The sequence below is a fragment of the Eleutherodactylus coqui genome, chromosome 1, assembly GCF_035609145.1.
Source record: "Eleutherodactylus coqui strain aEleCoq1 chromosome 1, aEleCoq1.hap1, whole genome shotgun sequence".
Lineage (NCBI taxonomy): Eukaryota > Metazoa > Chordata > Amphibia > Anura > Eleutherodactylidae > Eleutherodactylus > Eleutherodactylus coqui.
Window position 1 is genome coordinate 97736989 of NC_089837.1, and position 144179 is coordinate 97881167.

At 44.4% G+C, this 144179-nt stretch overlaps 3 protein-coding genes across 5 annotated transcripts in view; 2 read left to right on the forward strand and 1 right to left on the reverse strand.

Annotated features, from left to right (window-relative positions):
* Positions 1–9535: 9535 nt before the first annotated feature.
* Positions 9536–82168, forward strand: AGFG1 (ArfGAP with FG repeats 1). Of its 3 annotated transcripts, XM_066598187.1 has the most exons (14): positions 9537–9946; positions 43552–43645; positions 49708–49823; positions 51370–51532; positions 57298–57478; positions 60313–60432; positions 65236–65418; positions 67974–68055; positions 70073–70149; positions 70400–70483; positions 71914–72015; positions 75042–75209; positions 76820–76911; positions 81406–82168. In XM_066598187.1, the coding sequence occupies exons 1-14, from the start codon at positions 9780–9782 to the stop codon at positions 81463–81465; spliced, it is 1689 nt and encodes a 562-aa protein (XP_066454284.1). In that variant the 5' UTR covers positions 9537–9779; the 3' UTR covers positions 81466–82168. The 3 variants fall into 3 exon arrangements, with proteins under 3 accessions (XP_066454286.1, XP_066454284.1, XP_066454285.1); XM_066598189.1 differs by lacking the exon at positions 65236–65418 and having other exon boundaries at positions 9536–9946; XM_066598188.1 differs by lacking the exon at positions 71914–72015 and having other exon boundaries at positions 9542–9946.
* A 540-nt stretch (positions 82169–82708) lies between these two features.
* SLC19A3 (solute carrier family 19 member 3) lies at positions 82709–106601 on the reverse strand. The gene is made up of 5 exons (XM_066598191.1): positions 106385–106601; positions 93924–94701; positions 87703–87895; positions 86294–86435; positions 82709–84657 (listed from the first exon to the last, which is right to left on the reverse strand). Exons 1-5 carry the CDS (start codon positions 106532–106534, stop codon positions 84523–84525), a joined length of 1398 nt encoding a protein of 465 aa, XP_066454288.1. The 5' UTR covers positions 106535–106601; the 3' UTR covers positions 82709–84522.
* Positions 106602–121969: 15368 nt separating this feature from the next.
* The window catches only part of DAW1 (dynein assembly factor with WD repeats 1), a 65203-nt gene continuing 42993 nt past the window's right edge, over positions 121970–144179 (forward strand). Inside the window, exons 1-3 of the mRNA XM_066589371.1 lie at positions 121970–122056; positions 126740–126812; positions 132146–132290. Coding sequence (XP_066445468.1) covers positions 122017–122056; positions 126740–126812; positions 132146–132290 — 258 coding nt within the window. The 5' untranslated portion in view covers positions 121970–122016. The remainder of the gene's footprint in view (positions 122057–126739; positions 126813–132145; positions 132291–144179) is intronic.

The window sequence follows — 144179 nt, forward strand, 5'->3', positions numbered from 1 at the left end:
AATCTGGAACTAAGAAACTAGCTCCTTTTAGGATGTTAACATGGATGCTTAGTCATCTCTCTAATTATAATAACTACAGTAGAACCAATCCATAGATCAGGCAATCTAAAAGTTAAAACTGTTGATTTCATAAGTTCTAGGGCATCTTCCCATCCTATAACAATATAATGTAAAAATTAACGAATCACAAAATCAAAAGGAGAAATGTGTAATATATGTTTTGAAATTACATAAGAAAATGTTAAGGTTACCGGTTTTATACATTTATACGGTCCTACGAGACCTTTTTGCTATTTTTTATTGTATAATATTTGCAAAACTTTAATAAAAACTGATTATACATAAAAGTTCTGCCCTCTAAACATCATTTTTAACCAATTCACCATTTTCATCCTTTAACCCATTCCCGCTGCAGGGCGTAAGTTTATGTCCTGGCAGCGGGGTACTTCCCACAACAGGGCGTAAACCTACGTCCTGGGGATAGCGCAGGATCACATAAGATCCCGCACTATCCCGCAGCGGGAGCCGGCTGTCAGTCACAGCCAGCGTCCCGCTGCAACAGCGGGGGGGGGGGCATCGGAGATGCCCCCCCCCCCGCTGTTAATCCCTTCCCTGCCACGATCTAAGAAGATCGCGGCAGGGAAAGAGTTCACAGAGGGAGCGCGCTCCCTCTGTGTCTTCGGCCAGCTCTCGCGATGTTATCGCGAGAGCCCAGCCTGTCGCCATGGTAACAGGACGCCAGACACTGGCGTCCTGTGTTACCAGTGCCTGAGATCGCTGTATAAGCGATAAGGCATGGCAGAGCAGTAGCTCTGCCATGCCTTATGACAGCGATCATCAGGGCTGTGGTCAAAGTCCCTCAGAGGGACACAAACAGTGTAAAAAAAACAAAGATTAAAAAAATGAATTTAAAAAAATGTTAAAAAAAAGCGTAAAAAAACCATTTTTTATGCTTTTTCTCAGATTAGAATAAAAAAAGGTAAAAAAAACCCAAAAAACCCACATATTTGGTATTGTCGCATCTGTAACGACGCGTACAATAAGTTGTACATGCTTTTGACTGTACACGGTAAAAAGCGTTTAAAAAAACACTAAAAAACTGAGGCAAAATGTTAATTTTTAGCATTTTGCCTCACTAAAAACGCAATAAAAGTGATCAAAAAAGCCGTATGTACCCCAAAATAGTACCAATAAAAACTACAGCTCGTCTCGCAAAAAATAAGCCCTCACAGAGCTCCGTACATCAAAAAATAAAAAAGTTACAGGACTTTGAATGCAGCGATTTAGCAAAAAAAAAAGGGGTTTTATTGCAGAAAAAGGGGAAAAAACTTTAAAAAAATGTAAGAATTTTGGTATCGTTGTAACCGTACCGACCCGCAGAAAAAATGGAATGTCTCATTTATGCTGCATGATTAATGCTGTAAAGAAAAAATAAAAAAATCTATGGCAGAATTGATGCGTTTTCTCTCCCTGCTATCATAAAGTACAATGTACCCAAAAATGACGCCGATAAAAACTACAGTTCGCCACGCAAATAACAAGCCCTTACACGGCCGCGTCAACGGAAAAATAAAAAAGTTATGGCTTTTGATAAATGGAGAAGAAAATCCGCCAAAAATTGTTGCGTCCTTAAGCCCACAATAGGCCATGTCATGAAGGGGTTAAAGTCATATATCATCTTTGACTTTTCTTTTGCTAATGTCATGTCCCCAAATCCTTTTTTATAGCTTTTGGCCTCTCTTGCAAGCCTCAATTTATTATTAGCTTTAGATATTCTGATGCTTACCCTGCAGTTTCTGTATACTGCATTACAATCTTTATCGGATTCACCTCCCCCTTTCTATTTGATAAACAGATTTTTTATTCCTTTTTAGCATGTGTTTAAGCTCTGTGTTCATCCATTCTGGTCTGGTTCTCATTCTTCCTTCTTTTAGGGATTGTTAAAGATTGTGCTATATTCCTCATCCTTCTTGGACATTTCTGTCCTTAAAGGGGTTGTCCCGCGCCGAAACGTTTTTTTGTTTTTTTTAACCCCCCCCCCCCCCGTTCGGCGCGAGACAACCCCGATGCAGGGGTTAAAAAAGAACACCGGACAGCGCTTACCTTAATCCCCGCGCTCCGGTGACTTCTTACTTACCCGGTGAAGATGGCCGCCGGGATCTTCTACCTCCGTGGACCGCAGCTCTTCTGTGCGGTCCATTGCCGATTCCAGCCTCCTGATTGGCTGGAATCGGCACGTGACGGGGCGGAGCTACACGGAGCTACACCGAGCCCCATTGAGAAGAGCAGAAGACCCGGACTGCGCAAGCGCGTCTAATTTGGCCATTAGACGGCGAAAATTAGACGGCAACCATGGAGACGAGGACGCTAGCAACGGAACAGGTAAGTGAATAACTTTTGATAACTTCTGTATGGCTCATAATTAATGCACAATGTACATTACAAAGTGCATTAATATGGCCATACAGAAGTGTATAGACCCACTTGCTGCCGCGGGACAACCCCTTTAAGAACATCCATGCATTGGATCCTTCCTACCCTCTTTCTGGGTCCATTAAAATTAGCCTTCCTAAAATCCAACATGAAGGTCTGAGTCTTCTCAGGTCCCCCCCCCCCCCCCTTGTATTCCAAAATTCAAGGATGGCAAGATCACTGGTCTCAGCCACCCTTACTTCCTCAACCATTTCCTCCCTGTTGGTAAGAATTACTGTAGGTCCAAGATAGCCAATCCCCTTGTTTTCTCTTCTATTGGTGCCTGGACACCTTTCTTGAGCATTTTAATATATGTTATAGTCACTGACTTCTTCAGAAGGGTTGTTGATCGAGGGATTATTCTGCTTGCCAGATTGGAGTCGGGAAGGAATTTTTTCCCCTTCAATGGGGAAAATTGGCTTCTACTTCATAGTTTTTTTTTTTACCTGTATCAACATTGGGCGGGGGATAATAGGCTCAACTGGATGGACATATGTCTTTTTTCGGCCTTACATACTATGTTTCTATGTTTGTCCCCTTTCAGAAATAATGCCACTGTTTGCCCTCTTTCAGAAATAATGACCCCATTTGCCTCCATTTAGAAATAATGCCCTCTTTGTCCCCTCTGAAAAATAATGCACCCAGGTACCTCATTTAGAAATAATGCCCTCATCATTCCCTTGTATGTAATAAAATAAAAAGCAGGCTATACTCATGTCCCCTGTCACACTCTGGCTGCTGGTAGTTGGTGCCGCTGTCCCTCACTGACTTCTGTGTTGTGTGATCATGTTACAAACACATGATTGCTGTGGACCTTCCCTGGCCTCATTAATGCTGAGGTGCTTACAGTCTCTCCTCAACAAGAAATGGCAGATGTGTAGCTGGGAAAAAATAGAATGCATTCATCTGTACAGCAGAGGGGGAAGTTTAATCATCATTGCCTTCTATATTCACTTAAATAAGCTATATACCATAGGTATACAGTTAGGATAATGAGCTGTGATCTCCTCCATTATAATAGTGTGACAAGAGCTGTGTGATCAGTAACTGTGACAGAAATTTCTGTGTCTTCCTTCAGGCAGTTTCTTTGTAATATCATGCAACAACATAAAACATAGAATGAATATTGGACTAGAAACTTCAGACAAACTCAAGTAGATCTGAGTTGGTCAGAACTGAGATTACATGACCATCTGAGGAGATAGTTTCAGATAGAGAGAAATAACTAACCAAAGTAACACTAGCTCACTAATGTATATTGGGGGGATAGCTACATAATGAACGAAAAATAAAATTACAGAGGTGGCTCTTTTAAAATTTGACACTGTTTGTCTTCTGAAGCTGCTATATATCACTGTATATAGTAACTACAGTCTAAGTCTCAGTAGGAGATCTGTCAATTAAGCTAGAATGATCGCTTTACCCCTTAGTCACAAAGCCAGCTGGCAGCTTAATGACCAGGTCAAATTTTGGAAATCTGATATGTTTCACTTTAATATAGAATAACTCTGTAAAGGCTTTGCATATTCAATAATTCAGACATTATTTTGTCGCTACATATTGTGCTTCATTTAAGTGGTAAAAACAGACTGATAAAATTTGTGTTTATTTATGAAAAGCGCTAAAATTGGGAACATTTTGAAAGAAATAAAATTTCATATTTTTGCAAATATGTTATTTTAAAAACAGTTTTTTTTCTATTGTGCGCATAAAAAAGAAGACTTGCACCCCAAAATGGATACCTGTTTGTCCTGTGTTCAGAAACATACCCATTGTGGCCCTAATCTTACGTCTGTATGCACAACGGAACCCAAATCGAAAGGAGCAACCTGTGGCTTTCAGAACAGAAATTTTGCTTGAAGGCGTTTTAGGCCCCATAGCACTTTTGTAGAGCCCTTGAGCAGCCAAAACAATGGAGAACCCCCACAAATGACCCCATTTTGAAAACTAGACCCCTTAATGCATTTATCTAGGGGTGTAATAAGTATTTTGACCCCATAGTTTTAAAATGAAACTAAGCAAAGCAGAAGGAAAAAATTATGATTTTCATTTTTTTGGGAATTGAGTTTTTTTAGGAGTTAATGCAATTTAGAGGAGTAAAAAATAAAACGTCATAATTTTGCAAATATGTCATTTTAAAGACATATTTTTTTCTAAAGTGCACAGGAAAATGAGGATTTACACCTCAAGATGAATACCCCTGTTTGTCCTGTGCTCAGTAACATACCCATTATGGCCCTATCATTAAGTCTGTTTGCACAACAGGACCCAACCTGAAAGGAGCAACCGGTGGCTTTCAGAACAGAACTTTTGCTTGAAGGTGCTGAAGGCCCCATTGCCCACTTGTAGAGCCCTTGAGTGGCCAAAACGATGGAGAACCCCCACAAATGACCCCATTTTGAAAACGAGCCCCATTTACAAATTCATCTAGGTGTGTACTGCGTATTTTAACTCCACGGTTTTTGAAAGAAGCTAAGCAAAGCAGAAAGAAAAAAGTTATGACTTTCATTTTTTGGGCAATTGTGTAATTTTAAAAACAGTTATTTTCGTACAGCACACAATGGATAAAGACTTTCAAGCCAAAATGGATAGCCCTGTTTGTCCCGTGTTCAGAAACATACCCATTGTGGCCATAATCTGCTTACTAGACACATGGCTAGGCCTGTAATGGAGGGAACATCCATTGATTTTCAGGGCACAACTGAATACATTCCAGACTCCATTACTCACTTGTAGAGCCACCGAAACAATAGAATGCCCTCCACAAGTGACCCCATTTTGAAATCTAGACCCCTTAACCCATTTATCTAGGTGTGTACTGAGCATTTTGACCCCACAGTGTTTTGCAAAAATTATTATAAAACAGGTGAAAAATAAATTAAATTTCATTTTTTTCACAAATATCTCACTTTCATGGTAGTTTTCTTTGTTTTAGGCAGGAAGAACTGGGGAGACACACCCCAAATTGTAAAGCATTGGTTCTTCTGTGTTCAACAATACCCCCATTGTACCCCCAATCTGCTTACTGGACACATGGCTAGGCCTGTAATGGAGGGAACACCCATTGGCTTTCAGAGCTCAACTGAATAAATTCCAGACCCCATTGCACACTTGTGCAGAAAAATAATTGGCTCCCTAAAAAGAACCTTCCCCCACCTTTTGGCATTCCCTAAATCTTAGATAAAAGTAATAATGTAAGACTGTGTGGTATGTCTGAAAACAGGGGTAATTACAGAGGTGTGGTTGGGATGGGCACATGGGGCAATAAAACCAGGTATCCTCCCTCCCATGCTTACTGCAAACCTGACACTTTTTGGGGGGATATTTCTTGACCTCAGTGGAAGAATGGGGTGTAAAAAGTGGGCCTCTGTGAGCCTATGCACCTCCTAAGGCCACTCTTACACGTGCGCTGTTTACTGCGATATTTTGAACACCGTGTTAATCGCGGCACAACACTCCTATTGATTACAATGGGGACTCACGGACAAGCGCTCAAACGCAGTGTTTTCTAACGCCACGGTTTTCATTTGCTGTCTGCTCTATTTCGACACATTGTCACGCCTTTTAACGCACCTCATCGTCCACCACAATGATAGGGTGTGTTAATAACCACTAACCTGCATCCGAAAATGGGGCTAAAATCGCGGTGTTTTGATGGTGCTATGTTTGAGAGTGGCCTAAATCCCATAAGCTTCCTGGGGTGTAGTGGTCTCAAAAAGAAGGCGCTCAACAAGCTACTCTGGAAACTGCAGGAAGGCGAGTGTTCTCGGGGACTTCTTGTAAATTCCGTAGGCACTACAGGTAGTGATCTGAATAAGGTAGATTGCTCCCCTTTTATACCATTGGATAACAGCGCTCATGTGAGCGGGGCCTCTGGTCACTGCTCCAGGCTCTCAGCTACCTTTTGGTAGCCGGGAGATTTTACATTTACCAGATCCTTCCACGCTTCTGCGCATGCTTCTGCCATTTTGCCGGAATTAATATGCAAGCACCAAGCTCCAATATGTGGGAGGGGCTGGATTGAAAGCAAACAGCTATATGTAAAATCCGCTTGCGAAGGCCTGCAGCGCATTCCAGCTATGAGCCGGCTGTGACCCTGCATACTCACGCAGGTGGTCATCTGCAGTACACTTTTTTTGTTTATATTTCCCAGGCCGTCGCTTAGCGATCATGCGGGTACCTGCAGTCCATCCATACACAATGTAATTGCATATGGGCTGCGGGTATATCCGTGACCATAGAGTATAATGGGCTCTATGTCGCGGATATTCACGGTAAAATAGAACATGCTGCATCCTATTTTCTGCGAGTGGATTATGCTATTCCGACCCGCTAATGTGAGCGGAATTGTGTAATCCAATGCATTTGATTGATCTGCATATTACCGCGGATCAGACACATGCGGAATCCGCAATTCATATCAGGTCGTGTGAGACCGGCCTAGGGTGGATCGCTACCTTTTTATATCCTTGGATAATGACCGGAGACCGCTCAACGAGACCTCTGGTCACTGCTCCAGGCTCTCGGCTACCCCTACAGGGACATAGAAAATCTAAATAAAAATGGTGTTTAAAAATAAAAATGAGTACGTAAAAAAAATAATTTTGGTATCGGTATCGTCCTAATTGTACCCGCCAGCAGAAAACATGTATCATGTCATTTATGAGGCATTGAATAATGCTGTAACAAAATTGATGTGTTTTCTTTCCCTGCCCTCCCAACAAAATGAATAAAGTTTTACAATACATTATATGTACCCCAATATGGAACCATCAAAAACTGCAGTTTGCCATGCAAAATAACACAAGCCCTCACACGGCCATGTCAATGGAGAAAATTAAAAAAGTTATGGAGTTTGAAAAATCGTTGTGCCCTTATGGCCAAAATAGGCCGCGTCCGTGGGGCGGATATGAGCTTTTTAGACATGTGGATTATTGGGCAGCAATGTTTGTACAAGTGTTCACTTTACCAATCGATGTCAATAAGCCTCTGATCAGCTGACAAGTCAGCAGACGCTCGTGTGTCCGCCGCGCGCATTGTTTATACCAGCAGAAAAATGGCCACCTAAAACCCAGCCGATACCAGAAAAATAAGGTCACGATCACCAGAAGTGGCCAGAAGTCAAGAATATAGGAGTGCTCACACCGACTGAATGTGCAAGTTGGGCTGCCTGTCCATGGGTGTTTTTGCATTGCGTTCCCCGCGGCGATAATCCAGCCGCGGGGAACATTGTGCATGCTTTCCATAGCATTGCTATGGAAAGCGCAGCCCCCCTATCCACGAGCGGAGAATCATAGCGATTCTCTGCTTGCGGCCTGCAAATCACAGCATGCTGCAGTTGCCGGGATTCTCCGCAGTCAGCTTATCTGTCAGATCGGCTCACTGCGGAGATCCGTCAGCTGGCTCCTGCTCCCCAGCGGCAGCTCCCGTGGTGGATGTCCACCGTGGGATATCGCAATGCCCGTGGACAGGCAGCCTTAGGCTGGGGTCACACAGTGCGGATTCCCGTCAGAAATCTCGCGGTTTGGCCGCAGCAAAAACCGCGAGATTTCCGCTGGGAGAACCGCCGCGGCTTTGAAGCGGCTCGGCCGCATGCTTTTCCGTTGCGGTCGGCGCTCCCATAGAGGAGAGCGCGGCCACGACGTAAATAAACAAAACAAAAAAAGTAAATAGACATGCTGCTACTTTTGAAACCGCGGCTGCGGATTAGCCGTCCCGTGTGGACGAGGTTTCTGAGAAATCTCGTCCACATGGCTGGCTAATCCCGAGATTAGCGGCCGCAGGCGGTTTTGCTGCGGGCGGATCTGCTGCAGCAAAACCGCGGCAAATCCGCCTTGTGTGAACCCAGCCTTAGTCAGTGCGTTTTCTTACAGTATATCCAAGCCGTTTCAGGCAGTATGGCCATTTATCAAGCAAAGAGCAAAAACATCAGTTTTGCGTACAGAACTAGAAGCACAATCACGGAGGGGCTGGTGGTTGGATGCATAGGATTAAGGCCTGTGTCACACGGGCGTATCTGCTTGCGTATTACGCACAGTACCCATTGATTTAAATGGGTTTGTTAACATTTCCGCATTTTCTACGCAAACAAAACGCAGTGTGTGCCACTTTTCGGCGCATTTCTGCACCATAGGTCCCCATAGAAGCCGATGGGTGGTGCACAAATGCGTGTCCAATAGCAAGGAATTGCGACAATACCCGTGCAAAAAAACATCAGTCCTTCCACAAAACCGCAGCACTGAAGCGCATAAGCCTGTCTGAGGGAGCCCTGGGGCCACGCTCACACATGCGATTTCGCATGGTGTTTTCGAACGCATGTTGCAACATTTTTTTTAAGGCACCCCATCATTGCGATGGATGATGAGGCGCGTTAAAAAGCGCTAAAAGGATGCATTGAAACACTAGTCTGAAATCAATGGGCGTGTTGTACCGCGGTTGGTGCGGCGTTTTTTTTAAACCACTTCGTATCACTTTGGAGAAGTAGCGATCCTCCGCTGTGGCGGCGGTTCGTGGAGTTTCTCCCATTGTTTTCAATGAGAAGACCTTGCATTGCGTGCACCTAGCATACGGCGCGATGCCGCCGCCGGTCACATTGTAAACAACGGCGCTGCGATGTGAGAGTGACTAATCGAATAGGTTCCCACGGCGAACAATATAGGACAATATAGGACAATATAGGACAATATAGGACGCGCTGCGAGTTTTTCTGTCGCTGTGAGAGAAAAATTGTTGGCGTAATTAAACACATTGAAATTAACGTATTTATTTTCACGGCCATATCGATATTGGACGCGACTCGTGCGTGACACCACCCGTGTATGTGTGGCCTATCAGCAGATGGTTGATAGGTAGGACCCCCACTGTAAATGACCCCCCCAGACAGCAGTGCTGACAGGTGAGAAGAGGCTGGTCTCCCTGTCACCCAGCCTGCACACAGACCAAGCCCCGCCGTCCCGCAGCCGCTTCCCATAGCGTCGCCTAGCAACCAGTGAAGGAATCCGGAAGTGTATAGTGTGACTTCCGCCTCCCTCCCGTCTCCGTTTCCTGACAGAACTTTCCGTCAGCCGCTTCCCCCACATGCCGCCGTCCCCGCCCGCACACCGGCCGCCGCTCCCCCGCCCCGTCAGCCCCGCGCAGCGTTATTAGCGCCCCTCCTAGCGCGTCCTTGCCCTTTCACGTCACTAGGCCCGTCCTATCAGTACGTGACGCCCACAGGCCCCGCCTCTCGCACACGTCACTGGCCCTTGCCTGCGCTGCTAGGTGCCGCCCGGTGTCTCCCGGTGTGTCGCCCTTGCCCGGTGCTCACCATGGCGGCCAGCGCCAAACGGAAGCAGGAGGAGAAGCACCTGAAGCTGCTCCGGGAGATGACGAGCCTCCCGCACAACCGCAAGTGCTTCGACTGCGACCAGCGCGGCCCCACCTACGCCAACATGACGGCGGGGGCCTTCGTGTGCACGTCCTGCTCCGGCATCCTGTGAGTACCGGCACCGGGGGAGGGGGGCTGCTGGTCATACCTGTCTACATACATGTGCTGCAGACACACGGGCTGTACATGTATGTGCATGCACTGCTGACACCTGGCTACATACATGTGCTGCAGACGCACGGGCTGTACATGTATGTGCATGCACTGCTGATACCTGGCTACATACATGTTCTCCTGTCAGTGCTGCAGATACATGGAGCTGTACATACATGTGCACCACTGCTGATACCTGTCTACATACATGTGCTGCACTGCTGATACCTACTGAATACTATCTACATACATGTTCTCCTGTCAGTGCTGCAGATACATGGAGCTCTACATACATTTGCTGCACTGCTGATACCTGTCTACATACATGTGCTGCACTGCTGATACCTACTGAATACTATCTACATACATGTTCTCCTGTCAGTGCTGCAGATACATGGAGCTCTACATACATGTGCCGCACTGCTGATACCTGTCTACATACATGTGCCGCACTGCTGATACCTGTCTACATACATGTGCCGCACTGCTGATACCTGTCTACATACATGTGCCGCACTGCTGATACCTGTCTACATACATGTGCCGCACTGCTGATACCTGTCTACATACATGTGCCGCACTGCTGATACCTGTCTACATACATGTGCCGCACTGCTGATACCTGTCTACATACATGTGCCGCACTGCTGATACCTGCCTACATACATGTGCCGCACTGCTGATACCTGTCTACATACATGTGCCGCACTGCTGATACCTGTCTACATACATGTGCCGCACTGCTGATACCTGTCTACATACATGTGCCGCACTGCTGATACCTGCCTACATACATGTGCCGCACTGCTGATACCTGCCTACATACAAGTTCTACTGTTTGTGCTGCAGATTCATGTATGTATGCACTGCTAGTACAGGCCTGTCTACATATATGTCCTGCAGACACATGGGGCTGTACATCTATGTATGTGACAGGCTGCAATTGTGTTCACGTCTGCGTCAGGAGCTCTGCTCTGATACGGGATCCTGGCTGAAATAATGTAGCAGGCATCTGATTGGCCAGCTCAGCCCACTGGTAGATTCCTTCCCAGGTAGGTACACAGCCACACGAGGATGCTGCGTTATTTCACCGTAAGTGTGCGTTGTATCCAGCACTCCATGTGGATCAGCGGTAACACGGCTTTATTGTATGGAGAGGACTTGTAAGGAGTCTCAGGACAGCTCATCAGTAGTTAATTGGTGGGGATCAGCTGATCCTTGGGCCTGCTGTCGGCAGATAGTGCTGTTCTGTTGCAGAGGCCCCGGTTGGTACTGCAGACATGGCTCTCGTTCAGTTCAATTGGAGCTGTGCCTGTAGTACCAAACTGGACCACTGCAATATGGACAGTGCTATCTACTTCCAGTACTGTTCACACAGACTGCGAACAGTTAATTGGCAGGGATCACAAGTGGTAGAACCCCACGATCAACTATTGATGTCTTGTTCTGAGTATAGGTCATCAATGGTAAAAGTCCTGGACCGCCCCGCTAAGACTTCTCTGCTAAAAGACGCGAGGGCAGAAAAAGAACCCGTTATTTTCAATGGCTGTATAGACACGGGCAATTTTCCCCTCAGACTGAGGTTGGGCACACACGGATCGGTACCCACACAGGCGATACGTGGCCATTGAAAGGCGTGAACTTTGGCTCCTTCGCTCAGACTTGCTGAAAGTCATTGCAGTTTCTGCCAGCAGAGTACAATCCGCAGCATGCTCCATCTGTATCCTGATAATGGACAGACGGCCCCATGGAAGTCAATGGATGAGTGACCTGTCGCCCCTACGCAATTAGCATTATGTATGAGTGCTGGAAATGCCCACACCTTCAAAGGAAAAGCCGGAATGCCAGCCGCAAAGGGAAAGATCTATTTTTTTTTTTTCTGCGCGGCCGATTTGTGTGCATATCCTACATCCACACAGAAAACCGTTTGCATCCGTGATCATTCGCAATCCCTTTCCGCTCATGATCGCAGGTTTTCCACAGCAGAAATTCTCATGCGGAATCCGACATGTTCATGTGAGACCAGCAGAGGCGGTGACGTGTAATCACTGAGCTCACAGCGGAAGTATCGCCTCACAGACTACTCCGCTTGACTACAATGGAAGCCGGCCGCGCGTTTTTCTGTGGCAATTAGAATATTGCGCAATTTCTTTCATGCTGCAGAATTCCATGGTAGAATGCCGCATTGTGAACATTGAGCTGTTAGGTTCAATAGAACCTAATAGCTGCGGGATAACGTAGCGGATTTCCAACACATGAAATGCGTCAGAAATCCGTCCGTGAGCATTAGGCCTCGGGCCTCGTGTCCACGGGGAAAATCAGGCCCGCCGTGGATTCTTCATGCAGAATCCCGCAGCGGGTCCCTCCTTTCCCGCGGAAATGAGGCTAAAAAGATTAAACTTACCTGTCCGGACACGGCGGATCTTCCCTCCGTCGCGGCCGGATCTTCTTTCTTCGGCCCGGGGGATGTGCTCGGCACGCCAGCTGCGTGCATGCGCCGGGCATTTCATTTTTTTTTTTTAATCTCCTGCCGCGGATCTGGACGGCTTCCATAGGCTGCAATAGAAGCCTGCAGGAGCCATCCCCGCTGGAGACCCGCACTAAAAATGGAGCATGCTGCGGGTGTTTTCCCGCACATGCAATCCGTGCCTCAGGGGAAAATGACATCCGCAGGTATTTAACTACCTGCGGGTGTCCAATGCATCCCTATGGGGCGCGGATCACACTGCGGGAGAAACGCTGTGGATTCTTAATTTTATTTTAGCCATGGACATAGTTGAAAACACGTAAGCGACGTTTTGTAGGACGGAGTTAATCGGATCTGCCATAGATCCAAGCGCCGGGAAATAAGACGGCATGCTGCACTATTTTGTCCAGGAAAGTGCCAGGAATTGTTGGACCTCGTTAGATTCTGTAATATGACAGACGAGGAAAAGAAATGTGGCAGTGCGATGTGACCAAAGCCCAAGGAGCCGATCCGTTACATCGTATAGGGCGATGTGTCTAGTGCCAGCTTTGAAAAAAGTAGCTACAATGTATCTGTATTACCAGTGAGCAGCAGTGATCATGTAGCCAGCTGGTGATGGAACCAGAAGTCTGAACACTGGGGGGAATGTAGCCTGGTGCTTTCCCACTGACATGTATCCCCTATCCACAGCAAAGAGGGTTAATGTCTGAGTGCAGGGACCCCCCCCAGGAATCATGTGCACCAAAAACGGAGTGCTGGTGTGTGACCGCCGCTACATTCACTTCTATGGCATGAAGAGTTTTCTGAACTCTGCAATCTCCCTCCATCCCATACCCTGTTTCCCTGAAAATAAGACATACCCTGAAAATAAGACACAGTATGATTTTCCAGAATTTTTGAGGATGCAAAATGATTTTTCAGGCTTTTTGAGGATGCTTGAAATATAAGCCCTACTCCAAAATTGAGCCCTGCTAACAGTTAATTTAAAAAGTCTATTTAAATAGTGTCCAGGCAGCTATACATGTAAAAAAGTTAAACCTTTTTGGACAAAAATTAATATAAGACACTGTCTTATTTTCGGGGAAACACGGTAGAAGTGAATGGAGCAGCAGTCACACACCAGCACTCCCTTCACGTGATGCATTGAGTGTTTATCGCCCATCCTGTGGATAGGTGAATAAATGTCTTTAATGGGAAACCTCTAAGGGTGCCTACCCACTACCGGCACGTTTTCACAGCGAAATTCACAGCGTTTTTTTCTCCAGGTGTCTATGGGACTTAATGTTAAAATCACAACGTGGCAAAATTGAAATTTACCGCAAAATTGCGTTTTGTTTTTTTTTTGCCACGTTGCGATTTTACATTAACAAGTCCCATAGACACCTGGAGGAAAAAAACGCAGCAAATTACGCAGTGAGAAAAAAACCTGTAGTGGGCAGGCACCCATAGGGGGTTTCTCTGCTGACGTGTCTCACCCATCCATTGAAATCAATGGTCGTTGGAGAACTCAGCAGTTGATTACATAAGCGTCACCGTTAGTGGGAGAGCAGAGTAGAAGGGTGACGGCTAATGTAGAACATTCATGGCAAATGTCAGGTCCCCAGTACCGACACCCAATGTCCTCCAAATGTCAGGTCCCCAGTACCGACACCCAATGTCCTCCAGTATTTTCCATTGAGTACTTTAGAATTTCTTATTTTTTGGCCTCCTATCAAGTTGGTTTCTGGAGCGGTCTGGCTCTCCGTTACGCTGGGCTCGTACGATCATGAGCGCTGGATGGGAATCTCTCGTGCAGCGGCTTGCACAAGTACGCAATCACGTGTACTTAGTGCATAGGGATTGGCGACACACAGCATGTCAGCATATGTGCAGGCTGCGGTCTCTTTGTTGTAACACACGCACAAAACAATGGTGGTGTGAGTGACCCAATAGAAATTAATGGGCTATTGGTATCGTGTGTCACGAAAATTACATAGTGATATTACGCCTGTGTGAGCGCAATACTTTTTTTTTTTTTTTTGTAATTATGGCGGATTTTATTAGGCCACTAGAAAGGGGCAACTGCATTTAGAAAAGAGGCCGTCTAGATGGGGCAGCCCTTTGAAGCTATGTTCTCCAGCCTGCTTCGCCCCATGCGGGGGGTTGTAGATATGGAACTACTGAAGAAGCCGTGAGCTCCATGACACATGGTTGCGTTTCCTCAATTCGTCTTAATCCATGATGTCAGCAGTTCTGTGCTACCCAAAAATGCGGCTTACAGTAATAAGGCTGACGTGTTCCACTCTTTTTGGACACATGCAGAAACTGGTCTTGAAATCAGAGATATTTGACAACTTTTAGCTGCACACTTTTTCTAGAAGACTTTAAAAAAAAAAAGTATTTTAAAAAGTGTTTACATCACTAAGTTCTGCGCCTCACGTTCACATTTTTGGCGCACTTTGCATCGGCTCACTGATTTCACACTCTGAGCCCGCCTGCACACGGGCGGAAATCACAGGGCGGGATTATCCGCGGGATTTCCGCCACTGAAAGCCTGCATAGGAGTGCATTAGAATACGCACTCCTATGCAGACAGCCACGGTTTGGCCGCGCGAAATGTCGCGCGGCAAACAAACCGCGGCATGTCCTATTTCTGTGCGGGGCTCGCAGAGCCTCGCACAGAAACGTCACTCGCCCGCCGGCTCCGGTCTGCGCATGCGCCGGCAGCTGGCACATGAAAGAGCCGGGGCCGCCAGGCGCGAGTAAGTACGCGCTGCTCCCTGCAGGCGCTGGGGTCGGGTCCCGCGGCGAGAATTCTCGCTGATGGATCCGACCTGTCCGTCTGCAGGCGGCCTTACTGTGACCGTGAATATATAGTACAAGTAGCAAAAGGCAAATTGCATTTACTGCAGAGCTTTGTATTGGTGGTGGTGTAGTCGCCGACCCGTTGTAGTGATATGTGAGGACATACCGATATGGTAGTTCTTATTTCAGGATCCAGGTTTTATGATCTATCAGGGGTAAGTGCTTCACTACTGAATCTTGCTGCTCAACTACAGACAGCTGTGTAGGCTCTTGTGGACTTCACTAGTTGCTGGCACTGGTACAGGACATGAACTGATGAAGCTGAGCATTCACCCCTAATGATTTATTTTAGAATTGCACAGTTTTACTAGAGGACCCGGTTACTAAACTAGCTCCAGGTATTGCATTGATTCGTTTGGAATGCCTGTTATGTTCTAAAGCTTGATAAATAGTGTTATGTTGCTTTTTGGATATCTTTTATTTTTACAGTTTTTCATAAGACTAACTAAAGTTAATATGACAGAAAAGCCCAGAATGCTATCAGATCAGTGTAGGATCAGGCTTTAGTGCCATGTGTGGTTCCAGGTGTTTGGATGGATGGTGGGTACAGAGCAGCTGCCTACAGGACGGCATGGTAGATGGCAGCAGAGCTGTGGTAAATGGAGGAATAAAATTAAAAAAAAAAGTTTCTGGAATTGAAGGTGAATGAGAGCAGTAAATAAGACACCTCGGCTTCATTAATGGGGTTTGCCCACTCTAGGCAATGATGGTTTAACCTCTTCCAATCCACTGTCTGACCTCTGAAGACATTATGATTTAAGGCTGTACAGCTCTGATGTTGGATGACATCTGTCGGGGTTCTCTTACTGTATGTTGACAGCCTCTCTGTAGTCAGAGCCTATCCAGCGTGTCACCTCATGCAGTACTGGCTTTAGCCAGCAGATAGCGCCATTGTATAACAGCAGAAAAAGAGTAAGCCCCCTAGGAAAACCAGGATACAAATTGGATTGGAAAGGGTTAATACAGCACCAACATAGTCCGCAGCGCTGTACAAAGATGATCACTTCACGCTGCGGCTCACAGTCGAAGTTCCATTGCAGGGGATGTGTTTTCTGCAGTGAAGAACCCGTTGCATATATTGTCGCTGATCCACAGCGAAATCTCCTCACCCCATCGCTCTGTTTTGGGCACAGATGCTCCTGTCGTTTGGTAACTTTTCTCAAAAAACCCCTACTATCCTATAAACTTCATGACTTTTTGATTTAGTGACGCCTGATCTGCGTCTGGCACCTAGAGCGATACGGTTATGGCTGCAGATATTGAGAAATGAGGATCACACGTGTTGTTTATCAACAGGCCCAGTCCTTTTGATCTGATCAGAAGTAGCTGCCATTAGAAGTGTCTGCCAACAGCTGTTTACCCGCTCCTTATCCAAATAAGCATTGGTTAGATCTAATTGAGAAGCATTTTCCCAAACTGAGTAAAGTCCATTCTTAAAGGTTTTGTGGCTCTGCTTCCGCTTCGGGTCTACAAGCTGATATTTAAGCACCGTGCGGTATTTCCCATTATGTAACAGTTTACCGCTATCAGAGCAAAAGTCATGACTGCAGACTGCAGACTGCAGCGTAGCAAGAAGTTCTGGCCAGTGATGACGTGACTACACGGCCAGGTCTCTGCTGCAAAGGGGGAAGTAACTCTGCTTGGTTTGGTTTAAATAGCTATTTATGAATGGATTTAGTAGGATTTGAGGAAATTAGAAATAAAAGGGTACCTGGAAAGAGGGAAGAAGACAGAAAGAAAGGGCATTAATTCCGGCAGTTGTGCCTTCATGCAAACATTCTATGGAATAAAGTGCCTTTTTATGTTCAACTGATATACCACCATGTCAAAACAAATCCAACTTTATTCACAAAACTGTAAGGGGACTAGTGTTTTCAGCAAGCACCTGGAGTACTTCTCATCTGGTGCCAGTACAGTCGTACTCAATATAGTTTTTTAAAACTTTTACAATAAATCTTCACTTGTTCAGATTTTCGCCAAAACGATTCCTTTTGAATTGACTCCTTTTGGAAAAATGCTTCTGACATGGTTTTGCTTTTATATGGATACTGATGAAAACCCAAAAATGGAGGGGCGCAAAGCTAATTTCAGCGTGCTGTAACTCCCTAGTTTAAGCACTAAGGCCTCATGCACATGGCTGTGACGGGCTCCGCAAGCGGAATACCACAGCGGAGTCAGCCATGGCGCCCCCCCCCCCCCCCCAAAGACCCCATACGCTCCACCGGATCCGCAGCGTTGCTCCCGCATGACACTGCCGGCGCGCATGCGCAGTAATTTCACAGTACGGAATTCCTCAGCCTGTACATTGAGCTATTAGGTTCAATCAGTAGAACCTAATAGCTGTGGTGAAACACAGCGGCAATCTGGCCGTAGGCATTAGCCCTTAAATGAGCCCCTAAGATGCCCTTATGGTGGTAATTAAAGGGATTCTGCCACCAGGTTCATGAGAAGTGAGGTCAGAGTCACGGAGGTGGATTGCGCCAGCTTCTTCCCGCTTGCATTATGCAGACTGAGTGCTCCTTCCCCTTTATGTGTATAGCGAGAGCGCTGTCACTTTGTATACTGTGGGCGGGGAGAAGCTGACAAGGCCTGCCTCCGTGACTCGGAAATTAGTTCCAAGTCAGACTTCATCAACTTCCTGACAGAATTCCTTTAAAGGGGTTGTGACAAGAACACAACCCCTTTCTTTAGTGGGGGCCCCCTCTACGACCAATAATGGAGTCGCTCAATAAGCACGGCTCCCATTATGGCGGACCTTGTACTGATCTGGTATTACAGAAGGGCAATTCACTCCTGCTGTAATACTAAATTCCTCCTGGTGAAGTATGTGTCTGGCAGCAGCTTCCCTGGAGAAATCGTCTAACTTCTTTGGGTGCTGAAAGTAGGAACCCAGTTCATCAGCTGTTAGCCCTGCGCCAAACAGTCTGGGAGGGGCAAAGGGTAGGGGTTGTGGGTAGTATTGTACCTTGTCCACACTGGAAGTGGTGGGTGTAGACAAGGGTAAGGCTGTTTGACAGCCAGGTGACGCCTTCTGTTCGTGATTGGCTGCAGTGCTAGGTCCTGGCACTCACCACTCCGGTCTCTGTTTGGCCTTGCGCCCTTGGCTCACCACTCCGGCCTTCTCCGCTGCCACTGCCGTCCTTTGCCTCTCGGGTGCTCACTGCTAGGTCCTGGTGGTCTACGTTCTGGCTTCAGTCCTAGTCTCCGCTCTCCGGCCCTATTGTCCTGCGCTGCTGCTGTCTTCATGGAGGGCCGCGGCCCTGGTAAGAGCTTGATGGCGAGGGGTCATCCTGCGGTGCTAATAGCAGCTGAAGCGGGGGACGCTCTCTGCATGGCCCCGATAACAGCTTGATGGCGGTGATGGATGCACCAGCCGGGGGTAGGGGGGAATGCTGTTATAAGGCCTGCAATCTCTTAGCAGCGTGGGGGACAATTTTTATGCTGGTATAGAGGGTTAGGGTTCGTTAAAGTGTTAGGCTTACATGATTTGCTTTGCGGCACCGCTCTCACATGGAAGGATTTACAGCTAATTATGTAAGCCTAACACTTTTACGAACCCTAACCCGCCATTTCAAACAAAACTAATTCCCCACGTTGCTAGGACCTTGCTGCAGGCACCCAATCAGTAGCTTGTGGGTGTACAGTGGGTGGATACAGCCTTTACTAGGTCTCTACCCACACTTGTGGTGGAGACCTAATACAAAAGAACCCTTGTGAAGACCCTTTAAAAAAAATAAAAAATTGCAAGAGTATTGGCAGCCAGTCAAAAATCATTACTAATTACCAATAAGATAAATTGTTACACAAAATTGTAGTTTTTAGCAGCATCATAATTTGTTGTCATGGAAACGTTAGTTTTCCCTTAATATTAGGTTTTTAAAATAACCTCCCATGTTTCCCAATGTTGGCTACAGTCCAGAGACATCTTGCCCGGCGGGCAGTGGACTTGAGAAGGTCGCTACCTCCTGTCCCAACCTTGCAGCCAGTGACTTGTTCTTGTTTCCCACAAGGCCTTTGTTCTGCGACTCCACATCACACTATGTACCATGAAAAGCCGGAGTGTTAATTAGCAATCCTGCAACCCGCATCCTGGGATTTCGTTTTGCAACATGTTGTGATGTGTGTTACATTGACATCCAGACCACACATTTGTGCCCCGCTGGCGCTGCGTCCTCACCTTGCCATGCTGTGAAGTGGTGTTTGTTTTCCGTGCCGGACCTCGCTGGTCTGTTCGGAAGTGTTGTGCGCCTGAAAGTTCTGGGTTTTCTGGGAAAATGCGTTTACTGATAAAAATCTCTGTGGATAGTTACAAATATTGACTGAGCGGCTGTTACTGGCATCCTGGCACAGGCTACACTGCTGCTTGGGGCAAAATGTTCTTAGTTTTTTTTTTTTGGGGGGGGGGGGGGTGATTATGTTAACCCTTCCCTCACAAAAAACAAGACTATTTACAAAGTTCCTTCGTTTAGATATATTTTGGGGTGCATTCACACAAACGACTTCTCTGAGTTCTGGCGATTGTTATATGGATGGAACTTGCATGCGAAAATAACCTATTCATTTCAATGGGTCTAATTATATGAGTGATTTATCTTTCTTTTTTGCTTGCACCAATAGTGCGAGATCGGCAAATCATGGCATGTTCTGCTTTTCATGGAAGTGCAATAGTTATTTTTTTTTTTTGCTATTGGGCGCTGTGCTGCCCTCCTTCTGCAGCAAACGCAGAACACGCCGCTGGTTTTACCCTTCCGCCGCTGTCTGACTGGGCGCCGGAGCTACCGCTGCTCCTGGCAGTGTATGGTTTCCATCGCTATTCACCTGTAGATCCAGGTCTCTACACCAGTTAGCTGTTTGTCCAGGAAATCCGACTCATTTCTTGCAAAATGCTCCAAAACAGCCACCATTGTCTCCTGTTCTGCTCGGGATTCACTTGGCTGTAAGCTTTCTCATCCCCAAGTCATTGTGAATAATGTCACTAACTCTCACCTGATATCCCCAGATATGTAGCAGTACTTCTGGCTGCCATTCGGCGGTCCTCCATGATCATGTAATGGATGGCTTTCACACTTGCAGGCAAGGAGCCGGAGACAGGCCTTCCACTGGCCCGATAATCCGGCAAACAAACTTTCAGATGACTGCTGCTGCCCGGTAATTATGATGTGCAGAAGTGCGTTAAGTGACTGTCGGCGCCATAAGTTACACTCCTTACATAGTACCTTGTACTATTTATGTGTTTTGCGACTTTTCTCTCATTACTTGATGCACAGAAAGCTCTAGCTTGTTCTGCTGGAGGATTCGGCGTTGTCGCCTCGTGGAACCGGCCCCGTCGTTCTTGCCGAACAGGTTGTATTTTTATCAATAGGATGTAAACACGTTCCACTTCTTCTCTCTGCGCTTGTTAATATTTACCTCCAGCTCAGTCAGGCAACGGGATTGGTTTTGTGCCTTGGCTATAAAGGGAAGCAGGATTCAGGTTGGAAAGTGACAATTTAGCACATTTCCCATAATGCCCCGTCCCTATTATCATTATGTGAATTGCAGAAATTGAAGTGCAGCGTTCCCTTCTCTGTAAGGTGTGGTCCTCAGGGGCCGAGGGGCGTCTGCGATAATGTATATCTCTGTAGGACCAGACACAATGCTGCAGCCTGGAATCGGCCTCGTGCAAATTGGGAATACATTAAATGCTGTACTTATTTTTTTCATGGTCCCTAAACACGGGGAGATGATGCACACGTTGGCAAAGCTCTATTTTACTGCTGTGTTAGTCATGCGGCATGCAGCAAGTACGCAATCTATTGCATGTGTGTTTCGCACAATATGTGTAATTGGCAGCCTATGGCAGATCGGTACAGTGTATTCTGTGTGCGGGATCCACTGTAACAATACGTGGGTGACGGAGCTCTAGATGCAACAGGGGACTCAGCCATTTGTAATAGATGCTGAACTTCACTTCATGCCGGTCACACGTCAGATGATTTACACAAGCGTTAGCGGCTGCCACTAGTGCTTTCCCCATGATTCCTGGGCTGAACCTGCAGGTGCAGCCCGGCAATTACCGCTATTATACCAGTGTTAATGATATGTAATGATATAATTGCTGGTCTACACCTCAGCATGCAGGTTCAGCCCCGCAATTGTCAGGAGTACATGTGGTAGCTGCAGGTCACACAAACTCCAAAAGGTCAGGATTTGAGGATATCTTATAGAGCAGGGGTCCCCAACTCCAGTCCTCAGGGACAACCAACAGGTCATGTTTTCAGGATATCCTATAGTAAGAACACCTGTGGCAATGTGAGGCACTGACAATAATTCCATCACCTGTGCAATACTGAAGAAATCCTGAATACATGACCTGTTGGAGGTCCCTGAGGACTGGGGCTGGGGAACACTGTTATAGAGAACAGCTGTTACAATGAGAATGATTACATCACCTGTGCAATACTATGGAAAGCCTGAAAATCTGACCAGTTTGGGAAACGCTGGTCTATATGGAGACAAATGCTCATTAGGCCTCGTTCACACGGGTGACACGGCATTGCCGCAAGAAAATCGCAGCGATATTGCATCGCTGGTCCGTGCGATATTGCTGCGTCGTCTTGCGTCAATACCGAGATTTTGTAGCGCTACTCTGTAGCATCACATGCAAGGATTTTCAGGGGAGGCTTGAAATATAAGCCCTACCCCGATAATAAGCTGTAGCTGAAGAGGGGGAAAAAAATACACATACATCACCTTAGACGCGCTGTCAGCCTGGCCGCATCTTCTCCCTGGGTCCTGGCACTTCTGTTCTGGCCGGGGATTGGAAAATCCCCTCCTTCTGGAAGCGTTGGCTGTGATTGGCTGACGCCTAGCCAATCACAGCCAGCACTCGATGACTGACTGTGATTGCACACAAAAATAGCACACTTTTTTGGAACCAAACGAAATGTGGGAAAATACAAGTGTGTGTGTGTGAACGAACCCATTTAAATCAGTGTATTCTCTTCTCTGCGTTTAGCGTCCTTGTGAATAAGCCCATCAATCGGCAACTGATTTGTAGCAAAATTGTACACCCCTTGATAAGCAGACGGCTGGGGCTCACCCAGATATAGTCAGGGGAAAGCTGGAGATTCCCATTCATATATTTCTGCGATGCACTTTTGTGGGACGTCTGGTAAGTCTCTGAATGTTGGTTTTTTTGTGGCTTTTAGAACCAAATTATTTGTGGAAGTTTCTCTAGTAGCTGAAAAAAAATAAGACTTTCACTTTTATTACTAAAAAGTGTAGGAAACATTTCCCTAAATGGCATTGTTTTGACCTGGTGGTCCTGGGAGTGAGCCTGGCATCACAGGGATGCCCCGTGTGCCGGGTGTCTTACAAGTGTAGAAGAACAGGCTGTTTTGCTGTCATCTGAATTCTCCCCTTTTTTAGTTTTATCCATGCTTTATGGAAAGTGAGTTTGGGTTGGAATCCTCCAGCATGACGGAGTGTTGTTGTTAGGTTACACCCAAAGAAACATTGGCACGCTTTACTAGTAGGTGCCCAATTCAGTTTGCTTTGACCCGGCGGGCCCGTGGTGTGGACTGTGCAGGCACATGAATGCTCCTCTCCTGTTAACGCCAGCAACCTATCTCCTTCCTATCCAAAAATGACATCAGAAGTCCTGATAGCAGCACATAAACTGCAGCTCTTGGGGAGGGTGATGAAATGTCAGTCTGTAATGTGGGTACTGCTGGCTGATAGATTGGCACTGGGACCGCAGCGTTCCCCCTCGGTACAGGGAGAGGTTTGTCTGTCTGGCTGTGACTTCTCGCCGGTGGCTGGATGCACCCGCAGCAGACAGATTTATGTTGGAGGTGCTGCTGGCATTCATCTCCTGCACATATTTTCTTGCGTGCGCTGATCATTCCTGGCAAAGCCCCAGGGAATACTCCCACACAGACACCAGCGTACTTCACCTGGGCTACCACTATTCGCTCTACACAACATGGTACTTGTGCCTGGTTTGCTGCGGGTCACAAATGCTAATCTATTAGCATGCTGCGTGCTGCTTCATCCTCGCCTGGCTGGTCAGACATCACACAGTAACCTTGCTGTTTCCTCACTTGATACCACTAGAGATATGTCACAAATTGTCACGGGTGTTTTTTTTTTTTTTGTTTTTTTTTTATAAAGGGTTGGTTGTATTCTAACATCTGTCAGCCAGCAATTAGTTGTGTGTGCGCCATAAATATCAGCTTACAGATGATTATTGGGTTTCCTCTCACTCCAAAAGTATGCAGATGGATAAATTGGCTGCTTATAAAATTGGCCATCGTATGTGTGAGAGTTATAGGGATTAAGCCTTGTACACATAATGGAAAAATCAGATACGTTCTCTCTGAAATTGAATTTCATTTGAAATGGCACAGACCTGCAAGACTCAATGGGGCTGATCTACATGTGGCTTTTCCAATGTGGATTCTGTCGGTGTCCAGAATGACTATGCCAATTGTCATGCCAATTATGTGAGTTTTAAAGCCCTATTTACACACAGAGATGATCGCTCAAAATTCGTACATTGGCTTTTGAGCAATAATTGTTGCATGTAAACGCTTCATCTCTCTTCGGCTGAATGATTTTTAGGTGAGCATAAAATCCATCTCTCAGCCAGAGAGATAGCAGGGACCGCACGCTGTGTTCTCCATGGGAGCAGCTGATTACATTGTATTCAACTGACAGCCCATGGCAACCCATGGGAAAACAATGCAGCTGAGTGCAAAGTCCAGACCACATGCTGGGATTTGCAAACAGCTGCTGGAGGCTCATTTGCATGCAAATGAAGCTGATAATGTGCTAATAGGCATTAGTGCCCATTAGTACTTTATAGAAAACAATCGCTAAAACTGTCAATCTTTCATTTGTTTGAAAGATTGTCTTAGTGTGTAAATGAGCCTTTATTCCAAATTCAAAAACATCCATGCTGTATGTACTATGGGCAATAGATTCCCACTAAAGTCAATGGGATGTAAGAATGACATTGAATTTGCAGTATGGAATACAAAACCCCCTGTGTGACTGACCTTGGGTTGTGAGCACCAATGAGGACCGGGACTGATGTGAGTGATAAGTCTCCTAGGGGTATGTTCACACAACATATTTTTCTGTGTGGATTTTGCCTCTTCTGACATCACAGCACCCGGACCCGATGCACCTTCAGGGTCTCTGGTTATAGCATACAGTGCATTGGGTCCAATGTGGTACAGTCGCACTTTGAAGAGGAGAAGCAGTCTGCAGTATATAACGGCTTCTCCTTCTGGAGGAGGAGCTGTTGAGGCCAGGGAAGAAATCATGGGTGCATAGACAGTTTGTTTGAAAGTCCATAAAATGTGGAGGCTTTATTAATAAACAGTTATAGGGAACGGAAGTCCATGCAGTAGGAACAGTGCAGGTGCAGTTAGAGCTTCCTGTTCACTAACCCAATTAGCTAGCGGAAGATGGATTTCTCAGCATCATTTTCTCCTAACAGCACAGCTGAAAAGAGGATTTTGTACGAAAAATGTATAAAATAGGCTGATAAAACTTATTACAAAATGCTTATAATCATCTATTTTGTATAAGAAACCAATTTAATGTGTAGTTACTCGTTCTTGTCCAGTTGTAAACTACTGAAAGCCTCTTGTTAATAAATTGTGGATTAATGTATCAGTTAATTGTTCTGCTATTAGATTGTAGACTAGGAAGATATGGCATCCTGCTAGTATAAGTACTAAAGGGGTTAAACGAAACCTTTTCTATACCAGTGCTTGGTATGGGATAGAGACAGACAGAAGAGAAGATAGTCTCCCAGGTGTAACTTATGTTAAAGATTTTAGTTGTAGCCTATCATGTATTCTTATTAATCTTGGAGGTATGTACTTTTCCTGTGATGTCATTTATGGTATGTAAACCGCATACAACTTTGAATACATTAGAAATAATTTGATACTGCAACAAGGCTGGTGTGATTTGGATTTCTCCTATGGGCCTGCGCTTCCTACGCGAGATCGGATTGTCTTCTCCTTGGTAAACACATATTCTCCTTATACCTCTCCTTATACCTCTCCTTAGGCTAGGCCATCAAATACTGAATTGGCGGGACCATCATTGATTAGCTGTTTGTTCGGCTGAAGAGTTGGTGCACGGAGATGATTTCTGCTGCAAGCTAACAGGTCTGTTCCCACTGCAATGGCCCAGCTTGGTATTACAAGCCAAGTTCTCATTCATTCCAATAACAACTTTGCGTGTAATGCCATGCTTCACCACTGGACTGGGAATGGAGCTGTTTGCTTCCTGCAGAAATCAGCTCGGTGCACAAGAGATTTGTGCAACGCACAGTTACCAACAGGGATCCTGGGTTATGAACCTTTGCTAATCAACTATTGATGGCCTATCTTGCCATCAGTAGTTTGCAATTGGACAACTTTAAGAACAGCTAATATAAGTCTGTTCACGTTGGCTGAACCTACTGTTATTGGGAGCTGCATAAACATTGGCCTCGTGTTGTAGGTGGGCCCAGTTTTGGCAGCCGTCAAGGCCAACAGAAGTGGGTGGAGTCATCAAACTGTTAGCTGCTGCCATATTCACACCCGGCCTGGAATATAAATTGTTTTCACTTCAGAGATCAAAATGATGTAATTGTACGGGGAAAGTCGCCAGGATTCATGTGATGCGAGATTTTCTCGAGCCGTGCTAGTTAATAATGTCTATTATGGTAGTATCACAAATCTGAAAATGAAACATGTCCTCTTTAAAGAAACGGTCACTATGTTTTTGCATCCCGCTTTGAGGGCAGCATAACTTAGTGACAATCACACTGATTGCAGCGATCTGTGTGTATCTGTGCAGTAGTTTGGAAGAAACGTACATTTTATCAGTAGCAATCGCACATACATGGAGGACTACTTGAAGTACTTAGGAGCTGCAGGCTAGTCAGACTCGCCTTGCCCTCTAGTCACTGATTGATTGGCAATTCTATCTCTATGTAAGTAACAAGCAGGCCGTTGACTTATCGGCTGCGAGATGAAAGAGAGCAGCTAGCGGCCTGGCTGGGCTTCCGGGATTTCTTCCTGCATTGGTCTGAGAGGCGAGATAAGAAGGCAGGGGTGGGGAAATTGGGTAGCTGCCATTGTCCAGTGGTATAGGAGCTGGCACTTACAATGGAGCAGCAGGTATGGTTGTTGTAAAGCAACCGGTGTCCTCCCAGGGGTTGTCCTCGGCCTCCGCGCTCCCTCACCTGGGTACTTGGGTGATGCTGCAATGTATCCCAGGTATGTAGACCGGAGGTGAGCCTTGTTCTGCTTTCTTCTGTGTGTAATATATGATATTTATCCCGGCACTACAGCACAGTCTGTACACGGCTTAATATTCTTTACTGCAAAAGTAATTGTCGCCTGTGACGTCGAGGCAGCAGCGAGCCCTCGCAGGCGGGCGGATGATGTCTGACAGATCAGATTTGCTCCGCACTGTTTCACTCGTCCGTCGCCAGACATGAACGGCCTCTTCAGGTATTAGGATGCCTGAGTGAACGCTAACGCTTTTCGCTCATGCAGCCAGATAAAGCATTCACCCACAAGTCATTCACTTTCACTGTCCCAGTGACTGATCAGTATGTAAACCGAATGAGCCAGCGAATTATCGTTCAGGCGTTGGCTGTGTTTATACCGAACACTCCAGCCATTGTTATTGATCTTGAAACAATAATGGTTCCTTGTAAAAAGCACCCTTAGGCCGAGGTCACATGAGCGTGTCCGTACTGCGTATTTTGCACAATGAAGACACTGTACCAATCTCCCATAGGTGGCCATGTTACCGCTCGCAAGAACTACTTGAAATGCGCACCCCAAAAAAATGACGGCATGTTCTATCTTGACGCGCATACACGCCGAGATAGTACATAGCGATGGGCGGCACGCGGCCGGTACTAGATGCATGCTGCGAGATGTGCTCCTGTGAGCCTGACCATAGTCTGATCAGCCCTGTTTGTCCAGCTGTATGATACTTGGCCATACATAAGGCCTCATGTCCACTGGTGGGTTGGATTCCGCATGCAGGAGCCTGCAGTGGGGCCCGGCCTGCTGCCGAGGACCCTGCGTGCCTGTCTGGGTCTTATTTTTTTTTCTGTACTACGGAAGTGCCGACCAGCGTACATGCGTAGCAGTGGTTTTTTTTCCCTCCAAATCCCTGCTTTGCTGCCTAATCCGTGGCCTGTCCATGTTAATAGCGGACAGGCTGTGGATCGGATGGCTTCCAACCCCTTGTGCGTTATTTGTGCATTTTCAAAATGAATATCCTTCAGAAAACTTTCTTTCATCAACTTTTTATCAAACCACATCCGCGCTGCAGTCGGTCACAGATGTCTGTGTGGTATCTTACAGATGTCTCGCACACCAGGTGCAGAATCGGGCGTCCCATGTGTATAGCGGTAATGGCCGGTCCCCTGGGGCCACATGTACTCTTTATTTTTATGTCGTAACCCCCGTCTCCCGCCTATTTGTTGCACTTGGGAAAATAATTACTGCAAACTTCTCTTTTTCGAATCATCCTATTGTGTTCTGTAGAATATTTCACTTGTAGTGAAATAATAAAAAAAACTACAAAAAAAAGCTAAAACACTATGGGTGGAAATCGCATAGCGAGAACTGGTAAGAATGGAGGGGGAAGCGAGGGTGTCATGTCGTCTTGCATCAAAAATGACTGAACTGTAAACTGGGATTGAATTGAATGGGAGCTGTGCCTGCAATCCCCACCCGGGGCGCTGCGCTATGGTCCGTGCGTCCTTCGCTCACTGCAGTGATGGCGACACTGGGAGTTGACTGATTGCTTGTTGGTCATCTATTGATGACCTGTGTGTCATCTGATGCTCATGGTAAACACCCTGGGGCTTATTTATTAAGCTTTTCCTATAAAACTTGTGGCGTAATTTGCACCGGAATAACAGCGCTCTTTTTCCCCCCAAAATAATTACAACTGACTTGAGCCAAAAAAAAGGATAAATTACAAATGGCTCTGCCAATCTTATTTTTTTTACGCGTGTTGGTGTGACACATTTATGAAGCTGAAAATCAGAAAACGGGCGCAAAAAGGAAGGGCAGATTAGACCAGGTAAAGCTTGGTCTAAATAGCATAGGTACTGGGTTTTTGCACTTTTTGGTACTCTATGTATTTGCCAATTGGCGCAATCTTTCAGCCACTGAGTTAGTTTTTCTAACTGCGCTGCACATTGGTTTCATTTAGGCACATGTGGGTTTCAGCATTCTTTTTCTTTTCTTCATTTTAGCGCCTGCATTGCTCTTCTTTTTATAAACTCTTCAAACATTTTTCATATGATGGAGAGCCAGCAGCATTAACCCTTTCCAATCCACTGTCTGAAGACATTAGGGTTTAAGGCTGTACAGCTCCGATGTTGGAAGACGTCCGTCGGGGTTCTCTTACTGTATATTGCCAGCCTCTCTGTTGTCGGAGCCTATCCAATGTGTCACCTCATGCAGTACTGGCTTTAGCCAGCATATAGCGCCCTTGTATAACGGCAGAAAAAGAGTAAGCCCCCTAGGAAAACCAGGATACCAATTGGATTGGAAAGGGTTAAAGGTGCAGATTCAACCCCTAATGGGGCCACTTTATTTCTTCAACAGACCAGCAGCAGCGTTTTGGTCGCTTGGCGAGTGCTGCCGATGCCCTTTCTTAATTTTTTTAATGTTGGTGAGATAACATTCTTTAGCACGCACTCTGAGGTAAATTTTGAGCGAAGTCAAACAAATTCCCATTTTGGCGCATCTACATTAATTTTTTATTTTTTTTGCTTGCGGTGTGTCTCAGCTTCTTATACCACCTCTGACTTTTTCTTGGCCTGCGCACCTCTTTCGTAATTGTCGTCAATTGGGTGCACATCAAAGTTCTACGCATCTACAAATTATTACGGCGCTTCTATATATACCATATTTACAAGTGTCGGTCACCTCATTTTACTGATAAATAAGCCCTTTTCTGTCAATCAGGGTGCCTTGTTAGGTTAAGGGCGGCTGCACCCGGGCAGATTTGCGTTGCCGAACCCGGAGCAGGCATCTGCCTATGGATTCCGCAGCAAATACTGGCTATGGCAATACGTGATTTCATATCCACCAGCCAAAATCGATTGTGATTTTTCCACTCGCGGAGAAGAAATCTCAGTGTGCTGCGATTTTGTTTGAGCTCCGCACGGACGTCTTCCATTGAAGTCAATGGAAGCCGTCTGTCCCACGGCCTTTCGCAGTCTTCATTGCGGAAGGGTCACAGGATACGCATCATCACCTAGTGACAGCACGGCCTATTCTGTACTGCGCAGAACAGAATAGAAGACTTCGGACAGGTACGCAGGGGTCACCGTCCGGGCACAGGGTTGGACAGGGTCTGACCCACCCGCGTGCAGGCGCCTTAAACAGATGTTTTTTTAATTTCACTTTTATATACTTTTTTGTTTATTTTCCACCAATGGGATTGAGCAGGGAAAAAGATACGTGTTCCCTCCTCTCCCTAAGGCTCTATATGAACGCAGCCTTAGGGATAGTTAGTGGAAGGGAACTGATTATTTTATGTAGTTCCTTCCTACAGTCCGTGTGACAGCCGAATCCTAACGATGGCACAGGGACCACGCCATTTGCTTGTTAGTTCACGTGTTGCAGGCGAGAACGGGTTAACCGATCATACCATATGCTTGTTAGTTCATGTGTGGCAGGCGAGAATGGGTTAAAGGGGTTGTCTCATGAAATCAAGTGGGGTTATACACTTCTGTATGGCCATATTAATGCACTTTGTAATATACATTGTGCATTAAATATGAGCCATACAGAAGTTATTCACTTACCTGCTCCGTTGCTAGCGTCCTCGTCTCCATGGCTCCGTCTAATTTCGGGGTGGTCTTGCTTTTTTAGACGCGCTTGCGCAGAAGGATCTTCTACCTTCTGGACGGTCCGGGCACAAGCGACGTTCTGGCTCCGCCCCGTCACGTGTGCCGATTGCAGCCAATCGGGAGGCTGGAATCGGCAATGGAACGCACAGAGCCCATGGTGCACCATGGGAGAAAACCGCAGTGTATCCCTGGGAAAGGACCGGCGGCCATCTTGGGAGAAGAATTTTAGAAGTTCATCTTTCATCACATCGGTTTAAAAACCGCTTTAAAATGCTATTTTATGCCAGGGGGTGACAGGGGGATTGGGGTAAGGTAAAATTTTGATGTTTGCCACGAGACAACCCCTTTAACTGATCATACCATATGCTTGTTAGTTCACGCGTGGCAAGCGAGAACGGGTTAACTAGTGATGAGACTGGAGCTCCAGCGCAGTCGCCGGTACCCCGGACTGCCATGGGTCTGCTGCTGTACAAATACCTTACAATAGATGGCTTCTTAGCAGATGGCTCCATAGTGGCAGACAGTGCATGCAGCTAGAGGACTGAGTTACTGCTCTGTAAATAAGGATATTGTTTCCCCGCGGAGTACAGTCTATAAGTGTTCTCCTAGAACAAAAGGCACCTATTGTACTAGTATGTATAACGCACAGGGGTATTGTGTGCTTTATTGGCTGCTCTGACTAAGCCTCGTGTCAGACATACAATCAGCGACCACCGAGTATACTGTAACCACTTGTGGGAAGAAAACCGCTTCCGCCCCCCACACCTGCAAAGCAAGAAGTTTATGCAAAGTTTTTTCTTTTTTCTTGTAAGACACTGTATGTATAGGTTGCAAGAAGGTAATCCCGGCACTGACGCGGCTGACTAACTACTTTATTTCTTTAGATTCATTTAAAATAAGTTTCTCCCCAATGTGTTTCAATCAGTTTAACTGTTCTTAGTTGTGGCTAACTGGTTATACAAGTACGAAGCATTTAAAAACAAGAAGCTCATGCCTAAATTAAGGACTAACCCCTTGTATACCGATGTTGGCTTAACTAAGTGCATTGAATAAATAGCCATATAAAAAGAACCCCCACTACAGTGCACACCATTACCAATCAGTACATAGATACAAGATTATCGTTAGAGTTTAAGCTTTCTGGAAAGCAGGTACAATTTTTCGCTCCACAGTAGATTTACTGGTTTACAGTCCAGCAAGATTTTTGTATGACAATTTGTGAGATCAAAGTGTTTCACGAGTGATTATGTGAATCTAGAGGTAACTTTTCAGGATCAGCATGCGGAGCTGCAGCCAGAGGCACTTTATAACCATACGTTGTTTCAGAGTTTTATACAAAGTTCAGACCACAAATTTACAATATTATCCCCTGCAATCAGGGGTTTCAGCTCTTAAAGGGGTTGTCCCGCGGCAGCAAATGGGGTTATACACTTCTGTATGGCCATATTAATGCACTTTGTAATATACATCGTGCATTAAATATGAGCCATACAGAAGTTATTCACTTACCTGCTCCGTTGCTGGCGTCCCCGTCGCCATGGTGCCGTCTAATTTCAGCGTCTAATCGCCCGATTTAGACGCGCTTGCGCAGGTGGGTCTTTTCCCTTCGGCTCGGCAGCAGCGGCGTTCTGGCTCCGCCCCTTGTACGTGTCATCACGTAGCTCCGCCCCTGTCACATGTGCCGATTCCAGCCAATCAGGAGGCTGGAATCGGCACACATCATGGGGCGGAGCTACGCGATGACGCGTACAAGGGGGGCGGAGCCGGAACGCCGCTGCTGCCGAGCCGAAGGGAAAAGACCCATTTGCGCAAGCGTGTCTAATCGGGCGATTAGACGCTGAAATTAGACGGCACCATAGCGACGTGGACGCCAGCAACGGAGCAGGTAAGTAAATAACTTCTGTATGGCTCATATTTAATGCACTATGTATATTACAAAGTGCATTAATATGGCCATACAGAAGTGCATAAGCCCTCTTGCTATCGTGGGACAACCCCTTTAATACTTTTCAAAACCCATAGAAGAATTGAAGTGTCTTTATGCTAAAGAAAAAAGGGACAATTTTTCTTTTGATGTTAAATGCAATTTATCAAAAGATGAATATAAGGCTGTTTGGGAATTTAAAAACATTGTCGTACTAAAGGCTGACGGGGGGAGGGGGGGGGGTGCTATTGCTGTCCTTCATGCCGGCAAGCTCTGATTGGTTGAGACAGTCAATGAAGGGCTGTGATTTGGGCATCGAGCCAGTGCCGAGAACCAATCACAGCAATCTATTGCTGGAGGCGGGGTTCTCAAACCTGGCCTACGGCAATAGACTTGAGTGCAGGGGAAGCCCGGATCAGCAGCAGAGACTAGCAGCCGCGACCTGGACGGCAGCTGCCAGGTGAGTATTGCATTTTTTTTTTTGTTTTGTTTGTTTTTTCCCAGCATCCTTGGCTGCGTTTTCAGCACAGCTGAATGCTGGGAAAAATGAGGAATGCCAGCGCTGCTGAAACCAGGCAGAATCTGCAGTAAACGCAGCGTTGAAAAACGCTGCATTTCTGCAAACGCCCTGTGTGAGGGAGGCCTAATAGTGATCCTACCTCCACTTTTAGGAGTTCCTTGCAAACATTACTACAGCTTTCATAGTTGGAGAAAAACGTTATATGCATCAGTAATCTCTTTATTATGGTTATATAGTAAATATATCTGGAATATTAGCCAGATTTTGCTCCCCACTAGAAAATCATGGAGCCTTTAAAGGGTTTTGTCATAAAAAAAAAAAAAATCTAGACTCTCCTATATCTCCTCTGCCAGTCTCTTTACCACATCTTCTCCTGGCTGAACTTCTGCAGTGCCCGGGGTCACGTCACCGCACGCTGGCCGGTTTGTTAGAAGGCCGCATTCCTCACATTCTTCCGGGATGGTCAGTGAAGGTCACGTTCACTGGCTAGGAAGAAATGCTAATCTATTTCAGAGACAGCTCGCATGAGCAGTCTCTGAAGTAGATCGGCACTCCACCTGCTTGCCTGTGAGCTGTGACGTAAGGTACATTGGCTAGCAGGAAGAAGACTGCCCCGGCAATGTACATAACCTCACCGGAAGGAGAAGAATCTGCCAGCTGGAGGTGAGGTGACCCCCTCCCCCCGGACTGCAGGAGACAGGAGAGGATAGGTGAGGTAAAGATCTGGTAAGTAGACTGACGGGGAGGAATAGGCAAGTATAGATATTTATTTTTTCTTTTTTTAATGACACAACTCCTTTAACGCCTTTATTGACTGTGATTCAGACCACGCTGCATACATAGTGCGTTACTTGTGTGCTTCGTTATCTTGGATGTACCCTCAAAAACCTTTTTAAAACTAGGATACTTGAACATGTTTCCGATATAAACAATGTTCAATGGATCAAAAGCTGCAAGGCCTTTTTAGATAAACATCAGAGAGGTTCCTGGCTTCTGTTTTTATGGAACTGAAAAAATGGCAAAACCGGTTAGAGGAGGTATTTGGAGAACTTTATGACTCAACAGAGAAGGGTCACCGATTCTAATAGGTAACTAATTGAACTATTTGTCCCACTAAAGTTCCAACACTGTGGGAATTGATTCCTCATTAGCCTGCCATCCCACCATGCAAAGCATTGTGGTTGCCTATAAATCTTATTCCAAAGCCTGGCAATGGGAACAATCTGCAGATTGGTTCACTTAGCAGAAAGGTAGAACCAGTGGCAAACTGCAGGGGCCCTCACATAAATAGTGGGCATCTTCTGATTACACCCACTCATGCTATTCTTCATAGTAAACATTAGGCCTTGTTCACTTGGGCGACACGGTATCCCCGCAAGAAAATTGTAGCGATATCACATCACTGGTCTGTGCGATATTGCTGCAGTTTCATGCGGTGATAGTGCAGCTTTGTAGTACTACAAAGTTGCATGTTTGTAGCACCACATGCAAGGATTTTCGGGGGAGGCTTGACATCTAATCCCCTTCCCCGAAAATACGCCGTAGCTGAAGAGGAAAAAAAAATGCACATACATCACCTTAGATGCTCTGTCAGCCCGGCCGCGTCTTCCTCTCGGTCCCTGGCACTGATCATCATCTTCTCTTCTGGCCTGGGATTGAAAAATCCTTGCCTCCTGGAAGCGCTGGCTTTGATTGGCTAAAGCTTAGCCAATTACAGCCGGCACTTGATGAATGACTGTGATTGAACTGGGGAGAAGATGCAGCCGGGCTGACAGCGCGTCTAAGGTGATGTATGTGTATTTTCCCCTACAGCTAGGGATTAGTTTAGGCTTTGACAGTAGGGTTTCCTCCTGTCAAAGTTGCACCGCACGAAAATCGCGCTTTCATGCCATGCAACAGAGAGGAAGTCTCTATAGGGAAACACGGGCTACAAAACCTCACGAGTAGAGTATATATCGCCGGACCTGCAAGGTTTGTGTATCGGGTTGTTGCATGCTACAAAATATCGCATGTGTGAAGTAACCCACAGGAAAGCATAGGCTTCTCATAAATGTGATTTGTAGCAACGCTTTGTCGTCCGTGTGAAGGAGCCCTTAACAGGATCTAGATCCGCAGCCGTTCTAATGGTGAAGAGGCCGACCATCAGTAGGGTTACTTGAAATAAACTGTTGCCAGCAGCCCTTAAAAACACTCCACATAACTTGTGTGTCCAAATCCTTTTTTCTATTCCCTCCCATGCCCTATTTTTAAAGGAGATGTCCCGCGCCGAAACGGGTTTTTTTTTTTTTCAACCCCCCCCCCCCCCCCCCCCCCCGTTCGGCGCGAGACAACCCCGATGCAGGGAAGTAAAGGAAGCTTACCGGAGCGCTTACCTTAATCCCCGCGCTCCGGTGACTTCAATACTTACCGCTGAAGATGGCCGCCGGGATCCTCTGTCTTCGTGGACCGCAGCTCTTCTGTGCGGTCCACTGCCGATTCCAGCCTCCTGATTGGCTGGAATCGGCACGTGACGGGGCGGAGCTACACGGAGCCGCTCTCTGGCACGAGCGGCTCCATAGAAGACTACAGAAGACCCGGACTGCGCAAGCGCGGCTAATTTGGCCATCGGAGGCCGAAAATTAGTCGGCACCATGGAGACGAGGACGCTAGCAACGGAGCAGGTAAGTATAAAACTTTTTATAACTTCTGTATGGCTCATAATTAATGCACAATGTATATTACAAAGTGCATTATTATGGCCATACAGAAGTGTATAGACCCACTTGCTGCCTCGGGACAACCCCTTTAATATGAGTATGGCAAAGTTGTTGCAGCTGCATCTATAGGTGCCGGTACAGACATTTGTCATAGGATAGTATAAGGCTGCTTGCAAACTTTCTGCAGTGCTGTTGATTGAGTTTGACTATTGATTGAACGCTGCAGGTTGACCAGACGGCTCATAACTGAAAGTAATCTTCTGGCCTGCAGCTGTAGCTCCATAGTTCACATCAATCATTAGCCGTACCGAAAGTTGATGTGTTGCCCAGGCCGGAGGATATATGCACATATTGTGGAGATTTTCTGCAAGTAAATCAAAATCTGCACAGGAATCCGCAGTGAAATCTGCATATGACTCCATTGCTGATCGAGCGACAGATTTCACTTGCTGCATTGCAGGGAATGAAATCGGTGATGAAAGCCTTCTGCATTTCTGTACCGTAGCATGAAAATCTGCAGCCTGACTAGAATTAACTGACCTTATACTGGGCTTTTATTTCAGGATTTTGGGCACGTTCCATAGCCAAAATACTGCTACAAATCCGCAGTGTATGACCTCGCCCTAAAAGTTAGACACGTGGGACCACCATCTTCCAAGAACTCCACCAGCAACGTCACACTGTGGCCTCACAACAAAAGTCTTAAAGTATTGATGAGCTGTCCTCGGGATAGGGCAATAAAGGAGGTTAACAAACGGACCTACAATTTTATGTCGCTGCTGTTACCATGTGAAGACAAAAATTGAACATTATGAGCCATAAAGGCTGAATAGTCAAACTCTTAGAAACCATCACTGCTGTAATGCAGCCGGTAAAGGGTTAATGAGCTGACATCCTCCCTTCTAGCGATCCCATTACTACTATGTAAGTTACCACGATGTAGAGGGTTAATACACTGACCTGCAGCGCCCGGATTAACCTCTTGTGACCCGCCAAAGTGTCCTGCTGTATATTATTAGTAGGGTGACCCTGTCCCTACTTCTTCTATATTGTCTAGCCCTTTCTGCTGCTGTCTCCCAGATGTAGCAGTGCAGAGCGATGTCGCTAGTGAACCAGATTCAGCAGTCAGGCCATGAGTTAGGCCTCATGTCCACTGGAAAAATACAATCGGCGCAGAATCTGCCACGGATTTGCTTTAAATGGTATTTTTTTTGCATTCAGATATCTGCACACATTGCTATCAATGTGATAGCAATGTGGCCGATCCGCGGCAAAATGGAGCATGCCGCTTTTTTTGTCCCGCGCGTGAAAAATGCAATTCTTTTAAAATGCCATCCGCGGGTGCAAAAATCAATTTAATGGACCGGATGGCCAATGATTTCCTATGGGCAAAATCAGCTGCGGATTCTTCGGCGGAAATCCGCAATTCCATTTAGCTAGTGGACATGAGGCCTTACTCTGCAAACCACACATACAGTAGCGACACAGACCAAGAAGTCTCCTTCCCGCATGGGGGGTACGTATTGCACAATTCTGACGAAAATCCAAATTGTTCTTAATTAAAATGGACAATTAATTGAAATTGAATAATCGCCCTGCCCTAGGGTAGCATTTTTTCCCCCACCAAATCACTTGCGTTAGTTGCCTTCTTAGGACACCCCTCTTTTTGTTGGAGGGGTAGCTGATCATAGGATGACCTCCTGCTGCGATCAGCCACACTGAGGGTAAGGGCTCCTGCCCACAGGTGGATATCTGCAGTGGGCACCATGGATCCGAAGCAAATGGCGCCCATAGCATGCAATGGGAAATCAATTCTTCCACCACTCGCTGAATGCTCAATTTTTCCGTGCAGAGGGGGAAAAAAAATCTGTACTGAGCATGCCCGATGGCGAGCCGCCAGGTCCATCCGCAGTACAGATTACACGGCTGCAGACCATGTACGCGCAGGCACCGCTGCTGGCAGAGCAATGTGCAGGGGGCCTAAATCGGTCTGCAATTCACTCCACCTACAGTAGAGCTGCAGGAAATCGAAGCATTGCACGGGGCCTATTAATGGGTTTTCTACATGAGACTTGTGGTTGAGGCCACACAAAACTTTTGTGCAACTTTTCTTGATGCAACTAGACAGGATTTTTCGGTGAGTCACAGGTGTTTGTTTCTAACTAATTATGTACCATGGGCTTTGGAAAAAGAGAAGGCTATAGATGGGGTGAAACGGGTCATATGACTAATACATGTAAGCATGTGACTGCGACTGCTGCTCAATAGCGAGATATACGCACGTGGCATGTATTTTCTTGGTGTGTGTATATGCGCCAAGATAGAATATGCTGCAACTTTTTTTTCCATGCACAATATACGCAATTCGTGTGAGCGGCCACATATGCGATGTGAGCGGCCGCCTATGACAGCGAATTACGTACGCAAAACCCACTTGTGTAATATGCAATTAACATATGATCATGTGGAACGGACCTAAGTGAAAATATTCAGAAATGGACGGATTTCTTGTGATTGTTGTAAGTCGCCTGAATCCCTTCCCAGGGAGATGCTTAAAGGGATTGTCTGCGTCTTCATACACCCTATTAGGGAATTCTGAGTTATTAGATGGGGGTCCGGTGTTCAGGAACCTGATCTCTTGGCTGGAGTTGAGGATGGTTACTAAGGGCTTCTCTCCCTTTGGAGGACCGGACCTGCATTACACAGACCATTGCTGTGAGTGGGCAATGCGTAATACTTTGTTTCTCCTGTGGGGGAGCTGCAGGGTAAATTGAACACTTGTTGCAAGGTTTCCCCACAGCTTACAGCCGATCACTGAGGGTCCCAGTGGGGGGGACACTTTGTGATCAGCTTATTGTCAAGGGGGATTGTCCAAAGTGGTAATGCTGTGATTTAACCGGAATGTTACGAATCGTCCTCCTGAAGTGTTTGCATCACATTTATTGCCTTGTCTTGTCTGCAGCGATGAAAGAACTTGTGAAAGTTAGTAACAAGCATGCACTTGTACTCTGCAGCCTCGCCAGATCTTGTGATAAGCTCTGAGGCCTGACGGTACATCTCCCCCGCTGATTGCATATGATCTCAATGCTTCGAAAAGACCATTGAACAAAAAATAGAAGTTTAGCGCAAACACTTACAAAGCCGTATAAGCAGATAGGTCAAGGGGCTGTCAGAAGTGGAGGCGCTCGATATAACGCTGTGATTGTGAGAACAGCCGGCGGCACTCCAGGCCTTCAGTACAAAACGTGAAGGTTATCCCTCCCATTCAGGTCAGAGGTCATGTAGTAAGTGGAATACCTGTAGTTCTAATCTGGTACAGGTGAAGTGATGGTAAACCACATTTTCCCTCCACTTGAGTGGCTAACAGACTGCTGAAGGGCCGCAGTAGATACAGGATGCTATAGAATAGCCACCACTTGCTGCTACTGGTAATATGTTATTCAGTTCGGCACTTAGTATCCCCTAATGACAAAGAAAACAATGCTAGAAAGCTTTGTAATCCTTTTTGTGGAACACTAATCTTTATCATTGCCATAAGTACTCACACCCTGTACTTAGTACTTAGCTGAAGCACCTTTGGCAGTGATTACAGCCTCCAGTCGTCTTGGGTATGATGCCACAGGGTTTGCACATCTGGATTTGGGGGATTTTCCACCATTCTTCTCCACAGATCCAGCCATTTTCAGGTCTCTCCAGAGATGTTTGATTGGGTTCAAGTTGGGGTTCTAGCCACTCATCGACATTCACAGAGTTGTGTGTATAGAATGTAGGAAGGTGCCGCACCCCCCCCCCCCCCCCCAGCATGATGCTACCACCACTATGCTTCATAACACTTAGATCTGAAGCCAAAAAGTTCATTCTTGGTTTCATCAGATCAGAGAATCTTGTTTCTCAATCTGAGAGTCCTTTAAGTGCTTTTTGGCAAACTCCAGGCAGCTTTCATATATTTCACTGAGGAGATGCTTCTTTCTCGCCACTCTGTCAGAAAGCCCAGATTGTTGGAGGCTGCAGTGATGGTTGACCTTCTGGAAGTTTCTGCCATCTGCACACAGAATGTTTGGAGTTGGTCAGACTGACCATTGGGTTCTTGGTCACCTCTTACCAAGGCCATTCTCCCCCGATCTACTTTGGTGAGTTGGCAGCTCTAGGAAAAGTCCCAGTTGCTTCAAAATACTTTTATTTGAGCGTTATGGAGGCCGCTGGGCTCTTGGGAACTGTCCGTGCTGCAGAAATGTTTTTGTAGCCTTCTCCAGATCTTTGCCTCCACACAATCCTGTGTCTGAGCTCTACAGGCAATTCTTTCCTCATGGCATGGTTTTGTCTCTGATATGCATTGTCAGCTGTGAGAACTTATATACACAGGGGGGTGTCTTTTAAAATTATGTCCAGTCAACTGAATTTCTGACAGGTGACGCCAATAAACATGTAGAAACTTTTTTTTTTTTTTTTTTAAATATCCAAATTTTTGACTTGTCATAGCAACAAAGTGCCATGTCCCTCCTCTTCTGATGGCCACGGGAAGGAAGGATTTAAATGGATCAATAGTGGAATGTGCATGCTACTTCCACTTTGACAAGTCCATAGACTTGTCAAAGACAACCCCCATCATAGGAGCTGCTTGTTGTGGGTCCAGATCCTTAGCAGGTGCTTGTTCTAGAGTTGATATTGGTAGACCTCTTGTCTTGTGACCTCCGCTAATTGCAGAAGTGGAAAGGTCACATGACAGGATGAACATGCACAGAAACGAATCAAACCCTTCCATAGCAACCCCAGAGCAAGCGTAAAATACACTACAGGTTAATATTGGAAAGCGTCGTCATGTTCCAATTTGTTATGCAGCAGTATTAATCACCCTTTTAATGAATAAATTATTGGTAACTGAGAGAACATGGTGATGACTGTGTAATATAGTGTCACTAGATATTCTATATGTGGCGAGGATGCCAGCTGTCATGGGTATCGTTCAGTCACCCACAGCATCTGCTACTGCAGCTCGTCCAGCAGGAATCGGCTCAACCACATGCTGCAAGGTATATGTAATATGCATCCGCAAGTCTACACGGATAACCTATCTGCCAGGGTGCATTAGAACGGGATCTGTGTTAGACCCTTATTACTGTGAGTTAGTCTGGGGACTGTCATCTGTAGCCCTCCTTCTGCCTCGGTCTCCCCATACTGCACAGCTTTTCTCTCTCGTTTGGTTTAATTACTGTCCTTGGCATTTGACCAGGCTACATGGCAAGTATGCTTCTCAAATTACTGGAAAATCAGATTTTCCCGTTAATTGCCTTAATGCAAGGCAATGCCACTGTAATGAACATTTTATGCATTTCTGTTTTCTGTCCTTAAAGGGGGTAGTCCATTTTTTTTTTCCTAATTCCTACCCATTCTCGCCAAAAAGTGGAGAAAAGCACGGACTGCACATCCACTTAGTCTATGCTTCTCTGTATAACGTGTAACTAAGAACTTAGTGTGTGTGTATGCATATTATATAATTTAATTTTTTGGATCAGATTGTGTAAGCCCATTAGCCACTGCACCGCAATACAAATTTTGTGGCATTCTAAATTAGTTTTCTCTACTTTTTGGATCCATCCTAGGAGGCTGTACGCTCGTCTTCTGGCTCCCTTATAAATGTCCAGCGCTGCACCTTCATACTACGCATCTGGTCTGCATTTACAGACTGCAGTCAACTTGGATATGAGATGTCACAGGCTGCTGCAGCCAGAGACCTCAGTGTTTCAATGCCGCTGGCTGTGATTGGCTGCAGCAGCCTCTGACCTCTTGTACGCAGGCTGGGTACGACCTGTAAAGACAGATCCAGCTTGCAGTATGGGGTTGCAGCTCTGGACACGCCAGGAGAGGTGACAAGGGCCTTTTTATTTTTGGCCGTGAGGAGCAGAAATTAAGGGGGAAAAAAATGGAACAACCCCTCTTAAAAGGACTGCACAGTTTATAAATTCATTACATTTAAAGGGGTTTCCAGGCAAAAACTCTTGCTGACCTGTCTTCAGGATAGGTCATTAATAGTTAATCGCTGGGGAGCCGTCACATGGGATTCCCAGTGATCACCTGATCGCCTGGTGCAGTGGGCCGGATGTGCATGAAAGTCTCCTGTGATGCATGGCTGGCCCTCTGCGATCACGGCCGGGCAATTGGGTGATTGCCGGGATCCTGTGTAATGGGTCCCTGGCAACTAACGATTGATGACCTATGCTGAGGCTGTAGATAAAAGGGATTTTCTGAGCAATAATTAAGTAGAAATAATGTGTTTTTCTCTTGTTTTGAGGGGTGGCGGTGTTGCCTGCACACACTACTTCCTGTGTGTACAGACAGGGCAGCAAGATGTTTGCTTCATGGCAGCTGTGAAAACTTTGAGTTAGAGGGGTTGTACCGTAATTGGATGCTTTCTCTATCCATATTATAGGTGATCACTTGCTGATGGGTGGGATTCCTGTGTCCCCCTCTGCCTGTCACTGTGGGGTCACCTCTTCCCCCTGCAATGATATCACAGTGAATGGAGCGCTGGCCGTGCATGCACGGTTGGTGCTCCATTCATTTCAAGGAATTGGAGGAAATAGCCGAGTGGGTGCTGCTCAGCCATCTCCGCAGTTTCCCTTAAAAGTGAATACGCTTACACAACTAACACACCATTCAGTCTCCTCCTTACTGGGATGGGTGCAGTAACCCCACAGGGAAGAGAATGGGGGACACGAGTCTCTGTCCTCCGGATCAGTGGATGAGAACCCCATCGATCAGCAGGTTGTCCCCTATCCTGTGGATAGGGGGTAACTTGTAATTGTGGTACAACCACTTTAAGGTAACTTTGTGCTGATCAATGAGCAGGGGATGACTCTGGAGGTCCCTTCCAACTCTACCATTCTATGAATGATCATTCAGATAGTTGCTGAGAAGTTATTGGAGTATATGAATGACAAGTCATTGATTGACTGTTAGTTGTTTGCTCAGATAACCTTTATAGAGGGGATCTCCTTGAAAATTTGTTTTCAAGTTGTTCAAATATGACTGTGACTTTATGGCGGACGCTTTTCATTAACCAGTGTGTTCACACTCACACTCACACTCATTTCATCATCATTGGCTGGTTCGCCAATCATCTAGTTTAAATACAGATCGTTCGGTTGTTCACATGCGTTTATACAGAGTGAACGATTTATCTGCCTGTATGTGAAGAATAGATTGTTCCATCTAAAAGCATCCTGAAGCCGGGCTCACATGAGCGTGTCTCACAGCGTGCGGCTGCGAGATATATGCATGCAGTACGTAATGATATTGCCGTCGCCATGTACTGTTATCAGCAGCAACATGGTTGCCTATTGGGATGTTGGTACAGTGTATTATGCATGCAAAGCCTGCATGTTTAATACGCTATTACCATATGCTACGGAGTGATGCAGCGTCTTATCTGTGTGGTCTTGCCATCTGCCTTATCTAGTACATAGCAGTCATGCCATCCCTATTCTGCCACCGCCAACTGTCTTAGTTTGCACAGCTGACTAGTACGGCCTCTTTTGCATGGGGTGATTGTCGCTCCAGTGCTTTCACACAAGGGTGAGGATCGCTCAGTGAATGGAGATCGCTCCTGCTGCCATGCACAGTAAACAGCCAGTCGTCCATAGATGAAGAACTGCCTGTTCACAAAGGCTGATCGTCCAGTTTTTATGAACTGCAAACTTATTGTTCATTGTTCAGTCGCTGGCAGCATTTACACTGAACGATTATTAGGATTCAGGCAATTTTGTGAGAATCTGAATGGTTATCAGTCTGTGTGAAGGGTCCAAAGCTATAGAAAACAGGAAACTTCAGCTGGAGTTACAGAAACAGCCCAGCTGGGGCGGCTTTATGCTGCTTCCGTAAATCCCATAGAAGAAAATGCGTATTCCATGTGGGGGGGCCGAAAACGGCGTTGTGATGCAACCGCCAAATGCAACTATTGACCCTCATTCGCGCGCACCTGTTTGCTGTCTGTTTTTGTTTGACAAGGTTTCTATTTGTTTCCATTATACTTGAATTATTGAATAGTGTAGTTGACTACGTTGTGCTATACTGCACATGAAAAAAATTGATAAACCAGAGTAACCCGTACGTGTAACTTATTTATGCTGTTAGCTGTGAATGCCTTTCTTCACTATTTTGAGACTTCAGTAAGAATTGCTCTATAATTAAGCTGTTTTATAACTGGTCTTGCTTTTGATCTCCTGTAGGCGTGGATTGAACCCACCCCACCGAGTGAAGTCCATCTCTATGACCACGTTTACGCAGCAAGAAATAGAATTCCTTCAGAAGCACGGCAATGACGTAAGTGTCGCCTCGTTACCCCATACACCAACTTAACTCGCACGTTCAGATTGATCAGGTAGAAGCAGTGATCTTATGAAAGCGAACTGTGCTGAATGCAGAAATTATACTGTGATCTAAGAGCCACCTCTACAGACACACGGGGCACGGGTATACAGTTTTCTGTAACTTAAAGGGGTTGTCCCGCGCCAAGCGGGTTTTTTTTTTTTTCAATAGCCCCCCCCCCCCCCCCCCGTTCGGCGCGAGACAAACCCGATGCAGGGGTTTAAAAAAACAAAAACGGATAGTGCTTACCTGAATCCCCACGCTCCGGTGACTTCTTACTTACCTTGCGAAGATGGCCGCCGGGATCTTCACCCTCGGTGGACCGCAGGTCTTCTGTGCGGTCCATTGCCGATTCCAGCCTCCTGATTGGCTGGAATCGGCACACGTGACGGGGCGGAGCTACGAGGAGCCGCTCTCCGGCACGAGCGGCCCCATTCAGAAGAAAGAAGACCGGACTGCGCAAGCGCATCTAATCGGGCGATTAGACGCTGAAGATTAGACGGCACCATGGAGACGAGGACGCTAGCAACGAAACAGGTAAGTGAATAACTTCTGTATGGCTCATAATTAATGCACAATGTACATTACAAAGTGCATTAATATGGCCATACAGAAGTGTATACCCCAACTTTGGTTCGCGGGACAACCCCTTTAAGAGCAGGGGCGCACAACTTGTGGCCCCAGGGCCGCACGTGTCATTCTGATCGGCCCACAGTGACACTGCTATGGGGAACACAGAGGCTGTAGTTCTATTTTTCCACAATCTCAAGAAGTATGCCTATGTCGGGCCATCATGGTAACAATGGGAATAGTCCTCTGTACTTCATGTTCACGGTAGCCTGGAGTTACAGAAACAGCCCAGCGGGAAATATTGTATGTTGCTTCTGTAAATCCCATAGAAGGAAATGAGTTGCACGGTTTCTGTAACTTTAAGGCTGTGGAAACAGAGTAGCTCACTGCAATTCTGTTGTTGTAAGTCCCATTCAATTCTGTGGTAGATAAAGGGAAAGGGTGCGTGAAACACAATACAGCCTGCTTAACTGGTCAAATAAGGCCGGATACACACGGGCGATATCTGGACTAGAAACTTGGCCCAATATCTCGCTTTCCAATGTGCATTTTTCACACAAATGCGAGAAGCTTTTCGTTCAGAAACGCCTCTACATCACTTCTGTAAAGTTGTAATCCTCAGGCACAATTTTCACTCATGTCAGAGGATCACAAGTGTTTGCCATTGATTTCAATGGGAAGCATCACATAGTAACATAGTAAGTTAGGCCAAAGGAGACAATGTCCATCCAGTTCAGCCTGTTTCCACTCCTCTTTGTTGATCCTGAGGAAGCCAAAAAAAAATCCAATGAGGGAGAAACCAATTTAGCCCACGTGGGGGGAAAAATTCCTTCCCGACTCCATAATGGCAGTCAGAATAATCCCTGGATCACCGGTTTGAAAGTTCCAACCGGACTCCTGGACCGGTCGCACTTGCATGCACATTGCACAGCATGCGAGTGCCCTGGGATGCCGTTAAAGGTTGCATTGAAAACAATGGGCGAGGCGTTCTGGGGAATGCCAAAAGATAGAGCATGCTGCAATTTTGTTTTTTCCTTGCAGCAATGTTCAGAGGAAAAAATCGCACATGTGAATAAGTCTGTTTAAAAGAATGGAGTTAATATTTGTGCATCTCAGCTGTGTGAATGTAGCCTAATAAGTTTTCTCTGATAGTCACGTTGGCTGGTCCCACAAGCCAGGTACATCACCCCTAGCCACGTATAGCGGCACCCATTGCGTGTGTGGTGTATTGGCCTATGCATGCGCCGGATGATCTACCTGGCATGTGAAACGCCACTGTCAACCTCTTCCATCCTGCAGAACAGATCGGGGACCTAAATCCTCCTGCCGCGTTCCAATTGAAGGAAGTAACCTTAATATTGTGCACAATATTACTAGTTTATTAGGTTCTCAGTAAACTATGTCAAACTGTTCAATTAGAATCAAGTTATTCAAACACTCCTTGATTGTTTTCAGTCACTATTATTACCGTGCAGGCCATATTTGTTGTGCACACATTGTGCTGTTCTATCCGGTTCTTCCAAATACTTGTTTCTGGGTGTGGAGGTCTTCCCCGTGAGCGCCGTCCAGTCCTGATCGGCTGATCACTGTGCAGCTCTTTGTTTTCTAGCAGGAAGGCCTGACTATAGAGCAGGAAATTATAAAGGGTGACCTTTATGTTCCCCTGCCAACTCTGCTACTGCCAGAAGTAAGAAAAGCATAATGCATTATATACAACGGTTTCCTCTCCCAACTATACTTAGTCACATACATCCACATTCCTTGGTAGAACTTGCTAATCTTAAGAAATGGTACATATTATATTCCTTATTGTGTAGAATGGCCTCCTACAGGAGGCTTGACGTTGGCAATATGGCTTATGACTACGGATTGCCATGATACCTCTGTAGTAGGGGAAAGATGGGTGGCATTGACCATTTTTTGTGTACTGTAGATTTTTTTTTTTTTTAAAGAAAATTGTAGCTTTAGCAGTTCTCCATATTTTATTGCAAATTATAACTTTGTTATGGGCCTAATGCTTTTAGAAGACCTTTTTGGACATTTTAGATAGACCTCTGCTGTATTGTAAGTCTTTGACACCTGAATTCAACACCTCCATATTGAGCAGGGACACATGTATATGTATGTGTATATATAATTAATTGTTTTTAATCTCCTTACCATGCAGACCCTGTTTATATGATGTAACAGATACGTTCGCTTCAGATCAGGTTTTCCCTTTTGCTAACAAAAATGCTGCATTGTCTTAAAGGCCTTTTTGCAGCTTTGCACTTTCTTTTTAAATCAGTGTTTTTGGAAAGGAAGACTTTTTTTTTTTTTTTTGTAATTGGTTTTTCATTAAAAATGTTTGTTTGATGACAATGCTTGTATTGTTTTCCAATGCACTGCGGACTGGAGGACGGAAATCCTAGCAAATTCTGTCAGCGTAAACAGACAGCTCCTCCCCCCGCCCGCTCCCCTGTTGTGAATGTACAGTCACTGACTTTCCACAAAACTATTTCATGTTCGTGGAGGAGATCAGAGCAGACAAAGCTTCTATTCTAGAGGGCTGTGATTAAAAGGGTAGTTTGCTTCTTTTCCATGGATTGCCTATCCTCTGAATAGGGCATCAGTAGTTGATGGATGGAGATCTTCCGCCCAGCTTTCCGTCAGTGCAGCGTCGGTGAGTGCATGAAGTGCAGGCGCTTGCTTGACTCCAATTGAAATCAATGGGAGAGCCGTGCTTCTCCTCAACTTTCTGCTTCTCTCCTGGTCAGGACATCTTGTGCAGTCCTGAGCAGTGGAGAAGCAATGCGGCTCTCCTATTGACTTCAATGAGAGTGAATTTGGGGCGTGAACTTCCTTTCCTGTCCACTGATGACAAAGCTTGGCCTGCTGTAGTGGACAGCGGTTTGGATGATCAGCCGATGGACAGGGGTCCCGAGCCTGAAAAGAGGGCAGACAGCCCCTTTTAACTTTGGGTGAATTTTCGGCTCTGATCAGCAGCAGAGAAGGGGAACTGCAAGCAGCTACTTGGGAGGATAAAATAGAGTAGATAGCTGTGTAGTATTCAGTGGGCTTGGCTATGCTACACGGCCTCTAAAAGAGAAGAGGAGCTGAGCTTGTAAATGCTCATGAGAGAGACAAGCTGATCGGTGCTGTGAACATCCCCAAGCCAGGAACTTGAATGGGAAGAGAGCCTTCAAACAAAGTATGAGGCTTTCTGAGTGCTTGAGAAGGAAAGCTCAATGCAAAAAGCACATACGAACATATTTTTTTTACTGCAGGGACTTGGTAAGGTATTTCTATATTGATTTTTGATGAAAAAGAATCCCAAGGTGTCCTTACAAGGTAGTATGGATCCTATACTATACATTCACCAAAATACATCAAGACAAGGGAGAGGTGAATGATTTCAAATTTAAAACATAAGCTTAAAATATAGGATGCTTCAATAATTCACAATAAATTTGTCAAAATCCAGCATGCCATACGCCCTTTGCCACATGTATGGGTTATTTTCTTTTCTTTTTTTTTTTTAAGCCATATGCAGCTCATGCCGGCCAAAAGCTGCATTATGGTGTCTTTTCTATTTAGCACTAATGCTATGTGCTTACTACTGCCACGTTTATGTAGCTTTGCTGTGTTGATTGCTGCATGACTGTTAGACTTGTGGTTTGGATCTATCATATTCTGCATGATTGTGTTTTTTGACATTGTCACTTTACGTGAAGTGCTGTACAGTGATTATGTGCAATTTATGATCATATTGCATGTATTTCCTAAGAAATTTTTTTAGAAATCTTGTTTGTTAGAAAAAAATTTCTGCTGCTCAGTGCTTTGGTGCGGTTTCCTCTATTGGTCACCTGATGAGCCCATGGTTGAATGAAATGCATAGGGACACTTGAGGCTACATTCACATGGTTAAGCGTGATATCTGGTCGAGAAACTCAGCCCGGTATCACACTTGTCAACGTGCGTTGCACACAAGGATAGGAGGCGTTTTTCCTTCAAAAATTAATTGCATAACTTCAGTGAAATTGCAATCCTCAGGCATGTGTTTCACGCCCGTCAGGAGATCGCAAGTGTTTCCCACTGTTTTCAATGGGAAACATTACACTCGCAGGCACATCGCATGGCATGAGAGTGCATGCAATGTCTTTAAAGGTCCCATTGAAAATAATGAGTGAGGCGTTCCAAGAGTGCCAAAAAAAGGGACATTGCAGCAATTTTTAACCTGACAGCATCGTCGTGAGGAAAAAAAAATTGTTCATGTGAAAGAAGTTGGAAGAATGAAGTTCATATTCACACGAGTTTTGTATGTATCTCAATGCACAAAACTCACAAGATTCGTGCGAATGTTACTCAACTGCGGATTTTGCTTTCTCTGTGTTTGTCCCTGTTTTTACTACCTACTTATATACTCTAAATAGAATCATAACAGAGTTTTCTAGTTTTCAGGTTATGCGCAGAGCCGCCCTTTTCAGGGCGATCACCCTGCATGTTGCTGCATAGGCCGATTTTAGTTACTAGGGATATTCAGGGACAGTTTGTCCATTCCCCTTACACTCATTCCTAAGTTGAAGTTCCTATAGACAGCCAGCAAGGTTCATGAAAAATAATACCTAGTTATATGGACTGGTCTACAGGAGCGATAACATCCATCTTATGGCTGTTATAGATGACCGTTTTCCATACATGTGCTGTGGCGTTACACATTTGATAATGATCAATGTCCTGCCTTGGCATCTGGGATTTTGACAAATTTATTGTGAGCTATTGAAGCATCTAATATGTTAATCTCCTCTTATTAAAGGTTCTGCTTTAAATTTGACATGATTCACCTTTGCCTTTTTATTGATATTTCATGCACAAAGGTTTCCATAGACTTTAAAGGAGTTCTGTCGTTTTTTAAATAGATGGGTCCCCTAATAATAATAAAAAAATAAAATTCCCAAGGCGGATGGAGTCTTTGATCAGCTGTCAATCTTCAGGGAGTTCTGTTGCAATATTCAGCCAGTGTGTAGCCTACAATGTGCAGAGTCCTGCAGGGAGTAAGGGGGCGCTCTCGTCTATGAACTCTAACAGTGCATTGAGGCACTAAAGTGAAGCAACAGCACCAGAGCCCTTATCAGGTATACAGCGTGCTCAGCAGCCTTTTATTATAATAATGGACAACTCTCAAATGACCTTTTATCTATATATGAAAAAAGCAGTAAAGGGAAATCTTTGTAGAGCCGGCGCAGTGGGTCCGGAGCTTTTGCCAAAAACCTAGAGTGATTTCTTTTTCTCCTTGTAATTCCTTCCCAGTTGGAGTTTTACCCACATTGACTCGTACTGAATGTGCTGCTTTATGCAGTGAACTCTTCACCTTTTGTCCTGCGTCTTAAAAATGCAAGTAATGAGTATTATAAGCTTTAATTACATTCTGCTTGTTCTGAATATACATTTTTTTTCTATTATTCTAGGTGTGCAAACAGATCTGGCTAGGATTGTTTGATGATAGGTCTTCTGCTATCCCAGACTTTAGAGACCCTCAAAAAGTTAAAGAATTCCTACAGGAAAAATACGAGAAAAAGCGATGGTAAGTGCAGCCGAACGTGTCCTGGGATAAAGAATATTGTAGGGTTATGGGAAATGACGAGATTTAATGCCAGGTTAAAGGTTTTCTCACTATGGAAAGTGATGTAACGCTAGGATCTATTACTTTCTGACTGCGGAGACTCCTACCGATGCTTGCAGTAAAGGGGGTACCACACTAGTTCCGCACTGGAGCCCCTTCCGTTTGCCGACGGGCTTTTTTTCCATTAGGAAATGCAGCACAGCCACATTCATTTAAAGGGAACCTGTCACATCCCCACATCATCAGAAACTAAGCTATAGTGGTGTTGGGGGACGTGACAGGGAGTCGGGTCATATGCTTTTTTTTTAATACTCGCTTGCTCCCTTGATCTAGTGGTGTCCCCTCCAAACTCCCGGTGGCGCATGAAAATCTGACTCGTTCTCAGAGTTCTGTGCTCATGCTATCCTAGAAGTCTATGCTCAATTGACACAGACAGTACCGGAAGCCGGCCCTAAGAACAGCCTGTCCGGGTAGAGGGGAAGACGGGTTTGTTAGAGGCATGCAGCCAATACCACTGATTTTTATCCGGTGATGGGTCCACTTAAAAGGGTTATTCCCATCTCGGGCAACTATGATTGAGATGTGAAAAGCTGGGATTACTGCAGCAGCTGAAGTGGTTGTTCCACGCTGTTCTCGTAATGCCATAGTAGTGAATGGAAGCTACAGAAATAGCGTAGCACAGTGAACTTGTCTCTTTCCCCAATTCTGGCAGCTGTATTCAGGTATTTACTCCTATCTTAGCCATGATTGTCTAAGATGGCAATAACCCTTTATTGCTTTTATTTGAGGCCTCTGAATTTGTGTGCTGTCTAGCAAGTATTTCCAATTCCTTAACCGGGGTTCACATATGCCAGAAGTGGGGCATTAATTAGCTGTTCATTTTTCACTTGTTGAAATCATTTAGAGAGTCGGGATGGAAATTCTATAATATATAAATGCCAGAAAGAAAGCATAATGCATTTTGTGGTTTTTAACAACTTCCAATATTTGTACAGTCACTTGTTTTTAATAACCTATATACACACACTTTTTTATCTTTTATGTGTAACCATCTTATTACAGATGTGGACGTAATGTTTCACTTGAAGTTTCATTTAAAGTCTGCATTTTTAACAAACTTTTGATACGTGTCTGACATGTCAAAAGATTTGATCAGTGGGGTGCCGCTGCTGAGTCCCTAGCTGATCGCCAGAATGAGGGTGCTGCAGCCCCTTCAGCTGTCCTTGCTGCTTTTTGGCTCCTCCCGGAAGCTGAAGACTGTCTCATGAAGGTGTATTGTTCCAGTGATCAGTGGGGGTCTGCGCAATAGGACACCCACTGATCAAAACGTTTGACATGTCAAACATTTGTGAAAAGTGCATTTACTTTTTAAAGTATTTCGGAGAGCCGTAGGACTGTGAATACTGGAGCATGAAGGTCTCTGCCCACTCTTACAGTCGGGCTGAAGTGTCCACTGTACTCTGTATTTACAGTGTTCCCTTTTGGTTTCCTTCCCTTTTCTCCACAGGTATGTCCCTCCAGAACAAGCCAGGGTGGTGGCCTCTGTTCATGCTTCTATATCCGGGTCCTCTGCAAGTAGCGCCAGTAGTACACCAGAAGTAAAACCATTAAAGACTCTATTGGGGGAGGCTGCACCATCTCTGCAGCTGAACAAGGGGACTCCGAGCCAGGTGAGCAAGTTATGTGCAGAATTATAATGCAGCATACATGCTTAAAGGATTACATATAGTGATCTAGTGGTCACAAGACTGATGCAACATCCATGCTGTATCATGAGCACCATGTGATGCTCCCATAATGAGAGGCTACCTGCTTTTGCTTGCCTGTAACATGAAAGTAGTGCTACTTGGAGCTCAGTACCGATTGCATACAAACCCCATCTTGATTATGCTATGATCTGTGGCGTAACCTTTGTGCATGGTCTTGATAAGGGTTGTTAGCCGTTTAGTCGATCCCGACCCTCGGTGGCCCTAAAGGCAAGCTCTCTCCATGTTTTCCACTTGATAAGCGTACTGTTGTACTTACTGGTTCCTGATATCCTGCATTCTACAGTCTAGATGTAGTAAATATTTCCATTGTCTAGCGTGAATATTTTTTTTTTTGTTTATTTTATCCATAAATTAGTTTTTCCCCCTCACATCTAGCACCCTCTTCTTTGTCCCTCCCGGTCTGTCCATGTTGCCCACCCACAGCACTGAGGGTGCATAATTACACTAAAGTACCCAGTTTATATCTTGGCTCACATTGGTCAGTGTATGTAATTTTTTTTTCAGCAGTTTCCTCCAGGACCTTCTGTAGGTACAGGTCTATAGGTAAATTTTGACCCTAACTGTATAATTCATTCTTTAAGGGCCTTCCTATTTTGGACCTCTTAAAGGGATTGTGCTGAGTTTTAAATTTAATCTTATCCACAGACTATGGGCCAAGTGTCTGATCAGAGAAGGTCTAACTGCCGGAACTTTGACAAATCGCAAAAACAGGGGTTCTTTGTACCCCAGAATGAATGACAGTGGTGATTGAGCATGTGTGTACCACTCCATTCATCTCTGTAGACTGATGGAGATGGCCTAGTACAGCGCTCAGCAATTTGTCAGTCCCATAGAGATGACCTTTATTCAACTTGACTCAGTAACCTAATGGTGACCTTCAATTGCATTATGAGGCACCTTCCCCTGTTAAAAACTTTGGGTGCTCCAGCAACACTTGATTTTAGCACTTACTGGCAGTGGCTGTGATCAGGCATGTGTGCTTAATATCCCTGGTCTCGGGACAAGATTGGACTTGGGACTTGGGACATGGTCCGTTTGTAGCTTTTTCTAAGGTGGCCACAGCACTCGTCTCACTACCCTGTTCACACTGTAGTCTGAGACACTTCATGCTACTTTTCTGTTGACCAGTGCTTGCCAATCAGAAAGCTGGGGTGTGTGCAGCATGTGAACTGGGTAGTGAGAAGAGTGCTGCAGTCATCGTGGAAGAGCAGACTGGGTCCCAGGAATTGATGGAGTGCAGCAGGTAATACAAATTTATACCAGGAATGGACGGTTGCTTTAATTAAAGGCATTGCATGACCTAAAGGTGCGTTAGTTTGCACCTTGAAGGTGGTGGTGGTGGGGGGAATGGAATATGTAATGCTTCACACATTTTGACAGGTTTTGTCTCAGTACAACTTTCCCTACTTAATGGCATGAGTTCCACTAACCTACTTTTCTACAAACCTTACCTTTTCAGAGCTGTTCACATCTACCGTGTTTCCCCGAAAGTAAGACAGTGTCTTACTTTCTTTTTATCCCCAAAAGCCAGACTGTCTTACTTTCGGGGTATGTCTTATAATAAAAAAAAAAATCATTACTCACCTCCCCCGGCGTTCTGTCGCGCTCCGGCAGGATGTCGCTCGCTCCTCGTCCCCGGCGCAGCATTGCTTTCTGAATGCGGGGCTTGAAATCCCCGCCTCCAGAAAGCTAATACACACGCCGTCAGCCAGTTACAGCCATTCAATGACAGCATTGAATGGCTGTGATTGGCTGAAGGCGCACATGGCTTCAGCCAATCACACTATTCAATGACATCATTGAATAGTGTGATTGGCTGAAGCCACGTGCGCCTTCAGCCAATCACAGCCATTCTGTAACTGGCTGACGGCGTGTGTATTAGCTTTCTGGAGGCGGGGATTTCAAGCCCCCGCATTCAGAAAGCAATGCTGCGCCGGGGACGAGGAGCGAGCGACATCCTGCCGGAGCGCGACAGGACGCCGGGGGAGGTGAGTAATGATTTTTTTTTTCTACGGTATGTCTTACTTTCGGGGTACGGCTTACATTGGCCGACCCCCCTGACACCCCCGATACGTCTTACAATCGGGGGTGACTTACTATCGGGGAAACACGGTAGTAGTATGTGAACAACTGAAACATTCTCTCTTCATGCTGTTCAAAATCCTGGTAAATTTGGATGGTGCGCAAGTCATTTTATAGAAGTGTCCTGTATGAGCATAAAGCACTCAGTAGCGCCCAGCATCTATGGTGCATACCTGGGAGGTGACTGCTGATACTGCGGAGCTCTCACGGGGCCTACTCTCATTACAGCTTTATTATAAAGCCTCTGTCACAGTCCTGTTCTATTTTAAATATTCTCTTGGTATTCAGTGAAATGATGTTTCTTACTACTTTAGTGTCCTTAGCAACACTTTTTTTTTCTTCCAGGAAATGTTAATTGGTTGGGAGATCATCTAATGGATTAGCCTACATTGATAGTCTGTATAGAGTAGAGCTTGTTGCCCAACAGTATATATCACCTCCCACTGCACACCTCAACATGCAGGGAAGTTTCCTAGACAGCAGAACCTGTAATCATTATTGATGAGACACCATTTTTAATAGTAATATATAGTTGTTACTCTTCAGTGTTTTTTTTTTTTTTTGCACAAATTAAAATGACTTTATACCAATTAAAGGCATTGTGCATCAATACTTTCCTTCCCAATTGGACAAAGGGTTAAAAAAAAATGCAGCTAAATGCTGGGCGGGTAATTTGCATTGGTCCTATTCTAATGTTGCCATTGCAGCTGTATTGCCCATCCTGCAGTTGCGTCTCTCCATACCAGGTATCTGATTGGGCAGGACTGTATACAACCAAACTGCTCAAAGAATGTCATGGCTGTAGTTTAACCGCAGTATCTAATTCAGCAGGGTCAAAGCTGAGCCACAGGACTCCATTGACTATAGTGCTTCCCGCCTAGTTGACCGGTTTTAGAGTGGAAGAAAAATCTTTTTCTTCCGGTATTTGCAGCCGGACCATCGATGGAACCTTTTACAGGAGGTTTTGACGCAGATGTGAAACTAGCCGAAGACAGGGAAGTGGAGTTGACTCTTAACTAGAGTCACACGAGAATTTTTAGGGTTGATTAGGTTCAAACATTAACATGCAGCTTAGCTCTGTTGTGACATTTGCTGGACTGACCTCTTCTGCTGCTTCATGTTATTGCCTATCTCTGAAATGCTGAGGCGACATCTGACTTGTTTCCCAATTGCATTTCCCTTTTCTTGATGTTGCTTCCTCTCTTGATTCTTACGCCGATGCTCCGCTTGCAGATACTTGGGGCGGTGAATGAAGGCTTCCTCTTGTTTTTCCTGCCAGTGACTCACGCTCATCCTTCATTGCATGACCTTTTGTTCCACAAATGCTTTCTCTGAAACCCTTTTCCTTTAATAACCCACTTTTTCCTAGAAATGGCTTTCCCCACAAGTAGTAGTAGTTTTCTAGTTGTGCCTTTGCAGTCGGCATTGAGATTTTCCAATAAGTAGAGCTCTAATGAACTGCCCAACTAATTACTGCTGCTTTCTACCACCTGCTAGAACACAAGTGCGATCTCTCAAGGGACTGCTACGTAGGAGGTGGTAAATTATTTAGTATGTAATTTACATTGTCTGAATGCTGGGTACTTCAGTGCGTAGCCATAAACAAAAATATGGATGCAAGAAATGTAATGGACTGTAGTCACTTCTAGTGTGCAGTAAAACCTTCCTTTCATCTCTCCAAACTATGTTGTAATGTGGAACTCTGCTTCTAGTCAATTACAGTGCATTGCTATCTTGTTGGTATGAAACCACAAACTCCCGAGCGGGTTCTGACAGTGCTGGAGTTAGTTTCACAAGAGCTACTACAGTTCAGAGGCCATACTTTTGTAGAGCGATGTTGTCCATTCTGTGACTTTTCCGCTATTAAAGGCTATGGAAAGCTTTGTGCATGAAAAATCAATACATAAATCTTACTAAGGCCACTCTCACACAGCCCGCTTTTTAACTGCGATTAGCGCACCTTATCAAATGTCACGCTAATTGCAGTGCAACGCCTTCATCGATTTTTCAATGGGGTTTTGCAGACCAGCAGCTTGCATGCAGTGTTTCTAGCGCCACAATTTCTGAGCGCTGTCTGCTTTATTTTTGCACGATTTAGCGCACCTCCTCACCAATTACACTGATGGGGTGTGTTAAACGCTATAGAGTGCATTCAAATATGCCACTCGAAAACGTGGTAAAATGCAGTGTTTTGTGAATGCATGTGTGAGCAGCCTATCTGATTTTTTTTTTGCGTTGAGCTTTCATTCTTGTGCATTTAAAAAGCCTCCTACTTTGAGTGCAGGCATTCCCAGCACTGATCAGCTAGTCTTTCACGAATGCACACAAGCTCAGTTCCCCTCTTCTGTTTCAGAGGCTGTGTAGTATAATCACGCCCATTCAATACTACACAGCTATCTCTCCATCTATATCATCCTTGAGTGGCTGATTGTCCAGTTCACAGTTTATTGATGGTAAATGCAGGAAATTTACCAAGGGGGTATTACAGCCCTCTATAGTAGCTTTCTCTGCTTTCTTCCACCACCCTCCAGCAGGGTTATACAGCCCTCTAGGATAGCTCAATGGAAAAGCAGTGAATGCAGTTCACAGCAGGGAAGCAGGCGAGGGGAGGAGCTGAGAAACAACCAATCAGTTTACGCTGACAGTTTGCTAAGATTTGTCCTCCGGTCTACAGTGCCGTGAAAAACAATGCAAGCATAGAAACCAATCAGAAGTGAATCGCAAAAAGTCTTCATTTCCCAAAACAGAATTATTAAGAGAGAGAGTGCTAAAGTGTACATAGCCTTTAAACTTACAATGGCAGCAATGCAAGTAGATAATCATAACCCACCGAGGGAGCAAACTAAAGGTCGAGGAAAAATGTGTGTTTCAGAATTATTTTTTTAAGCATTATTAACATTGGATTTTTTTTGTGTGTACACAAAGGTTCATGGGATAACCAGTTTAAGATATATAAATAGTAATATCTGCCATATTAAAAACTTGAAGTCTTAGACTTGGTCAGTTAACTGGGTGCTTTTGGAAAAAACAAATCATGAGCCTCTTTAGGAGTGGCATAGGGAGCTTGTCAGCAGGCAGGTTAATATGTACTCCAAATGTTGTAACTGATACTTGAAGAGTAACTGCACTTGTGTGCAACTTTTGACGTGTCAGAGATCTGTGCCCCTTTTGGGTGTGCCTGCTGCTTTGTCTTCTCTCGGCAGCTGAAGACTGCATCAGAGGTGTATAGAAGGCGCCAATATACCCCTATCAGGCCGTCTTCAGCTGCTGGGAGGAGGCAAAAAACATTGCAGACAGCAGAAGGCGCACAGCGCTTGAGGAAGCGATGCAGCCCCCCTCATTCTAGCGATCAGCCGGGGTCTCTGCAGCGGGACCCCCCCCACTGATCAAAACTTCTGATGTGTCTCCCTGACATGTCAAAAGTTTCACAAAAAAGTGCAGTTACTCTTTAAGGTCCTCTCACACAGGCCAATAATTAAGTGCGATAGATCCTGCGTATAGATAAACCGCAGGACATGTAGCTGGGGTGAACATGACATGGTTTAAATAGCTTCCTGGCTGGCTAACAAAGGTCTTGTTTTCAGTCTCCTGTTGTGGCTCGCAATCAGGTGTCCCTCCAGCAGCAGCATCATCACCACCATCATCATGAGAAGAAGCAGTTTGACCTCCTGAGTGACCTCGGAGCAGACATCTTTGCCACTCCTGCACCACAGCAAGCCGCTACTGCTAACTTTGCCAATTTTGCAAACTTCAATAGTCATACAGGTAAGAAAGATTCTGTAGTCTTATTCCACCCCTGAATGTTATTGATGCCCCACGATGCATTTGCAGCAGCCATTATTTTTGCAGTCCATGTGGCATGTCAGAATTCTTTGAATTGCCCCTTAAAGTTTACCAGAAGTACTGATTTCTCAAAAACTACCGTATGCGTGAAGATGCCCTAAATGCCTCCAGTTCGTTTGTACGTTCTGGAAGTTTGGGTCAGGTTTTTCCAACTTCTTATGTATTTGTTTTTGGTCAAGGGGCAGATTTAATAATGTAACAGCTTGTTGCATAATTTAGGGTTCCCTGAGAAGCAGTGTCAGGTTTTTTTGGATGTCGGCCAGTTGCTGGGGAAAACAATGCATACTATGTCTTTAATGACATCTCGTCCCGCTACATGTTTTCTTGGGGACTCTTGTTGAAGTGTAAGGTGAGCTCACGCCGTTCCTCATTATACATTAATCATGTTCCACTTTCCTATCTTTTCTTTTTTTCAAGTAAAACTTGTCTATCTATTTAATTGGTTTTTCGTTAATAAAGGCTTTATTTGGTATTGGAAAAAACCCACATACTGCATTTTACTATCCTTATGAAGTAACACACCAAAGATGGATATCAACGCAAAACTTACATTTTCTTACGTTCTTAATGGGGGTCATGGTCACCAAGATTAATGTATGTATATCTTATTTAGACGTCAGTGGAGCTACTTCTGTAGCAAAGATAGTAGACCGTGGTGAATGTGCTGGATGTGTAATCTACTATTAAGTTACAGAGCACCATTGCTATCAAGGATGGTGCATTAAAAACTAACCCTTATCAACCATTAGTGATCTAAAAAGTGTAATTAAAAAATATTCAAAGAGAATAATCAATGACCAAGCATTAATGATTAAACTATATGTGGCAGCAGAGTTAGGCCGCATGCGCACAGCAGGTCTGGATTCCGGCAGCAGAATCGCATATGGAATCTGGCGCTGAAAGTGGCTGGTGACCCCGCATACCTGTATTTCTTCATCTTGATCTGTACTGCAGATCGTCCATTGCGCTTCTGCACATGCGCAGTACAGATTTCCCTGCGATGTCACTAGGCAATGACGCAGGCCCTGCGGCCATTCTGAAATTGACATTCCGGAATGGGCACAGGTTGGGCGGCTTCCACTGACTGCAATGGAACCCATCAATGTGGGTCCTGCACGAAAGTAGAGCATGCTGCGATTAAATCCCCCCCACCTGCGAGCGGAAATCGCAATTGATTTCCGCTCATAAGCATGAAAAATCACATTGTCATAGCATGCTATGGAAGGCATACACCCGCCCCGGATTCCACAGCCCAAATCTACCTATGTGTGTGAGGCCTAAGTCAGGAGAAGGCAAAAAAAATCCTTCTCAAGTATAAAAGAGTAGTATTTGGTATGGTAAAGAAACTGAGGCATTGCCAATGGCAGTCATAGTCTAGAGTCTGCCAGCAAATCAAAAATCTCCTCCCGCCACCCTGACGTTTCACTGGACAGATGGCATCATCAGGGGATTGGGGCAGCATGCATTCAGCCCCAATCCCTCAATGATGCGGTTTGCCCAGCAAGACATTTTTAGTTTGAGAAACTAAGTGAAGAGGAGAAAAAATACAAAACCTCTCTTAAACAAATACTAGACTACCAAGCTTGTATAGCAAAGACGCTAATGCTTGACTATTGCTACGCTATCTGCCAGCAAATCAGAAATATCCTCCTGCCGCCCTGTCATGTCTTGCTGGGCAGACCGCATCATTCAGGGGCTGGGGCTGAATGCATTCTGAAAAAAAAAGGTTTTCAATTCCCATTGCTCTGAAGACTTGTCTAATTTGAAGGAATGCTGACATCCAATAGGTGGCGCTACAGAGGGATTGTTCCATCTCCCTTATTTGAATACCAGACACAGCACATGGATGAGAGTGGTGCAGTGTCTGGTAGACCTCCATAGGGGCTCACTGGATTTTGTGATCAGTGGTCACACCTACACTGATCACATAATGATGGCATGTATGAAGACCCACATCATTGTCACTGTGGTAAAGCCACATGTAAATACATGCCGTTTTGCTGCGGACTTCAGGTGTGATACTACAGCAGTAAAGCCTCCATGGACCTGTACCTTTTAGTTTTGACACCCTTGTTACAATTCTAATCATATGTGTCTGAGCTTCAGTTTAATCAGAGATGCTGGGAGTGGTAGTTAAAGGGGTTTCTAGGGAGAATACTATTGATGAACGTTCCTCTGGATAAGTCATCAGTAGGTGATCAGCTGGGGTCCATCGCTTGGGATCCCGTCCGATCAGCTGAGCGGGCGCATGCTGACAGTGCCGCAAATGCACAGAGGTCGGAGCAGAATTCTCCACGCAGCCCTCTGTGTATTAGCGGTGCTGACAGCAAGTGCCCGCTCAGCTGATTGGCTGGGGTCCATCACTTGGGACTCCAACGATCAACTATTGATGACCTATCCTGACGATAGGTCATCAATAGTATTCTCCCTGGAAAACCCCTTTAACGGCGGTCATGTGTACATCGAGGACAATATCTATAAAACATAAGCATTCTAATGCTCCAGAGAGATAAGCTATGGCACGTGCCAAACGCCTCAATGCTACATCTTCTCATCTTCGTTGTTCTTGCCAAATAAGTATTAATGAAGTCATTCCTTCATTGTGCCTCATTTTGACATTTCTATGTTTTCACTAATCTGTTTATTTTTGATGTTGGCATTTATTTTTTGGTATTATGTTACTCATCCTCATTAACCCCATTATGTTATTTTTTTTTCCTTTTTGTTTTCTCCCCTTCTGTTTTCCACATTTACAGCTCACAGCTCTGCCAATGCAGACTTTGCAAACTTTGATGCATTTGGACAGTCTAGTGGCGCGAATAGTTTTGGAGCGTTTCCCCCATCGAGTCAGACACCCACCCAGCCTTTAAATACAGGTAGTTTTGCCTCTCCTGCAGCTTGCATAGGAAAAGCCTCGTGCTATAGCTGACCGCAAGATGCTGACCTCTCCATTCCTCTGTGCTTGTGCCTGTTCTTACATCTGCTTAGTGTATTGCTGTGTATTATAGTGTCTTTATATTACATATTGTGTTGTGTGTGCTTTCTTGTCTTCAGTCAGTACATTTTCTCTAACCTTCCTGTTCTTATTATAGTTTTACCAGCATGGCTTCCCTTCTATTGAAGCGATTTGACAAGAGCTGTGTTTTTGGTTTTTGTCTTATTTTATGGTTTTGTATGTATGTTAATATCCGTCACCATACAAGGGCTCGGCAATATAGCATAGTGCACAGTGGCTGAATTCTCTGCACAAATATCTTGGAATTCCTCTTTTATATTCGTGATTCGTGGAGATGTGACGCTGATGGCACAAAAAAATAGAGGCAGATTCTCAGTCTTGCCTAATCGGTACCGATCCTACGATCAGGGGCTGTAGCCCAAGTATCACACGCAGCCATATTTGTATGCGCTTGGATGAAGATGATGCCGCCCAGAGATGTTGGGAGGTCTCCACCATCTTTATAGTAGACTGTTTCAGTAGCTGCTAGGAAGCCTTTCATAAGCTCTACTAACACTTTCAGCATCTGCTCTGGGTATGCTCCCAACCACAGGTCCTCGTTGACACAAATGTCTCTTTGGCTTTTCTCCGGCTCAAAATACCGCTTTTTCCTCTGTCCAAAAGCCAGGCATCTGAGCAGAAAGCAGATGGACCCTATTACAGTCAATGGGGTCTGTTCAGGACTGTTCAACCGTGGAGATTCCCTTTTCCTGCTCCCCCAAACGGAGCAGGAAAGGGGAACCCATTCTTACAGATGATATTACAACTGTATGTCATAAGTTTTTCATCTGCATTTGTCTCCATATTGTTTTTTTTTTTTCTACTGGGCAAAAGCGGGCAAAAAGGGTCATGTCGCTGTTACTTTGTTTTTTTTTGTTTTTTTTTAAAGCCATGAAAAATATGGCCACATAATAAACCCAGAGCTAATGTTAATCCATGTATCCATAGTCTGAAAAACACGGGCCAAATTTGCAGCTAGAATACACTCGTCTTAAAGCGGCCTTAGGTTTAGTGTCCCTGCAAGGTTCTGTTCATACAAACCTCATGACTTCCATTTACAGTAAAGCTACGACCACTACGCGGAATGCGTTTAATTTTAATGGGGTCCGTTGAGGCTCTGGTATATGTGATGGTAAGAACTAGCTCTGTATATGGCGTTATTCTTACTGTTAAAGGTATTGGAAGGAGCAATGGAGGCTTTCAACGGCAGTGGGAAAACGGCCTGACCATGCAGTATTTATTTGGTTTTGGGAAGTAGGCAAGTTCCATACAGTCTTTCTATCACCATCAAATTTTGTGGCCAGTTAATGAATTGCTACAGACCACATATCATTCTCATGGTGCATTTTTATACTCTTTTATGATTGTCGGTCTGGGGTACCTCATAAAAAGTTGCTCTGTTTGGCTGTTCAAGTGTGACTTTTTTAAGGATTCTAATAAAAGTTCATGTAAGTAGAAACATTCCCTTGGCTGCTTTCCTTTTGTCTGAAGTGGCTTACTGAAGATTAACGGGAACGTTTTAGAAATTGTGCAAGAGAACAGGCAAAGCAATGGACAGCAAAACAGCGACATAAATCTCTCGGCACTAGTCATCACAACGTCCGAGATGAGAAACGCACCGGATTCCTCTCATTCATCTGCTAACAACAAAAACTGCTGCATGCTGCCTTTTAGTGGCGTAGCCTCCTGCCAAGTGCTCGGTGCCAACATCACTTCCCCAGGTCTGAGCCGTGCTGATGGTCAGGGGTTTCTGATGTTGGCCGCATCACTAAAATGCTTCTGTGTATTAAATGGGCGCAGAAGAGCCAGTGATGAACGATCCAAATGGCATTACTGTCTGCCGACCCTTGTAACTGTAGTTTGGAAGAATTGATAAGTGGATACTAAATCTAGATAATCAAATAAAACTGCTGCTATACAAATGTATCCGAAAAACGAAACCTTTTGTATCTGCTCTTCATGTGATATAGAGGAAGTTTTAACATAAACTTCTAGGATATCTTCTGAAAGCCAATGCATGGAGAAAATTTGTATGTAAAAACCACATTGTGTTCTTACCAGTATCTGATATACCCAAAAAGAGGGACAAATCCAGACCTTCAAAACTGCAGCTATCACTGCCGATGCTAATGCTTCGTACAAATCAGAAATGGCCACCGGAAAGACATTTAGAACAGATTTACATAAAATGGTGTTTTAGTGTAGTTTTAGCTGACTTGGCACTTGAAAGTAGATCTGTCGTGAGAATAGGGTGTACTATTTAATGGTGATGTATAATGACAGGTCTGACTAATTGATACCAAATTTCACATAAAATATTGGGTTTTAATAGCCACGAAAAGTAGCCTCTCACCAAGGATTGACATTGTTCTGTACAGGCATATTTACAAATATATACATTGGTTAGCCTGATATTTTCTAGGACCTTTTATGTTGCAAAAACAGCTCTGACCCATCGAGGCATGGACTCCACAAGACCTCTCGTGGTGTCCTGTGGTATCTAGCACCAAGACATTACTAGAAGACCCTTTTTAAGTGCTGTAAGTTGTGAGATGTGGCCTACATGGATCGGACTTGTTTTCCCAGCAGATCCCACAGATCTGACTGAGAGAAGTCATCACCCTTCTCAAACAATTCCTGAAGATGTTTTGCAGTGTAGTAGGGGGGCCATTATCCTGCTGATAGAGCGTATCTGTGGGTGAACTTTGCCTGCAACAGGGTTGACATAAGTGGTACATTTCAAAGTAACCTCTATACAGATACCAGCTGCAAGATTTCCCAGCAGATTTGCCCAGAGCATCATACTGCCTCCGCACGGCCTGTTTTTTCTTTCCATAGTATACCTGTCTATGGGCCTGTTGCTGGTTCTTAGTTGTCCTTCCTCCGACCACTTTTGGTAGATTCCAACCACTGCCTGCTGGGAGCACCCTTCTAGACCTGCCGTCTTGGAGATGCCCTGACCTGGCCTTCTAGTCGTCACAATTTGTTAAAGTTGCTCAGATCCTTAGCGTGCCCATTTTTCTTCCAAAAAATCAAGTTCAAGAACTGACTGATCACTTGTTTCCTACTCCAACCCATCATTGTCACAAGACAATCCTTCAGCTGTCAGTGGTTTTAATGTTGTTCCTGATTGATGTATATCAGTGCCATAAATCACTGGCATGGAAGCCTCGGTCTCATGAACACAGAGCCTCCTGAGCGCTCGGTTATTTCTTTTTGGCTATTCTAAAAACAGCACAATATTGCTTTTCTTCTACCATTTGGTACAGCTAGTCGGACCTGTTGTGATCTGTGATGTTCCAATGTCTAGTCCACATAACATGTATGTAATTGACATATGCTGTAGGGGTAAAGAAAAATCAAAGTGTGACAAGTTACTCTATGCCATGGCCTAAGTACCAGGTTGTCACTTGGAAGCTGATGAGTTTATCCCATCGTCCATCCTCCTCATTACCTTGTACTAGGAGTGCCTCACCCTACATAGGAGTTTCCTGCTGCCTCTTCGTATAGGGGTTTGCTAATGGCATCCAGCTTTCCTGCTTCCTGCAGCTTTTCTATAACATAGACAGTCGGAGGAATGTGCTGAGCCTAAAATTAAAACAGGCCTTCCTGCATTACCAGAAGAGAGGGGTAGTGGGTGGTCCAGAATGTAAAGCCTATTAGATGTCATTGTCCTGGCCCTTTGTGTCCTAGAGTCAGGATGGAAAGAAGGTTTCCTCTCCTGTTTTGATCATCGTCATGGGGGCCCCTTTATTGTTCTGCACAGTGTCGGCCCCCTACACAGAAGAGGTCGTTTGCGTGTTTCTACCAATGTTTCTTACAGCCTGGTTCTCGTAATGCTCTTCAGCATGTTAGCGGCCTACATTTCTCATTTGGTCATTGCATGTATTTTCTGTTTTGGTCTTTTAATTTTGTTTAAACATGGCATCTTGATTTTATTTTTTCTCTGCAACCCCCCCTTCCTTTTTATTTTTTTTTTATTTTTCCACCTTCCTTGTTTTCCCCTTTCATGGCTGCTCAGCGTTCAGAACGCTCTCTACCAGCTGCAGTTTTGGTGACTTTACATCTGCTTTCTCTCTGCAGACCCCTTACCGTAAGTCTTACCTGTCCCTCCAAGGGGCGACTACCAATGTTTCACTTGTAATTGCTGTGTGTAGTTTTAGGGTGTGTGTAGTCTGTGTAGATTAGATATACTTGTGTTTGTGAATGGATTGCAGGATATTTTATAATGAAGACCATTGTACTGGAAAGGTCTACTGTAACTGGCTTTACTCTAACTTTTCTAGGAAAGTGATCTAGCAATTGAGATACAACCATAATTTTTTTTTGTCCCTTTCAACATTATTATTCATACATAGTATAGCAGCCTAGTAATAACACAATAACTCTGGGCATCCTAAATTTTTAGGTTTGTGCAAAGAAGCTCTTTAACATTTTCACTTTGGCCTTTATAAGAACATGGATTATGGACAATTTTTTTATTTATTTTTTCTTCCACGCAACTTATAGAAACTTTATAAAAGTTCAAAAACTTCCGGCTTAAAACTTCTGTTCTGTTATAGCCTGCTGCCTTTATGTCCAACTGTTACTTAAACTCAGACTGGCATCTCACTGTTGTAAATAAGTACGTGAACATCTGCCCGTAGTATTTTTAAGAATTTCTCCTTTTTTTTTTATTTTGTAGGTACAAACGCAAATGCAAACTTTGCTCAGTTTGACAATTTTCCCAAGTCCTCCAGTGCTGACTTTGGGGCCTTTAATTCAACTGGAGCTAGTAAAATGGCTGCTGCTAGTAAACTAACTCAGCCTTCAGCAGATAAATATGCAGCGCTTGCAGACTTAGACAATATCTTCAGCGGCGTGCAAGGTAAGATTATCTGTTAATGGGACTCTGGAAAAATCTTAGGTTACAAAGTGTGACTTGCCCGACCTAAAAGAACGCTAAACATAAAAAGCAAGAGATTAATATCCAGGCGCTTTATCTCCTAATGTCCTCCTTTTCTTCGATCCTGTCTTATGTCATGTTACAACTTGAAATGAGAAATGGATATAAAGTAATAAATATATAAAAATGTGTCCCAGGAGATCTGCCATCTTGACCTTCTTCGCTGTGCAAGACTGTTAGCTGCAGCAGGATGCTTCCCCTCTACCCTGTCTTCAGTAGGACAAAAATATAATTTAGCTCCACTTCCTCAGCTGTTCCCTAGCTGAAAATGGAACAGATCGGCAGGAGATTAACTTTTGTTCTTTTTAGGATTTCTGCAGGACTTCTCTAGTATCATGCAACAAATACTGCAAAATGAAGAACAGTGATGGTAGCATTCTTTCCGGTTTTTCTTTTATCCTTGATTTACTAGGGTTAGTGCTCCTGTAAGGTTTGTCTGGAACCACTTTATTGTGACCATCCAGAAAGCTTTCACACCACCCCCTTAGATATACTTTTCACCACACATCAAGGGATCCACATGGGATCTCCTTACAGGTCAGTCCTGCAGTCTGCCTGCACACTTGTAGGTAGCATGGTCATGACTCGCCCTGGAACCACTTAAGGAAATAACTTATTGTATGGCATGTGGGATCTAAAGGGATTATCTTGCTTCTAGCTGTTTTGCTGTAGGAAGCAGACTGCTCCAAACATTGTGAAGTGGTCTGTGCTGGTACTGCAGGCTGAGTCCTATTCACTTCTCAGCCTGCAGTACTAGCCCAGGCCACTGTGCAATGCATAGAGCTGTCTGCTTCCTGCAACAAAGCAGCTAGAAGTGGGACAACCTCTTTAAGCTTGTGAGTAGGCTGCAGGCATGGGCTTAAAAAAGACCTCCATGGATTTCCAAACCAGTGAAGAACCTCTTGACGGGTTGGGTTGTGGATTTACAGCTTTTGACCAAAGTATCACTGAGAGATGGCCGCAGATAGAATATTTTTTTGGCAAATCCACTGTGTTTTGATGATCTGCTAGCAGTCTGGTGTCTGCCTAGTTATAGACATTAGAAAAGTATACAGTATATAAATGTCTTCTGTCAAAGGCCAGATTTCAAGAGAACCGGTCATGCTCAATGTAGTGTCTGATCTGCAGGCGGGAGCTGAGCAGATGGATATGTAGTTTTATGGGGAAAGATTTAATCTAACTTTTATTCACTTACATCAGTGTTTCCCAAACTCCAGACCTCAGGGACTGCCAACAGGTCATGTTGTCTGGATTTTCTCAGCGTTGCACTGGTGATGTAATTATTGTCGGCGCCTCAGACATTGCCACAGGTAGTGGTACTATAGGATATCCTGAAAACATGACCTATGGGGTGCATGAGGACTGGAGTTTGGGAAACACTGACTTACATCTTTGCTCATTCTGGACTTGGCCATTAGTTATGGATAGGACCGCCCACTGGACCTCTGTGTAGGCATACTTATACAAGGATGGCTGTCACTTATAGGACCCCCAATGGAAAGTCTAAGCCCAGAATGAGCAGGAATGTCAATTAATATGCCACTAATTTATACTGAATCGCTTCTCACAAGACCGGTATAACTGTATAGTCTGCTCCTTCTCTATAACCTGCCTCCTGCAGATCGGGCACCATGTTCAACTTGACAGATTCCCTTTATCCTTTTACAACCAGTGCTCCAGTTTATCCAAAATGAACCTGAAATGTAAATGGTCTTTATTAAAAATATCCTATAATTCTGTCTTCAGCTCCTAAGCAGGACACTGTCTCCATGGTTACAGACTACAAACAAACCTGTGTAGTCTGATCCTGCTGACATGTTTTACAGACATTCAGTCAGTGTTCAGCTATATACCATTTCTTGTTAAAAATAAGACTTATGCTGATCTCGCACTACCGGATTTGAATTGTGGATTCCGCGATCGTATGATCAAATACATTGCATTACACCATTCCGCACACACTAGCGGGTCGGAATAGTGCAATCTGCTCATGAAAAATAGAACGCGGCATGTTCTATTTTACTACGGAACGCGTGACAGTCTATTGTGCTCTGTGTTCACGGATATACCTGCAGCCCATACAATTACATTGTATATGGGCTTCCGGTACCTGCGTCATCGCTAAGTGACAGTGCGGGACATGTGAAGAAAAAAAAGGTGTACTGTGCATGACTGCCTGCGTAAATACGTGGTCATACGCAGTAAATTATGCCGCTGTATGCAGGGTCATGGCCGGGCTCACAGCTGGAATCCACCGCAGGCCTCTGCAAGCAGATTCCACATCCGGCAGTGTGACCCCTGACCTTACTAGTGGAGATTACATAAACGGGCATAATGGAGGCGGTACTCTGGAAACCAGTAAGATTCTTCAACCTGAAGTGTTCTAGTCTTTGCATGTCGTCAGACTAGTGACCCACATTCAGTCCTCGGTCATATATTTGCCTACAATATCCACTTATATAGGCCTTTCTTTGCAGGTGGCAGTACACAAGGAAGTGGCTATAGTGGTAAACCAGTGTCTTCTACCCCTGTCCCAGCGGCACCAGCCCCAACAGATAAGTATGTTTCACAAGTCAACTATTTCTTTTATGAGTTGTGAGCGTGGCCTTGTCTAAAATATTTAAGACCGCACAAATCTGGCTGTTTCCTACTAACAGAAGCTGTATTAATCATACACGTGGTGTTTCGGACAGTTTCTCTGTTGTGTGAAGGGGCTTCAGTAACGCTGTGCATGTACAGCACTGGGGCTATTTTATTTATTTTTTTTGAAGAGGGGGGGGGGAAAAAACCTTTGTTCTAAGCTCAGAGCGCCCCTCTATGGCTTTAAAGAGATTTATTTTAAAACCCAAAACGTTAACCGCTTAGTGACATGGCCTATTTTGGGCCTAAAGATGCAACAATTTTCGTCTCCACTTTTCAAAACCTATTTTCTTGTTTTTTTGTGACTAGCTGTAGTTTTTATAGGTGCCATATGTTTGGTGCATATAATGTATTGCATCACTTTCGGCAGGTTAAACCTCTGCGTTGGAACCTCCATCACAGATCTGGCTCAACATATTGGAAGAAAAAGCACTGTATGCAGCACTTCCGCCCAGCAGCAGAAAGCAGATGGACCCCATTATAGCCAATGGGGTCTGTCCGGCACTGTTTAATTCCTTCCTTAGACAGAGCCATTCGGCTGCGGAGATCCCCCATTCCTGCTTGCCGAGCAGGAAAGCAGAACCCCAGATGCAGGTGTGAAACCACCCTTCGGCCACTCTCACTCAGGCATTTTTTACTGAACTTCCCTTGATTTCAATGGGGCTTCTCAGAAGAATGTTTTTCCCGAACACAGTCTGTTCTATTTTGGTGCGTTTCAGTTATTTATTTATTTTAATGCACCACATCACCCATTGCAATGATGGGGGGCGTTAAAAACGCTGTCTACACATTTGAAAACGCCGTTCAAAAACTCTGTAAAAGCGCAGCGTTTTTAAGCGCGTCATTTTACAAACGAAGATGAGCCTGGCTTTACTTACATTTTCTTGGAGGGCCGGGAGAAAAGAAAAAACATCAATTCTGCCAGTGCGGTTTTACTTTTTAACAGCATTAATCATGCAGCATAAATGCCATGAAAATTTTTACTGCAGGCTGGTGTGAATACGACAATACCAAAATTAAATTATGTTTATATAAATTTTTTTTACCTTTTTCTTACTTTTACACAAATTCCCATAACTTTTTTTTCCCCATTGACCGCTTTGTGTGATCTTGTTTTTTGCATCCTGAGATGTAATTTTTATTGGTACCATGTTGTGGCTCATTTGCTATTTTGGACCACTGTTGTTGCATGTTTTTGGAAGACGAAATTAACAAAAAAGTATTTTGGCGCAGTCCCCCCCCCCCCCCTCCCTTTTCATAGCATTTGCTCAGCGAGATGGTGTCTTTAATATATTGTGCAAGTTACGGAGGCTGAAATGCCAAACGTGTGTGTTTTTATTTCTTAACTTTTTTTTAACTATTATTAAATGAAGATGGGAAAGGGCACAATGTTTTATTCCCATGTGGACCGGCAGCCTTAGGAGGCTTGAACCTTTTTGACGTTCTGATCGCTATGATAATACATTGCTGTACTGCAACGTATTATCGCTGTTAATAGTGATTGTCTGGTGTCCGCTTGCCAAGCCATCAGATCTCCACGATTACATAGTGGAGGGCCAGTGACGTCACAGGGTGCACAGGGTGCAGAGGGAGCCTCTGTTGCATTCTTTACACGTTGCGACGTATAAGGGGTTTACAGCAGAGATCTGTGTTCTCACCTATCACCGCTGTTACGACGGGCGGCTGGCTGTCAGCCATCTGCAGCTACCCCTGCAGATGGTGCGAGCTCAGCTTCTGAGCCTGTGCCATCCATAGGATGTATGTTTATGTCCATTTGCAGGAACCCCTTCCCAGCCAGGATGTAAATTTGCATCCTGCGGGGGAAAGGGGTTAAACCTTTACCTTCTGAAATGTGAATCCCACAGGTAGATATTCTTGGAAAGCTTTTACACATCCTTCATGTATAATTTTAAGCTTCTTTCCATTTCTGTTGCAGCAATGTATTTGGGATCCCGGCTGCAGTCCAAGCAGCGCACACACACCCACCTCCGTCAGTTGCAGGAGCGTTTGGGGGTAAGACTTTTTTGGGTTCTGTTCACATGCATTTGGAGCCCTGACAGAAGGCAGGACGCCAGCGCGAACAGAGCGGAATTGGTTGATTATTGAACAGATTCCAGTTTCTGAAGTAAATATGGCTGAATTGAGTTCTGCTTATATACTAGCACATAGTTCTCCCAACTGCTCCACTTCATGTCTCTAGACTGCGGTGTGAAATACATTTAACATTCCATACTAAAACATTGATGTCATGTCTACTTTCCAGCTCCTGCCTCAACGAACCCATTTGTTTCTGCTGCCGTTGCACCTGCTGTGAACCCGTTCCAGACAAACGGACGAGCGCCTCCAGGTATAGTGACGTTGCTTCATGTACCCCAATATTCTAGGAGTCGTTATAGTTTGGTTTTCTTACTATAATTGCTCTGCTGGTCTCTTATAGATGTAAGATGACCCTGAGACTTCAATGGTAAATATTCCCTTGGGGGACTCATAGTCCTGGAATCGTTCTCACGTGTATAGTGAGGTCAGGTCACAGAGTAGATGACCAGATTTGCTGACTGTAGGCATACGTATAAACAAAAAACTTCCCATTAATAATGACCCCCTCGCTATATATTTTGATGGGTGTTTTCAATCTTCTAAACTGATGGCCTATTGCTAGGATCACTTTATGATGTGTGGCGGACTGACTACTGGCGCTCCAAGAACTAAGTAGCCACAGCCCTGGTTTAGTGCTAAATTCCCTTATTTGAATTGGACAAATCTGCATTGCCAAGCAAAGCAGCTGCTAAAAGTATAGTGTTGGGCAGTACATAGCAGTGTAGACAATGAAGGGGCCTCGGTGCTCAACCAAGCTCTGGGACCCCTTCAAACAGCTGATTGCTTGGGGTCTGACTCAACACACATGTCAATATTGATTGGCCTCCATTGGAGCAGATGACACCAATGGTATGTAGTTTTTTTTTGCAAAGCCTACAATGCCCAGATACCTTGTAAAAGTGAGGTTTAATCCTTCACGTGCTCTATGGGACTTCTCACAGCACCATTTGGGATTCATTACCAGGTAGCCCATGGATAACTTGGGAGACGTCGTCTATGTAACTTGTCAATCACAGAGAATGGCTGGGGTTTGGAGGTCACTGGTGGGCTGCAGAGCTGGTTGGTATCTGCTCACTGGACCATTTGGGAGTCATGACCATACAGCACAGGATGGATTAAACTTCACGTTTGCAAGGTAGCTGGACATTACAGGCAATAATAATTATTACCTTTGTCACATACTCTAATGTATTGTTCCCCACATGTCAATAGTGTCAGCAGTATCAAGCTTCTTTTAAAAAACAACCCCTTTAATGTAGGTTACTGAAGGCCTTGCTCCAATGCGGGAATGAGGGGGTTTTCACTAAAGATGATATTGACAAATTAATAGGCTATAAATTTCTAACCAGAAAGGGGCTGACTGTTGGGACCATCACAGAGGGCAAGAGGCGAGCGCCCAGTCTTTCTGGCAGTAAAGGTTAGCATCCCTTTAAGTGACATAAAACTTCCAGTGTGTTCCATTCTGGCATGTATAACCCTATATTCGTTAAGAGGTTTCACGGAAACTTTGCATTGAAATCGTAACTCCTCCAACACCCCAAGTTACGATGGCTCTCCTGGAGCTATACCGCCTCTCCTAAACTCTGCCCCCTTTTTGTCCTTCACATTTGGCATGCCTGCTCTGTACTGTTTTAGTAAACTACAAGCCTTTGGAAGAACACTTTTTAAATTCTCAACCAGGAGTCCGTGATGGTCACACGACCGAGCTGGACTACCCGGGTGCCCCATTTCACCCATTCCACCCGACCAGACTACCGACAGCTGCAGGAGCAATGGATGTCTGTGAGTAGTCTGTCCCAGTTTTTATCCAGCCGTGGTGCTGATATCATGTCTTGCTTGGCTTTGTAGACCGCTTGACATTCACATTACATGTTACAGCTGAAGAATACCTTTTATTTTTCATTACTTCCCACAGCATGTAACATTTTATCAACCCATCTAATTTTTTTTATGTTGACCTGTTTGTCTTGTCTTGACCTGTAAGTATTTGGTGTAGGACTCGTGTTGGCACCAGTCAGTCTGCACAGCTCACCATTTGCACGTTTTTATTTTATTTTCAAGAATTGCATTTTTTTTAACCGCTAGATTTTGATAAAGCTTTTACAAAGTTACACGGGCCAAGAAATGCATGTAGCGGCACAGGGGTTTGCACTTTCCAACCATGGGGCCTACTGACATATGTGGTAGCTGAAAATGTTTTCTGACCTTACTTTGTAAAATGTCAACTTTTATTGACTTACTGGATAGCATTGAGTGTTTAAAGGGAACCTGTCACAAAAATCATGGTGGTGGAGCCATGGGCAGCCCTAATTCAGGTTTGACTCATAGCTCTCCAGTCAGAGGGGCAGGTCATGCAGCATCAAGCGTGACCGCTCCTCTTCTGTTTGTATATAGGGAGAGGGCTGTTGGTCTTGATGAAATGGGTGGCTTGAGCCCATTGTGGCTCATCTCAGCCTCGGGGCTCTGTTCCAGCTGACCTCAGAGTCAAACTTCTATGACCGAATGGGCATATCCTGTCTTGTTTCAAAGTTTGCGCCACTTTGGGTAACTGCACATGGCGGTAAAAAATCTGCAAGAAATTCACCTGCCCATTTTGTTGTAAGTATGCTGTGGATTTGCTGTTTGATTTCACCCTTTTACATTGAAAGGGGTTCAATCCACTGCAGAAATCGACATGCCGTGGATATACAAATCTGCACCCCAAGTTACATCCCGTGCTTAAAGTCTCATCCACTTGCATTGTGGTGTAATCCTCTGGTGTGCTGCTACTTTTTTTTTTAAGGGGGTTGTTTGAGATTAAAATACAGGTTCTGCTTTTCTGTCAAAAACAGCACTGATCTTCTCTATGGTGCGGGGCTGGTATACCGCAGCCCTGTTAACATGGATGAGGGACTGCTGTAATACCAGACGCCAGCAGTGGACAAGAGTGGCGCTGTTCTTTTCAGTAAAAAGCCCTCGTTTTCTAATCTCGGGCATACATACTTTTCTAGCTGGTTATCCATTAAAAGGTGGTACTGCCCTGGGCAGCTATCAGCGTATGATGTAGAGCTCGCCGTACGTACTTTATTTTATAATGGTTAATGCGCCCTGCAATGTTTCAGTTTTCTTTCCGAGGACATTCCCAGTCTTCCCATTCACATGCCAGACCATTAATCCAGGTGATCGTTGCATGCTCCTTATAGCCTCCTATGTGTGGAAACCTACAAGCATGCGCCTGTCTTACGAGATCGTTACTGGTCTCCTGGAGATACTTTTCTCAAACTGTGTTTGTTGTGTTTTGGGTTTATGACGTGTAAATTCCTCTAGTTGAATGGACCGTGCTTCCTCTTGTTCTGAGTGTTTTGCTACAGAAGTATTACCCCCTTCACATTAATGCATGTTTTGGGGAGTCTGTGGTGTTTGTGACGCAGCTTTATAACTAGATACTTAAAGCTATCTATTTTTTTTTTATTATGCTTAATGTTTAGGCCACAACTATTTCCTTACCAAAATGTAATCTATTAGGTCACTGTTGTCATTTTCCCTATGTTTCTAGTGGTTATGTGATGAGATCCCATAACTTGGCCCCGTTCACAGAATTATTTTATATCCGTTCCTGTGCCAGTAGGTTTTCATACAGCAGATAGATACATATTTTAGTGTCGGGGACTTTTGGTGTTTTTTTTTTGCCTTTTTGTTTTTCTGCTTTAAAACTACCTGTTAGTTCCCTTCTGATAGCTACCACAAAGCGCCTATTCCCTATACAGGATTCTTACTGTTGCTAGGTTTTGTAGGAATTGAAGGTTGGGACATTTTCCACTCTTCAGCACTTCTTTCGGACGTGAAAGGAATCAGTCAGCCCCTATGTATGAGACTACACTAAACTTATGGCCCTGTAGAAGTTGCAATGCTGAATATGGGGGATGTATTCTACTTCTCCTCCTTCAGTGCTCCTCTGCTGTGCGCTGTCAAAGCTGCCACGGTGTACAACCAGCGGAAGATTTAGGGTAGCCCGCTGGGTACATGCAGGTGGCAGCTTTGACAGTGCACAGTGGGGAAATGCCAGTGAGGGGTAAGTATAATACATTCCTGGATTCAGCGATTTGGCTCCTATGAGCCCATAATTTAGCTTATAGAGTTGACAGATTTCCTTTAAGTTGGCACTAGAGGTTAAAGCCATGCGGATGATTCGCAGCCTCTACTAATATCCTCATGTAACGAGTTATGGGTTCCAAATTTAAAATTCTGGTTCAGCAAGTGCCAGAATTATGATTGTAGTGAACGCTTTAAAGAACAGAGGATTTCGCTCCAAAAGGACCAGACACTTTTTAGGGATGTGGTAGTTTTATGGTTCTATTTTTTTTTTTTTCTTCAGCTACCAAAATTATTTAGTTTTTTATATTTTTATTTTTTAGGGAGATGCCAGGTTTCCCCAAAAATGAGACACTTTTATATTAATTTTTGCCTCAAAAGAACGCAGCCAGTGTTTGCGGGCTTCGCCATTGCCTGCGGCGCTGCTGCAGGCTGCCGTACCCTCCTGCATGCCAATAGAGCAGTTCTTCCTGGTAGCGGGGCTTGAATACCCCGCCTCCTGCAAGCTAATGCTCTGATTGGTTAATCGAGTGCCACGACGGCCAATGAGAGTCAGCGCTCGATTAACCAATCACAGCTATTCATTGAATTACATCATTGAATGGTTGTGATTGGGTAATCCAGCGCTGGCTTTCATTGGCTGCTCGAGACTTCTGCGCTCATAATAAAGGTTATGGCTTAGGCAATCTGTTGTCTTTTATGTATCCTAATGTATCTGTTGGTTGTATCCGGAACAGCTTCTTTTGGAACCGCCTCACTAAGCATGCCCGCTGGGTTCGGGACATCGGCACCGTACAGTCTTCCTACCAGCTTTAGTGGGACTTTTCATCAGCCTGCATTCCCCCCTCAGACGGCCTTTTCCCAACAGACTGCTTACTCACAGCAGCCTAACGGTAATATACAAGGTACGGTATGAACAACAGATAAGGGTTCTAGACACATTTTGAATAATAGATCTTGTGCTGTAAATTAACTATTTAACAACCGCCCATATGTCTTTTGACAGCGGCCATAAAGGGGCTTTATTCTGCAGCACTGTCTTTTGACAGCTCTGCCTTAGAGGTCTGACGCGGCTCTCCCGTGCCGAGGAGAGTGGGCGCACTTGCTCTAACATCGGGGACTGAAGAAACTTCACGGCGTCAGTGTTTAACCCTTTATATGCCGCAGTTCGTGTGACTGCAGCAAGTAAAAGGCTGACAGTGACATTGCTCCTTCTCTTACCCATCTGACCCGCATTAATGCGATTGCGGGGTCCCGATGGGTTGCTGCAGCACCCGGAGGCTTGGATATAGGTCTGCCTGCTACGGTGGCCTATGAGGCTCAGCCTCTGACTGACCTTCATAGGCTTTCTAATACACTTCTGTACATATTAGATGAATGATCAAAGATGCTGATAAACAAGTCCCCTAGTGGGACAAAATTTAGTGTAAAAAAAAAACAAATAAATGCTAGAACCCCACCTATCCCCCTTTACTATGAATGCAAAGAAAAAAAATAATTATTACCACATTGTGGTATCACTGAGTTTGTAATGACCCAGAAAAAAATTCGTTAGTACATTATTTAACCTGCACAATGCACGTCATGAAAAAAAAATACAAAAAGCATGGAAAAAATGGCTAATTTTGCCTGTCCTGGCTTACATAAAGATGAATAGAAAGTGGATTGAAGCGTTGCATGGATCAACAAATGGTACTATTAAAAAGTACGGATAATCGCGTGCAAAAAAAACCCAAAACAAACCTTACACAGCACTGTTAACAAAGAATAAAAATATTTGGAGTCTTTGAAATTCGCTATTGGTGTTATCGTACTGGCCTGCAGACCTAATAGAACGCATTATTTATACGGCTCGGTGAATTACGGGGTATTTTCATCTTGCCTCTAGAAGAAGAATAAAATAAAAAGCAATCAAAATTTGGGTAAATGAAGACTAGAGTTCATCCTGCAGAATACAAGCCCTTATAGCGCTCCGTTGATAGGACAATAAGAAAGCTATGGCTCTTGGTATGCAGCGACGCAAAAACAAGTCTTAAGTTTTTTTTGTGTACAAAAATCACAAAACAGAAAAAAGTGTATAAACTTGGTATCGCCGGAATCGTGCTGAACCAGAGAGTAATGTTAGAACATTATTTATTTTGCACACTGAATTCCGTAAAAACGAAATCCAAAAATCAAAAAGCAGAATCCCCACCACCACCACCAATCCCCCTAAAAACAAAATAAATAAAGGTTATACAGTGCATTATATGTACCCAAAATTGCCATTAAAAAATACAACTTGTCCCGCAAAAAATAAGCTCTAATATGGCTATGTAGACGGAAAAATGAAACTACTTTTGAGTCTTTTTTTTTTTTTCTTTCATCTTTGCATTCCTTTTTGTCATTAATGTGCAAATGGGCTTCATCACGAAGGGGTTAAAGCTGCAGACTCTGCCAAAACACAAACTTCTGTTGAAATCAACTATTTGCAATATCTTTATTTTGTTTCCTGTTTTTGTCTGTTTTGCTTAAGGAGCTGGTTTTGGCGTGTTTGGTCCAGCAAAGTCAGTGGTTACTCCATTTGGACAGGTTGCAGCTCCTGCAGTCTCTAGTAATCCTTTCATGGTAAGTGCATTAGTGGGCACAGAGAGAAAGCATGACCTACTTGAAGCCTAGATGTAATTTCGAAGTGTGCTTAAAAACCTCTTAGTGTATGCAGTTCAGTTTCTAATCTAGAATTAAAAATTAAGTGGTTTACGCTGTTGGCTTCATTCATTCGCAGGCTGACTACTCCATTCATTTCCATATGAGGAGAAGTAGGAGACTCGTATTAGCATGACTTTACACGTAACAACCCTCGTCTACATTGAATTGAGGGAATGGAAGCAATAATTGTTCTAACACTGTTGCTAACAGGGAGACTATAGCAGTAATGCGTTCACTTGTTGCTTACCTAAAAATAGTCACTGGTTGATTAATTAGCATCTGGTGTAAGCAGGCAGTTGCACTCATACCAACTGTTTAGACAGTAAGATCAATGTTGAGAATCTTTCACGTCTCATTCAGTGTTCCACATCTCTATGTTTAAACGCAGTGAGAAGTGAACTATCCAATGATTTTTTAGTCTTGCTGAAACGTAATGAAAGAAAAGTGCACGATTCTCAATCGGTTATTGACTCACGTTTAAAACAAACGATTCTTGTTCACTTTCGCTCGTTTTAGTGCTGGCTAAAATAATTTGAATATCTTAAGCAAACAGGTATTTACAAACTGTCGAAGCAACCTAAGGGGTAATAAATTCCTGTGATTGCAGCAGCATGGGCATTGATTCAAGCAGGTACTCGCTCTCTGCGGTGCAAAAGGGGAGAAAGTGTTTCTAGTTGAAATGACACTTTCTCCTCAGTGACTGAGATGAGGCTCGTTATATAGTCCCGAATGGCGCACTCGTCTCTAGGGGTTTTCCAGGCAGTGCTTGGCTGTCACTGCCGGGTTTCACAAGATTCACAAATGGATGTGTAAACAAGAACAGCGCCTCCCAAATGAGAAAAAAACAAGTGGTGTGCAGGAATAGTCTCACCTGGTGTAATGTGGACAGCCTGGATGGCCTTCGGAATATAACCTTAATGGGTAGCAGAGGGTCCTCATCTGATGGGGAGAGCGCCAGTGGTCTGGGATCACAGCTGCTCTGACTCCTGTGTAGTGGCCTGCGCTCGAAAATTGCAGCTCTTATTGAAATTAACCCTTTCCAATCCAATTTGTATCCTGGTTTTCCTAGGGAGCTGTGTCTTTTTCTGCCCTTATACAACGGCGCTATTTGCTGGCTAAAGCCAGTACTGCATGAGGTGACACGTTGGATAGGCTCCGACAGCAGAGAGGCTGGCAATATACAGTAAGAGAACCCCGACGGACGTCTTCCAACATTGGAGCTGTACAGCCTTAAATCATAATATCTTCAGAGGTCAGACAGTGGATTAGAAAGGGTTAATGAGAATTGTGCTTATTGATTTCAATGAGCTGCGCCAACTGCTGCACAGGGGTTGGAGCAGTGGCTTCTATGCCGACCCTGGGGTAGCCTGGAGCTGGACTGAAACCCCTTTAAGTTTTGATCTGTGTGCTAGTTCAAAGCTTTAGGAGCTCATTCACACGACTGTGCTTTCAGCCACGTGACACATGGTGAATGGAGTCAATGAAAGTAAAATTAAACGGTCATTGATCCATTCACATTGGCATATAAACACTGCGTGTGGCTACGTGAGAGAACAAGATCACAGCATGCTGTATTTCTCTGTGTACCACGCAGCATGAGCCCTATACTTTGTTATGGGCAGCGTATGCAGAGCTGTTCATAAGCAGTACATTGCGTATGGGTGACTTTATGAAACGGCTGAAGATTTAATAAAACAAATAAATAAAAAATGCACTGCGCATGTGAGATAAGCGGTTATGCGCAGTACACTCACTGCCATAAGCAGAGCCGGCATCACACAGACCTTTTAAACGCTGTGGGTGTTTTATGCATACGTCTTGTGAATGAGGCCTTGTTGCCTCGGGTTCTTTAGAAGTCAGGAAATTGTTGAAAAGGACCACAAACACAGACTTTATTTTAATGCAACAGCGCTAAATACATTTTTATTTACTTTTCACAAGAGTTTCAGGCAACAAAACTTCCCACTTAGGCCTCCTTCCCACGAGCGTGACGGGCTCCGCCGCATAATATTCCGCAGTGAAGCCCGTCACGGCGCCCCCCAGAGACCCCATACTTACTAGTGGAAGATAGCGTGAAGACGCTTCACCGCCGTCGCGTCATGTGACACGCCCACCGTGTCACATGACGCGGCCGGCCGTGTCACGTGACGCGGCCGGCCGCGTCACGTGACGTGCCGGCCGCGTCACGTGACGTGCCGGCCGCGTCACGTGACGTGCCGGCCGCGTCATGTGACGCGCGGCGGTAGGCGGGGAAGCGTTTTTTCACGCTATCTTCCGCTGGTTGCAGCCTGAGATAGCGTGAATGGACGGCTTCCATTGACTGCAATGGAAGCCGTCAGCGCGTACACCCACAGCAAATAGAACATGCTGCGGGTGAGAACGGGAGATTTCACGGTGCGGAATTCCGCGGTGGAATTACGCATCGTGAGCATTGTGCTATTAGGTTCAATAGAACCTAATAGCAGGGGGCAACGCAGCGGATTTTTGCCGCGGATTTACGCGGCGTAAATCCGTTCGTGGGAAGGAGGCCTTAGTGGTGTTTTGAACCTACAGAGTCGCCCTCCCTGAGGCTACATGAGGGGTAGAGAGTCCAGAGAAGAATACGAAACTATCAAGATGTTCGGGGAAGTGATCCCTAAGAGAATTCAATCGCCACAGGCATCTGATGCTCCATGTGGCACCGTGCCTAGAGGATAACACGGAGCATTGTTTTATTGGGCTTTGTGTTTTCCGGTCTGCGCTTGTATCGGGGATCTTTCTCTGAACAGAGGCTCTTCATTTTGTGTGCTGTCTCTTGTCTGCAGGTTACCCTATGGCTATGATCACTGGATATCTGGGCTGTCCTTTATTTTGGACAGTCTATCAATGCTTTGCAAGGTATATTTAAACCGGCACTTCCCTTTGTGAAGTACTAGTCATATTTTCTTTGTGGCTCTTCTCTGGTTCTCCTACTTCAGCTGAGGAAGTATTAGTTTGTGTCTCGCCTTTTGACGCGGACTTGGTGACTCGGCTTATCTTTTTTGGTTTACTCATTGGCACTCTGTCCTAGCTGATACTTGGATATCAGACTTGACTACTGCTTCTGACTACAGCTCTGTGTTACTCCTAGGATCTGACTTTCCCCTCCAGTTACTAACCCGGTTTGTCAGCTCACCTAGGCCTGGTTTTCCACCCCATTGAGTACATGGAGCAGACTGCCACTGATGGTGAACATAGAAGAAAAAACGCAAGTCTAGCAACTCTGATGTATAAGAGGATTTTTTTAATTTAAACCTTTTAAGTAGAAAAATAAATAAAAGAAACCAGCATAGGTATTTTAAATGCCTACATGTTTTGAGCAGGAGCTTTTAGTCATGTGATAAGACTGAGAGCTGCTGCTCGAAACTTGTAGGCTTTTTAAAATACCCATTTTCTTTTCCTAATTCATGTTTCTACTGAAATGTTGAACAAAAGAAATCCTTTTATACTCAAGGAGGACTTGAATTCCCAAATTTTGCTACATGTGAAGTTTTGTTGCATGAAACCAATGTGAATTTTGGTGGTGCAGTAAAATAAAGTCGGCTACTGTAACTTTTCAACAATTTCCTGAGATAAGACTTGTAGCTCTGCTGTATCTGTAACATGGCAAAAAAATAGTCAGCAAATAAAATCAAGGCGAAGGAAACTGTCACCTTTTGTGCATCATGTCAAGCAGTACATGGATGTGACACCGCTTCAATGATCCCAGACCTTGCTGGCAGATACAACCTGCTCCCATTGTGTTAGTCATGCTGCTGCTATTGACTTTCACCCACTGGATTTTGTGGCTCCCAGTGTACTGTTTTTCCTTGCATGGCGTGCCTATGCATAAAATACAGCTAAATGACTTGAGCGATAGGAAAACCTTTCTAGACTAAAACAGAACATGTCCACCTAAGGGCTTATTTAGACGACCGTATATCGGCTCGGTTTTCACGCCGAGCCGATATACGGTGTCCTTGTCTGCAGGGGGAAAGTATGGAAGAGCCAGGAGCAGGAACTGAGCTTCCGCCCCTTGCCACTATTTGCAATAGGAGGGGGCGAGATGGGGCGGAGCTAAGTAATGTTGCTTAGCTCCGCCCCTCCCATTGCAAATAGTGGGAAGGGGCAGGAGCTCGGTTCCTGCTCCTGGCTCTTCCATCCCCGCCTGCAGACAAGGACACCATATATCGTCTCGGCGTGAAAACCCAGCTGATATACGGTTGTCTAAATAAGCCCTAATAGTCACGTTGTCATTGCATACATGAGTTCATTAAAGGTATATCATAGTGGTATGAAAGCTTTTCCGGATTGGGCTTTTTATGATGTTCTATGACCCTAAGTGCAACTTAGTAATATTGTTTCTGATTTGCTGGACTGTAACTGATTGTATTACATTTTCCTTCCTTCTTGCAGGCCGGGGCTCCCTCGGGACAGTTTCCAGCAGGAAGTTCATCGACAAATCCTTTCTTATAGCCTTAGACTAACACAGGAGCTTACCAGGCATCACCGTACATGTATTGCCTCTTGCACTGTTTGTCTTGTTTAACCAGCGTAAGCTTTAAACACAGGGAGTTCTTTCAGAGCCTGCAATTATATTTTTTTTGTATTTAAACAAAAAAAAAAGTAAGAAAAACAAGGTAATACGTGCAATTGGGAAGCCTTTTCTTTTTCATTCAGTCCGTTGGCTGCATAGAAGAATAACGATCAAGTGTCTGGGCAGCCAAGGGGTTAATTGAAGGCGTATCATGTATATTAAATTTGGTGAGTTATTGCAGATTCCATATTCATTAAGCTGCAGTACTGTACATATATTTTTTTTCTTAGGGACTAGGTAATTATTCATATCAGTATTTCTAACTCATAACACTTTATGCTACGTGGAAGAGCAGACAAGTGGGTCTATGAGTCCGACACGTCACTGAAGACTTCAATCATTTTAGCAATCTGGCTTGAAGGGATGTGGGGAGTTCAATGTTAAATAATAAAAATTATATAAATTTTATTCACTTAAAAATGGAAAAAAACAAACCCACACACTTTTATTTTGCCCAATAAAGCTATTCATTTCTGTACGCCTAAAATCTCCACACCGAGGACTCATTTCTGCATAATAAAGCTAATAATGTTTTGCTACAGTTTGCAGGTGACAAAATATTAAAATATTAGAAAAATGGTATTTGTGTGCCTTTTTTTTAAAATTCAGTAGTGTATATCTCGTGCTGCAGGAATTAAAGTGACCCTACAGTCCTGGGCAAATAAAGATGGCTGCACCATGTTTTCTGGCTACCTGATGCACATGGTGTATTAGTAGGCATCATTAGTATAAGGCACCATATCTGCTTTGATTAACTAGTGCTGCCCACATGAGCAGTCAGATCAGCATGTAGTGCAGTGATTGGCAACCTTTTGAGCTCGGTGTGTCAAAATTCACCAAACAAACCAGCATAACCCGGGTGGGGTGTCACTTTGAGAAAAAAAAACATAAATTCGTGATATTTATAGTTTTAATAACAAAAATGTATAACTGTAATGTATAACTGTATGTAATAAACCCAAAACACCCATAGCACAGGCCCTCGCCTCTCGCAGCCCCCCCCCCCCACACTTATCTTAGTAATGATGAGCCCCCAGCAGTGAGAGTGCCCCCCACAGCAGCTCCCAGCAGTGACAGCAGCCCTTCAGCAGTGATAGCCGCCCCCCCCCCCCCCCAGTGGCCCGCCAGCAGCGACAGCACTCCCTGAGACCCACATACTTACCCCCTCCACGTCGTGGAAGCTCTGCGCCGCTTTCAGCGATGATCTCCGGCGCACACTGTGATGTCTATGTGCTGCCAAGATGCTTTCTCCCCTGGACACTCTCGCGGAACCAAGTGGTAAGAGACGTCGGGGGAGGAGGATCCCGGCTGCACACTGACATCACAGTGTGCAGCGGGATCAGCGCTGCTAGTAGCGCTGGTTAGTAAATGCCAGCAGAGGAGCTGCGGCCTGTGCTAGTATTCACTAACTGGGTGAACGGCCGCGTGTCAGCGTCTATGGCTACGCATATCAGTGCTGACACACGTGTCATAGGTTCGCCATCCCAGATGTAGTGTCTTATCAATGCATTCTAATACACAGTGCATCAGGTAGTCAGAAAAGCAGGGCAGCCGTCTTTGTTTGGCCAGGATCGGAGGGTTGGTTGAACAGATTATCTTCTGTAGGTTACAGCCAATGTGAATGTGTTATTTACATAAGCTTTTCTTACTCCTTTTGTTCTATAGCCTCTCTTCCCAGAGTTGGCTAAATCAGGGTTTCTCAACTCCAATCTTCAGGGACCCCCAACAAGTCATGTTTTCAGGATTTCCTCAGTGCTGCACAGGTGATGTTATTATTGTCGGTCCCTCAGACATTTCCACAGGTGTTCCTACTATAGGAGATCCTGAAAACATGACCTGTTGGGTCCATGAGGACTGGAGTTGAGAAACACTGGGCTAAAGGAGAGAAAAAAACGCTCTAATGTAAAATCCTCAATATCCAGGGTTAATTTGTTTCTGGGTATCACAGAATACCATATGCGCCAACATTTTGTAGCATTGGAAAGGCCTTGTGTGCAGAATTGTGTGTCACTCATACTACAGAACTGTATTGACTTGCTGATGTCATTGGAGGGGAAATGCCAAAGGTAGAACATGATATTCTAAAAGGAAAGATGAATTGCAACATGCTGTAAAGTGTGAACTGATTGTTTGTTAGATTTCCACTACCCACATGCAGAAACGTCTGTTCCATACAAGTGAATGAGCTTTGTAGAAATCATGCACATTCTGCACAAATAAGACCCATTGTAATAGATGCAATTGTTTGTCAGTTGCGGAAATTTCTGCAACACATCAGCCGCCGATGAAGATGGGTTTGCAAAAGCCGACTGACTGACCTGTAACATCTAGGCGGGGGCAAAGAATAAATGTGGACGGGCCAATGTAATGTGAATTATACGTTAGAAATGTAACCCTGCCAAGCACAAGGGCGCTGGAGAAAGGAAGGGGAGGTAGATACACCGGACACCTGCATGTGGTGAGGGGGTGAAGGTCTTATGTCTGTGTGTGCAATTAAAAGCCTTGGATTAGCATAATCTAAATCCAGTATGGGTTTTCTATAGACTTTGATAGTCTCTACAGCAATGGGGCTGAAGATATGATTTCCGAAGGGCATCTGTCCCTTATATAAAATCTGAAGGGGGTCTGTATTCGCATGGTCTCTGTGACCCTCCACCCGCTGTGTGATGGTTTAAGAAAACTGAGCAACATGATCTTTGTTTTTAAATGAAACTTTTTGGATGTCTTGTTAACAGCACAAGTGATGGGGAAAAAAAGGACAAGATTGCCACAGCTGCACCCATCCTATATAATACTTGTAACAAACCCTTTTCCTAGAATTTATTTTTCACAACGATCGCCCTATCGATATATAATCCTCCTCCAGTAGAAGATGAGAGTCCCAGTTTATCGTCATGGTCATATTAGTACAGTCTGTAGGACAGTAACCCCACCCGCTAAAGAGGAGTCTCAGGCTTGATGTCTTGGTTGGTTTCATTGCGGTTCGTTTTGTGATGTGATATTATAATATACAGGCTCCGGATAAAGAATATTCCAGCAATGACTGCGAAATAACATCCATAGATCAGAAACTGTGGAAAGAAGGGGATAACTGATGTAAGTTATACAAGTACATGCAGCTCTACATAACGGGTAAGAAGGATGAGTTAGAGGACTTTATATTGGCAGCATATGCCATGCACAGATGTTGCAAAATCACCAAAACTGAATAGGCAAAAAAAATCTCCAAGCGGGTAAATATTTAAGTCACCAAATAGTCTGCTCAGATGCAGAAGACGATGACGTGCAACTGTGCATTTTAAGATTAAGGGCCCTGCAGTGTTAATGGCTCAATGAGGCAGAGCAGCCCAGAGATCGCTCTAGCTGCCAACCTCCATTCACCATCCACAGTCCGCTGCTCATGGATGAATCGCTGCCTGTTTACACAGACCAATTGTCATTGGATTATTTAGTTTTTTTTGTCTGCACAATGGATACATTGTTCGCCGTTCACTCGCTGCCAACATTTGCACTGAATGATTATCGTTCAGATTCCCCCGATCCCAGGGAGAATCTGAATTATTCAGTGCAAAAGGCCCCTAAGGGCTCATGCCCACGAGCGATGCGTAGTGTGCCCGTGGATTTACTCCGCAGGAGTACTATGAATCAAAACAAAAAAGTGCCAGCGAGTGATCGCTTTCTCCCCCCCCCCCCCCCCCCCGGTTTTGCTTTCTTTGATATCGATGGAGCCCGCCTGCGGCAAAATAGAACATGCCAAGATTTTTCCACGCTTGCAGAAATCTGCGGTACAAATCCGCAGTTGCATGCGTTGGCAGGCAGAAGGATATTAGCTTCAATAGAAGCTTGCCACTGTGGAATTCACACATGGGTTTCCACCGCTGGAAACGCAATGCAAATCCATCCGTGGGCATTCACCCTAAAGTGGTACACCACCTTTCTGGTAGTGGGGTCAAGGGAGAGATGACGGTAGCAGGCTGTGAGCGGTCCCCCTCTCCCACCCCTGCCTTACAGACACTGACCCAAGCGCTAGCCCCCAAATGCTAGCTATGGCAGTGAAAGTACTAACGGGTATTCCTAAGATATACTTTTATCACATATCATAAGTGATAAGTCTGATGGGGGTCTCACTGCTGACACCACCACAGATCCTAAAACTGGGGAGACCTCTGCCCTCTAGTCTCATAATCACAGGGTTGCTTCTCCCATCTGCAGTGGCATCAGAACAAATGGAGCTGTGGCTGCTGCTCCATTCATATCAACGGAGCTGATGGAAATGGCCTAGCGCTTATCATACCTCTGGCAGCCCCATTGAAAATTAATGAGCTGACCTGTATGGGCATAACTCCACTCAATCCTCTCGCTTCAAGGGTGCAGCAAGCCTGCAGTGAGGACGGGGAACATAGGACCCCCTGTTCTTGAGATCAGTGGGGGTCTGAGTGATAAGATCACCACTGATCAGACTTTAATCATGTATCTTGGTAAAACCCCCTTTTAAGAGTTCACCAGTTTATGCTGTGAAAAACAATGTATTCACAATATAACCTAATGGATTAGAACAAACAGGATTGTGCGACTCTGAATTTAGATTGTATTCAGTACGGTAATTAAAGGGGTTATCCAGGTGGGGGAAAAAAACACTTTTTTTTTTTAAATACAAAATTGTAAAGCAGTGCATTAATCAGTCACTATGTAAAAGGTGGTAATAACCTGAGTGATGATATCCAGTGCCAGGCCTCTGTTGTCCACTACTATAACGGTCATGAGGGTCTGAAGAGCAAGTGCAACAAACGTATTCATTCCAAAAATCAGTGCGTAGCGCTCCATACTCAGGTTTATAGCAATCACGAACCTGGAAGTCAACACAATCATGTTATATACACATCCCCTCTAGTCTGTGCGCTTCCTATGAAACCCACTAGTCATTGGTCTGTTCTATTTGGTGTATGATAAATGTGCTAATGTACAGTTGTCACCAGCAAAGGACAGGAGCAGCATTGTCCCTCAGAGCTGTAGATGTTTCTTGTCATTACTAAGTTGCTGCTGCCTAGAACTTTTATAAAGTGTATGTCTCCACCTAGTGGTATGAATGGTGTACTGTTCTCAGCTTCATATGTTTTACCATTGTATTGTAGCATTCCGTATACGGTAGATATTTAGTGGCTGACTTTACATTTGATAAATTTACTAGAATTCATACAATATTACTGAAGGCAGCCCCAGTTGCCAATCCTCAGAAATGCAAAGCTGCACAAAGGACGATGTAAATCCCAGAGGCGGCTCAAAAGGGTACTAAAGCCTCCATGCTTGCCATAACCATATCTTGTATCCAAGCTAAAGGCGGTGCAACAGGGTACTAGAGCCTTCATGCCTGCCCGTATCACATCTTGTATCTAAGCTAGAGGCAGTACAACAGGATAATAGAGCCTCCATGCCTGCCTGTATCGCATCTTGTATCCAAGCTACAGCAGGCACAGCTGGGTACCAGAGACTCTATGCCTGCTTGTATCACATCTTGTAGACAAGCTACAGACGGTACAATGGGGGAATTAGAGCCTCCATGCCTGCCCGTATCACATCTTGTATCCAAGCTAAGGATGGTACAACAGGGTACTAGAGCCTCCATGGCCACCCATATCACATCTTGTATCCAAGCTAGAGGCTGTACAACAGGGTACTAGAGCCTCCATCCCTGCCAGGATCACATCTTGTATCCAAGCTAGGGGTGGTACAACAGGGTACTAAAGCCTCCATGCCTGCCTGACTCACATCTTGTATCCAAGCTAGAGGCGGTAAAACAGGGAACTAGAGCCTCCATGCCCGCCAGTATCACATCTTACATCCAAGCTAGAGGCAGTATAACAGGGAACTAGAGCCTCCATGCCCGCCAGTATCACATCTTGTATCCAAGCTAGAGGCAGTATAACAGGGTACTAGAGCCTCCATGTCCGCCCGTATCACATCTTACATCCAAGCTAAACGCTCACAGAAGGTTCCTGACTACTCCTACTAGCGGCTGGATTTTTCTGTGTATTTGCAGAGTCTGCCTGTCTCGCATGTAACTGTTGATGAAGATTAGCTGTGAATATTATCCCTTCGATTGTGAAGTCTATACTTACGTTGCAATAGTGATGAGAAGCATATAGGAGGACTTGAATATGAGGTAGCCAACATAACACAGCCAGATATTATAGCTATAGTCCATGAGAAAGATGCTGCCAGCATTGACAGCTGAGAAGATGGCTAGTGCTAATTCTCCAGTCAACTCCCAATTCACTTTCACATATCCAACTGAGAAAGATGAAAGAGCACCTGATGGGAGACAATGTTATATCAGAACTCAAATAACATACAAAGGCGGTGACCTCAATAACTTCCATCACTTGTACAGTGTTCTGCTCTCATCTAGACCTCATAGATAAAATAGAGGTGGCCTTCAAACCCCTCTCAGGGAACCTAGCCCTCATAGGTGACAGGGAGCTAGGTAATTTATTTAATACTTGTCCGCTCTCCCCATCCCACATGGTCACCCGCTGAAGTCCATACGCCACATGAAAATCTGACTTTTCAGATTGCCATATCCATGCTCTCCATACCAGTCTATGGGAGAGCGTGCACACGGTTGTGTGAAAAGTCCTATCATGTGGCGGATGAACTTAAAAAAGAAAAAGAAAATCGCCCACCTCCCTGTCACCTCCTCTAACAGCAACATAACCGTGTGGTGGTGTAGGGAGGTGACAGGTTCCCTTAGTCTATAAGGTCCTTTTATATGGAATGTAACCAGCAATGATTCCCAAAATACGTGAATTAGTGCTTGCATTTCTTTTACATGGGCTGAGAAACACTGTTACAGAGGCAAATAATCATCACTACGAGCACTTGTCCCCGTAGAGCAGTGTTTGGTCTGCTATGTATTTCCACATTCACACAGGAGGATGCACAGCTGACCAGACGGCTTTTTTCATGCTTCCCTAAAAGTCACGATCAGCTGACAAACATGTCTTCACCCGTTTGTTGGGGGACCGTTGTTCCTTTTGCGCATACTACTGATCAGGCTGTAGATCTTGGTAAAAGGCCTTGTTCACACACCAAACGGCACTGCATGTACAGTACCAGTCAAAAGTTTGGACATCCCTTTTCATGTCATGGTTTTTGTTGTGCTTTCTTTCCCCTTATTTTCTACATTGTAGATTTATATTGAAGACATGACGGCTATGAAGGCTCACATATGGAATTAGGTAGCAAACAAAGAAATATTAAACCAAGGTCAAGAAGGGTATGGTTTCCCTTGTGGAGAGCACCTAGGTGTGAGGAGACTTATGAGGTCACGCATGTGCTTCTGGGAAATTTATGTAAATGGGTAATGGTACAGTGCTTTTTCCAAACCACCTTTTAGAAGACAGCATTCCTGCAAGTCAATGTCAGACCTTTTAACAAGCCTTGTAACAATGACTGGGAATATAAGCCAAAGCCAGAATCCTCTTTAGAAGGAAAAGATCACCGTGTACAGATAGGCTGTTTTGGGATTTTTACCCCTCATTAGAGTACAGTAGTAGGCCTATGATGTGGGTCAGGAAGTGTTTCTCCCTAGAGGACCTACCTAAAAGGTATAAGGAGACGTAAGTCCATGCATGCATCCTTTCCATGTGCATAAATTTCCCAGAGGAGCATGCATGGCCTTATAAATATCCTCTCACTAGGTGCTCTCCCTAAGGAGAAACAATACCCTTCTTAACTCCTATCATAAGCCTGTCATTTGGCAAGCAACTCACTTCACACTGATGAGGGGCAAAAACCCCAAAACAGTCTGCATGGTTATCTTTCCTTTCGGGATTTGGTTTATATTTCCAGTGATTGTTCCAAGGTCTGTGGAAAAAGTCTGACATTGACTCGCAGGGATTCTGCTTTCTAATAGATGGCGCTGTAGAGGCACTGTTCCATCTTCCCATTTACTTAAACCAACCAGAATGTTTTATATTTTAGGTTCTTCAAAGTAGCCCCCTTTCTACTTTTGATGATGGCTTTGCCAATTCTTGGGATTCTCTTAATCCGCTTCATGAGGTCGTCTCCTGGAATGGTTTTCTAACTGATGAGGGGCAAAGTAGGAAAGAAGGAAAAGTAGCCAACAAGTTCTCAGGAGTTTGCAGAGGTGCTGAGAACTTGTTGGCTACTTTTCCTTCATGCTGTGGTCCAATTTATCACAAACCATCTCAATGGGGTTTTGACGATTCAGACCAGAGTGCAGATTCCCACTGGTCTAATATCCATTCCTTGTCTTTCTTGGCCCAAGCAAGACTCCTCTTGTTGATGTTCCTCAGTGACTTCTTTGCAGCTATTTGACAATAAAGGCCTGATTCTCGCATTCTTCTCTGAGCAGTTGATGTTGAGATGTCTGGTACTTTATCTCTGTGAAACATTTATGTGGGCTCTAATCTTGGGTGCGGTTGGTTTGTGGTTTCTGAGGTTAGTAATTCTAATGAACTTTTCTTCTGCAGCAGAGGTAACTCTTGGTTTTCCTTTCCTGGAGAGCCAGTTTCATCATAGCGCATGATGATTTTCATGATTGCACTTGAGGATACCTTCAAAGTTCCTGAAATGTTCTGGATTAACAGATCTTCATGTCTTAATGTAATGCCAGCTCCATTGAAAGCAATGGGAAAACTCAGCGATCGTTTGCCGCGGCTGACACCTGTGGTGGGGATTTCCTTCATCCCTGCAGTGATGCGAGGCTGTTTTCATATAAAAGCGCCTCGCATCCACAGAGATTTCACAGGGATGGTGAGGGTGATATCGGACCGTGATTCACGGCCCGATATCACCCTCGCTAGTGTGAAGCAGCCCTTAAGAAGACAAACTCCACAAATTAACTCTTGACCATGCAAACTTGTTAATTAAAAACCATTCTAGGTGACTACCTCATGAAACCGATAGAATCCTAAGGCCGGCTGCACACGGACGGATTTCTGCCGCGTAATACGCGGCGAAAATCTGCCGTGTTGCCCGCAGCTATTAGGTTCTATTGATCCTAATAGCTCAATGCTCACGGTGCGGAATTCCATCACGGAATTCCGCACCGTGAAATCATCCGTCCTCACCCGCGGCATGCTCTATTGCAGTCAATGGAAGCCGTCCGTCACGCTAAAGATAGCGTGAAACTGCTTCCCCGCCCACCACCAGCCGTGTCATATGACGTCGCCAGCGCGTCATGTGATGCGGTGGGCGTGTCATTTGACGCGGCCGGCGCATCACATGACGCTGCGGCGCATGCGCGCCGAAGCGTCATGCGGGACGGAAGACGCCGGATCCACAGGTAAGTATGGGGTCTCTGGTGGGCGCCGTGAAGGGCTCCGCCGCAAAATTCTGCGGCGGAGCACGTCACGGCCGTGTGCAACCGGCCTAAGAGTGTGCAAAGTTGTCATCAAAGCAAAAGGGGCAACTTTGAAGAATTTAAAATATAAAACATGTGGAATTAAGTGCTAAACAAAGTGTTAAAACAAACCAGAATGTGTTCCTTCATAGTTTTCAAGTTGCCAATGTGAATGTACAATGTCAAAAATAAAAAAAATGATGAAGTAAGTTGATACACTCTTATAATTGAGTTCAGATAAAGGCAGTTTGGATCAGATGGGCCATCCAATATCTGACTGATGTAGGTCCAACACCAGACTCTGATTAGCTGTTTAAAGGGGCAGCAGCCTCTCCAGCCTGTGATGTGACATTAATTGGTGACTTAAAATATGGGACGGAGTTGGAGAAAGTATAAGTTCTGGGTAACTTGGATTAAAAAAAAAATTTTGTGTCACTAGGAGGAGCTCATTGTATATGGAATTCAATGAGAGCTGCATTGTAATGGATCCCCCCCTCCTTTCCCAAATGATGGCTGCATACAGAATTGCTGTGCATTATAAAAACAGCGTGCTGACCCGCATAAGGAATTTTGGACTGAGAGTTCACACTCAGACACTTCAAAGTGAACTGTTATTTTTAAGGTGCGCAGAATTGTCCAACTGTGGGATTTGCTATTTCTGCTGGCAATGGTGATGTAACTGTAACACAATGAGGCTGTATGAGGAGATGGATTGTGTTATTGACCCAGTAAAGACCCTAGTGTGCTGTATGTGTATAATAAGGTCATGTGAGAAGTCGTATATATGTCTTGCTTGCAGTAATATGTTGGAGTCCGACACCCAGGGAAGAGTTATTTTTCCTCTGCCACAGCTGGAATGTTTTGGGTTTAGTATGTTTCAGCTTTGTATGATATCTGGCCGCCAATATCCTCTAACAATAACATATGTGTCTCCATTCTGCCCAAGGAACTGCTGTTCTTGGATCCCAAGGAACTGAATACATTGTGTTATCTCAGTCTAATGCCAGTATGAGCAATAACACAGCGGGTGGAGAATGTGGAGCATGTGAGGCACTTATTGGTGCAGTCCTGAAACTGGACTGAACTTTTATTCTATGATCTAGCTGGAAACTTTTTTAATTACAAAAGTCTTCTACTTTCTCATTAGGAATAGGCTGATATGACTTTGCTTCGCAGGTCGCGTGGGTCTGCTCTCTGGAAGTGAATTTGCAAGCGTGGTGAGCTGTTTGCCATTAAATAATATTGCTGGAGCACCTTTTTATTTTTAAGAATTCTGCATTGTGATATTCCTCCTGGAAATGTAGGAATTGTTAACTGGACATTACCATTCCTTGTCAATAGGGTGTGCCTGTACACAGTCTGACAGTATCAGCAGTGATTGGACGAAAATAGTGTGCAGGAATATACATAATTGACAAGGTGAATGGTAATATCCAGTTGAAAACTTATTCATATATTTCCAGGAGGAATAACAGAGGAATGGCACAATGTAGTTCAAGAGTCATTCATTCAGCGAGAGCTACCTGTGATTGGCTGAGTGCCTCAGCCAATCAGAAGCAGCTCTTTCAGCAGGTGGGGACTTTAATTCCAGGCCTGCTCAAAGAACTTCATTGCAGAACTTCAGTCCCGGCAACTGAAGAAAGGTGAGTATGTGTTGGTTTTTTTTTTACACTAGTGTGCCTTGTTTTTCAGTAAAGGGCTTATATTTAAAGCCCTTACCTGAAAAACAATTACAGGGTGCCGGCAGCTGTATTCTCTACTGAATTTAACATTTCCTTTTTTTTTCCTATTGATTTGAATGGTTTAAAAAAATGCTTTTAGTTTTCTATTTGGTTAAAAAAAAATAAAAATAAAATAGTAACCGAACGGAACAGAAGCAAACAAAGCTTTGTTTGCTTTCTGTTTGTTTGAAAATGCATTGAAATCTATGGGGGGAAGAAAAGGCACACCTTTAATCCCTTTTTAATTTTGTTTCACTGCTCGTCTGTCATATGGGCCATTCTGACCAAGCTGTTAGGAGGTACTAGAGACTGCTTAGAATTGTATAGTTTTCTCTAATACACCTATTCTTTCAATCTAATATTGTAATCACGTACACATATCATTAAATTCACACAACTCCCTCTTGTAGAATTTTTTTTTTTTGTCAGGGATGTCCAAATACATTCATTATCAGTAGAATGGATCCTGTCTTATTAGCATGTCATATATCCTAAACCATGCTACATAAGATTCAGACCCTTGGAGGTGCCATAGTTTGTGATGGGAACTGCATGCAATGCATTGGCTTGTCTACAATGGTACATGGAGTATAGTCATTCGACAGTTGAGCAATAGAAGAACGTCCAATGGAATGACAAATTACACTACATCGTCTTCAAATGAGATGGATGTCCCTGGGTTGCCTGAGTGTGTTGTGCCAACAAGTAAGTACAGCAGAGGTTCTGTTACGGTCTGGGGATGTTTTACATGGCATGGTCTCAGTCTGTTGGTTCCAGAGGCAAGAGCCATGAAAATGGAGATGTACCTTGACATTCCAGACAATATGCTGCCCACAATGTCGTAATCCTCTGGGAATGCTGCTCAGCAATAGATCCAACAAGACAATGAGCCTTCTCATTAATCTAATGCTGTTCTACATTGGTTTGAGGATATGGATGTTCCATGATTGGACTGTCCTGTCAGAGTCCTGACCTAAAACCTGGAAGGGTGGGTCAGGAAATATGAATAGTATCCATCTTTGGAGAACTCACAGGTGTTTACAGGATGAATGAAGGGAAATATCATCTGAAGTGTATCAGGCGTTAGTAGAAAATATGCCACTGAGAGCATCCAATGTCATTAGGGCCAAAGGCGGCCCCAACTAAGTATTAACCTATGGAAATAAATACTTTGAGTCTTGCTCACCTGTCCAATTACTTTTGGTAGAATAGTGTGGATTTCTTATGACTTAAAAAAAAATAATCTACTCACCCAGAAACGTGGAGATGGCCTCTACTCCTCCATTATAGATAGTGGAGTTCTGAGCAGGTTCCACGTGTTCCCAGAGAACCTGCACATAATTTACCACTTGGTTGTATCCGGCTGTAGCAAGTGCCCACCACAAGGACCAGTATAGGAGCTGCATTGAAGAGTAGCATTCTTTCAAGTCTTTACACAGAAGCCAAAGAACTTTACAAAAATTTGGGCTAGAATTTTCCTTTGAGGCCTCTGTCTCAAGTTCTGTACTTGGCACCTCTGCGTTATTACCGGTTACGTTTGGTTGTTCGGATGAAACCCCAGAAGACTCTATTATTTTTTTGTGGAAAAACATACTCTTTTTCGGCATGGGCAACAGGAAGGTGGTCACAAAACCTATGGCAACGCTTACCAAAGAAATTACATTAAGGTAAAAGTAAGATAGTCCAGCTAAGGAGACCAGAAGTTGCCCCAATACAGAGGCAACAGTAAATCCCACCAGTGTTATGCTGCGGCAGTAGCTGGTGACCTTCTGGTAATGTTCTGTATCCACCACACTGTAGATGTATGCAAAATAGGCCACTTCAGTCGCAGTGACCATGCCATAAGTAAATTCTAGGCCTTGCATGGCAGGAACTCCACGGGCAAAGAGCAGAAGGATCCATGAGATGATGTAACTCAGGCCTTGCAGGATTATGACTGGTTTGTATCTTACATAGTCTGTGAGAACGAATACTGGGAACAATATTACCAAGTAGCTGTAAGTCCATACTGGAAAGACAGAGTTTGTTACCTGCGACAGATATATAGAGTGTTAGCAGTACAGTGGGCAGTATATAGTCAGTATACAATGTATATTTACAATAGCAATCATGCAAAAACAGTCATCTAGCTATAGCAGTTATACAAGAGAGGCAGTGAAGCGCATAAAGAAAGGGGGCAAGGGAAGGACAAGACATCTAACTTAAGCCATAACTAGATCCACAATTAACCTTAACCTTTCTGTGCTCAGTTTCAATACATTCCAAATGTATTGATTATTTTTTTTAATGCTTCACTATAATTGTTATATATGGAGTCAGAGGCTGTAAAAAAAATTAAAAAAAAAGCAATAGGCACCCTTTGGTGACAAGAGTAATAGAATGAAGGAGACGATGTAAGTCCTCTTGTTTGGAATAGGTGGTTCTCCTCTATCATCATAATGAAAAAAATAAACGTCACTTGGGTAAGAAGGACCGGATCCGCTATTTCATCATCCCCAAGCTTGCGCACCTAGGCTATAAAAAATTGGTCCAGAGATACAGCGAGCAGGGTGTCCCTGCATCCGCTATATATTATTGATATAGAGGTGGGGTCTGAGTTTGTTTGGAGTAGATTGTCCAATTGGTTCATCACGGTCTTCATGAAGAAGTTTTTACCTGAGCATATTGAATATTTTGAAAGGGTCTCAGACTATATTTTGTATCAGTTGCCCCCATAGTTAGCCATCTGGCTTCTAACACATAGAGGAGATGACTGGTTGTCAAGATCCTCAGAAGAATATCCTTAATTTGAAATGCATAGTTAATGAATATGTCAACTTTTGCAACTATTTTATTGCCCCTATGCTTCCAAAAAGATTAACCAGCTTTGTAAAAAGTCTTCTTTAGAGCTCACAGCTTTTTGTCTACAGTTCCCATAAAGACTGATATATGTCCATGTGTACAGTACTGGGAAAAGTACTGGAAAAATGCAAAGTAAGAATGCTTTCAATAATAGAAGGGTTAATCATTTATTTTTGTCAATTAACAAAATGCAAAATAAGGGAACAAAAAAAAGATCTCAATCACATCAATATTTGTTGTGACCGCCCTTTGTCTTCAAAACTGCATCCATTCTTTTAGGTTCACTTGCACATAGTCAGGTATTTTGTAAGATTATAGTCAGGTGTATGATTAACCAATTATACCAGAGAGGTGATAATCATTTTTATATTAGGTGAAACAGTCATTAATTGAAACAGCTGTGTAGGAGGCTTAAAACTGAGCAAGGAACTGCCAAACTCTGCTACAAAGGTGAGGTTGTGGAAGACAGCTTCATGTCATAGGTCATAGACCATGGCAAGACTGAGCACAGCAACAAGACACAAGGTTATTATACTGCACTAGCAAGGTCTCTCCCAGGCAAACATTTCACGAGTGCTGTTCAAGCTCTTTTTAAGGAAGCACAAATAAACAAGCAATGCTAACTATTCTCTAAAATTAGTAAAGACAAAGCCAAGACTTAACTATGCATGAAAACATAGGAGCTGTTGTGCAAAAAAAATGGCATCAGCTGCTATGGACTGATAAGTAAAAATTTGAAATATTTGGCTGTAACAGAAGGCAGTTTGTTCACTGAAGGGCTGGAGAGCGGTACAATAATGAGTGTCTGCAGGCAGCAGTGAAGCATGGTGGAGAGCGGTACAATAATGAGTGTCTGCAGGCAGCAGTGAAGCATGGTGGAGAGCGGTACAATAATGAGTGTCTGCAGGCAGCAGTGAAGCATGGTGGAGACCAGTACAATATTGAGTGTCTGCAGGCAGCAGTGAAGCATGGTGGAGAGCGGTAGAATAATGAGTGTCTGCAGGCATCAGTGAAGCATGGTGCAAGTTCCTTGAAAGTTTGGGGCTGTATTTCAGCAAATAGAGTTGAGGATTTGGTCAGGATTAATGGTGTCCTCAATGCTGAGAAATACAGGCAGATACTTATCCATCATGTAATACCATCAGGGACGAGTCTGATTGGCTCCATATTTATTCTGCAGCAGGACAACAACCCCAAACATCCAGCCAATGTCATTCACAACTATCTTCAGTGTAAGGAAGAACAAGGAGTCCTGGAAGTGATGATACGGCCCCACGGAGCTCTGATCTTAACATCACCAAGTCCGTTTGTGATTGCATGAAGAGACAGAAGGATTTGAGCAGCTAACATCCACAGAAGATCTGGGGTTAGTTCTCCAAGATGTGTGGAACATCCTCCCTGCTGAGTTCCTGCAAAAACTGCGTGCAAGTGTTCGTAGAATAAATTGATGCTATTTTGAAGGCAAAGGGTGATCACACCAAATATTGATTTGAATTTAGATTTCTCTTTTGTTCATTCACTTAAAGGGCTTTTTCAGGGAGAATACTAGTGATGACTGATCCTTAGGATAGGTCATCAATAGTTGATCAGCTGGGGTCTGTCACTTGGGACCCTGACCAATCAGCAGAGCGGGCACATGTTGTTAGTGCTGCAAATACGCAAAGGTCAGAGCTGAAGCAGTGGAAGTCTCAGCGTTGACCTCTGTGTAGTGGCAGGCGCTTGTAACTGCAGTCATGGCTCTTATTGAAATCAACATGAGCTGTGCCTGCAGTTACAAGCGCCGGCCACTACACAGAGGTGGGCGCTGAGACTTCCGCTGCTTCAGCTCTGACCTTTGTGTATTTGCGGCGCTGACAGCATGTATCCGCTCAGCTGATCGGTTGGGGTCCCAACCGATGGATCCCAGCTGATCAGCTAATGATGACCGATCCCAGCATTCTCACTGGCAAATCCCTTTAACAAAATTCAATGAACTGACAAATAAACTATTATCACTCCTATTTTTGAGAGCATTTTTACTTTGCAGCCTTTTTTTCCACACCTGCCTAAAACATTTGCATAGTACCGTATATAACAGGTCTTAGCTGCAGGTCTAGGATACAGTGCAGTGACTGCTTGCTGTAGAGTTAGTGGTTTTAGGGGGAAGAGCATTAGACACCAAGTAATTGAAGCCACACGGAGCTCAAATGACAATAATAAAATTCCATTTGCAGATATATTGAAAACAGACATTTGTTTAATTGACAAAATGTAGCTTGCACTAAGGCCTCTTTCACACGTGGAGCTAGGCAAAAATCATGTGCGTAAAAAACACGCAGCTATTAGAACCAATGGTTTCCTATGGGAATCTGAACATTCCCATAGGAAACCATTGGTTCATATAGCTGCGTGTTCTTTAAGTGCCTGATTTTTGCCTAGCTCCCCGTGTGAATAAGCCCAAAGCGTCCGTTTACATATCAGTGTTCGCTTGGGCAGCCTGTTTATACAGCAGATGCATCGTCGGTTCGTTCAAATGAGAAATCGTTCAGTCGTTCACATTCGCTGTATACGTGACTGAGAAGGACCGAACTGAATGATAAGTGAACGAGCCAACGATGATTTTTATGCCTGCATTAAATGAACGGAAAGTGAACAATTGAATGTTTGTCATTCGATCGTTGGCTGCGTTTACACTGAATGATTATCGCTCATTTTTGCTTGTTTGATTTTTTTGAACAATAATCATTCCGTGTAAAAGGGCCTTATCACCGTTATCCAACGGATAATGGCAATCACATAAAAGTAAATAAAAAGTGAAAGAAGGTTAAAGATTCAGCTCCCCTCATGAATCAGATGCGATCCCTGAGGGGAACTGAAACTACTCACCTCCGTCTTCCGCGGTGTCCTGGTGTGCAGTCTTCTGCACATGCACGCGATAAATAAAACGTTAGGTGCATGCGCAGAAGGCCAGGCAGCCAAGGAGATTTAAAATCTTTCTGCTATTGGCTAGCATAAGTAGCTGAGAGCAGGAAGATGTCACTGGGCACCGCTGTATGTGGTTCCTGGTCACATGATTGGCATGATCCAATGGATAACAGAATAATTCAATAACTGTGGGGTCAAAATACACAGTACATCCATAGATGAATTTGGGAAGGGGTCTAGTTTTCAAAATGGGGTCATTTGTGTGGGTTCTCCATTGTTTTGGCCGCTCTACAAGTGTACAATGGGACCGGAAATACCTTTAAGTAAAAATTTTTGTTCTGAAAGCCACTGGCTGCTCCCTTCGGTTTGGAACCCGTTGTGCATACGGACATAATATTAGGACCACAATGGGTATGTTTCTGAACAGAGGACAAACGGGGGTATCCATAAATGGCGCACAGAGAGGCGAAGATATGCTAAATCTGTAAGTGTGTGTGTGTACCTTAGGGGCCATTTACACGGGACGATTATCGCTCAAGATTCATTCAAACAAACAAAATTGAGCGATAGTCATTCAGTGTAAATGCAAAAATGGAATTTACTATTCGTTCACTGGTTGTTGACTTTCAGTCAGCTTGAAAACTATCACTGGATCGCGGGCTGGTCGTTCTGCGTAAACGCTCCCCGCTCATTATTGAGTGAGAAGCCTGCAACCCAGTGGTCTAGTCCATCAGTGCTCTGCACGAACGCTAACGACCTTAGCGGTGACGTCAGTGCTCGGGCAGTCGTGTGGCACAGTGTTTCCCAACTCCAGTACTCAGGGCCCCCAGCAGGTCATGTTTTCAGGATATCCTATATAGTAAGAGCACCTGTGGCAATGTCTGAGGCAGTGGCAATAATTACATCACCTGTGCAATACTGAGGAAATCCTGAAAACATGACTTGTTGGCGGTCCCTGAGGACTGGAGTTGGGGAAACACTGGTGTAGCCGACTGTCGTTCCGTGTAAATGGGCCATTACTCCAATGTACTTAGGTTTAAAACTGGCTTATGAAACAACAGTCATAGTAATTTCACCCATTGACTTTCCATGAGCCTGTACACCACTCTGCTCGGCTCTCTGATGAGATGATTACAGCTAAATGTTGCGATCATATATGAACTATAGTTATGGACCATAGAATGCATCCACCTTTACCTCCGTCAAGTAAAAATTCATGATGGACAACCTTGGCTCTCTTCCAGAGATGAAACATTTATTGAGAGTTTTGCAGCCACAGAGATAACTATTATGGATGATCTTGTCCAAGGTGATTATGGATGAATATATATATACCCAGAATATTCACACCACCTTTCATCCACACCTTGAACAGCTTTTTGCTTCTTTTTTATACCATTTTTTTCTCATTTGCTAATGTGGAGGATATCTTAATTGACATCAAGGTAATCTGAAATTCATGACTTAGGGCGCCCACCCACTGGCGATTTTTTTTTCTTTGCGTTTTGCGTTTTTTCTCAAGAGCAATTAGAATTGAATGTACTCCTGTCCACTGGCGTTTTTTTTGCGTTGCGTTTTTTAACATAGGAACTGTCAGTTGCATATGTGTCCTTATTTTTCTCCTAATGCACCCATGAAAGTCAATGGAAATTAATGGAAAAGCTGCGAAAACGCGGCAAAAAACGCCGCGAAAACGCTGCGTTTTTCACGCACGAAAATCGCAAACGCCAGTGGGTGGGCGCCCTTAGACTACATTCAGATGGGCAAGAATCTCGTGCAACTTTTGTACATTGCGAGACCCGCAAAACTCGCATGAATATGAACTCCATTCTTTTGGGCCTACACTGCAGTATCAGGAAATGCATATTTGGCTTCTTTTTCTGTAAGTTATGTCTTTGTGCATTTTTCTCTCACCTCTGTGATTCCATTCTTTTGAATAGACTTATTCACATTACTGATGCTGTGAGGATGAAAATTTGTTTTTTTTTAACCATTCCTCAGAATGCCTCACCCATTGTTTTATTGGGAACTTTAAAGACACCATATGGCTTTCGCACGCTGTGCAATGTGCATGCCAGTGCAATGTGATGTTTCCCATTGAAATCAATGGAAAACTCTTGCGATCCTCTGACAAGTGTGGCAATTTCACAGAAGTGATGCAAGGCATTTTTAATGAAAAGTGCCTTGAATCTGCATGAAAAACGCACATTAGCAAGCGTGATATTGGGCTTGCCCGTGTGAATTTAGCCTTAGAGTATGCTCCCATGAAGCATTCACCGTGTGGCGCCATGGGTCAGAGATGTGGCTCACTAATGATTTAAGTGGTTACTGACTGTTCATGCTTAATGGCTGCATGATTTGCCTAAGGCTGCATTCACATGAACGTATATCAGCTCGGTTTTCACGCCGAGCCGATATACGTTGTCCTCATGTGCAGGGGGAGGAGGATGGAAGAGCCAGGAGCAGGAACTGAGCTCCCGCCCCCTCTCTGCCTCCTCTCCACCCCTCTGCACTATTTGCAATGAGAGGAGGCGGGACAGGGGCGGGGCTAAGTTGCGAGAATTAGCCCCCCCCCCCCCTTTGCAAATAGTGCAGAGGGGTAGAGAGGAGGCAGAGAGGGGGCGGGAGCTCAGTTCCTGCTCCTGGCTCTTCCATCCCCTCCCCCATGCACACGAGGACAACGTATATCGGCTCGGCGTGAAAACCGAGCCGACATACGTTCGTCTGAATGCAGCCTAACACTGTGTGACCATTTACCATGAACTGACAACAATTTGCTGAAAACATTAGTTAGCTGGACCTACTGCCAATGAGCCCTGTGTGGTGCAGAGCATTAGAGCAGTAGAAATGCAGTCCTAAGCTCACGTCCTGAAGGTTTCAGGTTCAATCCCCGCGTGGTTCAGGTAGCCGACTCAAAGTTGACTTAGCCGTCCATCCTTCCAAGGTCGGTAAAAACTTTTTTTTGTTATTTTTTCATCATGGGTCATTCAGTTAATTGTTTATCTGTCAGGGGAGTCTGGAAATGTGTGGAAATGATCTGTGAATGACTGAACGATCACTGTTTACATGCAAAGACTGGCCAATGACAAATTATTATGTCTTTGTAATATGAATAAACAAGAAAAGCAAATATTGTTCATCATTCAATCATTGGCCAGGTTCACACTGAATGATTATCATTCATTTTCGCACAATTCAACAATTATCATTCCATGTAAAAAAAATCCCTTAAACGCACAGCAGCCCCATAGTGAATGCTTCCTTGGAATCTAATCTGAATCCTCGTGCTGATTGGTTAATGTTGTTATAGTGGTGACGTTTCTAGGCAGAACAATGATATTTGGGCATTTGTCATAAGTAAACAGTAACTTTCCAGTAAACAATAAATCTATAAGGAATAAACAAGAATAATCTTTAAGATAACCATCATCAAAGAAAGCCACAAACAGCTGACAGCATGACAAAGCAGATACTCAACCTATGTGGCACTCCAATCTGATTCAATTTGGAAACAAAGATCTTATCCTTTATCCTTCCTGCTCTCAACTACACATCCAATAGGGCCGGGAAGGTGTCATAAGCCTTCATTGTTAGGGGACAGTCAAGTGGCCTATCAGTTTGTGGTTATATGATAGAAATTGGATTTAAAGGTCTTGCATTGTCAGAACAATGTATATGTATTGTATGTAGATGTATCTCTTTATATGCGTGTGTATATATATCAAACACTTATATAATTTATTGTTTGCATCCTTACATTCTGCCCTTTCACTTCAGCAATCCTGTCCCTATGACTCACTGACATTTCAGATGTTGTAGCAAACAATAAGTATACTTTAATGTACTCTGAATCACACAAAGCAGTGTGCACAGAGGGTGCAAGAAGTTACACTGAGCCCCTACTGCTGCGCTCTGCATGTTGCTCTGTTCTGCATGCAAATGATGGTTCTATTCTCCTATAAAAGGAGGGAAATTGCTTTGCAATGGATGGAGCATTCAAGAAACCCGTCATAAAAATCTCAGCATAGGGGCTTTTTCACACGAGCGTATGCGTTTTTACATTCTCTCGCCGGTTCCGTAAATTCGCAAGAATTGACATTTTCTGCGATCACAACCAGAGATAATTAGCATTTTCTCGTCCATTCACGCGACCGAGAGCAATGTTTTTAGCGAAAAAATACGTCACACCCTGGAAAACCCTCGCTCTGCAAAAAAACCTCGATAGAGGCACCTGTAAGCTTTTCTCAGCGTTGGACGCTGCTAAAATGCCTCCCCGTCCTTTTTTTTCCCCAGCTATGTGAGCCACCGCCATATATCGGTCAACAGATAGAACCAGAACTATCTTTTTAACTACCATATAAGTGTCGACGCATATTCGATCGCGTATGGTCCATTTTTTTACGGTGCAACATTTTTATGCACCGTATATTCACCAGCGTGAACGAATGCATTGGAAACCGATGCCTCAGATGGTCGCGTATATTGGTCAGGCATGAGAACGCGTCCAATATACGCTGCGAATAAAGCCTAATAATGAAGTTAGAGCAAAGTGCATATTACAGTCACCACTTGGAGGCAGCACAGCTAAGGTCAATTTCACATCTGTGTTGGAACTTCCAATCAGAGATTCCGCTGCAGATCCGGCTCATAACACTCATTTCTTTGGTCCAAAAACTGGCAGCTGAGTGGAAACCAATGGATCCCATTATAATCAATGGGGTCTGTTCAGTTCTGTCCTGAGACAAAATCGTTTGGCCGCAGGGATTCCCCTTTTCTGCTCCCCAAACAGAGAAGGAAAGCAGAATTCGTGGGCGCAGGCATGAAACCACCCTAAATCAGCTCTCCAGTGTGAGAACACCAACAAGCAGCTTCCCATATCTCAGTTTCTTGAATCTCGGGAAACTTGACATGAATATGGTTGTGTTGTCATATAATACTCTGTTGGATGCCTTGTTAAGTCTTATTTTCCCTTACATGCAATGCTTATAAGGAAGAACACCTCCATATATACATAGTCCCCTATATGGAATTGGAGGCATGCAGAAGGACGTTAACATGTCATGTATAGGCGCTGTATTATAATCTCATAATACACAGAGATGTTATATAGGGCTGAGCTCCCTGGTCATGAAGAGGTTAAAAGGCTAACCCAACAAATTCCACACCAGTAAAGGCGTAAAACATGTTGCTATTCTCAGCTATACTATTATGTAATATTACAAATTGCCTCTGTGTTCCATGAGTGCAGGCTGAAATCTTCTCTCGATCTGTTGAACCAAAGATGTCCTAGGTAAAGGCTGTAAGGTTCACAAGCTGTAATAGGTAACTTTCATGGAGTCCACCAAGCTGCTCAGGAGTACAATGTGATGATTATGTACAGGGGGAAGAAGTAAGATGCATTTCTCCACCTAATTAGGCCAAGTACAGATTTAGAAAACTTGTTCTACCAGACCAATATTTACATAAATGCAGAGAGAGGGCAGTCATGTTGCTAATTTTAAGTGATGCAATTAAGGAAGTGCTGGGAGTGGTCATTACCTACGGCTCGTCAGCAGGTATCTGACATTGGGTAATTTTTAGAAGACGCAGCAAAGAATCAGGACTATTACTGCAGCTATGACAGACGGCTGGTGCAATATTCTGCTGATGGCGTCATATAACATTTCAGTGCAGGATTGCCTTTCTCGACTATTGATTGTTAACTATATATATTCCCAATTGATGTGTCTGTAAATTAGGCTTCTTTCACACCTGTTAGGGCTCTGCTCAGGGTTTCTGTCTATCAGCTCCGTTCTTGGAGAAGAGAAACCGAAATAAAATGGAAAAAAAACGGATCAGTTTTTTTTCCCCCATTGGTTTCAATGGGGTTTCAAAAAAAAGGAAAGGCTTCTGTTGGCTTTCATTCCACCAGGTTTCCAATTTTTTCTAACGTTTGCCGTGTGATTTAAAAAAAAATAAATAAATAAATAAATAAAAAATCGAAACCTGACGGAATATTAGGTGTTAGCAGTTTTTTTGAGACTCCATTGAAATCAATGGGGGAAAAAATGATCAGTTTTAAAAACAGAGCAGAGAGATGAAAAACCTGAAATTAGCTCTAACACAGGTGTGAAAGTAGCCTAACATTGACATAAAAATCCTACTGATGTGATAACCTGACTATTATACAGAGATCAGTGGGGTTACATAGGTCCTGCTCTTCCTGTAGTCGTGGTCGTTCAAAGACGGTTTTTGCAGAAAGTTCCTTCAGCAGCTTCAGGGATCTTTCATATGGGCATGAAGATTTTCGGCCGTCCATGTCACGGCCACAGCGTGGACGAAAATCGCGTGGACGAGAGGCAGCCGTGACTTGGTCACGGCTGCAACTCCCGTTTAAACGCCCGTTCAGACGGCCAAACCCCTCTCCGCTCCACCATATGGTAGCTGCCGGCAAGTAGGAGGGGGCGGGACTTTAGCATACTAGCTCCCGCGCCGTCCCACCCCCTTCCATCGCAGACAACCTGCAAGCGGTGTGGAGGAGGGAGTTTAGCAGTCACGCTGCTAAACTCCCTCACCCCTCCCTTCTCCGGCAACTGTCATAGGCTCCCATAGGAGTCTATGGCAACAGCCGTATTCAGACCGGAAAAGATAGTTCCAGAATTATTTTTTCTGTCCGGCATAAAACCGGATTGTGCAACCGGCCAACCGGATTGTGCACAGTATGCGCTATCTTGACCGGCCGGGCACTTTTATGCAGTAGAAAGACGCCCATCTAAACGGAGGCATTGGAAACCAATGCCTCAGAGGGGTAGCGTATATCGTCCGGCTGTGAAAACGGGGCCAATATACGGTCGTGTGAATGCAGCCTCAATGTGGAAGCACAGTTCTCTGTCTCAGTTGCTCCAGCACATCTTCATGATTGGTTTATAAGGAGGACAAAAGGGGTATTTGTCCATGTTGGGGCACCTAATAACCAGTTTCTTCTAGGTATTCCGAGACTAGCAGGAACATGATATGGGAGTTTGAAAAGTTTTACAGGGGTTGTCCCGCGCCGAAACGGGTTTTTTTTTTTTCAACCCCCCCCCCCCCCCCCCTGTTCGGCGCGAGACAACCCCGATGCAGGGGTTAAAAAAGAACACCGCACAGCGCTTACCTGAATCCCCGCGCTCCGGTGACTTCTTACTTACCTGCTGAAGATGGCCGCTGGGATCTTCTCCCTCGGTGGACCGCAGGGCTTCTGTGCGGTCCATTGCCGATTCCAGCCTCCTGATTGGCTGGAATCGGCACGTGACAGGGCGGAGCTACACGGAGCCGGCATCCTGCACGAGCGGCCCCATTGAGAAAAGAAGAAGACCCGGACTGCGCAAGCGCGTCTAATTTGGCCATTAGACGCCGAAAATTAGGCGGGCTCCATGGAGACGGGGACGCTAGCAACGGAACAGGTAAGTGAAAACTTCTTATAACTTCTGTATGGCTCATAATTAATGCACAATGTACATTACAAAGTGCATTAATATGGCCATACAGAAGTGTATAGACCCACTTGCTGCCGCGGGACAACCCCTTTAAGGTGTACCGCCAACTACTTAAACCGCCAACTACCGCAAACTACTGTAACTTTCACTTAATACTTACTACGTAGTGGTTGGGACTCTCTCTCTATAGAATCACTGTATTGTTGCTCATGCAATTGCACAGTGTTTTAGTCTTTACCACAGGTGCATTGCACTGTAGAAATACTGTACTAGATCTTTTTGTCTCATTGTATGTATCAACCAGAAAAGCAGCCAAAATGTAAGTTTTGGGTTTCCGTGACTGTAGTTATAACATGAACCCTCCTAGGGCTGAGATTTACCTGTGTGCTCCAGGATGGCAATTAACTGATCTTCTTGCAACTGTTTCACTTGCTTTTTGGGAAATAAGCCAAAAGAATTTGTCTGCCAGAAGCAAGGAACCTGTTGTTAGCAACAAATTAACAATTTCACTTACCTCTTCAAGTGTAAGATTGTGTATAGGTCCTGTCAGATAAGGGGTGAGAAAAGGCTCGGAGGGTCTCATATAGGAAAAAAATCCATATATGCAGAGGAGAATAGTGGGGTACATCCAGCTCTCATATCTTATCCTCGTACATAATCCCATCACAGACTCTGAATCTGAACACAAGTGAAGTTAAAGCTGCAGCTCATTCCAGACTGAAGAGTAATCAGTACTCTGCTGGAGTTGTAACAATAAAGGAAGGTCAAAGTTCATTATTATGTATCACATGGGAGGAGCAAGGATAAGCAGTGAAGTGAGGGATACAAAGTATTGAAAATCTCTCTAGGAAGATACATTTTGCTTTTCTTTGTCACATGTAACAACAGATTACCCAGTGCTACAATAAGTAGTCATAAGAGGAGAAGTGTCTTTCAATAAGAGAAAGAATCTGCTAAACCAGAAACTAGAAATAAAGTGTAAAAGGTACCTATTTAGAGATGAGCGAGCCTACTCGGCCACGCCCCTTTTTCGCCCGAGCACCGTACTCGGGCAAAAAGATTTGGGGGCCGCCGTGGGTGAGTGGGGGGTTGCAGCGAGGAGGGGGTGGGGGGGTGGGGTGGGGGAGAGGGAGAGAGAGAGGGCTCCCCCTGTTCCCCGCTGCTACTCCCCGCGCCGCCTCGCCTCCCCCGCCCCCCGAATCTTTTCACCCGAGTACTGAAGTACTCGAATATCGCTGTGCTCGATCAAGTAAATACTCGAAACGAGTTGATTCGCTCATCTCTATACCTATTGTTAAACTTTTTTAGTAGTTTGTGTCTATATTTTAACTTTCTAACTCGTCTTTGTAGGAGAGTGACAACTACCACAGAGGTCCGTACTTCTAAAAAGTTATGGGGGTTTAAATGTGGTGACAGAAGGCAAGTTTTTTTAAAAAGGTATTTTATTTTTGTAAGCAGTACTATGTTAAAAAAATATATACTGTCAATTTGGTAGCACAGTAATCATACTGACTCACAGAATCAAGAGAATATATTTTTACTGCCATGTGAATGTCATAAAAATAAACCCTCCCAAAAAACTGGCGCAATTGCATTTTTTTTTCATTTTGCCCCACTTAGAATTTTTTATAAAGTTTTCCAATATATTATACCAATGAATAATACTAGTAACAATGGTACTTAAATGGTACCTATGAATAATACACCTCATCTCACAAAAAACAAGCCCTGAAAAATAAAAAAGTTTATGATTTTTTTGAAAATGAGGAGGGAAAAATGAAAATAGTATTAAAATTGCACTGTGCATTAAAAAAATTAAATGACACTTAAGCCCCATTTACACGGGATGACTATCGGGCAAACAATGCCCGACACCCTTCCCTGCATGTACTTGCTCACATGCTGTTACACAGGAGCGAATATCGTTGACTCACAGTGGGGCGGCTGGAGGCGATTTCTCTCCTTGCTCTCCCCCGCCCTTCTCCGTTCACTTTACAGGCTTATTTATCAGTCAGCGTTTTCATGGCCGGCCTATATACGCTTCCATTTAAGCAGTTTTCCCCTTCTCTTCCCTTCCCTCGCACTTACCGGGTCTCTGCCTGTCCCCTCCACTGCGGCGTCTGCATCTGGAGGGGATAGGGCGGAGCTAGGCTCTGCTCTATCCCGCCGGCTCCCATTGCTGGCTATGGTAGCAGAAAGACGTGGATAGCACTCCAGGGGATGGAAAAGGAAAGAAGTATGGAGGTGAGATAATTAGAATTGAACTCACCCGACGACACCAGGCCAATAAAAGAAAGGCATCGGTTCATCAAAATCCGAGATGGCATGTAGCTCAATTGGTATCTGAAGTTTTTCCGCCTAGGTCCAAAAGGTAGCAGCCAGTACTGGTCAAATTAAGACATCATCTAGAGAGCATCCTGGTGGATTCCAAAGGTGAAAACAGCAACCAAGGAATAGGAATAGACAGCGGCAAAATACTAAAATTACCAGCGCACCAGTGCACTGGAGCCCTGGTAATTTTAGTCTTTTGCCGCTGTCTATTGCTGGCTATGGACAAGGGGCGGGGAGAGGTGGGAGCTTAGCTGTGCCCCCATGCCGCCCACTCCCATTGCAAACCGCTCGGAGGGGAGGAGATAAGCAGAGAGCCGGTGAGGCGGGGAAGGAGGGAACTGCTTAGATGGAAGCGTATATTGGCCGGCCGTGAAAACGCCGGTCGATATACGCTCATGTAAATAGGCCCTAACACAGCGGACATTCAGTACTGAATGGCCGCTGTTTACACTGAATGATCATTGTTCAGAGTTTTAGGCCTCATTTACATGAGCATGCATTTGCATGTGCGTAGGTGCACACAAATCTGCGCGTTCACGCACGTGCAAAGACACACATGAACGAAGCTCCGTACAGCATTGCCCTCAATGGCCTGCCGGCAACCCCTGCAGTGATTTTCAGGGAAGTGCTTTAAATATAAGCCCTTCCCTGAAAAATCAACCCTAGCTGTAGTAAAAAAAAAAAAAAGTATACTCACCTGTCCGCCGTTGCCGCTTGTTCTCCCTGCACTGCTCTGAAGCTCTTTCAACAGCAGGAATTCAATGAATGGCAGAGCGCTGCCTGTGATTTGCTAAGCGCTGTGAACAATCACAGGTAGCGCTCATCTGTTATTCAATGAATGGCTGAGGGCTGCCTGTGATTGGCTGAGCGCTCAGCCAGACACAGCCGGTTTAGCAGGTGGGGATTTTAAATCCCCGGCTGCTGAAAGAGCTTCAGAGCAGTGCAGGAAGAACAAGCGGCTAGATGCGCCTGAGCCCTGGCAGCGGCAGACAGGTGAATGTGAGTGTGCATACAGCATGTAGGAAGGTAGGACACAAAGTCTACACAAAGGGGTTTGTGAAATTAAAACCTCCTCCCCGTGCTGCCTCTCATTCCCTATTTTCTCCAGCTTTCCTGTTTAGGGTACGCTCACATGTAGTGTATTTGGTGCAAATGCATGCCAAAATCTGCAGCATGTTTTGTGCTGAGGATTTTGGTGCAGATCCGCGTCAAACTCAACAACAATTGTACGAATTTTGACTCCAATTTTGGTGCAGATTTTCCGCAAAACATGTGAACATGCCCTCAGTCTGTATGGTCTGTAATTAATATCTGCCATCTGCTGGTGAAAGAAGAACTTTACACTTTTTCCCAGCAGATGGCAGACGGCATTACAATCGCAGTCCATTCAGAGAGAAAGTGGAGAGATAGATTTGCAGCTCCAAACTGGTGCTTGCAGGATCAGTGCCGTCCTGTTGTGCCCAGGCCATTCTTTGTAGCCACAAAATAAAACGATCAGAAAAGGTTTGTGTGTGTCACAGTGTATAAAATATATGTGTGAATGGATGCATATATGCGTCACAGGGTCTGTTTGTGTATAAGAATGCATATATGTAGGCTTGACAGAAACAGTGTGCTACTTGGCTATAAGGTAGCACACCTATGCTTTCTGTGTAGTATGGCAATCGTAAAGCAAAGCCAACATAAATAATGTAGTGCGCCAAACAAGAGTTGGGCATGTTACATGAACAGATATGACAACAGGAAAAATGTGCCAAATGGCAAAACAATAGCCCATATTATATCCCTACTTCTTCATATAATTTTATTGATATTAACCTGAAAAACAACTCTGCTAAAAAATAAATAAATACAGGTAACTTAATAAAGGAACCTGTCACATCCCCATAAATGAAGCTATGGTGCTGTTGGGGGGACATGACAGGGAGCTGGTGATGCATTTCTTATACTCCCCTGTAATCCAGTGGTGTCCCGTCTGGAATCAGCACCTACATGTTTAGCCAACTCATGGCATCATCAGGGGAATGGGACTAGACTAACAGATGTAACAGGCGCCAAATGCATGTTTGGCGGTACTGTTGTACCTTGTCTCCACTGGAAACTAGGGGTTTGATAGGCCGTAGCAGGAGGGAACACCCTTGTCAGGCCCCTAGCTGCCGATTGGCTCGTGGACGAGAGCTGTTGCTTGGCTTCCCCCCTTCCCCATTGTCAGCTAATCAGGAGCTTTAGGGGCATTAACAAAGTGTTACTGTCACTCGGCAGTCTCCACCCTTTTTTCTGGTGGAGACAAGATACAACAGTGCCATGTCATAAATACTGAATATGTGCATTTTTTTAATATTATAAAAGTTTATTTTACTCATTGATATAGTCCCTACATGATTCATAGTTCTCTACACAGACTCTCATCATGTACATTGGGCGGTGGGGGCTTAGAACAGAAATTCAGCTATCGATATGCTTTTGGAGCATTGGAGGAAACCCAGAGAGAACATACAAGCTGCTTGCAGATGTTGCCCTTGGTGAGATTTGAACCCAGGACCCCAGCGCTACCCAGCGACAATGCTAACTACTGAGCCATTGCACTGACCATCCTCATGGCTATGAATTCCAAGTTTACAAAATCTTGCGTACACCTGTATTTAAGTGTACATAAGTGTATTCCTGTATGTGGTGCATGTACATATATAAAAATAAAGTGCACTTTCAATAAATAGAAGTATCATGTATCTTTAATCCCTTAATGACCAGCCATGAACCTTTTAACAGCAGTCACTAAAGGGCCTAAATTCAGATGCCTTATAGGGCGCTGCATCAGAAACCAGGCTTGGGTCTGCTTTGCGATGGGGAGTGAGAGCTTGCCTGTCTGATAGTAACCTGGCTCCAGTTCTAATGGCTGAGAGTAGAGAAATCTCTGATCCTAGTCAGAGCTGTACATGCCACACTCCATATGACCTTGGCAGGTATAAGGAAGAGGGAGGGAGGGAGGGAGGGAGGGAGGGAGAAAAATGGAAGAGATGGGGACCTCCATTTTAGAGGCTATCTGAATTCGGGCCACCAGTAGAATACAATAAGTCAGCTAAAATACTGAATTGGGCATATTAACCCCATAATGCAACAAGACATACATTTATGTCCTAGTTAGCTGGTACTGTGAGTGACAGCCAGCCTCCCACTACAACAGTGGGGGTTGGTGAGAATTGAAGGTACCCTCATGTGGCCGGCACTCTTACTGCACTCTCAACCATTGAAGATGATGAAAGACCTCACCTTGCTCTCAATCACTCATACTTATAGTGGGAAGACATCACGAGACTAGACAGAATTGTTACTTTTCCAGACATATCCCAGCCACTTTCAGACATTAACCTCTTACATGCCGCAGCTGTGCAATACACATAACCGCAGACGAGGCACTTTGCGCAGTGCATCCACATGGAAGAAATGACATTTATGACAATTATGGAGGGTCCAGAAATAGGTGTTTCGGGCCACTACAATTGCGATTAGCAGCAATAATACATGGCAGTACAGAAGTACTGCCATGTATTATCATAGTTTCACATGTTCAAGTGCCATACAGTAATGTAAAGAAAAAAACATGAAAAAATATTAACAGAGAAAGTTTTTGGTGCACTTCCCCATCATTTCATTTATTAAGATTAAGAAAAATTTAAAAAACCCACGTTTGGTAGATCATGGCATGTAAAGGGTTCACAGAGGGAGTTCGCTCACGGGCCCTCCGCTATGTAATTGCAAAGGCCCAATGGGTTGCCATTGCAGCCAGATGCCAGACAATGGCATCCGAGCCTGTGATTGCTATTGTAAGCGATAATACATTGCAGTACAGAAGTACTGAAATGCATTATCATAGTGATTATAGCTTTTATGGTCAAAGTCCTCTACAAGGACTTTTTTGCACACTTTCTATAAAGAAAGAATTAAAAAAAAAACCAAACATATATTTGGTATCATCATACCCATAACAACCTGTACACTACCCCCCCCCCCCTTCTAAAAACAGAGCCAAAAGGTTTATTTTGGCTTCCAAAAAGCAATGAAAGTGATCTAAAAAGCTGTAAGCACCCCAATATGGTATCAATAAAAAAAAATGCATCTTGTCATGCAAAACTCATGACAGTGACATTTACAGGGTTAACAGTTGCGATCAGTGTTAGTGCTGGACATGGGTGTTGTTGGTGGGTGTCAGCTGTGAGAAACGGCCGTTTCCCGCATTGTATGATACTCAATTATACACAAATCCGTCATTCACGCGGATTTGTGCAGACACGTCATTATACAGGGCTACATCTTATTCAGGAACCCTGTGCCCAAGCTGAGTTGTTCAAGGGAAGCTTTAAGGCCTCCCCAGTGCAATCGATCAAAGGCTTTCTCCGCATCTACCGTGTGGAGGCAAAATGGGGTGTTCATGGTTTTGACTTTGCTCAGTAGAAGTAGTCTTGTTAGTGTTGTCTCTTGCCTCCCTCCTCTTTATTAATCCTACTTGGTCATTGTGGATGATATCTGATAAGATAGGTCCCAGTCTATTGGCTAGTACTTTGAAAAAGATTTTTATGTCCACATTGACTAGTGATATAGGGCGGTAGCTTGAGCACAGGGATGGGTCGTTCCTGGGTTTGGGGATTACCGTAAAGTGTGCCATAAGAGACTGGCACAGGAATGGAATGGCAGGAAATACTTGCTTTAAGGTTTCTTTCATGATGGGGGTGAGGTCCTCTCTAAACAGTTTAAAGAACCTGGGGGTGAACCCATCCGGACCCAGCGATTTTCCTGCTGGGGATAGTTTAATGACCTTGCTGATCTCATTCTCAGAGAAATCTTCTTCTATTGCTTCCCTAATTGTCTCTGGTATCCCCTTCAACGCTGTCTCTTTTTTATAGGAGGCCATTTTGGCCTGAAGTGAGTTAGGGTTCATATAATCAAACTAGCCTTTATGGTTGTAGATGTCGTAGTAGTACTAAAGGTCTCTGTTATCCCATTGGGGTTGTGTATCTTACTCCCAAACCTGTCCTGGATGTGGAGGATATAGGTGTGCCCTATTTTAGTGTGGAGGAAGTGAGCTACAGATCGTCTACATTTGTTAGCATGCTTGTACGAGTATTAGGTATTTTTTGGTCCAGGAGGCTTCTCAGGAGGCTTCTCTTCTTTGGTAATTAAAAGTTCCTTCACTACCGCCTGGGTGGCTGATTGTTTGAGTGAAGTTCCAGTGATTCTATTTTAGATAACAGGGAGGTTGTTTTGGCTGTTCTTTCCTTTTTAAGCTGTGTCCCGTGCTTTATGAATATTCCCCGTACTACACATTTCATTGCCTCCCAGCCGGTTGGCAAGGGGGTTTGGTCTAGTGAGTGATGTGCTACAAAGTCGCTTATAGTCTTGAGTATGTCTTTACAGCACACTACATCTTTCAGGAGATTGTCATTCCTCTTCCAAAGTCCAGGACCTTGATGGAATGTCAGGGACCATCAAGGTAAGAAGGACCGGCGCGTGATCCGATCATATTGCATTCCACTCCCCTTTTTTTGATGCAAGGAATTATATAGTAAAGCTTGTTTTATATTCAGCTTTCTGTGTATGTCCGAGGTCTCCATTTGCAGAATTAATGACAGACTGGAATCCAGTCCCAAGACTCGGCAGTACAGGATAGGTGGCCGTAGTATCTCTGTGCCAACCAGCTATAGTAGCAGAGTGGACAGAGTCGGTACTAAGTAAACTGCTTCCTCTTCCTTAGCACATGGCAGGACAGGAGGCAGTATAAAGACATGTGGTTCCCCACAATACACTCTAATCTCTGTAGTCTGTATCTGGTGTGGATTCTGGCTTCATTCAGTTTTATTAGGCTGGATTCCTGCATGGCATTCTTTTGGCTGTTCTATGGCATTTTTGATGTACATGTTCATTGCACATCAGAAACATAGCTGAAAACCACATGTGCTTTTACCATGAAATACTGCAGTTTTTAAATGCAGTTTTCAGCCAATCCGCTTCTACATGTAAATCACATGATTGAAACTTTAATTTTAAATTTATCTAAATTATGCAGCATTATTGTTGGCATTGTCAACATTTCTTAATGTTTGAGGGGTCGTTTTTTTTTTTAGTTTGCCCTATTAGTAGAATTCCCTAGAAACTGCCCTGAATACATAATATGTACCCGGCAATGATACCATTAAAAAACACATGTCCCACAAACAGCAAGCCCCCATGTGGCTATGCCGACAGAAAAATGAAATATTTATGTCTCTAGGAATGTGATGATGGTTGGTCATTAAAACCTAAAATGTGCCAGTCATTAGGGGGTTAAATTTGTGGTTGTTTGTTACCATAGTAACCTCAGGATCCAACCACTAATAGGATTGTAGTATTTGCATTTGAAAAGAAATTGTCTTTGCGTGTAAATAAGCCTTTACTGTACACAACTGACAATCTTTCAAGCGATTGAAAGATTGACAGTTCAAGTAATAACTTTGCATAAAGTACTAATGGGCACTAATGCCATTAGCACTTTATCAGCTTCCTTTGCATGCAAATGACCCTCCAGCAGCTGTTTGGAGATCCCAGCATGTGGTCTGGACTTTGCACTCAGCAGCATTGTTTTCTCAGGGGTTTCCGCGGGCTGTCAGCTGAATACAACGTAATCAGCTGCTCCCAAGGAGAACACAGTGTGCGGTCCCTGCTATCTCTCTCCGGCTGAGAGATGGATTTTATGCTCACCTAAAAATCATCGTTCAGCCGAAGAGTGAAAGATGGAAGCGTTTACAAGCAACGATCGTTTGAACGAATTTTGAGCGATAATTGGTGCGCGTAAATAGGACTTAAGTGATGAGGGGAGATGTCCATCTATTGGCTCTGCTCAGCGCTCCAGTAACTTGGTGATGATTTCTTTGGCATCTTCAAAGTTTCTTCTTCTAAATGATCATTCTCTGTTCAGTTAGAAGAAGAATATTGATTGCAGCTCAGGGCTGTTGCCCATGGAGGACTACTAGTGTCTGGATACATAATGGCTTATCACCATCTTACAAGGTTGCTACCTCCAGGCGTCTGACCTGTAATCTGATCTTTCTAAGGTTACATGCTTCTACTACACATATTTCATAGTGATGACTTATACTAAGTCAAAAATATTAAATTATCTTATTGATATTTACTTGTTTGCAGGTCTCCCAGCACATACATCAGTGTTATGTATGGCTAATGGCATCTTCACCACCTGAAGCCATGAGAAAGTGACAGGAGATAAGCTCCACAGCCCCTTTACAATGGGAAGACAGGCAACTGTATGCGTAAGGATATATGTAGGTGCATATATATCTATAGGTGTATCTATAGAGAGGTAAGTATAGCTAAGTATAGCCCAATATGTGCATAATTTTTACGTTTGCATATATAGTGTTAGTGTCTGTATATATGTAATATGTAATCATGTTATATTTCTTATATATATAGCTAATATTAATAAATGTATATATTCTCTTTATATATATTAAAAAATATAAATTTGGAAAGTTTACAAATACATGACTACACAATTTTAGCATGGATCGTCCACGTCAGTACCTTCTTTCATAGAAAAAGTATTTGTAATACTGCAACCTTCTGTGTCTTTCATTACATTGGTGGCCACTCAAGAGTGTGTCTGAGTGCTCCATCTGGCGTGCGACTAGATTCTTGCTTGTAGACTAGAAACTACTCACCTATCACAACCATCATTCGCTTCATTACCCCCCTCCGTAAAAGGAGTAATTATATCATGAAACTCTGTATCTCTCATAACTACGCAATTATGATGAGCATCCTCCACTTCTTTTCCCTCTTCCGTAGCAAGAATAACTGTGATATTCTACATCAACCATGACTAAGTGGTCTTGGCAAGTATCAAGCTCTCTCATTATCCGTTTGCATGATCGTGCTATATGGAATCCAGCAGTAAGACAGTTATTGGTACCATAGAAAGTAGTACTGTACACTCATGAAGGGTGTAATGTGACCATGACAGAGGCTAGTGGTAATATAGTTCATTGCCATATGACTGACGTAATGTGACAGGCTAATACGTCAATCGCTGCTTAAACAGTGCCTACCAGTAATCCAGTTTTCTACGAAGGGGAGGAAGAGAAGTGGCCTACGCTTGCAATCAATGCCTAATTATGACGGATACAGAGTTGAACAGTAATACCATTCTTCCTCCTACGGAGGGATGCAATGAGGTTGTCTAACAGTTGCATTCACTGCATAATCATGTTCGGAGACAGAGTAGCAAAAAGCTGATGCTCCTCTTGTGGATAGAGGTAAAGAGACAGCCTGCTACCTGTAGTCACTGCGAGACTAGAAGTAAGTCATTTATTTCTGCTGTGGAAGGGTTAATACAGCTGCCTTACATTTCTGTGCACCGCCCTGAAATGTAGAGTCTTTAGACAGTGAGAATATGGTGGTTGGACAGCTGCCTTCGCAATTATGACCACAACACGACCAGTGGTAACACAATGACTGCGTCCAAGTGAATACTTGCTTGTAGTTGTGAGTCAGTGTAGGTAAAATGTGTTTATACTCTCAGGTAGGTAAAATTTAAGGTACAGTGAGATAAAAGTTAAGGTAAGGTAAAAAGTAATGTAAATGGTACGCTAAGGTAAAAGGTAGGGTAAGATAAAAAAAGTAATGTAATTAAAAGATAAAGTAAGGTAAAAGGTAGGGTAAAGTGTAAGGTGATGCGTAAGGAAAGATAAATGGTATGGTAAAGGGTAAGTTTAAAGGTAAGATAAATGGTGAGGTAAGTAAAAGGTAGGGTAAGATAAAAAATAAGGTAAAACATAAGGTAACATATCAGGAAAGATAAATGGTAGGGTAAGGTAAAAAATAAGGTAAGTCAAATGGTTAGGTAAGGTAAAAGTTAAAACTAAGGTAAGTGGAGGGTAAGGTGAGACGTAAGGTAAATGGTAAGGTAAGTAAAAGGTAATGTAATGTAGGTAAAAGTTGTAGGTAAGGTAAATTACAAGAAAAATGAAAGATAAGTAAAAGGTAAGGTAAGATAAAAAGTGAGTAAAAGATAAGGTGAGATAAAAGGTAAGTTAAAAGTGGAGTAAGCTAAAATGTAAGTAAAAAGTAAGCAAATATAGGTAGTAAAGTAAATTGTAAGGTATAGTAACAGGTAAGTAAACTTAAGGTAACGTAATAGGAAAAGTAAAATGTAATGTGAAGTAAGGTTAAAAGTAAGGTAAAAGGTAGTAAAACATAAGGCAAGGTCAAAGTTAAGATAAGGTAAGTGGTAAGGTACGTTAAAATGTAACTTATGGTAAAATGTAAAGAAACTCAAAAGGTTAGGTTAGAGGTAAGGTAATTGATAAGGCAAGGTAAAAGGCACTAGCAATAGAGGGGTCGAAACCTCCTTTTCCGGGGGTCAGAGGTGCTTCTCATCTCTCTCCCCCCTTCTTGCTGTGTCACAGACAGTGGGGTGAGGCCTCCATCTGCTCCCTGTCCCCCTCCCTGCCTTATCACTAGCCAGAGGGGGCGCGGTTTAATGTGGTCAAAATGGAGCTGCTGTAGTAAGATGAGAGCAGGACACTGGTCACCCCTCTAAAGCTCCATTTAGACGGATTGAGCGTCGGGCAAGCAATGCCCGATATTCGTCCCCATACACACTAGTTCCCGTGCACCTGCACAGGAGCTAGTATCGTTAGCTTTCAGCAGGGAGGCTGGCAAAGATTTCTCTCCTCGCTCTCCCCCGCCCCTCTCCATTCACATAACATGCAGCATAAACGACAGATGATGAGCTGATTGCTGATCGTTCAGTGTAAATAGCAACTGTTCAGTACTGAACAGCTGCTATTTACACTCAGCGATCAGCTCATTGCCCATCGTTTATGCTGCTTACACGATGGATATTGAACTGATCGCTCAGTGTAAACAGTAGCCGTTTAGTACTGAACAGCCACTATGTTATGTCAATGGAGAGGGACGGGGGAGAGCGAGGAAAGAAATCTCTAGCAGCCTCCCCGTTATGAGCCAGCGATACTAGCTCCTGTGCAGCAGCACGAGAGCTAGTATGTGCAGGGACGAGTCGTTTATCGGACACTCGTCCTACCAGCTTTCCTGTCTGAAGAAGCCCATATTTCTACAGAACGATTTCAATACCCAGTGGAATCTATGCTGCGCTTCTGAAAGCCGAGAGAGCTTCTAGATGGCTGTTCTAACCACTTAGTGATGAAGCTTGTTTGGGCCATAATGGCCAACTAATTTTTCAGGGTTTTTTTTCATCGTGGCATTCCAGGAACCATAATTTTAATTTTTCCGTTGTCATAGCCATATGGGGGCTTGTTTTTTGTGGGACAAGGTATATTTTTAATGACTTCCTTTTTGGGTACATATACTGTAATGTAGTGTATAACTTTTATTAAGATTTTTTAGGGGGACTGGGAAAAAAAGAAATTCTGCTATCTGTTTTTTGGATTTCATTTACACGGCGTTCAGCGTGCAGAATAAATAATGTGATAACATTCTTCTCTGAGTCACAACAATTCCAGTGATACCAGGTTTATACAGTTTTTATGTTTTGCTATTTTTGTATACAAAAAAACCCTTTTTTATTTTAAAAGATATGCTTTTCTGTCGCTGCATTCCAAGAGCCATAGCATTTTTACTTTTCCATCGACGGAGCTCTATGAGGGCTTGTTTTTTGCGGGGTGAACTGTAGTCTTCATTTATCCTATTTCTGGGAACATATAACATTTTGATTGCTTTTTATTCTATTTTTTCTATAGGCACAATTAACAAAATTTGCATTCTGGCATGTTTTTTATTCTCAATATAATGAAAACAAAGATCTGGTACCGTGTTAGCCAGTAGAGCAAAATGTGATTGTTCTCAGCAAGAGAAACGACGTAATCTTGTAGATATGATACCTTTTAATGGCTAACAAAAATACATGATGTTATAATAGCGAGCTTTCGTACCAACGCAGGGTACTTCTTCCGGCTTAAATGGATTGGATCTGAAGAGGCATGCATATTTATACACACTTATAACATACATACTTATGACATATCTGTGCCTTGTCATAAGTATGTATGTTATAAGTGTGTATAAATATGCATGCCTCTTCAGATCCAATCCATTTAAGCCGGAAGAAGTACCCTGCGTTGGTACGAAAGCTCGCTATTATAACATCATGTATTTTTGTTAGCCATTAAAAGGTATCATATCTACAAGATTACGTCGTTTCTCTTGCTGAGAACAATCACATTTTATTTTCAATGGCGTGCGCTGTGCAGTATAAATATGTCATATTAATTCTGTAAGCCAGAATGATTATGTCAATACCAAATATAGTGGTTTTGCAACATTTTAACACTGTTTATTGTTGCTTTCAAAGACCCCTAAGGCTGGGTTCACACAGGACGGATTTGCCGCGGTTCTGCCGCAGCAGATCTGCCCGCGGCCGCTAATTTCGGGATTAGCCAGCCATGTGGACGAGATTTCTCAGAAACCTCGTCCACACGAGACGGCTAATCCGCTGCGGTAAATCCGGTTGAAACCGCGGCTACGGCCGCGGTTTCAAAAGAAGCAGCATGTCTATTTACTTTTTTTTTTTTGTTTATTTACGTCGCGGCCGCGCTCTCCTCTATGGGAGCGCCGGCCGCAAAGGAAAAGCATGCGGCCGAGGCGCTTCAAAGCTGCCGCAGCTTAAACCGCGGCGGTTCTCCCGGCGGAAATCTCAATCTCAAACCGTGAGACTTCCGACGGGAATCCGCCCTGTGTGAACGCAGCCTAACAATTTTCTTTTTTTTCAACAGTGCTGTGAAAGTTTCCATTTTTGAGCGGGATAAGGCCGACTGCAGACGGCCGGGTCGGATCCGGCTGCGAGAATTCTCGCCACGGGACCCGACCCGAGCCCCTGCAGAGAACAGCGCGTACTTATCCGCGCCCCGCAGCTCTGGCTCTTTCATGTGCTGGCTGCCGGGCAGCCGACGCATGCGCAGAGCGGAGCCGGTGAGTGAAGTGACATGCTGCGGTTTGTTTGCCGCGCGAGATAGGATTGCGAACGCAATCCTATGGCAGCTTCTAAGGGTGGAAATTCCGCGGGAAATCCCGCCGCGGAATTTCCGCCCATCTGCAGGCAGCCTAAGTTGTACTTTTTAATAGCACTGTTTTTTGATCTGTGTGACATTTTGATCACTCTCTATTCCATTTTTTATGGAGACAGGCAAAACTGACTATTTCGCCATTTTTTTTCAGGCTGTGCACTGTGTGGGTTAAATAATGTACTAACATATTTCTCTGGGTCATTACGAATGCAGCGATAACCAATATGTGATTTTTATTTTTTACATAGTAAAGGAGGAAAGGTTGGGTTTTGGCAGTTTTACTTTTTTTTTAACATACTTTTTGAACTTTTTATTTTTGTCCCACTGGGACTTGAATATCAGCATATTTTATCGTTCTTCTAATACACTGCTATACATCAGTATTGCGGTGCATTAGAAAGATTCTGAAGCTCAGCCATTGAATTCAACGGGATCTGCGCCTGCAATACCAACGCAGGCTGCATTAGGGCTCATGCCCACGAGCGTATGCTAAACCGATATTTGTAAACACCAGCAGAGACCGCGGAAGGCTGTGAGTGAACTGCGCAGGCTGGCATATCACACGCACACGGACCTGCAGAAAAATAGAGCATGCTGCGATTTATTTCTAGTGTGCATTGATACGCAGTGTCCACACGCCGGTGTGCATAGATCAATGGATATCCATGGATTTTCATTGACTCCATTCACCGCATATAATGCGTCCGTGCAACGCACACGTAATACACTGTGAAAACACGGCCGTGGACATGAGCCCTTATGGCCAGCACTTCCAGCGCTGACCTGCCCCGCGAATCAGCTGATCGGTGGTGATTCCAGTCGTAGTCATTCATAGAAAAATTTGCAAAGTCCGGGAATACCCCTTTCAGGACGACTTCAGACAAGCATATGCGCAAATACGCTTGCCTCAGTGCAACATATTTGCGCAATGAGCAAGGTTGATTTGTGCACATCTTCGCATAGAACTGTACATTTTTGCACACGCAGAGCCTGTTCCTGTGTGTGACACGCTTGACCTGATTTAAGTCTATGTAGCCTAATGACATCTACATATTTTTTGCTCTTCACGGAATTGCGCATTTGCACACATCCTATAGACTTCTATGGGGCCGTTGGTACGCCAATATGCAGGAAAATAGAGCATGTTCTATTTTTTTCATGTGTGCAAAAAAGGGAAATGAGAATAATATCAATGGGTTCTATTGTGTGCAAAAACATGCACAAATATGGCCGTCTGAAGCCGCCTAAGTAGTGACGTGCAAATCCCTTCTGGTTTATTAACCAATGCCGGAATAATTATGGAAACCATTTTATCGCCAGTGACGCCTCAGCTTATGTATGTGTTATAAAAGATGGCGGTCGCTTTAGTCACGTTTTCTGATCACATATATATATATATATATATATATATATATATACACACACACACACACACATGTATATATATATATATATATATATATAAAACGGGGTCTTCTGGCTACACACCAATCCATATGTAGGAAAGGCCTTTAGTTTGCATAGCATTCAGCAACATTAATTTCCCGCCACTTCTGGCTGAACTACACTGGCCGGTCACCATGGTTACCACATGCAACGGGCCGCAGTCATTGTACTTCATAACCCCGCCCCTCCAGGCGGCCCGGCGCTGCTGGCGCTTGCGCACTAGGAATGTTTTCAGTCTCCATGGTAACGTCGGTCCGTGAGGACAGATCGAAGGATGAAGCTGAAGAGGTTCCTTCTCCGGTATTATCCGCCAGGTGAGAACGAGTAGGAGGCAAGGTGCGGCGGAACAGCGGGGAGTTACACCATCTATACTACTCCTGTTTATAGTAGTGCTGTGCTCCATGTGGGAGCCGTCCTCCTGCACCACAAGTCCCAGCGTGACGTCATGCACAGAGACATGCATATATACTGTGTTGTGAGCAATACATGTGGGTCAGGGGACATGTTTACAGGGTGCACACACTAGTGTCACACTGTATATAGTCCTGGAGGGACCAGCAAAGGATGAAGCATTCAAGGCTTATTTCCCAAAATGTTCCCTAAAAGTTGCTCTCGCCATCCCAGGCATCCCGCTGCCGCAGACCCCTCTGTGAAGGTTAAACATCAATATATTCCCTGTGAGAACCCTAAAAAAGGCAGAACCAACTCGGCTGGAAGGCAGCGCGCCGCGGATGACAAATCAGTACGAAAACCAGAAGGAAATGGCAGCCATTCATCTGCAAGGGGGTATTTCTTTCATCAGTACAGTCCTGCAATGCATTATCATAGCCAGAGATGAGCGAGCATACTCGTTAAGGCGATTTACTCGATTTTGCGGAGGGGATCGGGAGGGAGAAAGAGAGATCTCTCCACCCCGCTCCCCTCTGCTGCCCTGCCCCCCGCAGACCCCCCGAATCTTCAGGAACGAGCCGTCAGGTACTCAAAACAGGCGATGCTCTCTCTCGAGTAAATCGCCTTAACGAGTAATCTCGCTCATCTCTAATCATAGCCTTTCTGGTTCAAGTCACCTACAGGGACGGAGAAAAATGTAAAAAAAGATAAAAATAATGCATAATAAAAAAAAAAAAATGAAAAAAAAAAGAACCCCTTTTTGTTTACTTTTTCCCTCTCTGTATAAAATAAAAATAAAAATTAAAAATGTAATAAAAGGGATTTAAAAAGCCCTCACAGAGCTCCGTCCATGGAAAAATAAAAAACTATGGGACTCTGAATGCAGCGATGTAAAACAAAAAAAAGGGGGGGGGCTTAGTGTTTTTAAAGTGGAGAAACAACCGTAATGTGCAAACAGTAGAACCCGTTGATTTCAATGGGTTCGTTCACCTTTCAGGAATTTGCGCGCGCATTTTTGGTTGTGCAAAAACCCCCCAGCATGCTCTTTTCTTTGCATTTGCACACCAAGGTCCTCATAGAAGTCAGCGGGGCTGTGCATATAGACTTGCAATACAAAGGGGGATGCGTAATACGTAGCGTAGCTATACTGGAAAGAGAACACATCTGGAACTAATAGGCAGAGAGCTGTCAATCATTGGCTGGAGGGCGGGGTGGGTGTGGCTAGCAGTAGCTCATGATTATCCAGGACTACTTTAGGTAATCCTCTATGCATGTGCTGCCACTGATAACATGTAAGTTTCTCAAAATTTACTGGACAGATCCACCCAGCACCCAGTGTAATCAGTGTGACTGTCACTACCTTGTGCTACCCTCAGAGAGGGGTGCAAAAAGATGGTGACAGGGTCTTGTTAAAAGGGGTTGTCGAGATATTTTTGTTTTCAAAGTCCTGTTCCACATGCAACAACATAGCAAAGCAGTGTATGCTCACCCCTCCAGGCTCCCTGCTGTGCCCAGCACTGCCACTGTGCCCCGTGGTGTAATATTTACAGGCTGCAGTCAGCCTGCTTATGAGACGTCATAGGCTGCTGCAGCCAATCAGAGAGCTCTGTTATTGGCTGCAGCAGCCTATGATGTCCTGTACACAGGCTTACTGCAGCCTGCAAACAAACACCGGCACCGAGCAGTGGCACAGGAAAGGCAGGGAGTCGGGAGAGGTGAGCATATCATTTTGTGATTTTGTTGCATGGCGGAATGTGGTTTTGAAAACCAAAACTTTCAGACCACCACTATAACTTAGGCTTTATTCACACACGTGTATTTACGTGGCTATGTAGGCACGTGCCCACGCCCGGCAGAAGAACGCAACCATCTGAGGCATTGGATTCCAATGCATTCGTTCACATGGGCGATTTTGCGGCGTGTAAAAATGTTGCACTGGAAAAAAATAGAACACCTGCAACCGAAATCGGGGCGACTGCTATTATATACTGTGTGAAACACAGGTCTGGATCTATCGTTTCAACCACATACACTGGTGGCTCCCATAGACTCCTATGGGGGAGGCTGTTAAGCAGCATCCAACGCAGGGAGAAGCAGGACACACGACCGCCCAGATTTATAAGGCCAGTTAGCCTAACCAGATGTGTTCTTTTCGTCACGGTTTTGCGCAGTATTTTGCACAAACCGTTGTGTATTGCGTGCTCGTTTGCGCACCCCTCTGAAGACGTCTACAGGGTCTTTTGGTGTGCAAATGTGCACAAAGTAGAGCATGTTCTATTTTTTTTTGCCCACACAAAAAAAAGGGAATGTGAATGAACCCATTGAAATCAATGAGTTCTATCCTCTGTGTTTTGCGCACATAATTATGGCGGCCAGGGGGGGTCACCAAGACCAGGGCTCCCCTGCGCTGCATCTATGCCTGTGTGAAGGAGCCCAAAAACAGATCTAGATTGTATGCCTCATCAAATCCGGATTACACATGCAATTTTTGGTCTTCTATTCATTTCTATGGGCAATTCTCGGCTGCAATCAGATGTCCAGTTTTTGCATTCTGGCGGCTTTATCTTTATGGCGTCTGTCCATGCAGAAAACTGTTGATGAAATATACTGTATTATTGGTCAGTGCGCCAGCAGTAGTGCACTCGCTGTAGACTGGGATCCCGTACAAACTTGTAAGCAGTGCGGTGTGAATTGAGGCTTGGCAGCAGCGGTTCTTCTAACAGAGGTCTGTATACCATGTACAGTAGTAATCCAAGCAGTTTTGCCCTGTTTTTTCATTCTTGGTGTCAGTTTTTACATTAATATGGGAAAACATACCAGTGCCATGATGTGCCAATGTCTCAGTACCCGCACACATGAAGATATCCTGAGGGCTCCTTCACACTTGTGATTTCTGTGCGATGCGAGAGTGAAGACACTGAATTATGAAACCAATGAATTTCAATGGTTTCATTCCCTTTTGCAATGCTTTCACTTATGGGATGTGGGGCAAAAAACGCAGCATATCCTTCCTTTCTGCTTTTTAAAAAATCTCCCATGTTTCCCTATGGAACCTCCTTTTTATCGCATAGCAAAGCATTAAAGCGCTAAAAACAAAATTGCCGCAAAATCATGCAAGGCAGCGATGTTTTTGCAAGGAAAAAGTGGCTAATGCTCAAAAATCATGCGAAAGTAGAGACAATGCTTTTCAATGGCAGCGGTCACATGTCCAATATTTACCAGCGCACAAAAATGCACAGCGGTAAATATAGGGCAGCGGATTTTAAAATGCGGGTAATTGAGGCATCCGTCTTTTTTGGATGCAAAATCCCTGGATGCTGTCACATCCAGGGGTTTCACCTTGTGCTCAATAGGGCCGGCGGCAGCTGCGCCCACCACATTGAGAACATACAGTGAAGATCGCGATCCTCTGGCACAGCTGTGACACAGCAGCGCAATGTTCTCCCATTGAATTCAATGGAGCCAGCACTACAGCCAGCTCCATTGAAAGCAATAGGCTGCCAGCAAGCCCTGCAGTGATTTTCGGGGACAGGCTTTAAATATAAGCCCTTCCCTGAAAATCATCCCTAAAATGTGTAAAAAATAAAGAAATAGATATATTCACCTCTCTGCAGCTGCTGGGGCTCAGCCGCATCCAGCCGAGTCTTCTCTCTGCACTGCTCTGACGTGCTTTCAACAGGCGGGGATTTAAAATCCCCACCTGCTAAAAGGACTGCCTCTGATTGGCTGAGCACTGTGAACATTTAGAGGCAGCACTGAATGGCAGCTGAGAGCTGCCTCTGATTGGTCACAGTGTTCAGCCAATCAGAGGCAGCCCTTTCAGCAGGCGAGGATTTTAAATCCCCGCCTGCTGAAAGCAGTTCAGGAGAAGACCCGGCTGGACGCGCCTGAGCCCCGGCAGCTGCAGAGAGGTGAGTATATATATTTTTTTTATTTTTTACACATTAAGGATGATTTTCAGGGAAGGGCTTATATTTAAGGCCCTTCCCCTTAAATCACTGCAAGGCTTGCCGGCAACCCATTGCTTTCAACGGAGCAGGCTGTAGCACCGGCTCCATTGAATTCAATGGGATAGCATTGCGGTCCTCTGCCACAGCTGTCACAGTGTTCAGTGACAAGGGGACTCCCCACGGAGATGAAGAAATCCTCTGTCACAGCTGTAGCAGAGGATCGCGATCTTCTCTGTATGTCATTGGGGCTGCTGCTGCTGCTGCCGCCCACCCCATTGTCCAAAGGTGAAACCCCTGGATGTGACACCATCCAGGGGTTTCACATCCAAGGAATCTCCTGCTGCAGCTGTCACATCCGCAGCAGGTGATAGCGGGCAGCGCACTTTATGTGCGCATAGACGCAGCCAAGTGCGTTTTTTTCCAGCGTGATACCCACTTCAGTCACGCAAATTTTTGTGTGTTTGCGTTCTGCGGACAAAAATTTGCACAAAAAAGATGCCCGTCTGACTGAGCCCTAAGAGTACAGCCATTGGGAGGGGGGGGCTGCTGCAGATTTTCCATGCAAAATTTCTAAGCGGAAGCTGTGTGGCATTTACAGTGGCAGCGAATGAGGTTATGTTGTATAAGTATGTATTCAATTTCCTATCATTTGTGTAGGGATTATCTTGGAATTTGAAAAAGGTGGCGAGCTGAAAACCAAGTCTATCGATTTACTGGAACTGTCCCCCAAGTAAGTGCTGCTCTATGACGGGCAGGATTGCAATATTCTATGATGCTTAATCCAACTGTAAAAGGATGATGTGATCTGATATTGTAAGAGAACATACATGTACAACCGCACATGGACATTACATGCAATCCAATTGTATATAGTGAGCGGTTGCAGATATCATGCGCAGCATCCCAATACGGAAATATATTAGAATGCTGGTTGGTTTAGCGGTTGACAGATACATTGATGGCTCCATATGTATCTAGCACAAGACAGCTGACTTAATTAGTCTACATCCAGACTTGTACGCTGAACAAGCACAATGTGATTTGTATGCAGTATACAGATCTCTGGTAGACTCCATCCTACCGAAAGCAAATGGACATCAGAGCAACAATCAAAAGCAGTATATATGTATATATTGTGGCAAGGTGTGCGTGGGGGGTGGGGTCGGCGATGACACTGCGGCACAGTCAGTTCATGCAAAAGTCTGAATAACTTTATTTTCTTGAATTTTCAGAGATAACCAAAAGCTCAGTGGACAATAATTACCACTGGCAATACATACATTTTGTACAATCAACACAACAAATGCTTGCCTGTCACTAACTAGACTGTAGTTCTCTCACTTAGGCCTCATGCACACGGCGCACACCGATTCCGTAGGGGGAGCCCTGCACGGAATCCGCCAATACCCGCTGCCAGCGACCCTGCTTACCTGTCACTTCTTCATTTCTTCTGTACTACGGATGTGCCACTCTAAAATGGAGCATGCTACACTTTTATTTTTTGCACGTTGTGTTCGCAAATAAAATCCGCTTGTGTGCGTGGAAAGAGGAATCTCCACACACATCTATGGGCAAATTGAGCAGTGGATCGCCAGCATCGGTGAGAAGCGCGGGATCCGCAATTCAATTTACCCCGTGCATGAAGCCTTACTACTAATGTGCAGCAATGGTCAGCAAATAGCAGAAGTCCATAATGGCAGATGTGCTTCATCCTGGCTCTGAACATGACTGCCTGAGCTTGCAGCCTTTTATGTCCCAGTGATTACTGGGACTCGCTGAACTCCCTGGGACTCAGAAGGAAGACATATACTGGAGTTTTATCTTACCCAGGTTAAGCATTTGGGTGAAATGTACGCTCCCTTCAGTACTCTAACTTGCACATGTCTACAATATGTTAATACTTAGTTCAGCTACTTTGGCCCTAATAACATCAAATACTCTCTGTAGCATAATTTCTATTAATGTTTGATACCGACCGACCCATCTCTAATCTCCCCTGCATCTCCAAACTACTAGAACGCCTGGTTTACTCCCGCCTTGTAAGCTATCCATCAGAGCACTCTCTCCTAGACCCCCTACAGTCTGGCTTCAGACCTCAACACTCGACAGAAACTGCCCTTACTAGGGTATCCAATGACCTACTGACAGCCAAATCGAGGGGCGATTACTCCCTACTGATCCTTCTCGACCTTTCCGCAGCATTTGACACTGTTGACCACAAACTCCTCCTCAGTATGCTTCGCTCTATCGGCATAAAGGACACTGCTCTCTCCTGGTTCTCCTCCTACCTATCTGACCGCTCTTTCAGTTTCTCCTTTGCTGGCTCTACCTCCCCTCCTCTTCCCCTTGCTGTTGGGGTCCCCCAGGGCTCAGTCCTCGGCCCCCTTCTTTTCTCTATCTACACAGCCCCTATTGGACAGACTATCAGGAGATTTGGCCTCCAGTACCACCTCTACGATGACAATACTCAGCTATACACCTCTTCCCATGACATCTCTTCACCTTTCCTACAAAACATCACTGACTGTCTGTCCGCTGTCTCTAACACTATGTCCTCTCTCTACCTAAAACTAACCCTCTCTAAAACTGACTTACTGGTATTTCCACCCTCCACTAACCGACCTCATCCTGACATCTCCATCTCAGTGTGTGGCGCCACCATAACTCCTAGACAACACGCCCGCTGCCTTGGGGTCATATTTGACTCTGATCTCTCTTTTACCCCCTAAATCCAATCTCTGTCCCGAACATGTCAGCTGCACCTCAAGAACATCGCAAGAATCCGCTCTTTTCTCACCGTGGACACGTTAAAAATGCTTACTGTTGCCCTCATCCACTCCCGGCTCGATTATTGCAACTCGTTGCTGATCGGCCTCCCCTGCACCAGACTCTACCCTCTCCAATCCATCCTTAATGCGGCAGCCAGGCTCATCTTCCTGTCCAGCCACTACTCGGACGCCTCTGCCCTGTGCCGGTCACTGCACTGGCTGCCCGTTAAACACAGAATTAGATTTAAACTCGCTATCTTCATCCACAAAGCCCTCCACAGTGCAGCGCCCCCCTATATTGCCTCCCTCATCTCAATCCATCACCCAGCCCGGGCTCTCCGCTCTGCTAACAAAACCAGACTGAACTTCTCATTCCCGCCTCCAAGACTTCTCCAGAGCAGCACCGGTCCTCTGGAACGCACTACCAAAGGCTACCTGAGCAATCCAGGACTCGCAGAACTTCAGGCGTGCTCTGAAAACGCACCTCTTCAGGGAGGCATACCGCATTCCCTAAACAAACCCCTCTGTACTCCGCCTGATAACAAGCTCCCTGAGTTACTGACTGCAATCCCTGCTAGCCATCATAAACCGCTCCTGCAGTCATACCGTTTCTGCCGTCACACGGCTAAATGTCTGACCATTGTCTGTGTATAGAATCCCTCACTTTCCACCTCGCCATACAGTGCACATCTCCAGCCCCTTTACCTTCTGTATCACCCCATTACTTGTAGTATGTAAGCTCGTTAGAGCAGGACCCTCACCCCTATTGTTTCCATCAACTGATTACCATGTAACCGTGGTTCTGTAATTTTTGTCTTTCTGTATTCCCCCTGTCTTGTATGCTCTGCGGAATATGTTGGTGCTATACAAATAAAGTTAATTATTATTATTACACATCAGCTTGTATTTCCCTCCATTCATCCTGCAAATGTCTGGCGAGTTCTCTCAAGAAGATGCCTTGGCCTGTCTACAATGGTGCAAGGAGCGTCATCATTGGACATTTAAGCAATGGAAGAACAATGTGTGGAATGACAAATCAAGCTATTCCATCTTCAAATCAAATGGGTGTGGAGGACGCCTGGGGAACACCTTTTACCTGAGTGTGTTGTGCCAATAGAAGTTATATTATAGTCTGGGAAGTTTTACGTGGCTTGGTATGGCGCATTGGTTGTAGTGACAAGAACCATGAACATGGAGGTGTACCTTGACATTCTATACAACGTGCTGCCCACAATGTGGTAATACTCTGGGTATGATCAGCAAAACTTCCAACAAGACAACGTGCCTTGTCACAAATCCAACACTGTTTTATGTTCGCTTGAGAATATTAATTTTCCACGATTGTACTGGCCTACAAAGAGTCACGACCTGAAACCTACTGAATACTTGTATCTCTCGTATGAACTGGAACGTCGGGTCAGGAAATATGAACAACATCCTTCTTCTTTGAGGGAACTCGCTAGATGTTTGCAGGATGAATGAAGGGAAATACGAGCTGATGTGTATCAGACGTTAGTAGAAAGTATGCCACGGAGAGTATTCAATGCTATTAGGGCGAAAAGAGACCTGACTTAGGCTAGGTTCTCACACGCCGGAATCCCGGTGGAAATCTCGTGGTTTGGCCACAGCGAAAAACTGCGAGATTTCTGCCAAAAAAGCGCTGCTTCAAAATCCGCGGCACTTAGCCCTGGGTTTTGAAGTGGCCTGGCCTCACGCTTTTCCGTTGCGGACGGTGCTCCCATAGAGGAGAGCGCGGCCGCAGCAGAAAAAAAATGGACATGCTTCTGATGGCTTTGCCGTGGCGGATTCTGAGAATTCTCGTCCACATGACTGGCTAATCACGGGATTAGCGGCCGCAGGTGGACTTGTCACGGCCAAATTACGGATGGAATTTACGCAGCAAATCCGCCCAGTGTAAACCCAGCCTAAGTATTAATACATGTACATAAATACTACTTTTGATTCTTGCTCAGGTGTCCAATTCCTTTTGGTAAGATAGTATATACATTTCTCTGATATAGGTAGGGCTGTATTCAGATTAGACTAGATTTAGTACAGTGGCAGAACTCTCATATATGTAAGGCGCTCGTTTAAGGCAGATACTCAAGCGAGCATTGCTCTTCTCCAGTAACTGCTTACTCGTCCGAGTAAATGCGTGGGGGGGGGGGGGGGGGGGGAGAGTGAGAGAGATCTCTCTCACTCTCCCCGTACCCCCGCATTTGCTCGGACAAGTAAGCAGTTACTCGAGAAGAGCGATGCTCGCTCGAGTATCTGCCTTAAACGAGGGTGCTCGCTCATCTTTAGTAAGGAAGCTTATATCTGATACAGGTAGGACTATAAGCTGTACAGTGTCATATCCGAGTAGGGGCACTGTGCTTGCCACCTAAGAAAGGCATTATGTCTGGCACCTGTGGGGGGCACTATGGCTGGCTCTTTTATAGGGGCACCATTATAGGACAACTGCAGCTCTCTCAGCTTATGATCTGGCAGGCAAGAACTAGGGTCATACATGGTGGTCAGAAGTAAAGTCAAACTGTAGGAAAACCTTAAAATGATCCTCTGACCTGCATCAAAAGTTGTCCAGAGACCAGAGGACGGGAGTATTATTGCCTGGTTCTGTAGTTTTACTGGTTCTGCTGCGCTTCAACATGTTCCCGACACCCCTCTTCATACATCCAACATGGCCATGGGAGGCTTCCAGACACTTCTAAAGGCACACAGTGCATCAGTAGTCAGGCAGTGCATGCTGCGTCCCGTGTGGCTAGCACTGGCCAATCAGAACAACACCAGTACACCGTGAACATCACGTAGTCTGAAAAGTGGCACCGCCATCTTGGATGCATGAAGACGGGCCTCAGAATATAACTCCTCCTGCCCGGTCCATGGCCAGATTTTGTGCCAGGTCCAGAGAGTCACTTATGTCACAATATACAGGCCCAATGCACATGGGTGGATTTTTGCTGCAGAATCCGCAGCAATGTCTGTTCATAGCATGCAATGTAAAATTATTTTTCCACGCACATGAGCGGAAATCACTTGCAACTTCCGCTCACAGAGGAAGAATCGCAGCATGCTTTCTTTTCGTGCGGAACTCGCATGTACGGCTTCCAATGCAGTCAATGGAAGCCATCCGACCCGCGCCAAGTCCGAAGTGTCAATTTCGAAATCGCCATCTATGAGGAAATAGGGGCTCAAAAGATAAAAGTTCTTGATTTGTACCAGCCATCTGTGATCAGGAAACATGGGGAGATGTCTAAGAAAATACATTACAATGCGGCTGTCTTGCTTTTTGAAGGACTAATGTGGACCTACTTGTAGAAGAAATCAGAAGAGCTGAACCTCTTATCACCGCCGCCCGCACGGAGCAAGTGAAGCACCTCATCCTAAGGCTGCAGGACAAGATCGGACAGCAGGACGAGCACAAGTTCTATCTATTTAAGGTCAGCCCTCGGAGCGGGACCACCAGTGGACCACCAGCTCTTACTATTGTATATAATATGCGGGTCATGAATAAATGCTCCGAACACTAAGGCCTCATGTCCACGGGGAAAATCGGGCCCGCTACGGATTCTCCATGGAGAATCTGCAGCGGGTCCCTCCTGCCCCGCGGACATGAGCGCCGAAAAGGAGAATAAATGAGAATAAACTTACCTCCGATCCGCTCCGTTTCTGCTCTTCGCGGCGGCGTCATCTTCTCTCGTCGCGGCCGGATCTTCATTCTTCGGCCCGGCGGATGTGCACGATGACGTCGGTGACGTGCCCCGCGCATGCGCCGGTCCGAAGCAAAATTATCCGGCCGCGGCTGAGAGAAGATGGCGCGGCGCCGAAGAGAAGAAACGGAGCGGGTAAGTAAAATATGATTTTTGTGTCCCGCGGATCCGGACGGCTTCCATAGGCTTCAATAGAAGCCCGCGGGAGCCGTCCCCGCGGGAGACCCGCATGAAAATGGAGCATGGTCCAGATTTTTTCATGCTCCATTTTTTTTTAAATCACTTTTATTGACGATCCGCGGGTATTTATCTACCCGCGGGTGGTCAATGCATCCCTATGGGGTGCGGATCCGCATGCAGGAAATCCGCTGCGGATCCTAAATCCTATTTTCCCCGTGGACATGAGCCCTTAGTGGTTGCAGCGTGAGAACATACAAATAATACAAGCATTATACTTTGGTTTTGCTTTTAAACCACTTTTATTTTTGCTGCTTAATATACAGTACAGACACTTAATCAGTAGAGGGCGCTCTTGCACTATTCATAAAGCAGAGCTTCTTTCAGTACAATTGCTAAAATTCTGTGTGCATATTTGCTTAGTCCGATGTTTCATACACTGGTCTTAATAAACTGTGCGCCCAACTGCAAGAGAATAATGTATGAAGCAGTGCAAGCCTCTTAACCCCTTAAGGGCCAGACACTTTTGAGGGATTTTACCGGTGTGGTTGGTTTTACTGGCCCATTTTTTTTCCTTCAGCTACCAAAATTATTTTGCTGTGTTTTTTTCCTGTGACATATAGAGCTATGTTTTTATATTTTTTTTAACTGACTTAATTACAATTTTAGTTTTATTGGGGTAACGAAGAAAATTATGTTTTTAAATGTATGTTTTTTTTTTTAAATTAGTATATTTATGCTAAAATAAAGTATGTGAATAGGTTCCCTATTTTGTTTTTGAGGGGCGCATACAGCAACAGTTTTGTTTGGCGTCAGCTTTGGGTCATTTTCTTTTTAATATATGGATTTTAATTTTATTTTGTAATTTTTTTAAACTTATTTTTGTAATTTTTTTTTTATCATCTATGACCCCCAAGATGTCATATAAGACTTCTGGGGGTCATTCATATGGTCTTTTTTTTTTTAAGTTCACACTTTTCCACTGTAGCTGGGGCAGCCATAGGAGTACCATCCATAGAATCCCCAGTTACAGTGGAAAACATCCCACTGTAGTGACAATAGTAACTGGCAGAGCTGATCAGGGTCTGCTAGAATCCTGCAACTCTGCTGTAACAGGGGGATCTGGCTGTCACTTCTTAGTACATAGTGGTCATTCAGCGCTATGTACCTGGGAAAGCAAAAGGCAAAAACGGTTAAAAACCGTTTCTCCCTTCTCCTCTGGGTCCTCAGCTGTGTCTTGCAGCATCATTGTGATAGAAAAATCGCTCATGTAAAAACACAATGCGCTGTATTTTTGTGCAAATTTTTGTGACAGGCTGTGCAGCTACGTCTCCTAACACAAGCCCCCCCCCACCTTTTGAAAAACTGGTAGGGCCCGGTGTAAATGTCCGAAAAGTTGCAATTTTGGTGCACGCACAAAAAACTGTAGGTTTTGTATGTCAGTAAACTTGCGTACAGGGCACAGAAAAGTAGCATGGGTTGTGACATATAGTACTGTACATCTGATGCACTGAGCCCCTGACAATGCATTGGGTCCAGCAGGGAGCGAGCGTTGCGAGGGTAAAATCATAGAATCATAGAGTTGTAGCGTTGGAAGGGATCTCCAGGGTTATCTAGTCCAACCCCCTGGTCAATGCAGGATCACTAAATAATCTCAGACAGATGTCTGTCCAGCCTCTGTTTGAACATTTCCATTGAAGGAGAACTCACCACTTCCCGTGGTAACCTGTTCCACTCATTCATCACCCTCACTGTCAAAAAGATTTTTCTAATCTTTGTCTCCCCACTTTCAGTTTCATCCTGTTGCTTCTAGTCTTTCCTTGTAGAAATGAGAATAGGGCTGATCCCTCTGCACTGTGACAGCCCTTCATATATTTGTAGACAGCTATTAAGTCTCCTCTCAGCCTTCTTTTTTGCAAGTTAAACATTTCCAGATCCTTTAACCGTTCCTCATAGGACATGATTTGCAGACCGCTCACCATCTTGGTAACTCTTCTCGGAACTTGCTTCAGTTTGTCTGTCTTTTTTAAAGTGGGGTGCCCAGAACTGGACACAGTATTCCAGATGAGGTCTGACTAAGGAAGAGTAGAGGGGGATAATTATTTCACGTGACTCTATGCTTCTCTTACTACATCCCAGAATTTAGTTTGCCTTTTTTGCTGCTGCATCACACTGTTGGCTCATATTCAGTCTGTGATCTATTAATATACCAAAGTCTTTTTCACATGTGCTGCTGCTTAGCTCAATCCCCTCCCATTCTGTATGTGCTTTTTAAATTTTTCTTGCCAAAATGTAGAACCTTGCATTTCTCCTTATTAAATACCATTCTGTTAGTCGCTGCCCACTGTTTAAGGTTTTCTTTATCTTTTTGAATACTCTCTCTCTTCCCTAGTGTTGGCTATCCCTCCTAGCTTCATGTCGTCTGCCAACTTGACCAGTTTCCCCTCAATTCCCTCCTCCAGATCTTTTATAAAAATGTTGAACAGCACTGGGCCCAGGATAGAGCCTTGTGGTACCCCACTTGATACATTCTTCTACTTGGATGGGCAGCCATTTCTAACCACTCTTTGAGTACGATCACTCAGCCAGTTGTGAATCCACCTAACAGTTGCCTTGTCAATCCCATATTTGATAATTTTTTCAATAAGTATGGTATGAGATACTTTGTCAAATGTTTTACTAAAGTCAAGATATACTATATCTACTGCATTTCCCCGATTAACCCAGTAAGTGAGTCTGTCATAGAAGGGAATTAGATTCGTCTGGCATGACTTGTTTGTTACAAACCCATGCTGGCTCTGGTTTATTACTCCATTTTTATCCAAGTACTTGCATACATGCTGTTTAATAATTTGCTCAAAGATCTTTCCCGGTATAGAAGTCAGGCTCACAGGCCTGTAGTTTCCTGGATCCACCTTATTCCCTTTTTTAAGGATAGGGACAACATTTGCCCTTTTCGAATCTTCTGGGACTTCTCCTGTTCTCCATGAATTTTCAAAGATTATGGCGAGTGGTTCAACAATTACCTCCGCTGCTTCCTTTAGTATCCTAGGATGTAATTCATCTGGACCTGGAGACTTGAATTCATTGAAGTTAGCTGTGTTTCCTCACCATCTCTCTGCTTATAGCCTGCATTCTTTAATTCCCCCAGTAGCACAGGAGTTTTTAGCATGTGTGCAAGTTCTGTATTCATCTATCCCGGTCTTTTCAATTGCTTCTCATTAACACTTTTGTGCTTTGAGAATCTCATTTTGCAATATTTCCCAACCTTCTTGGACATTTCTGTCCTTAAGAACATCCAGCCATTGGATTCTTTCTACCCTCTTTCTGAGTTCATTAAAATCTGCCTTTCTGAAACCCAACCTTGAGGTCTGAGTCTTCTAAGGTCTTCCTCTCCTTGTTATCCAAAATTCAAGGATAGCGTGATCACTGCCTCCTAAGATCCCAGCCACCCTTACTTCCTCAACCATTTCCTCCCTGTTGGTAAGAATTAGGTCCAAGATAGCAGATCTCCTTGTATTCTCTTCTACCTTTTGGAACATAAAGTTGTCAGCAAGAGCGGATGAGAATTTGTTGGATCCATCACTTTTACCTGAGAGAGATTCCCAACAAATGTCTGGATAGTTAAAATCTCCCATAATCACTATGTTGTGCTTTTTTGAGAGCTTGGGCATCTGATGTAGAAAGAGTTCATCAATATCTTCAGCTTGCCCGGGCGGCATACAGTAAATGCCTACAATGGTGCCCTTTCTGTTGTTCTCTCCTTGTACTTTTACCCAAACAGTTTCTACAGAACGACCATGCTCTAAAGCTTGAATCTCTGTGGAGATGTATGTTTTCCTAACATCCAATGCAACACCTCCTCCCATTTTATTAATTTTTTTTCTTATAAATATGTTGTTTCCTTCAAGCCTTGTATTCCAATCATGTGTATCATCTCACCAAGTTTCCGTCATGCCTATGACTTCATATTTTTCTTCCTGTGTTAGGAACTCCAATTCTCCTTGTTTGTTTCCCATGCTCTGGGCATTTGTGTAGGAACATTTTAGTTTGTGATCGGTGTCTCTTATTCCTCTACTTTCCTTCTAAACTTTTTTTGTCTTTGTTCTTTCCTTTCACTTCTGATAACAAGGTTCTTAATTGTATTAATTAGCTGTATATTTTTGCTCTTGTGACTTTCGAAGGCCATGTAAATATGAAGAATTGTAGGAATCCTAGCAGTTGTGGGGATGCTAGTAAAGTTTGAGAGGGGTTAGGAAGACGTGTCAGCTTTTTGCATACAGTCAGAAAATGCACCCAGAGGCATTCCTGCCTGTTCTAAAAGCACAGCTGCATTTATAGGCACAAACTGCTACCTGATCACTAATGTTTTAAAGTCAGCATATATACACTATCCATTATTTGGGAGCATGAAGCCTAGGATATGCAGCATAGATCCCCACTAGCTCAATGTGGTTTGTTTAAAGACAATGTATCACCTAGATTTATTTTACTAAATAAAACTAAATAGTAAAACATTTTTCATTTTTATAATTGTAGATTTTTTTATACCATTATCTGTACATGATTATGGGGCGGACATCTTGCCTTTGTTGCAATTAACATCATTTAGGTATATGCACTGCAGCAGAAAATATGGGCCATTCACACAATGAACAAGACCCATTGACTTCTATGGGAGAGTGTTATGGGCACCCATTGACTTCTATGAGAGAGTGTTATGGGCATGCTTTGTGACCTGTGCAGAGGTTATTGTACGGGGAAAGGGAGGAGGTGAGCTGTGACCATCTCCTACTGTGAATGGTAGATCCTGTGTTATCTATATGTAGGTATCACCTTTCATTGTAATCCTGCTTTGATGATAATGAGATAATTGCTGAAAAGTTTTTCCCAACAGAACAGGAAGTGTCAGACTATTATTACACATTCAATTAAAGATGGTGAAAATGGAGGATATTACCAAAAAAGATTTGTTCATCGGGTGATATTTCAAGAGTTTTTGCGTAGAAAACCCATCAAAGATCTATCCTCAGGATAGGTGATCAATAGTTAATCGCTGAGGACCTGCTGCTTGGCATCCCTGATGATGAGCTGATCGCCCAGCTTGCAGTCATTGCAGTGGGCTGGATGTGCGTCGTAGGAGACAAGGGAGGATGTGCTTTAGCTAGCTTCACTACCGATGTCGTTGAAAGTGTACAGCCAGTTTGAACATCTATAACCGCCAGATGGACTAAGATATGTATGGCTGCATCTATGTTTTGTACTTTCACCAGATGATCATTTGTTGAATGGTTGTTCAGTTAGCAGTAGAGATGAGCGAGCGTACTCGGAAAAGCACTACTCGCTCGAGTAATTTGCTTTATCCGAGTATCGCTGTGCTCGTCCCTGAAGATTCGGGTGCCGCTACGGCTGACAGGTGAGTCGCAGCGGGGAGCAGGGGAGAGCGGGCGGGAGAGAGGGAGAGAAAGATCTCCCCTCCGTTCCTCCCCGCTCTCCCCTGCAGCTCCCCGCTCCGTGCCGGCACCCGAATCTTCAGGGATGAGCACAGCGATACTCGGATAAAGCAAATTACTCGAGCGAGTAGTGCTTTTCCGAGTACGCTCGCTCATCTCTAGTTAGCAGCCTTCTTTTATCTAATGCGTATGGCCAGCTCTAGTGGTCAGTGTGAAAACTGCAGGGTTTTTGGATGTTTTTAAAATATACTGTAGTCCATGACACTGAAAATGTAAAAAAAAAAATCTCCAAAATTTCTAACATAAAAACTTGATTTATACAAGGAGTCATTTTCTGAAGACGCTTTCCTTTTAACCCCATGCCTCCTGCCTTCTGCTCCATGGGTAATACCTGTTTATCACATATAGGCACCATTTAATGCAATGTACGTTGCAAATGTTTCAGTCATTTTAGGTTGCAGTAAGGCTTGTAATGGTGAACGAGCAACCTGGGTAATATGATATCCGTTCGCCACGTAAACCATCCACTTGCTCCCCTGCTGCCTACAGCGAGTTGAAAGTAGTAAACTGGAAGTTCTCATTTCTTTTCGTAGCGGTAAGCAGTCCCCAATCACCCTGTGAGTCATTTTCAGCCATCCTTGCACAGTTCAGGCTACCAGATTCACAATCAATACGATGTCGTTTAATAATGCATTTACTGTCAGCTAGAAGAGTATCGCTGGAGAAGCCAAGACGAGCCGGTCATTTACTCTGGGCTTAAAGCAAAACTTCCCAAAGGCTGATGTCAGATTGTTGGAAGTGTTGCAGGTTTTTTTTTTTGCAATTTTGATGTTGCCATTTTTTTGTTATGTTGTTTTGTGGCAAAAAACACCGCATTCAGATATTTGATATACCGTAATTCAATTAATGTTGCCCTACAAGCATTTTTTGGTGGCGTTTTTTCATTTTGCTGCATTTTTTGGGTCCATGGAGTTTTTTCAAATTGCAGAATGTTTTTTTCTTGTGCTTTCCCACAGTGTTGCAAAACGTGTGCCTCTTCATTCTTTGAACACTATACGCCATTCTGCAGAACGGATTGGTCACATGACATCAGGTCTTAAGAAAATGGTGCCCTCTTTTTATAGCCATGCCAGCCACAGTGCCCTATATCACATAAGTGCCAGCACCTTCACCATTTGACATTTTCTTCTGGTTTCATTTGGTTTAATTCCCTGGGGGATCATTTCTTATCTAGAATTGTACTTAATTATTCACCTTTGACCTCATTTCCTTTAAGGCCTCATTCCCACGAGCATTTCTACGCAGCTTAAAACATCGGACGAAAATCAGGATAATGTGAAGCATTGGATTCCAATGCATTCATTCACATGGGAGATTTTCGGTCACGTGAAAAAAATCGCACCGTCAAAATGGGACAATTGTCGCCGTTTTTTCACGCTGTGTCTTGACCTATCTTTAACAGAAAAGCGATGGAAGCTCCTGTAGACTCCTGTGGGAGTTAAAAAAAGGAGGGGGAGGGAGTTTACCTGCATCCGACACTCGGAAAAGAAGACAGCTGCCGCTATTTAGGCTATTAGAAGTCATTCTGAGGATTTCTGCCAACTAATCGAATTCCGCGCTGCAGCATATTTTCCACGCAATATGCCTGTGGGGATGGACAAGAAAACGGTATTCTTCATTTATGCGATTTTCGTCCGCAAAGCAGCCAGCGTGAAAACGCATACATTCGTGTGACTAAGGCCGAGTGCTCTTTCTTACTGACCTAGTAAAGGGGTGGTTTCATTTAGAAAACCCATGTTTATACAGTCTATAAGGCAATTCTGAATTAATAGAGGAGTCCCCTGTTTAGGATCCTCATCTCTTGGCCAGAAGGGAGAGTAGTAGAGATGAGTGAGCATACTCGCTAAGGACAATTGCTCGATCGAGCATTGTCCTTAGTGAGTATCTCCCCGCTCGGGAGCAAAGGTTCGGGTACCGGCGCGGGTGACAGGTGAGTTTCGGCCATGAGCAGGGGGAAGAGGGGGGTAGAGAGGGAGAGAGAGATCTCCCCTTCGTTCCTCCCCGCTCTCCCCGCCCGCCACAGGCAGCCGAATCTTTGCTCCCGAGCGGGCAGGGACTCGCTAAGGGCAATGCTCGATCGAGCAATTGCCCTTAGCGAGTATGCTCGCTCATCTCTAGAGAGTAGCCATAAAGAGCACCTCTCACTCTGGGGGACCTGCCTTGTCTTGCATCAGGCCACCTACACACGGGAGCGCACAGCGGAGTCCAGCTGTGACTCCAACCATTGACAACACATACCTTCTCTTTCTGTAGTACCGGCAGCCTATCTGCATTGTCAATTGAGGAAGGGCAGCAGGTTAGACGGCTTCCATTGGAAGATGTCCGTGCGGATTCCACACAAAAATAGAACATGCTGTAATATGTAAATCCGCTCACAGAAATCACAATCGCTATCTGTTCATCTGAGCGGACATGCGAATGTTTTATTTTGATAAGTGTGGAATACAGCGTATCGTCCGTGTGGGTGACGAGCGCGGATTACGCAATTAAAATCCGGTCGTGTGAAGCTGATATACAGATAGACCATTGCTATGAACTGACATTGTATAATGCTTCATTTTGTCTGTGGTGGCGCTGCAGAGAAGTAGAGCGCTGAGGGTCCGAGCACTGGAACGCTTTATGATTAACTTATTGTTAACTCTTTGAACACGTAGGTATTGTCCAAAGCTGAAAACCCCTTTAAGCATCCATATTACTGTATATACTCGAGTATAAGCCTAGTTTTTCAGCACATTTTTTTTGTGCTGAAAAAGCCCCCCTCGGCTTATACTCGAGTCAGGCAAGGCTTAAAAAAAAACCCTCCATACTCACCTCCCAGCCGACGTCTGTGTCTCCGGCGGCGGTGCGGCAGGATCCTTGAATTCTCTCGCTGTCATCCACCGACGTCTTCTTTGCTCAACTCTGTCATCCCCCGCCGTCAGCGCTGTGTAAGTAAGAGCTGTGATTGGATCGAGTGTCAGCCAATCACAGCCCGTGCTCGATCATTCACAGCCAATCAAGCGGCTTTAAAATTCTCCGCACTGTCATCCCCCTGCTCGGCTTTCAAATCCCCTGCTGTTAGTGTTGTGTAAGTAAGCACTGTCATTGGATCGAGCGCCAGCTGTGATTGGCTGGTGCTCAATCCAATCACAGCGCTTACTTACACAGCACTGACAGAGCCAAGCAGAAAGGGTGGTGGGGAATGACAGCGGGGAGAATTCAAGCAGCTTGTCGCACAGACACAGACATCAGCTGGGAGGTGAGTATGGAGGGGTGTTTTTAACCTAGTATATACTCGAGCATAGCTCGGCTTATGCTCGAGTCAATAAGTTTTCCGAGTTTAATGTGGTGAACCTTATTGTCTCGGCTTATACTCGGGTCGGCTAATACTCGAGTATATACGGTAATTCCTTCTTCTTTCATTGAAAGAAACTATATTAATATACTTAAACGGTTTATTCACATTTACTTTTTTGCATGTGTGCATCTTTTTATGTACATGACTTTTTTAATACACAGCGTGTTCCAAGTGATCTGTATGGGCAATGTTTTTAACCTATAGAAATCAATTTTAAAAACGCATGTTGTGTACTTACATATTTGACATTTACGCATTTTTTGCTTTATCATCAACTTTATTTCAGTAACGGTTTTTACCATTTGTTTCCCCATTGTGTCTGTTTTATTTTATAGTCTATTAGTTTTTCCTTATTTAATCTGCATTTGTTCCATTTTTTTTGTTAAAGGGTTAATGTTTTTTGCTGATTCCTGCAGTGGTCATTCTAGAAATAAAGCTTTGTATGGAAAGTGCAGGAATTACTGCACCTTCATATTGGTTTTGTCCTGCTGATCAAAGCAACAGTGAATTCCCTGGAAGTGTCAATTACCCTGATGAATGATTAATACACCAATTACAGAATGCAGAATGGCAGTCCTGCAGCGCTCACATACAATATATCTGAAGAGCCTGACTGTGATTTCCCCTGTAATCTATATCTGCCACCGGCTGACAACGCTTATTATATTAAACTGCTTTGCAATGTAGAATTTGGGGAAAGTATCTGTGTTAAAGGGGAAAGTGTGAATTAATATTACTGTCCTTATTAATGTTTAATCTTTCAAACAAATAAGAGAGATGGAACAATACCTCTGCAGCGCCACCTATTGGAAGGCAGCATTCTTGCATGTCAATGTTAGACTCTTTATACAAGCCTTGTAACAATGATTGGGAATTGAAAGCCAAGCCAGAATCCATACACAGACAGCTGTTTGGGTTGTTTGCCTCTCATCAGTGTGCAGTGGGTTATGGCTTGGCTAGCCAGAGGCCTGTGATGTGGGTCAGGAACGTTATCTTTTCTCCTTGGGGAGAGCACATAGAAGGTGAGTGAGGAGACTTATAAGGCCATTGATGCTCCTCTGGGTAATATGCAAATAAGGGAGATGGAACAACATGCTGTATGTGATGTGAGCAACATGCTCACATCACATACAGTAGTATGCACCTTCAAAAGGCTGTTTAAGGACTGCATACATGGCACAAGATGTACACTGGACGGCATTGTCAATCATGGAGCATATTCTAAATGGTGATTGTACAGATGCATGTATTACTTTTAACTAATCCAAGTGAAAATTAAAATAGATAGTAAATAAATGTAAGTGACTTTCTCAAAGTCCCTGAATCTAAAGTCACTAGTCTCCAGTCACACACTTAAGAAACAGCACACTTTGGAAGACTACACACTTAGAATACAGTACACACACTCGCTTTTGTTTGCGTGATATACAGTTAGGGCCAGAAATATTTGGACAGTAACACAATTTTCGCGAGTTGGGCTCTGCATGCCACCGCATTGGATTTGAAATGAAGCCTCTACAACAGAATTCAAGTGCAGATTGTAACGTTTAATTTAAAGGGTTGAACAAAAATATCTGATAGAAAATGTAGGAATTGTACACATTTCTTTACAAACACTCCACATTTTAGGAGCTCAAAAGTAATTGGACAAATAAACATAACCCAAACAAAATATTTTTTTTTCAATATTTTGTTGCAAATCCTTTGGAGGCAATCACTGCCTTAAGTCTGGAACCCATGGACATCACCAAACGCTGGGTTTCCTCCTTCTTAATGCTTTGCCAGGCCTTTACAGCCGCAGCCTTCAGGTCTTGCTTGTTTGTGGGTCTTTCCGTCTGAAGTCTGGATTTGAGCAAGTGAAATGCATGCTCAATTGGGTTACGATCTGGTGATTGACTTGGCCATTGCAGAATGTTCCACTTTTTTGCACTCATGAACTCCTGGGTAGCTTTGGCTGTATGCTTGGGGTCATTGTCCATCTGTACTGTGAAGCGCCGTCCGATCAACTTTGCAGCATTTGGCTGAATCTGGGCTGAAAGTATATCCCGGTACACTTCAGAATTCATCCGGCTACTCTTGTCTGCTGTTATGTCATCAATAAACACAAGTGACCCAGTGCCATTGAAAGCCATGCATGCCCATGCCATCACGTTGCCTGCACCATGTTTTACAGAGGATGTGGTGTGCCTTGGATCATGTGCCGTTCCCTTTCTTCTCCAAACTTTTTTCTTCCCATCATTCTGGTACAGGTTGATCTTTGTCTCATCTGTCCATAGAATACTTTTCCAGAACTGGGCTGGCTTCTTGAGGTGTTTTTTGGCAAATTTAACTCTGGCCTGTCTATTTTTGGAATTGATGAATGGTTTGCATCTAGATGTGAACCCTTTGTATTTACTTTCATGGAGTCTTCTCTTTACTGTTGACTTAGAGACAGATACACCTACTTCCCTGAGAGTGTTCTGGACTTCAGTTGATGTTGTGAACGGGTTCTTCTTCACCAAAGAAAGTATGCGGCGATCATCCACCACCGTTGTCTTCCGTGGACGCCCAGGCCTTTTTGAGTTCCCAAGCTCACCAGTGAATTCCTTTTTT

Bases quoted from the DNA above. Each gene is read 5' to 3' on its own strand.
- AGFG1 (XM_066598187.1), top strand. From the start codon at position 9,780: ATGGCGGCCAGCGCCAAACGGAAGCAGGAGGAGAAGCACCTGAAGCTG. The intron at 68,056-70,072 runs GTATGTTTCACA...TTTCTGTTGCAG, and splicing joins GCACCAGCCCCAACAGATAA to CAATGTATTTGGGATCCCGG. The intron at 70,150-70,399 runs GTAAGACTTTTT...TCTACTTTCCAG, and splicing joins AGTTGCAGGAGCGTTTGGGG to CTCCTGCCTCAACGAACCCA.
- SLC19A3 (XM_066598191.1), bottom strand. From the start codon at position 106,534: ATGGGATTATGTACGAGGATAAGATATGAGAGCTGGATGTACCCCACT. The intron at 87,896-93,923 runs GTGAGTAGATTA...GTCTCCCATCAG, and splicing joins GGCCATCTCCACGTTTCTGG to GTGCTCTTTCATCTTTCTCA. The intron at 84,658-86,293 runs GTTATTACCACC...TTCTTTCCACAG, and splicing joins CACTGGATATCATCACTCAG to TTTCTGATCTATGGATGTTA.